A 114725-nucleotide genomic window follows, 5' to 3' on the forward strand; every position below is an offset into this window, starting at 1 on the left:
ACCCTGGGTGTCTCAGTCGGTTAAGCATCTGTCTTCCGCTCAGGTCGAGTTCTTGAGTCCTGGGATTAAGTCCTGCATGGGGCTCCCTGCTCCTCTCATTGATGCTCCCTCTGACCCTCCCTCCTCTCGTTGCTCTCTCTCTTAAATAAATAAATAAAATCTCTAAGAAGGAAAAAAAAAAAAAAAAAGAATCCAGGTCCCTTTCTTATTCACTGGGTCTTATTTAGAAGAGCTTCAGACTACTTAATCCACAGCTTCTCCCACAGGGTCCTGCAGAGACCGTCCTCAGGTCCCTGGATTGGATGGAAATATGTCGGGGAAGCTGATAGGTCAAACTAAGGTTCCTCCCTTGTTGGAAAACAGTGCCCACCAGCCCTTAGTTCCTGCCTATTAGACCATTGGGAGGTTCTTCAATTAGAAAACACCAACTAGAAGGACAGGGGGACACCATTCCATAGTTGTCATCCTTGAGTTCCCTTACATATGTCTCTGACCAGACCAGAGTCAACCGAAGAGTCAAAACATTATAAATTGTAATGAACAAAATTAGTAAAGAGATAACTCTCGATTTTGGGTCAGGTCGGATCTCAGGGCTCTGAGATAGAGCTGCACTAGGCCTCCTGGCTCAAATCCGGGCCAGCTGCCCCTTCCCCCTCTCAGCTCACTCAGGCACGTTCTCTCTCTCTCTAGTATTAATAAAAATATTTTTTTAATTAACAATCCCAGTAGTTCTTGTAGCTTCACACATACAAACAAGGAAGATATTTATTAAAAAAAAATATTTATTAATTTTTACACCTGCTGTAGCACAAGACTATTAACACTATAACTCACTGAATGTACATTAAATGTTCACATTTAAATAACAGGACAGGGTCAATATTTTCAACCTGTGGGTCAACTTTAGCATCTCATGAAGTGCTTTTTAGCCCTAGATATCTTGAGAGTTTTTTGAAAGGATAATTCCAAATCGGAAAACAATTCAAGAAGATCAAAGCAATAGGTTTTTCCAGAATAATAGGAATTTTACATGATGAAATGTCTATTTATGTGAGCATAAATCAAACAATAAAAATGTAAAATCTGTATGTAACCTACTCCAAAATTTTCACACTGCACTGATTGAAGTTTAGAGTGCCAATATGTCCTAAGAGAGGCCACAATATAAACATTGGCTACATACTTTTTTTTTCTGTATTGATCTTCAGATGGCTTATAATCCACCACCTCTTCAAATCCAAGTCCCTTTGAAAAAATCTATTAACTTGGAATGGACGTGCAGAATACCTGATCTTAGAGAAGTGTTTGGCTTGATGGCCACCTGCATCTCTGGTTGATAATATACAAATTGGTTTTAGATCCTTTGTTTATTCCACATAAGTACAAAAAGAGAAAAAGAAAAAACTTAGATGAGAAAGAAGCAGAGTCCTTCCAAACTATTTTCTTCTGTGTATTTTACAATTTGAAATAACTGGCATAAAATGAACATTCTGTTCAGTGATAGTTTTCTCTTGTAATCAATAAGTTATTCCTGAGGGAAGGGGTAGTACCTTGCTCGTTCAAATTAAAAAGGACCCAATAGGGCCAGATTTAAGGTATAAAAATTAAACTGGACCTTTAGCAAAGTCTAATACTCTTCGCCTAGCAAGTCTTTCTAGACTGGACACTGGGATATTTACAGTTATTATACTGCAGGACTCTGGAACCCAGAGTCTCTGTTTTGTGACTCAGGGTCAATGTTTTCTATGGAAAACATCAACATTACATCTTTGTTACCAAAGATAGAGTCCATCCTTAGCTTCTACACATTTACCAAGTAACTTTCTCAAGCTCCCTTAGTGCCCAGATTTTCAGGGATAACTAAATAAATGAGGTCTCAAAAATAAAGTGCAAAATCTACATATTAGTAAAGTTATTTCGACAGAATCGTTTCTTTTTCCAAAAGGTGTCTTACCATAAAGAAGCTATTATACTTTCTTAGTTTATAGAACCAGTTTTTACCCAGAAATGTAAATAAAACAGAATAGCTAACTTCATTTGAAATTGAAATTAGATCTTTCTGTTCGGGAGTGATAAGTTCCATCACAGGATAATTCCTCTAAAAATGTGTTAGTATGTCACAAAAAACTGTTAAAATACATACCGATTTCTGCAATGTTTTACGTGTACAATTGGAATGCACAGTAAAAAGTAGGGAAGTATTTTCCCCCATTGAATTCATAGCCAACAAGACAGCAAACAGGAACACATATAAGAAAAGCTATCGCTGAGGCAGATTTTTCTCCTCCCAAGTGACAGTATAAAAAGCATAAAGATTGGATTTCTTTCATATCCCTTATAATTACCTTGACATATAAATGGTCCCCACATTCTTATTTTTCCCCTAAGTGTGAAGTTGGTCATCTTTCCAAAAGGTCCAGGTGAGTTACAATATGTCTAAGTTAAAAGTGTTTAAAAAAAAAAAAATGAGGGCCACCTTTCCAACCAAACTTAAAGAATGTTCATTTTAAGACAGCATGAGAAGTACTAAAATACACTAAAAGATGTGAGAGTCGGATGTACACCTGATAAGAACAAGGAATTAATCCTGTTCCAATGAATGGTAAATGGATCCTGCAAGGCAGGACAAGGTTTCAGTGCTTTTCACTTTATCGATATGTAATTATCTTAGTATTTTTTCCTGGTACCGAGATCTCAAACACCTCCTTCTTAATACACCACAACCAGAGAATGGGAGGCAAAGCTTTAATGTGGGAGTTTAAATTCTGCTGACATCAAACAAACCTTTTCTCCTACGGGGAGTCTACCGTGGTGGAGTAATAAGGTAAGACCTACCAGAATAGGAGGTTCTTGCCTCAGTGGCTGAAGGCCAGCGCCTGTGCAAAGCACTACCAATAGTAGCCCAATAACAGTTTTCCCAAAGAGGCAAGTTGTTTTTGTGGTTGTTTTAAATCAGCAATAAGAAAAATCTAGACGATGGTTTTTCCTTCAGAACATCACTGTCAAACCTCTGTTTCATCATCTTTATTTTCATATTCAATAGGCTTCCCTTGTTAAATTACTGAAAAGCAAACTCAGAAGATGAAGCAGTTCTGACCGAATAAAATACCCCTCTCCTTCAGGGCCATGGCTTGGAATGAAGAAGTCCAGTGGCCATGGACTTGGCACATCCTTTCTCCACCTTTGGTACAAATGTGATACACCACTTAATGTTTCCGCAAAGGAAAAGTAAGGCCTATCAATGTGTTAAAAAACCAACTCAAGAGTAAGGCGAAGTTTCTCCACCTTGAAATCCACTTTCCCCTTAAGGATCTCCATTCCATGGCAGAAGCTCCTAGGATTTAAAGAGTCAATTTGGTAAAGATGACCTTGATAAAAGGAGCCCTGGTGTGTGGTTTCCAAATTCTTGAGCGAATGATAAATCTTAAAAAAAGAGTTCCAAGTGTTGGAAGTTTCCAGACTTATGGATGAGAAGAGACATGATGTGACTGCTGGATTCAAGCTCAAGGGTAGATGTTAAGGTTTAGTGATATGCACTTCACTGCTCCCATTCCCATTGGTGGTGGTTGTAATGATATACTGCGTGGACTGCTGCTGGCTGGTGGTCTGGGGGTCCAAGTCACTGTGTGTAGCTGGCTGAACCTGGACTCCCGCGGAGAGAGCAGAAGCTTGCTTTTCCTCCAATTCTGGTTGACTTTCTGATAACACATAATGACCCTAGAATAAAAAAAGATCTTTAGAAATCTGAAGTCTTGAAGGAGTGGGGGAGGTTCTGGGTAGAGAGAAAAAGAAGGAATATGAAAGGAAACATTATAAGGTAACACCAAAATAGGCACCTATGTGAGTACTTTGGAGGGGATGAATCAGAGTTAATAGACTGCAAAGGTATTTTAAGGGACCGCCTTTGGTGTTCTACCAAATGATACAGTGAAGAGCTCCAGGTACAGAAATTTGCATCACAATCATGACCTATGTGGCTAAGGAAACGTGGGCTATTGTACCACTCTTAAGAATTCAGATATTAATAAAGTAAGATTGCTGTCTATTATGATTTAAGAGTAATACAAAGGAGATCACAGAACAGATATTTAAAGTTTCCTTAAAGAGGCAGAATGGCGGGGCACCTGCATGGCTCAGTTGGTTAACCAATTGTCTTTAGCTGCAGTCCTGATCCTGGAACCCCAGGATCAAGTCCCCCATTGGGCTCCCTGCTCAGCAGGGAGTCTGCCTCTCCCTCTGACCCTCTCCCCTCTCACGCTCTCTCTCACTCAAATAAATAAATAAAATCTTAAAAAAAAAAAAAGAAGAAGAAGAAGAAAAAGAGGCAGAATGGCTCCCAAGACAGGGAATCAAGATCAGTGGTTCCTAGACTTCAGAATTTCACAGGCCAGCAAATTAAAAGTAATAAGTATTCCAAAATTTTATTTTGCCAAGAAAAGTCATTTTTAAGATGCTACTATCAAATCAGAGAAATTTTAACACTCAAAAGTATAAGAAGAGGGATGCCTGGGTGGCTCAGTGGGTTAAAGCCTCTGCTTTCAGCTCAGGTCACGATCCCAGGGTCCTGGGATTGAGCCCTGCATCGGGCTCTCTGCTTGGTGGGGAGCCTGCTTCCCCCTCTCTCCCTTCTTGCCTCTCTACTTGTGATCTCTGTCTGTCAAAAAAATAAATCTTAAAAAATAAATAAATAAAATAAAATCTTTAAAAAAAAAAAAAAAGTATAAGAAGAACATGATCTTAGAATAAAGTCCCTTACCCTAAATCAATTTAGCTTTATGAAACCATGCATTACCATTATTTTTCCTCTGATCATGAAAACTTCACAGACATGGAGCTATTTCCTTAAGTTAACGTTTTTTGTTTTTTGTTTTTTAAAGATTTTATTTATTTGACAGAGAGAGAGATCACAAGTAGGCAGAGAGGCAGGCAGAGAGAGAGAGAGAGAGAGAGGAGGAAGCAGGCTCCCTGCCCAGCAGAGAGCCCGATGCGGGACTCGATCCCAGGACCCTGAGATCATGACCTGAGCCGAAGGCAGCGGCTTAACCCACTGAGCCACCCAGGCGCCCAAGTTAACGTTTTTAAAGCAAGAATGTGTCCCTTGGCAGGGTGATCGGTCTGCTATATACGCTAAGAAAAAAGAAGTCATGGAGGAAAACCCAGGCAGTGGCCTTTTCAAGCACTGTCCAGAAAAAAACATCAGAGACAAATACCCATTTGATTTATCTAGGGTCACACGCTCAGAGTCCACAATCACCAATCTCTGATTATGATTTACTTTCCCATGTGGGTCTTTCTCAAGCAGGAGGAGGCCAGGTTCTCAGCCTGGGGTCCGTGGACTACTAGGTGGTCCACATGTAGGCTTGAGCGATTCTATGAAGCCTGGAAAATGTACATTAAATGTGTGTGTGTGTGTGTGTGCGCGCATGTGTGTGTATTATGGCAGGAGGAGGGGAACATCCTTGGCTATAATCAGGTTTTCAAATGAGTTCCTGGCCCAAAAAGGTAGAGTCAATGGGTCCCACGGGGAGTAAAAATTTCACTGATTATGCCTATGAGACTCTTCCATTTCACATTAGTCATTGTTTTCACGGACAATAGTGTTCCTCTGGATTTACACATCTCTCCTAAGTCTAGTTAATGTGAGTTTGTGTGCTAAGAAATGGGTAAGCTCTCAGTATGCTTTGGGGGAAAAAATCAGGTTTTTTTGTTTTGTTTTTTTAATTTATTTGTTTGTCAGAAAGAGACAGCGCGAGCACAACAGGGGCAGCAGTAAGCAGAGGGAGAAACAGGCTCCCTGCTGAGCAAGGAGCCCGATGCAGGACTTGATCCCAGGACCATGGGATCATGACCGGAGGCAAAGCCACCCAGGTGATGCAAAAAATCAGGTTTTGGGTCCACCAGACTACCCTGCTGCTCTTTGAGACATCTTGGGAAAAAGTCTTCCCCTGGGAACATCCCAATATCCTTAGCCACTTATGAGTATGTTTCTTAATTTAAATTTACATACTGTTTTCTAATTACTTAGAGGCAGGCCAGCACAAACCAATGAAGATAAAAACAGAGGTAGCAGATACCACCAACACTGACCTGCCTAATCTAAATAGAACAAGATAATTCATGCCAATGTTTTTCCCCCAAGGGCGGTGGGGCGGGGGGCGGGGGCTGGCTATTTAAAATAGCTTAAAAGAGCTCCATAACAGATTCATTCTACTATTCTCTCCCAACCCAGCTGAGGACCAATAGTCATAAATACTTCCCACAAAGCACGTAAAAAAAGTGATCAACTACGACTCCGTACATGTATGCATCTAGCAGGTTCATTATAGTCATTAATTGCATAGGTATTTATTGACCATTTGCTATATACCAGCCTCCTGGGCAAGGCACTGAGAATAAAGAGGTAAAGGCCAAGCCCGGCTTTCAAGGAATTCACTGTCTGCTGGGAAAAGACAGACCGGAAAACAGTTATTAATATACACTATAATAAGGGTTATAACATAGCTCCACAAGGAGTTATGGGAGTACAGAGGAGGTATCTCTAACTCAGGTAAGGAGAGCTGAGGAGTAGGAAATGGGTGTTCGTGGAGACTGGTGTAGTATAACGGACAGGAAAGTCCTCCGGAGCAGGTCACTTACCGGCGTAACCGCCTTTACTTGGCCAGTGGTGACCGGAGTGGCCACACCACTGTCTGTAATCACGAACTGACCTGGGGGAAGTGTCATCATTTGAATCTCCGATGCTGAAAAACAGGAAAGATCCATACTTCAGTGGTTTCAGATCTTAATACAAGTTGTAGTAACAAATACCTAGCAAGGGACCACATCCCTCTTTGAGACATTTTCCATAGATTGGCTTGCCGTTAGTCATATGATATGACTTCCCCATACTCTGATAAGAATGATCATAAAAAATTAGCCCAGAGTTAGCAAATATCAGAAACAATCAATGCATCTCACCTGAACGTGACTTCTGAATATCCATAAGACAAATATTTAATAATTTTTTTAAAACCTTGGAATAAGTTACAATGGTTTACCTGTTAGCTCAATATTTTTATCCTTTAATTTGGGATTTGAATCACTAACAGTGTACCCACTATTGCCTACTAATCACAATGTAATCTAACTTGAATTTTTATTTCACCACCAGTGTTATTAAAGAAAATTAAAATCAAAGCTCATGGGGCGCCTGGGTGGCTCAGTGGGTTAAAGCCTCTGCCTTCGGCTCAGGTCATGATCCCAGGGTCCTGCCTCTCTGCCTACTTGTGATCTCAGTCTGTCAAATAAATAAAATCTTTAAAAAAAAAAAAAAAACACAAAGCTCACCCTACCATCCAGCTGGTCTTTATATAATATTTTATATATATAATATATAGGGTCTTTATATAATATTTCCTTCTAAAAGGAACCAGAGCTTCTGGCTTCTGTCTGATTCCAAAGCTGGTATAGGAAACATTACAGGATGAGCCTACGTCATAAGATGAGCTGGGATCATACCAGCACGCAAGCTGCTGTAAGAGACAAGGGGTCATGTAGAAGAGACACAGGGGCCAATGTGAAGATGCTCCCGTTGGCCAATGACAGGATAATCTGAGCATCAGTAAGGGTAACGACTGCAACGGCCTGAAATATATTTACTATGATGACAATGAGACTACAATGATAGTCAGACACACACACATACCCCTCATTGTTCACCTTGGATAATACTAGGAAAGAACTCATTATTTTGAAAACTGGGAAATAAAAAGAGATGAACTGGATATTTAAAGCATTTATCTTGCCCTTCTGTTCAAAATGTACCTCAGAGTAACTTATTAGTCAAGGTAAAGATTTTCTGTCTTTTTTTTTTTTTTTTTTTAATTTATTTGACAGACAGAGATCACAAGCTGGCAGAGAGAGAGGAGGAAGCAGGCTCCCTGCCGAGCGGAAAGCCTGACGCCGGGCTCAACCCCAGGACCCTGGGATCATGACCGGAGCCGAAGGCAGAGGCTTTAACCCACTGAGCCACCCAAGTGCCCCAAGATTTTTTCTTTATAGTAGTTTTCTGGGGGCACCTGGCTGGCCCAGTTGGTGGAGTGCACAACTCTTGATCTTGGGGTGTGAGTTTTGAGCCCCATGTTGGGTGCAGAGATCACTTAAAAATAAAATCTTTAAAAAAAAAAAAAGAAGAAGAAGAAGTTTTCTAAATGATGAGTGAAGAATGATAGAATCAGACTACGACAGCTCTGCAATCCGTAACGAAGCAGAGGAGCAGAGGGAGAAGGCAGACAGCAAGCGTCATGTGCCTCCTGCAGAAGTCCACACCACCAGCCACAAGTGTCTTGGAGGGGAAAAGAAAAAAAAAAGAACCTAAATTTGGTCAAGTCTCCAGTCTACAGGAAAGAAAAGGGACAGAAGAAAGCATCTTAAATGATAATATAGGGATGACAACAGCAAAAACCACAACATGGGAAATTCTACAGAACAAATGACCCAGTTCCTTTAACACATAAACTGCAATTTAAAAGAGAGTATACAGGGGCGCCTGGGTGGCTCAGTGGGTTAAAGCCTCTGCCTTCGAAGCTCAGGTCATGATCCCAGGGTCCTGAAATCGAGCCCCACATCGGGCTCTCTGCTCACCAGGGAGCCTGCTTCCTCCTCTCTCTCTGCCTGCCTCTCTGCCTACTTGTGATCTCTGTCTGTCAAATAAATAAATAAATAAAATCTTAAAAAAAAATAAAAATAAAAAGTAAAAGAGAGAGTATACAATAAATAAATAAATAAATGTGTCAATAGGATCTAATTAATTTTCATTAATCACTGATAAATATCACTATATTCCTAAAAAAAATAATAACAGAATACACACAAAAAAAACAAAAACAAACCCTCAAGGGCTGTCTGGTCAGTGGAGCACGTGACTCTTGATCTCGGGGTCATGGGTTTGAGCCCCATATTTGGTGTAAATATTACTTAAAAAAATAAAATCTTTTTTTTAAAAATCCCTCAAAAGACATAACCAATTGCAATGCATGAGCCTTATTTAGAACTCAATTTGAAAAAAACCAACCATTAAAAAAAAATTTAAGGGACGCCTGGGTGGCTCAGTTGGTTGGACGACTGCCTTCGGCTCAGGTCATGATCCTGGAGTCCCGGGATCGAGTCCCGCATCGGGCTCCCAGCTCCATGGGGAGTCTGCTTCTCTCTCTGACCTTCTCCTCGTTCATGCTCTCTCTCACTGTCTCTCTCTCAAGTAAATAAATAAAATCTTAAAAAAAAAAAAAAAAAAATTTAAGAGGGGAGCCTGGGTGGATCACTCAGTTAAGTAACTACCTTTGGCTCAGGTCATGATCCCAGGTCCTGGGATCGAGCCCCGAATCAGGCTCTCTGCTCAGCAGGGAGCCTGCTTCTCCCTCTTCCTCTACCCCTCCCCTGCTTGTGCTCTCTCTCTGTCTCTGTCAAATAAATAAATAAAATCTTTAAAAAAATTTAGGAGACAATCACAGAAATACGAACAGTGGATATTTGATGGTTATTAAAGAATTACTGTCCTGTATTTTTAGGTTTGATAACTGTACTGGAGTTGCGCTTTAAAAAATATTTATCTGGGCACGTAGGTGACTCAGTCAGTTGAACATGAGACTCTTGGTTTTGGCTCCAGTCATGATCTCAGGGTTGTCAGATCGAGCCCTTCATCGGGCTCAATGCTCAGTAAGGAATCTGATTGAGAGTCTCTCTCTCTCTCCCTCTCCCCCAACCACCCCCAAGAGTGCTCTAAATAAATAAATAAATAAATAAAATATTTTAAAAAATATTTATGGATGAAATAATACAGATTATTATACAGTTGGGGAATTAGAAGAGAATGATGGGAGTACAGATGAGACAAGATTGGCCCTGAGTTGGTATAAAGTTGGATAATGGGCACAAAGGCATTCATTATACTATTCTATTTTTGTGTATTTTTAAATGTTTCCCCTAATAAACAACTTCAATTCCAGAATCTTTTCTCCAGGGTTTCTATTATTCCCATGGCAATCATTTCACCTTTCTTTCACAGGAATTAAACTTAGTATAAATGTCTACTTACCAGGGTTCTCCTGGTAGTGACCATGAGTTGGAATCTTTCCCCAACTAGAAACAAGACTCAGTCAGCATTGTGACGACCAAAATTTAAGAGAACAGATTGTAAAAATATCAAGAAGATAGAGTTTGAGCCTGTTTCCATACCAGATCCACATAACACAGCCAAAGATCAAGGACAATGGAGAAAGACTCAAAGAAAGAAGTCAGTAGTAGGAGGAAGGCCAGCACTGGCCTTCCCGATTTCTCAGCCCCTACTGCTCCTACTATCGACATCTAGCTATTCCTCTGTTCTAGATCTTCATCATAAAGATCTCATGCCTTCCAGCTCATGTCCAAGGCTGCCATTCCCACCAAAACTGTTAACTACTAGGACCTTCAGCCGCCAACCTTTTGCTGCTTCTGTAGCACTAATCTCAGGGTTTTGAAAGCAATCCACTCATCTCTCTCTCTCTATTGGATAATGATCTATTTGAGTCAAGGACTATCTTATAAGGAGAGGCCACACTGTGTGGTGGTTTGGAGTTCCAAGCCTCTAGTTACTAGGGGGGTTCCTTGACCAGTTACTCTGTGTCTGAGTTTCCCTATCTGTAAAATACAAATAACAACTGTATTTACAGGTTGTTGTGAATACTGAATGTAGTATATATGTGGCTTAGAACCATTTCCGGCACCTAGTGAGAGCTTAAAGAAAGCTGGCTAACATTACTACTGTGTGGTATTACTGACGGGAATGTCAATATTAATTTTTTGTATATCCAGGGTCTAGCACATCCGCTTACACAAAGATTCTATTCAACGAATGTTGATGGAAGAGATGATTCACCACCATCAATATACCCTAGATTCATCTATTCTGCTATCGAGTCCCTCTGCCTACACTTTCTTCGGCAATACTCCTGATGGTTCTGAAATGGATCGCTCTCTGAGATCAGAACGCCGCCTTGAATTTGGTCATGAAACTCCTTCAAGGATATGCACCACAGAATGTAGAAAATGGCCAATGATACTTTAGCCCAGAAAATTTATTCTAAAGCTGATAAAATTATGACCCTTGACTGTAGATTTCCCACCCATGAGCTAGACCCCCATCCCTGGTTCTGACTTACAGTAGCCACGGAAGGAATTCCAAGTGTTGGGCAGGTAGGTATGTTGTACAGAGGAACCCTGCTGCTGCTGCTGGAGAGCCTGGCCTGGTGTGGAGGCCCCGCCTTGGATATGGGAGGGGCTGAGCCCTTGCTGGGACTGCTGGGAGGCAGGGCTCAAGGGCTGCCCAGCTACCTAGAGAGAAAGACAAGGCACAAGTAGAAAACTAATCACTTCCAGTATAGTTAAGATTCACAAGTAACTGAAGGAAGTAAATCTGGCTGCATAAATGATAACACTGAAAGTGCGGTTGCTAAAATAATAGTATTTTAAATAAGAAGAAGATTAATGAAAAGGAATCATAACTATCAAAACCCAATTCATTTTCCAAGGATTATATATAAGAATATCCAAAAATTAATTTTACTAAGTGCATTAGAAAAATAAATGAATGAAAGTCTAATTATCTTAATTACATTAAGATTTCTTAAAAATTGAGGAGCTAAAGAGCTTGCCTATGTCACAGAGCGAATCTATAACACAAACTGAAGCAGAACCCAGAAATCATCATTTCCACTGAGTACACTGGGAAATCCCACTCACTTAGTGGAGATAAACACAGGTGTGGAGGTAGACATCCAGAAAGAGGCTTATTCCTGTCCACAGGACAGAGCCCAAGCTCCACAGTTTGCCCTGCAAGCCCTCCAGATTCCAGCTCCAAACTACCTTCCCAACTTCTCTCCCAAACATCATTTCCTGTTAGTAAACTAAACAGTTTTCCATAAATGTCCCAGTTTCCCACCTCTGAGCCTTTACTCATAATGAGAGTGTATTCAGATCCTAATGCCTTGCCCAACCACCATATCAAAATCATACCCCTCCTTCAAGACCTAACTCAGATACCACTTCCACAGAAACCTCCTTGGTTCCCTGCTAAATGTAATCTTTCCCTCTTCTGAAAGTCCAGAACTTACCATATAGCCACATCATCCTCAGACCCAGGCAAGACCCATCCTTAGACCATGGCCCTGGAATATGTGTCCCCTTCTACATGACACTTGGGAACCAGAGTCCCCCATTCCCTGTGGAAATGGCCTTGCACCCACTTCCAGGGCCTGCACAAGTCTCTTGCCTGGGCCTGTCATCTTGCAGGGGTCCTATCTCTTGGATGTGGGCTCCTCTAAGGGTATTTGGCCACAGAGGACCAAGGGAATAGTTGTGGGATCACCTTTGCAGGGATGAGGAAGTAGCTGGGACACGTGGCTTGGGGTGTCCACATGGGTACACAGAAGGCCCTGTGAGGTGCAGGATGGAGGCTGGGTGAGAAAAAATGGAGAGCAGTCTTGGGGAAGGTTGTCCCTGAGCCACCACCTTCTGAGAAGGAGTCCCTCCAGCATAGGGTTCCTTTGAGAAACTTAAAAGTGTGATACCTATGGTGGTGGAAAAGATGGGCCCCTTGTTGACAGAGGTGACTGTCTGGGACGAGAAAAAGTGACAGAAACCTCACAGCCTCTGAACCTCACACTAGAAGGAAGAGAGCGGCCACAGATGGCAAGCAGCAGAGCCTCCCATGCCCAATGTTCCCCAGTAAACAGGAATGCAGAGAAAGTACATGTTTATCCTGTGGATTTCCACAGCAGCTTGAAGGGCACAGAGCCAGCAAGGGAGGGAGAAATCCTTCTATCTCTTCTTCCCGCCCCAGCCTGGCAGCTGCCAGCACCGCCCATACGTTTGGCAAGAAGGCAAGTAATTTCCAATCGGCACTAACCATGTTACTTAGTATCAATTGTTACTTAGCAGATATTTTTCAATTTTGTTATTATACAAATATATGTGTCAAGTAGGAAGGCAGAACATACATTTTTTTTTAAAGTTTTTATTTAAATTCTAGTTAGTTGGGGCGCCTGGGTGGCTCAGTCAGTTAAGCGTCTGACTCTTGATTTCAGTTCAGGTTGTGATCTCAGGGTGGTGAGATCGAGCCCCCTGTTAGGCTCCCTCCTCAGTGGGGAGTCTGCTTCTCCCTCTCCTTCTGCCCCTTACCCTGCTCATGCTTGCTCTCACCCTCTCTCAAATAAATAAATAAAATCTTTAAAAAAGAGAGTTTGTTTCTAGGTTTGCCCCCTCTCTCTTTTTTTTCCCTTTGCTCATGTGTTTTGATTCTTAAATTACAGATATGAGTGAAATCATATGGTATCTGTCTTTCTCTGACAGATTTATTTCACTTAGCATAATAGTCTCTAGCTCCATCCATGTAGTTGCAAAGAACATATTTTATTTAACAGTTTGTTAGCTTGATTTGAAACTTTAAACTGCCTCGACACAGGGCATGCAGGCTTTCGTTTGTACTCTTGTTCTGGAACCTGTGAATATCAGAAGTGGGCCTGCAAGTGTCCTTTCCAGTTCAAATACCTTCACTTCATATCCTGTTTGCTTCTGTATATATGTCATAACCCTACTAGACTCCAAGCTTGGAGGGCAAGACCTAGAAACGTTTCATGCAAAGGGTAAGATTGTAAGAAATATTTTTTGAATGGATGTAGCTATGTTGTCTCTATCATACAAACACAATAATACACCACAAAGTCATGGTTCCAAAATTCTAGAACAACTTAGCAACTGCATGCTATCAGAGAGCCATTTAAAACAGTAAGCAAAGGCCAAGGCTATCCCTAGAATATGAGATCTCAGGGCTCCTTCTGCTCAGGGGAAGCTCATCACTTAATGCAAGTATGCCCATAATGCCAATATAAAACCCAGAGGCAAAGGCAGGACCTATAGTGAAGGCCCCAAAATCATTTCAATAGCCCAGGTACCTAGGTCTGAAGATGATGTCTCTTCACTCACATGAACGTTCCCGGGTCGCCTGGACCATACTCCCTCGACAAACAGCTGGAGAACGTACCTGGGATGCCGAGGGGGTGGAGGAAGTGGGCTCTGTGACTTGGATGTGTTGCACCTGGATGGCATGCTGGGTGTAGGTCTGAGGGTCGTGGAGTTGGCCAACATCCACAGTGGACTGCTGAGACTGGTGTGGGGAAGTGGCCTGAGGGATGGGAAGACAAAACACATTCTGATTAAGGGGAAGGGGAATCCTTCCAGAGAAAACCCTCAGCTGCACCAATGCCCCAGCAGGAGAGTGGATGGAACTTCACATCTGGGGCTTCGCTCCCAGAGAGCCCACACCTAAGCCATGTTGGTAAGCATTAGCAAAGACGATTGTTTTTAAAAGTTACACTTAAAAAACATAAGTCGCTAATGCTATTTAATTCTGAAAGAAAAGGGCAGAAAGGGAAATATAGCTCATCATAAGATGAATGAGAAACTCTCAGGAATCAAAAGTCCTTTTCCCTTAAGTTTCATTTAATTTAATGCCTTACCCTTGACAAGAGAATTTGCTTTCAGCTACTGACCCACTAGAAGAGTGGTCTCCAACCCATTTTAGGCACCCCAAACATCTCTGAAAATCTGGCTAAAGTATAGTCCCTTTTTCCAGAATAATGTACATATACATCACACTTCACAGGCAATCCCAGAGATTCATAGGTTCCTCCAAAGTCTGAAGTTAAGAAACATCCCATAAGAAAAACAAGAGAAAGCACAGTCAATGACAGTAGCAACTCCTCCTTTCCTGCTCTGGTATTTGAACTAGAATTTTCAGACCAAATTAGTTCAAAGCAACAGGTTTGATCATTTGTGCCTTGAATACACTTCCTCAGCGTAATTAAATGAAACAATAGTTCTGGGAGGATTTCTTCTTTTAGCTCCCTCATCAGTGAGAATGAGCTACCAATTATCTGGTAGAAGGAACGGAATTATACCTCTGTACCAATAACGTGCTGATTCTCAAAACTCAAGATAGTTCTTTTTTTTTTTTTTTAAAGATTTTGTTTATTTATTTGACAGAGAGAGATCACAAGCAGGCAGAGAGGCAGGCAGAGAGAGAGAGAGAGGAGGAAGCAGGTTCCCCGGTGAGCAGAGAGCACGACGCGGGACTCAATCCCAGGACCCTGAGATCATGACCTGAGCCGAAGGCAGCGGCTTAACCCACTGAGCCACCCAGGCGCCCCTCAAGATCGTTCTTTACAACCTCCCTTTAGATGCCTAAGTCGGCACGTACCAAACTAGTTCTCCACCAAGTAGTCAACTTTGGAGCTCAAGGACTCAAAAGAGGCTCTGAAAGATCATGGGGGACTGTCCCAGGTAGCACAGGAGGACAGTATATATGGCAGCCCGAAACGGCTAGACTGCTCTTGAGGGAAATCTCTTACACCGCTAATTCCACAGCCCTGTACAGCCCAGAGGGCAGGAGAGCTTTACAAAAAAAGCCTTAGACTCAGACCTTACATGCAAAGCAAGTGACGTGGAATCCAACTCTAGGTCTGAGAATTGGGTGCTTTTGTTGACCACCCCCCCCCAATCCCAGCCCCGCCATATTGGCTAGTGGCCATATGACATTGGTGAAGGTGAAGAGAAACATGTATACCGGAGCCACTTGAACCACTTGAAGCTGTATGTGCTGAGGCTGCTGAAGACCGGATGTCGACTGAGACACGGGAATGTACTGAATTCTCTGGTAGTCCCCCTGTGACGTTCTGTAATCTGTGGTTAAGGTCTGGGACAGTTCTGTCATGGCTTGGGTTAGGAGGTCTGTTGTCTAGAAAAGTCACAAAAACCACATTAGCTGGTGACACTACTGCTTGCACAAATTAGCCCTGAGCTCAGGCAGGAGAAATCCGAAGATGAGAAGATACTGGAAGATTACCCATGCGTCTGCATCTGCCTGTCTGTGTCAGCCCCAGTGGAGCTACCAGAGAGGTTCTGATAGTCTCCCAGCACAGGAGCAGCACTGAACATTTCTTGCTGCCCCTTCTACAGAAAGCTTTGGAAAGCATCAACCAGGAGACCAACCATAAGCATAATGCCTGGGTAGAAAACTGAAGGATAATGGGCTACCTTTGCAGCCAATTACAGAGCAAGTTAGACATGGCTTTGGCATTGGAAGCCATGATAGGCGCCAAAGGGGATGAGGTGCCCTTACCAGCCACACACTTACCACCACGGTCTCCCCGGTAGCACTGTCTGTGGTTAACACAGCTGGGGTAGCACTGATCACAGCTGTTGTCAGTGGTGGATGTAAGGTGTTAGGGAGCTGGGCATACTCTGGATGCTTCTTTCGAATGTGCTGTACCATCTTGGTCTGGAAGAGTATGGCAAAACCAAGAATCATTACTAGAGTTAGTTATTTGCCATTTTTCTCAAACTCAAACCCTGCAAGAGTCCTAAAGTCTTTCTGGATTTGAAAGAAAGAAGGTATGGTACTCCTCCCAAAGCAGCACAGGGTTTACAAGAGAAAAAGAAGAGGTAGAGAAGAAACTGAACACCCATGGGACCCCACACCACCAGGCAAGGGCAGCACACCTCATTCATGGTAACCTCTCATCCCCCCAGTAACTCCAGCAACCAATCACAAGCTCCCTGCCCCCCATAACCAAGAATGACCCCCTTTTCAAGATCTATCATGTAAGTTCCTACGTAGTTCCTACAGAAGTAGGAAGTTCCTAGAAGTAAACCTATAGAAGTTCCTACAGAAGTAAACCTGAGCTCATAAAGCAGAAGCATAACTATTCTAACACGAAACCTTCAGCAGACCGAGGGAAAAGGAAACCAACTGAATGCTCAGGTTATGTATGAGATATACTAACTCTGGGGAAATTCCACATATCCTCTTCCCATACTGGATTTACAGTTCCTATTCTCAGGAAGTAGCTCCTTAGCCATCTGAACTAGGAAAACACCTCTGACAGCCCCCATCAATCCAGCAGAAGCCAACTGCCGCCTTCTCTTAGGAGATTCCTTCAATAATGACCTTGATTCAGATGCATTCAAAGCCCTTCCCAATACCTTGCTGCTGTACTGTTTGGAGCAGTGAGGGCAGCAGACAGGAGGGGTGGCTATTGTGCCTGTGAGCTGGGTGTGGGTGCTCAGCATGGGGTCCGGCTCTCCCGGGCCAGCTGGACGGAGTTTGCGAATGCTCGGTGGGAGCTCAGCCCCTGGATGGTTCTTCAGAATATGGGCTTTTCGCTTGCTGGCACTTTTGTAAACCTGCAAATTCAAATGCTTTGTCACAAAAACAGCATACGGTTCTACCTTCTTACTTTAAAGCACACTCTCTAACAATTCCGTTGTTAGATAGGAGAAATGAGAAAAGGTATTCAGGTCGCCCAAAATAAAATATATGAACAGCTATCCTGAAGGATATATAAAATAAGAGCATAAGGTAGATAGGCTAGGCATCGCTCTAGAATTTGTACATCTAAGATAGTAATAACAAAAATAGCCCTTACCCTGAAGTTTAAGAGGTAGATACACAGTCAAAGAAAAAGAATTGTTTCAAAGCCCAGATCATCCCACTTAGCCTTTCTACAAAAGCTCTCAATGTTTACTAGATGCCAAAGAATCTTCCAAAATGGCAAGTCTATAAGTGACTAGTACCTCCAATGGTAAATCTATGCTTTAAAAAGTTTCCCAGGGGCGCCTGGGTGGCTCAGTGGGTTAAAGCCTATGCCTTCGGCTCAGGTCATGATCCCGGGGTCCTGGGATCGAGCCCCACATCTGGCTCTCTGCTCAGCGGGGAGCCTGCTTCCCCTTCTCACTCTCTGCCTGCCTCTGCCTACTTGTGATCTCTGTCTGTCAAATAAATAAATAAAATCTTTAAAAAAATAATTAATAAATAAATAAAAAGTTTCCCAGTTTTAAGCTAACACAACTCCATCGTATAAGGAAACAATATTACAATGAAACAATAGGTGTATATTTGGTTTTTTTGTAACTGCACAAAAGTAAGGATGAGAAAAGGTATTCAGGTCACCCAAAATAAAATATATGAACAGCTATCCATTGTAAACCTTGTCCACAAAAAATCAATTAAAAAAGAAAAAAAAAAAAACTTGTCCACATCCTACTCAATCTTCTAGAAATCCCAAACCCACTGTATATATTTTACAAGTAGGATGATAAACAATTTCACTTTAGAGCCTAGGAATTTAAAATGAATTTATATACTAAGCCCTTGGTAAGCCTCTGCTTTTAAAACAAAATCACAGAGAGAAGGAAAAACATTTAACACAAAGTCAACTAATGCTTAGGGAAAAAATTTTGGCTTAAAATGAGACTGAACTTGTAGCCCTTGCTCATCTGAATGGAAAACTACTGAGAGCCAGGGGACCATCTGTTAAGAGTAACTGCAAGATCCCAGTATATTCATACATGCAGACAAAGGGCTCCCAGCGTGGATAGTTTCCTTTTACCTTATCACAATACTGACAAAAGTAGTCGCGGTTGGGCTTTATGATGGGGAGGGTTAGCTCCGGCACCTCCTCTATCTTCATGTCTGGGTGCCTCTTTGATAAGTGATTTACCTAAAGGGGAAAAAAGCAAATGAGAAAAAAGAACCCATTACAAAGAGAAGCGAACCAAATGCTCTGGTCTTGAATGCTAGAAGATGGAATCCTCTGAAGGCATGCCCCAAAACAGTAAGGCATGTAGCCAGATCCAGCATTTCCAGGCCCTTCTGACACAAAGCCTTAACAGTCATGGTTAGCAAGAGTTACCAGTCATTCAGAAGGTCACTGTGGATTCTACGATGGGAAAGGGGATAGCACGAACCCGGTGCACACACCCTGCTTTGAAGGGCAGTTTCCTACTACTGCTCTTTCGCATCCGGAAAGGGGAGGCATTAAGGGAGCCACTGGGGAGAAGGACAAACCCCACCAGAAAGGATGTTCAGGAACACAAGAAGAAGGAAATGAAATAGAAGGGCAGAGACTGAGCAGGGTAAAGCAAAAGAAACTCGTAATAAGAAGTGATAGAGAAAGACTCATCCCAAGAGGTCAGGAGAAATGAGCTGTGCCACAGGAGGGCAAAGGGAGACTGGGAAGAACTCCAAATTGGGCGTCACTTGCTTCTGGCTTTTCCCCTAGCCCCTGACAAAACCTACTGAGAATTTCGCACAGAATACTGCACAGAAGCCATCACCGTAAACAGAAGTGGGTGGGTCTGGTAGCGGCTTGGCACTGACCAGCATGCCTCGTCTCCGGAAGCCCATCATACACAGGCGGCACTTGAACGTGAAGCTGTCGTAGTCCGTGGACGTGATGCGAGGCTTGAACGTCTTGGAGCGGCTGATGCGGTCAGCCTTCTTGGCCTCCCTCTCAGGGTTATGCATTCTCTGCATATGTTCCCGTAGCTTGTCTTTCCGCTAGTTAGAGAGAATGTTTGAAAAGGCAGGGGAGGGGGGTAGCGAGGGCAGAAATTTTTTAATTGAAGGGATTAAAAAAAGCAATACAAGTTACCAGTAAACACAACCTACCAAGAGGCATCCGAGTTGCTAGGGTTCTGGAACAGACAAGGACATGGCAAAACTCTGTCTGTTAGCAAATAAGTGTGCTCCACTGAGCCTTGCCTTTTGGGAAGGAAGAAATTATGTGTATTATGGAGAAGGTCAAAGGATAATGGAATAAACTTGGTATTAAGAATTACAAGACAGGGGTGCCTGGGTGCTTCAGTCAGTTAAGCATCTGCCTTAGGCTCAGGTTATGGCCCCAAGGCCCTGGGATCAAACCCCGAATTGGACTCCCTGCTCAGTAGGAAGCCTGTTTCTCCCTCTGCCTCTGCCTGCTGCTCCCCCTATCAAACAAGATCTTTAAAAAAAAAAAAAAAACTTAGGGGCACCTGGGTGGCTCAGTGGATTTAAATCCTCTGCCTTCGGTTCAGGTCATGATCCCAGGGTCCTGGGATCGAGCCCCGCATTGGGCTCTCTGCTCAGCAGGGAGCCTGCTTCCACCTCTCTCTCTCTCTCTCTCTCTCTCTGCCTACTTGTGCTCTCTGCCTGTCAAATAAATAAAAAATAAAAATCTAAAAAAAGAATTTACAAGATAAATTGATAATGAATGATAGGTAATACTGTATTTACAAAGCCATGTGTATGCTCAGTTCCCACACATTTTAACAAACATTATGATGCTCCTCCAAATCCCACATAAATTTAAGTATTTCTCATCTTATGGATTTAGAAGTTCATGTAAACAATCACGCTGCCCACTATGGATGGAGCATATGGTCTAGGTCACAGGTCTTAGTCTGATGACCTAATCTAGTGATACATGTTTATACGAGTGCATAGAGAGAAAATCGGGCAGAGCCTATCCCAATGGAAAAAAAAATTCAGAAACATGCCAGCTCCCTTCTTCAGCATTTCTCTCTTCTCTTGGACATGATTAAACTCTTATTGGCCTGATAAAGATTCTGATTCTTTCCACCAGAACAGTTCTCCTCACATTTTGGTAGAAGGACTTCTATTAAACCACTGCCCTTTTTCAGCACATTCATCTAACAAGCATTTCTCAAGTGCCCACCGAGTATTGGGAACCATTCCAAGTTCAGAGCTCAACGCTAGGACCCCTCACTTACCTCCTTCTTCTGCTGCCATGGATAAAACACGACCACTCTCTCCTCCTACCCCACCCACCTCGTTCCCGGGAAGCCCATCAGAGAATTTCATCATCTCCTACTCTGCGGTGAAGTCTGGATTACAAGCCCTGTCCTAAATAACAGTATTTCTGAGTGTCTTTAGATAAAGCTCAACACCTCAGACTTCTGTTATATTTCTGCTTTTTCCCCAGCGTTGGTCTTCTCTATCTCCCCCCACCCATTCTCTTTAAAGGACCCACTTATTGTAACTGAATCATTACACAAGCCTGAAAGCCTCCTCCTCCTCCTACACCCAGCTCTGCATACACATTCGCTGAAGGCCATTTCTCAGCATTTTCCATCCTAATGGCCCTAAAACCAATTCATTATGCCCCACTTTCTCCTCCTGCCTAAATCCTGCTGCTGGATCAGCAATGATCCCAAATAGCTAGGCTCCCAAGCTGCACAGCCCAATTTCTCTCTGTCCACCCATCCGCCTGGCATCCAGACATGAAGTCCTACCAATTCTCCCTCAGATGTTTGTCTTGAATACGGTAGCCCTCTTCTCCAGTTCAGCCCAGCTGTAAAATGCCCCTGGAGTGTCTTTACCCCTCTCCCTGTCCCCCTCCCGTCCCTTTCTCTAGCAGGCTCCCTCTTGCCCACCCTTAAGGGAATTCAAGGGTCACCTATACCCCAAATCAGATCAAATCCTCCTCATGGCATTTTTTTCCCCTCTATTACAGTAGCAGAAATAATTTTTTTTTAAGTTTTATTTACTGAAGTAATTTCTGCACCCAGTCTGGGTCTCAAGTTCATGACCCTGAGATCAAGAGTCGAGTGTCCTTCTGACTAAGCCAGTCAGGCCCCCCAGGAGCAGTAACGATTTTCAATGCACATGTCAGATTTCCTCTTTAAAGTGAGAGCACCTGAAAGTCAAGAGGTCCTACCTTTTGGAACTTGTAGTAGGACAATTACAATTCAGTAGAAGTGCTACAACAGGCTCACAAGTTAAGGGTTCTATGGGAATACACAGGAGAAGCACTTAATCCAGGGAGGGGGGCATCAAGAAATGCCTGTGTATAAAGTGACATCAGCCAGGCAGAAGGATGAGAGAGTCTGAAAGTGTATTTCAAGCAGTGGGTTGAGAAGAAGAACAGATGTAATGCCCCCAGGAGAGTCAGACAGCATGCCACACTGCCGTAAACCCCACAGTTCAGGAGAGCAGAGTACAAAAGGGAAGGGAGAACTGCACAGGTAACTGGGAGCCAGGTCCTGTATTCAACTAGAGTTTGGGTGACACACAATATTATATCAGTTTCAGGTGTACAACACAGTGAGTTCACAACTCTCTCTATATATTCTATTATGGAAGCCAGATCTTGTGGTGGCTATTTTTTTTTTTTTTTAAGTAAGCCTTTATGCCCAACGATAGGTGACCTGAGAGCAAGAGTTGCATGCTCTACTGACTGAAACACCAGGTGCCCCTTGGGGTGACTTCTAAGTGATAAGCACTTTGAAATCTATCTAAGAGGCTATTAAAATTAAAGGGTTTTTCTGAAGGCACATGACATCCAATTTGTTCTCTAGAAAAATAACTCATTATAGTCTGAAAAATGAACTGTAGATAGGTTGTGCTTTTAGACTGTGTCAACTCAGCTAAGGAGAACTAACTGTATTGACACGGATCCCCTTCCTGGGTCCTCAGTCTTCACAAGGAGACAGGCTCACACCAGACTGGAAGACGGGAAGGAAGCAGTGGCCAGGATGCTCCGGGAGCCGGAGGTGGGTTGCCGGGATGGCCCCGCTCACCCTCGCTGGCTCCTACTGAGCCACCAGCTCTCCTGCTGAGAGCAGGCACTGCGGGCAACTCCATGTCCACTGCCACAGGCAGGAAGGTTCCTCCGTAGCCAGCACCGGCTCTCTTTCATGAGCACGCTGAAGGTGCCAGGGTCCCCAGATTCCCAGGGAAGTGCTCGTTGTCCGCCCGGACCAGGGCCGCAGGAGGGTACATTAGTGACTTCTCTCTGATCCTCCAACTTCTCCTGCCAGATCCATGCTTCTCTATCTTCTTCTATGATGTTCTTATTCCTATAAAACTCCCTTGCTACATAACTCTAGTGGGTTTGCATTCCTGTTTGAACCCTATCCTAATACATCAGGTGAGAGTGAAAGAGGAAGTGAAAGGAGCAAGGTTTTTCACATGCCTGGTGCTAAAATGAGATCAGGCACAAAAGAGAGAATAAAAAAATATCAAATATCAAATGGTGGGATGGATGGATGAACAATCTGTTAACATCATAAGACATGAATCCTTTTAGATAGATTGTTGGTGGTGTGTTTTTTTTTTAAAGATTTTTATTTATTCATTTGACAGAGAGAGATCACAAGTAGGCAGAGAAGCAGGCAGAGAGAGAGAAGGTGGGGAAGCAGGCTCCCTGCTGAGCAGAGAGCAAGATGCAGGACTCGATCCCAGGACCCTGAGATCATGACCTGAGCTGAAGGCAGAGGCTTAACCCACTGAGCCGCCCAGGCATCCCGTTGGTGGTGTTTTTTAATTAAGAAACGAAAAAGAGGGGCACCTTAGCTGCTCAGCAGGTTAAGCCTCTGCCTTCGGCTCAGGTCATGATCTCAGGGTCCTGGGATAAAGCCCCGCATCAGGCTCTCTACTAGGTGGGGAGCCTGTTTCCACCTCTCTCTCTCTCTCTCTCTCTCTGCCTGCCTCTCTGCCTACTTGTGATCTCTGTCTGTCAAACGAATTTTAAAAATCTTTTAAAAAAATAAATAATTAATAATAATAATAATAAAAGAAATGAAAAAGAACCTACACCTATTTAGAGGTCACATTAGAGTTCTCCGCAAAGGCCCAAACGGTGCTACCGTACACTGAATGCCAGCAGGATTCTATTCCACGACATATCAAGTTAAAGCTTGAAAATTACTTCCTATATCTCTTTACCATCTCCAAATTCTATACAATGCATCTTTTTATAATTAATTTTTCCCTTCTGCAGCCTTTTCTGATTCTTTTCCAGTTTCTATGACAGCATGATCTACAGTCACACTCACTAGTGTTTCTCTATTCAGTATGAGCCATCTGATTTCCCAATGAAACGTACTTGACTATTTTCCTATTTCCTTATTTAACTCTTATCCCTGAGTCTCCTGTGAGTTTGCCCCTTGCTTCTTCTAAAGTCTAGGCAGGCTACCAATACTTATGATGTCTTCTTTTAATCCTGGAGTCATGACCCTTTCCCCAAGTTGCCCAAGCCGTTCGGCATCCCACAGATCTCCTGCCTTCCTTAGATGACAGTTCCGAGACTTTCAGGGCTCAATTGCCAGGCTCTGATACGTAATAGGTCCCCAACAAAAGTTTCTCGATTTGGTAAGTCAACGTATTGTTCTCTTGGGAATTCAAAGCAATGCAGTTCCACCTATTGTACATTTGGATTCTTTTAAGGAGATGGGTTATCACTCTATTCCACAATTATATTAATTATTTGGGGATATTAAGGTGAGCTTTTCCCCTCATTTTATCATAATAACCAAGTCAAACGTGAGACATAAAATGCATCCCAAGTTCAGATCTTTGTAAGGAGGTGATTAACTGATGGAATGAACAGGCACCTATCCTTAGCCCCGCGAAATTTCCGTGACCCTGAGAACGTTAGGCCCTTCACTGCTTCTGTACCTTAAATTGTTTCCCGCACGTCGAACACAGGAAATCTTTGCGGTCTGAATGTCGAAGCATGTGCAGGCGCAGTTTGTCAGGGCGGCAGAACGCCTTGTCGCACTCTGTACACTGGTAGATCTTTTCTGAGTGGAAGCTCCGCACGTGTTTTTTCACCTGGCAGTTGAAGACGCGAGTCAGTCAGAGGACCCAAGGAAAGGACAAATGGCGGCTTATGAACACTAGAGGGAGCCAAACGCATTCCCATGGATTTTCATGGGCCCTGCGGCATAACCCAATCACATGTGATTGATAAGTGGCCTCACACACAGCACCCCTGTCCCAAAGAAACAAAACAAGTAGCCAGAAAGCCTTATAAATCTCAACCTCCATATAATGTGAAGAAGAGAAACAAAGAGTACTTGATCAGTTAAAGCCCTGATCACATGAGACCCATTTTTCTTTCTCTCCTTTTTTAAGATTAAAAGCAGAATTCCTCTGGATTTAAATAAATCTTGGTAAAAAATTATCCACAGAAAGATTAAAAAAAAGATTCTTTCTCACTCTTTCCTGCTTCCAACACATATAGAAGCAATTTAGTCCCTTTCATTAATTGGTCCTTTTACATCTTTCCATCAAATCAGGTTCTGAAAGGGACGCCTGGGTGACTCAGTTGTTTAAGTGTCTGCCTTCAGCTCAGGTCATAATCCCAGGGTCCTAGGATGGAGCCCTATATGGTGATCCCTGCTCAGAGGGGAGTCTGCCTTTCCCTCTCCTACTCCCCTTGCTTGTGTACTCTTTCAAATAAATAAATAAAATCTTGGAATAAATAAACAAATCAGGTTCTGAAGAATAAAGACATGAATTTGATGATATAAAATACATTACCCTTTTAGGAGAACAACACAACATCAGTATCATTTCTCCTTAATCGGGACTTATTCCCCATGCTTTTGGATAATTTAAATAAAGGAATATGACCTCTGAATTTCCTTAGCCATAAATACCCAGTGAAGGAGAGCCGTGAACGACGGCTGAGTAGTGAGTCGTAGCAAACTATTCCTGTAAGACATTTTGCTTGTTTTTTGAGTCTCTTTTGCCATTAGATTCTGCCATAAGCCACTTTTCTAACTGTTGTGGAGTGACAAAATTACCAAGGCTCCCCATACTAGCAGAACTATGAGCTCCTTTTGTCTAGGTAATTTTTTTTAAGAGAGAAAATATTTTTATTAGATATTTATACTTAACTATTCGTTGACTAACATAGAACTAGCAGATCATCATTGGATGTTCAAATGAAATCATGAATATTCTGGAATTTATCCTCACCTATTTTGCTCCAGAATATAGTCCAGGGAAGGAGGTCAGTGCTTGATACAAAAGTATATTATATACCAACTCTCTTTGTCTCCTTCCAAAATGCATGACCTTAGTAAAGCAAGACAGGATACCACAGTAGTAGAGAGAAAATGTTTCCAGGCCAAGAAATGGGAGTACGTCTTCTACAGGCTCTCTACATTTTATGAGTAGAGCGTACTGGCAAAGATTAAGAAAGACTTTGTAAAAATGATAATCAGATCTGGGTATTTGCTCCTTGTAATACAACTTATATGGTTCAATGCCAATGTCTGATTTGGACAATTAAGGGTTATGATGATGTTTCGCTTATCAAAAGTAGCTTGATTGAAGAAATACTGTTCTCAACGGTAAAGTTGTTTCAAGGACGGGATGAAAATGCAGGCGGTAGGCAGTCTCAATTTTCCAAACATCGAAGTTTCTTTTACCAAAGAAGAAAAGCGTACGGGAGTCTCAGGAATAGACACTCACCTGGATAAAATCTGGGAATCGTTTCTTACAAGTTGGGCACGTGAAGCAGCCATCATTGATATGAATGGCCACATGATCCTTCAACAGATCAAGGCGGTCAAAGGATTCTGGGCAAAAAATGCAAGAATAAGTCTTCTGGTCTGAATGGAGCTTCATGTGGCTCTCCAAGGACGCACTGCTGATGAAGCCCTTGTTACAGAGATCACAGGTCAGCGGGCAGTTCCCCTCCCGCCCGTGGAAACGCAAATGTTGGTCCAGTTTGTCCTTTTCCCGGAAGGCCTTCCCACATTGCAAACACTTAAAAGGCCGGAAAGACTTTCGAATAAACAGATGCTGAAGAGCTGCGTTCTGAAAGACACACACAAACGGGATCATTCAGCGAGCAGTCAGGCGGGGAAGCAGCTCACACACCTACAGAGAAAGAGGATCGTCTCTGCCGTCAGACTTTTCATAGATATTAAACTCCAGGACACACAGTGGAAAGAAGATTTCTCTGGTGAAGACGTGAAAACTTAACCCATGCCCAGAGAAGATCTCCCTGGAAAGCAAACCTTTTTTATGTCTTACGATATTTATGGATATATGGGTTTGTTTGGGTTCTTTTTTTTTTTTTTTTTTTTTAAGAATTTAAGTCAGTCACAGCCAAAATAGCATTCCCAATAAAAGATCTGTATGATAAAACAAATTCCGGAGTTGAGCAGAGCAACAATTGGAGATTTAGAAGAAGTGATGTGGGATGAGTCACACATGCATGAATGAGGTTGGAGCAAGTCAGCCAAATGTGACTTGCTGAAGTTCTTGAGAAAAAGAATTCAAAGCTTGATTAAAATGTTTAGGGGGAAAAAAAAAAGATATAAAAAAACGGAAGAATAGTACTTGCCAGGGGCTGGGGAAGGAGGCAATAGATACAAGGTTACTTTCAGAATGATGAAAATGTTCTGGAATTCTAGTGGTGATGGTTACACAACTGAGAATATTCTAAACACCGCTTGTAAAAGGGTGAATCTTATGGTCCGTGAATTATATCTCAATTTAAGAAAGAGAACTTGAAAGAGAAATGAAGGATACAGATTTATATGAACATGTTCTTTCATGAGATAAGATATATGAGCACACATTATAAATGGAATGTGTATATTTGACCACTTCCTACTTAGAAAATGCAGAAGACAAGTTCTCGGCGTAGCTACTTAGTTCCACTGGTTAAAAGGCCATGATAACAAAGTTAAGACTATCTTTTTGTTCCCTGTCTACTCATTTTTTTTTTTTTTTTGCAGTCACAGATTGCGCTTCTAATGCTGATTAGCCATCTTATTATAAATTCATGCACTTGTTATAGGGATTCCAAGTGAGAAAATACAGATATTCAGTGCAAATTCATTACTACCACTGGAAAAACAACTCATGCTCTACTGAGAGCAGATCAACAGAATCATCTTTCACACAGGGAATACAGAATCAATATTTTAGCTATACTATAATGAAGACTCACTCATAGGTTCATCAAAAGACCAGAGGGAAAGCTCTAAAGAGCTGTGGGGAGGAGGAGAATTCCCTCAAAAAAAAATGTATCTGTGAATGGGTATGCTTACGTAACCAAGGAAATAGTAACTGAAGCATTAATGGAGACCTTGATACGTTATTGGTGCATGAAAAAAAATACAATGAATCATGCTTAAACCCCAACAAGAAGCAGCTTCTAAACTAAATTAAGTGGGAAATAATCATTCAGGAAAAAAGCAGAATAACCTTTTTTTTCCTTAGTGAAAATTCTGAACACAGTTACTATATGACAGAAAACTTTCTCCTCCAGGTTCTCTCTTGGGGCCAGGAGAGAGATTTTACCTACTTGTTTATCTTGAGGCAACACTTAGAAATTCTGTTATGTTCCCCAGTGGACGGAGACTGCTTCAGGACTGCATTACATCATATTCTCCTTTATATCTAGATCCCTTCACATATAGCTTAGCTCATAGGAAGTGTTCAATAAAAACTCCAGAATTAATGAAATGCATTTCATATGAGAAACAGAAAGAATTCTTTCAAGATCCTTCTACAGCACCTGCAGAGATCTGCAGGAGCAGACCATCCTCATGTCAGCCACAGAGTCTGCTTGTGCTTTATCACCCTGTTCGACAGGTACCCAATCTTTTTACTCCATCTGAACAAATATTTATTGCACAGAAGAGCTCTCACTATTTGGGAGACTTTGAAAACTTAACGGAAATACTGCAAACAAACAAATACTATCCCGAGATTCAGACATGTAAGATTTAGAGTGCTTACAGCATGTAAGAATCATTTCCTTTATCCAAGTTCGATATGGTTTCCAAGGACAGACACAATGTATAATTGCTCTTGGTCCCACTGGGGATTCCACTCCTCTTGGGGTGCCAAATCTAGAACCCGGTTTTGTTTTGAACTATTATGCTAATAAGTCTTCTGTCATTTCTGATTAGTTTTAATATCCTCAGACACTTGATCGCTAAGCAGCCACTGGGCTCCTCAGTCTTAGTTCTGTCCACAGACCTTGTTCTTGTTGTCCTTTTAATTCCCATGGAGCCCTGAAGATCATATTCCTCTGATCCTCATGTAATCTACACAGTACAAGGCAGTGAAAGTGCTGAAACTATCCCTACCCCTTGACCTACTTGCAGGCCATTTCTACTCTAATTCTACATTCCAGTGTAGCTCAGAGCTCTGCTGGCACACATTGCTAGAAGAAACCATGAGAAGTGGCAGAGAAAGCACAGACGGATCCATTACGGATCTTCTGACCCCTGAGTTGCCATCAGCCAGGCACACGACACTATATGGTCCAGAAGATACTCTGGGCCAAAATGCTATGATTGCTGCCATCTGCGATGGGGGTTCAACTCACATTGAAGTGAATTCTAAGACAACAGATTCTTTGCAGACAAAGACCTATAATGTTTCTGAAGTTTGATATTAATAGCTAAAGGAAATTCATTCTTCATCACTTTTCGTATTATTTTGATCTTGATACCAAAAAGAAATCAATCCTGTTTGTTTTTTGGCTTTTGTTTGTTTGTTTGTTTTAACACTCTTCTGCCTATTTCTACCAGACTTTCAAAGCCTTTAGTGGACTAGCCCTCACTCTCCGCCATCCTTCAATTGGCACCCCACACTAGGGTCAAGCTACAATGTGCAGTGTCCCAAAACCATTCCAAGCACATGCCTATGTGTTGGCCTTTGATCTTATGGCCAAGAGCCCTGGAAACAGCCCACTTCTTCCTGTCTCTCTCCCAAAACATTTAAGGCTTGCTTCCTGCACAAACTACTCCCTGACCCCTTCTCATCTTTCTTTGGCCTTTCTCACTTCCCAGTTCCTATAGCAATTACAAGCTACACTTTCAAATTTAGCCCTTGACTCTAAGATCCATTACATGAGCACTCTCTCCCTAATTAGATGGTAAGCTCCTAGCGGAGAGGACTCATGGGAAGATTGCATGGTGTCCCTAGCCAGGGCTGAGTATGCAGTCAGATCTCACTACCATTCCCTAAGTCATCCAAACTGTTGTAGAACTGGATGGGATCCTGGAGATCACTTAGTCCTACCCTTCATTTGGGGTAGGAGGAATCTGCCACCCACAATGTATTCATCGGTCTACCTGAAAATAAATGGTTATTCATCGACTGATTTGCAATTACGGTAGATTCCACCAGGTTTTAGCAAATACAGGTTGCAAAGAACAGCATGTCAGCAAACACGTCAATAATGTTCTGTTACATGGAACACAGGAAATGAACCTACCTGCAGCTCCAACTGAGCAGGCAGCATTAGAGGAGAGAAAAATAGTTACATTACCAATGGGATTGGAAGACTTCCCTTCAGTTGGTCATTACCAATCTGGAGAGAAAAGATGAAAAAATACATAGCCCTAATTTTTAGAAGGTGTGAGAGGAAGAAACACAAGAGCTCAACTAAGACTGACCTCCAAAAGCCAAGTGCACGTGGCTTTTGCTTTGATGCAAGGAACCTCATACCCAAACCAGCCACCCAATGCACTGAAGGATACGAACACAGTTAGAGCTACACTAGGCTCGTACAACCACAACTTCACTACATGTGTGGTCTTTCATTTTGGGTTGTTTTTATGGGGTTTTTTTTCCTGTAAAAAAAATAAATCTTTTAAGCATTTCTCTGGACTTGGTGAAAAATCAGAATGGCCAAAGCAGAAAAGAAAGTCATGGAGCAAGAGTAAAATGCAGATTGGCAAATAATGTAGAATGACGGATTAGGAAGGTATTAATTCATACCTTTTTGCCTTTCTGGTCTATATTTACATATGTTTCCACAGTCTTTGGAAAGAATATACATGGAGCCAAAAGCATTATATGTTTCCATCACAGGATCCTAATAAAGACTACTTAGCCTCAGAGCACTGACAACCTTTCAATGTTATTATATTGCTATAAATGTTTAAATGTATTTTTACAGGAAGGCATGGACTAGACTATTTTTCAAGGTCTCTTCCAGTCTACAGGCAAGTAAGAAGACCAAGAGAAATATAAGCTACGTGCAGGCAAGTAAGAAGACCAAAAGAAACATGAGCAAAAACAATCACGTCTCTCAAAACTGTAAGGCCTAGAAAGGTATACAAAAAAAACCTCTTTCTAGCCACAAAATAAAAGTATATACCGCTGCCATAGACAGTGGTATAAGTCATCGTTTTCTGGATGTAAACTGGTCAGCACATACACTTATCCCACAAAACCCTATTGTTCTCCACATGCCTCTCCTCCAGGAACTAACTCAGACTCCAGTGCTATCTGTGAGGTAAGAGTAACACATCTGACCTAGAGGCCATGGAAGCTGGGTGGCCGCATGGTCTACAGTTGAGACACAGGCCACAGAAGTGTACCAATGACCAACTCCCAAACCTGGTACTAAACTTCAGGCTGTCCCGGATGTGTAAACTCTACCTGCCACAGCAATGTGGACACGGGTCCCTTTGCAATGATGAGTAATGACATTTGCCAGTCTTCCTTTGGAAACTGTAGACAACCAAATTCATGTACCCGAAATTAATCTGAGAGCTATCATTAGGCATGGAGTAGAGTGGCTTCAGTGTAAATAATTATTATAATTAAACCTACTTATTTCCCCATTTCCAATCTGTGAGGTTAGGGATCCAGAGAGCTATCCTACTCGAACTATACTAATCCAGAAGCTGCCAAAAGCCAAGCTTCTGTGTCATCACTAAATTGATGGAATCTAGGACCAGCCATTCCAGGCTGTCACAGGACACAAAGACACTGAGAAGTGGTTAATACATTCCTCCTAGATAAGGGGATCCAGTGTGTGGTAGGCTAGATGCAAGATTTCAGAGTGGATGGTGAGTGAGTTGGGAAAACATGGCACTCAGAAAGCCAGTCGACTGGAGAAAGGGCAGCACCTCGTGAAGGAGGAGCTCTACTTCCCACTTACTCGGATACGCTTGGCTCTGCGCATGTCATCGGCCGTCAGAGTGCTCTGGGTGGGCAGCACGCTCTCCTCGTGCTGGGGCTGCAGGTGTAGGCTATGAGTTTCTGGCTCATGCTCCAGAGAAGGCTGGGTTTCCTGTGGCAGCTGAGGGATGGGGAGGGTGGTCTGTTCTGGTTGATCTAGCCCATTCAGAGTAGCTGGCTCAGCCTCATCGAACTGGTCCTTGGTGGAAAAATGTAGCAAGTCCTGAAATTGCAATAACCAGGAATGATTTCCCCAGCTAGATAGAGACTCATGCTAGAGTGCCAGCTAGTATTTGGAACTGCTGCCTATTTTTTAAATCTCTAGAGTCCTAATGCTCAGAAAAAAATAGTCTCCTTCTGGGAAAACTATCCAAGACTAGGTAACTATCCACAGGATGTAAAACCAAGAGATATTCCAGACCACTTCATGAGGAAAAGACTCTGAGAGGAGAACTCATCTGGAATAAGACCATGAAACTAATTAAACATTATCCCCCAACAATATCTGGACAATTTCAACTCCTTTTTTTGGTGGCAGGGGTGAGGTGGTGATGACAGAGGGAGAGGGAGGGACAGAACCTTAAGCAGGCTCCATGCCCGGCACAGAACCCAAGATGGGGCTCGATCTCACAACCCTGAGATCATGACTTGATCTGAGATCGTGACCTGAACAAAATCAAGAGTCAAACACTTAACTGACTGAGCCACCCAAGCGCCCCCAATTTCAAATCTTGACGGCAACAAAGTTGGATTTTTGTTGTGACATTCAAGAATACGTTCAGGGTTTTTTGAGAATGCATTCTTCTCGCCTTCTGCCAGTCGTCCTCCAATTAACAAGCCACCAAGCTCGGACATGGCAGGACCATCAGCCTCCAGGAGGTATCTGTACTGAAGCCTGGTACTCGTTCCAGATCCCCAGAGCAGGCATCTAACACAGAGTTCTTCCTCCCCCGGTACCTGTGTCCCGTCGTCACACTTGTCCCCATTTTCACTGGTTATTTCCAAGCGGATAAATTTTGGAGGGCGTCCTGGTCGTCGACCAGGGCCAAATCTCCTCTTGCCTCGTCCCCTTCCTCTGCCTCTTGTTCTGGGGACAGAAGATTAGGTTATAAACAACATGGTTACACAGTACTCCCTAACAAGTATTTTCCCTTCATGGTGCTGATGAGCCCCGAATCTTGATTTCCTCTCATTTTATTACTTTTCCTGATTCTTTTTTCTACTGGCAACAATCATTTTGATAATATGCACTTTCTTTTTTTTTTTTTTTAATTTTTTTTTTAAAGATTTTAAAATTTATTTTAGAGAGCATGCTCACGCCGATTCATGAGTGGGGAAGGGGCAGAGAGAGGGACAAGCAGACTCCAGGCGCTGAGTGCAGGGTCCAACGTAGGGCTCAATTCTACAGCCCAAGATCAAGAGTAGACTGCTTAACTGACTGAGCCACCCAGGCGCCCTGGTAATATACACTTTCTAAATATCTCATCCCTGCCATCTATATAGCCCAGAGATATCTTAAATTATTCAGAAAAAAGGAGCTACTGAAAACTCAGAGCACTGACAACCATTTTGTTACTGAAAATTCGGAAAGCACAAACATATCTCTGAAATGATGTGAGAAATGCAGACAGGACAGAACACGCTAGGCCTTACAGTGCGTTCCTAGAGACAAGATTCCGTTCTTTCCCTCCTTCTCCCGTGCTTCACTTCCTATTCCTTCCAAGACATGTGGCTCGATTCTAAAGAACTTTTTTGTTTTGCTATAAGCTTCTGACAGGTCAAAACAAATTTCTAACTCAACTGTGCCATAACATGCCTTGTGAACACCAAGTAAATTTTATCTTCTTTAATAGATTTCTAGCAGATAAAAATTCCTCAATAAAGGAATTCAGGAAGGGTGCCCCTAAAATCTCTTTTAGAAGATGAATGAGTGAGCGGATTAAGAGTACACTCACTTGATGAACACTGAGTATTGTATGGAACTGTTGAACCTGAAACTAACCTAACACTGTATGTTAATGATACTGGGAAGGGAAGGGAAGAGAGGGGAGGGGAGGGGAAAATAAAAAAGATGTGTGTGAGAGGTATGTGTAAAACTGACCAGATCATGTTTTATTTCTCCACTTATCTATTTAGCAATTTAACAAAAATTATATGTTGTTCCAGAATTTTTAAAAGACTCTTTCTTATAGAAAATTCTGAACCTAGATAAATGTAGAACCCAATGTACACAATGAACCCTATGTGCCCATTACCTGATTTCAATACTTAGCTACTCATGGCTAATTTTATTCCAATGTACCCCCACCCCCGGCTATTTCCCCCACACACTTATGCATTAGATTATTCTGAACTAAGTCTAGACATCATTTCAAGATAATATGCAAATATTTCCACAAATATGTCTCTACAATACAAGGACTCTTTTTTCTCTATTCCAGATAGATAGATAGATAGATATACACATGCATATTCCATAATACCATCATCACACCTTAAAAATCTGAGTTGTGGGGCGCCTGGGTGGCTCAGTGGGCTAAGCCTCTGCCTTTGGCTCAGTTCATGGTCTCAGGGTCCTAGGGCTCTCTGCTCAGCAGGGAGCCCATTTCCCCCTCTCTCTCTGCCTGCCTCTCTGCCTACTCGTGATCTCTCTCTCTCTGTCAAGTACATAAAATCTTTTTTAAAAAATCTGATAGTTGCTCAGTATTATTAAATCTAGTCAAAGTTCAAATTTTCCTAATGGTCTCCAATTTCTTTTTAATAGGCAGCCAACAAATGTCTTTATATACCATGTGCCACGCCCCATACTAGGCAATAAAGACAAGTTATATGTGACAGTTTTTGCCCTCAGAAGTCTAATAGCGACGGCAGGCACACAAACCAAAAAAACACAGTATAAAAAGTGTGACAACAGAGCCATGAACAGAGTTCTAGAGACACCTGACAGGGAGTGATTTCACTCTCACTATGCCCTCTACCCACCTCAGACATTTACTCCTATGGCTCCCATGGTCATATCCGAGACCAGGTTACCCTCCGTAAGTATCGAGCCCCGTCCCCTTACCTCAGTCCCACGCACTGCCCACTCGAACGTTACCTCTCGCTTTCCAGCTCACACCCTCAAATCCCTGGACTCAACAATCCTTGCATCTCACCACCACCTCCAGTGTAGTCCTTCTGTCACCTGTTTGCAGTCCTACAACCTCTTGATGTTTTCTCTCCCTTCTTCCACACATAAACTCCAAAGTCATTCACTGTAACTGCTATAATTGCTCCCTCTCGACTGCCATCCCCACTGCTGCTCCGTCACTCCTGCTGTGCTGGCAAAGCCACCACACTCTGCCGGCAAAGCCACCACACTGTGCCGTCCCACTCCCTGGCTGCTCAGCACTGGCATCATTGCAGCAAATGATACTGGACGATGACAAAGAGCCATGCTAGTGGTCTCACTTTAGCATCATGACCACGAACCTCAAGAGAGCTCTTAATGGTATGATCGGAGGAAGTCATATGTCCTTCCCTAGAACACAGATTTTCCCACTTTCCTAAACACCGTGTCATTCCATCTCCTCTCTTTTCAAATCCTGTAAAAGATGACAACCCTAATGGTGTCCCATCGGTGCCACCGCATTCCAAAATACTCTCATTCTTCACCCGAACTATTAAAATAGCTTCCAACTGGACTCCCTGTCTTCACTCTTGATCCAAAGAAAGCACAAGTGACATTTTAATTTTCGTCCAGCATGACATTTCGACATATAAATTCACATCACAGATACTCCCTGATCAGAACCCTTTAAAGACCTATCATACTTAGAATAAAATCCAAATTTCTTACCATGACCCATAAGGCCTACCTGATCTGGCCCCTGCCTACCCCAACCTATAGGATTCTCACTTATCTATTTTTAATGTACTATGGAATGAAACCTATGATTTAGTTTGATGAAGGAACCCTCCTTCTGAAAAAAGTTTGCACATGGCAGACTGTGTGCTATCTCAAGAATCCCCATCCCAGAATCTCTTAGAGGAGGCAACGAAGGGGGAAAGATCTCCCACCGCTGGGTACTCTGATTGTGCTAGAAAAGAAGCCAACAGTAGATGAGGATGGGGGCGGGCAAAGGGAAATGACAAACAGGAACTTTCTCTCTGCAGCCCACCTGATTACCTGTCTACACACAGAAACACCCAGAAACAAACACTCAGTAGTAGACCGACAATATGGAAATGAATCTGGACCTTTAACACCCGAATTTGCAAAACGTTCAGATACCTGCTAAACACATCCAGTTTTTCATCGTGGGAATTGAGATGCTGTTGCAACTGCTCCGAGCTTATAAATCGGCGGTTACATTCGTAGCAGGGCCAGTTCTTCTCTTGCTCACGAAGAACTGCAGTCACAGGAGAGAAATCATAATGGCTGATGACCAAGAGACAGCAATAGACCTCAAATGCCCAGTGTCCCCACCATGCTCATCTCATGTAGCCCAGTGCCTATAAGCACAGTGTCTGCTATCTGCACTACTCTTTTGTTAAGAAAATCAAAGGATAGACTTTGACAAGAGTAATTTCTAGGATCTTATTTTCTTCTATATTCATATAAGACATCAAAGAACTGAACTCTGTCATACTACCGTTTCCCATCTCCCCAACACACATACCCACACAGCCTCACCACACTGGAAAGACAGAAAGCGCTACCGTGGAAAAATCTGCATCTGGATGACTTAGGGATTCTGAACCAGGGTTCATAAGCTGAAGGCCTCTTATCACAAAAAGACTTAAAAGCCAATGCCCAATATAATTACTTTAACAAAATGTTAAAGTAGCTACTAAAGCTGATTATTGGCACACCCAATCCTAGCAATGCCACTCCTGAATGTACACCAACAGAAGTACGCACATAGGTCCACTAAAAGAAAAACCTATGTAAGAATGTTCACAGTGGCACTCTTCAAAATAGTCCCAAACTAGAAACAACCCTGTTGTATAAAAAAGAATTCGGCTGGCCTTTGTCCCTGGTTCCTGGCAAACAACCTCTGAATCTTTGGAATAGCTCACATAATAGGAGTGCCATTATCAATCGTGGTAGTCTTTGACGATACGTGAGATTCTCCTAAAATGACTCAAGATAGGGGGCTCCTTGTGCCAGAAAGTCAAACTGTCTGATTACAGGGTTGGAGCCTGGAGCCTTGAGCCAGGAAGCAAGAGCTGGAGGGCAAGTTCAATCATGCAGCCAACAGTTCCATCAACCATGCCTATTTCATGACACCTCAATAAAAACTCTGGACACTGCAGTTCAGGTGAGCCTCCTGGGTTGGTAACCATACATCAGTGTGCCACAGAGGCGACATGGGACATGGAAGCTTCCTATTTGGGGCCCACACAAACCTTGCCCTAAGCACTTCTTCATCTGGCTAGTCCTGATATGTATCCTTTATAATAAAACTGTAATCATAAGCATAGCACTTTTCAGAGTTCTGTGAGTCATTCTAGAAAATTATCAAGCCTCAGGAGGTTCTAGTTCCCTAAACTGTAGTTAGTTGGTCAGAAATGCAGGTGACATGGGAACGCCAGAGCTTACAGCCAGTATCTGAATGAAGAAAGTCTTGTGAAAGACTCGGCCCTTAACCTGTGCAATGTGACCTAATCCAGGTTAAGTGTCAGAACTGCACTGTACAACCCAGATTTTCACCTACAGCGAAACAGATGCATTAATTATGGTCTAGCTGTACTCTAGACTACCAAAATAGCAATGAGGATGAACGCTTTACAATAACACACAATATGGATAAATCTCACAAACATGTCGAGCCAAAGATTCCCAGAACATACATAATTCTAGTTATATGAAGCCTGATATAAGCATACCATATCCATGGTATTAGAAGTCAGGATGTTAGTTACACCCAAGAGTGAAGAAGGCACGAGGGACTTCCAGAGCACTGGCCACATTCTGTTTCTTCATCCGGTACAGGTTATACAGGTGTGTTCCCTTTGTGAAAATTTATCTGACTGTATGCTTATGATATGTGCACTTTTCTGTACATAAATTATACTTCATTAAATTTACATTAAAAACAAAGTCAATGCCTGCCTTGTGAATGTCCTCAGAGATGATTAAATCTAGATAGAGACTGTCCTCAGGTCTAGATTCTAATTTAGTATTTGGAGGTTTTCATTACATTAAATACTACTTTCCAGCCACCCAGGAACAAAATGTAAATATGTCACTGTCATTTGATGCCCAAATCAGACAGGGATGTGTAGCTAAAAACAAAAAACAAAAAACAAAAAAACCTACTGGAATATCTTTTAAATATATTGAGATAGGAAAACCGGAGGTTACATACTGATATAATATATACAATTTAGAATTCATATAGAAAGTGGAAAATAGAAAAAAGTCCAACCACCTTTCCTTTCTTCCTCAGAAATGTCGTGAATTTTCTGGTTCACAAACTCAGCATAGGATGCAGCATACCACACCTGCAAGAACCAAGTACATCATGAAGAACTAGAGGGCACCAGCACACGTTCCTTGGGTGCTTACAGTCTTTCTCCCACTTACACAAAACAATTCAGGCTTTCCCACAACCCACGAAAAACAAACAAACAACAACAACAAAATCGCACTGTGAACCCATCTCTTTAACACCAGATGGTCAGTCAGGAAGTGTGTTTGCCAAGACACACTCACTGTGTGTTTTCTTTCTCCTTTTTAAAAAAATTGTTTTTGTTTTTAAAAAAATGTTTTTGTTATTAGAACAACTTCACAAGAGATAATACTAATAGTCTCTTCATCAAAGTAAAACATAGCCTCTTCTGGTTGTTTTATCTGTATGTAAACACGAGTTTTTACACAGCTGGAATCGTCATGGCTTCCACCCAACGGCTGTCGCTGGGATCCCTGAGGATGATTTCAAATGCGAAGGTGCCCTCCTGAGTCTCTTCCTCCCTCCTACCCCACTGGCTACTTCTGCTCAGTCTCATCTGGCTCTTCTTCCTCTCCCTCTTCTTCTCTAAGTTTCCTCAAAGCTTAATCCAAGTTCAGGGCCTTCTTATTTTTCCCTAAAGTGATCACATCCATTTCCAACCAATTCTAAATGAGTATCTCCATCCCAGGCTTTCCCTTTCTGTTCCCTCTACATACCTTCTACTGCCTACCTGATATTTTGTGTGTTTCACAAACACTTCAAGCTTTACATGTCCAGAACTGAATTCTAGATGCTTCCATATTGCACCCCTACCCCTGCCCATCTTCCTCATCTCAGTAAATACCCTGCCTTTCCCCCAGCTGCTCAAACTTGACAACTACAAGTTATCTCAGATTTCTCAGTGCTGTTCTGCCGTCCTTCAACAAGAGGTGCTCAGATGTTCTTCATCTCTGCTTCTCCCACCAAGATCCATGCCAAGACATGCTCTTGCCTGGTTGGTTTTCTAGGGAGATTCCCCTTTTCCACTCTTGCTCCCTCCAATCCGTTCTTCACAGGAGCAGAGAGGGCTTCTTAAAACATGATCAGATTTCATCATTCTCCTGCTTAAACAGTTTCTCACTCATAAAAAAACCCTGCAATGCTCAATGATGGGCTCCAAAGGGCTCCACGATCTATTCTAGCTCTTACCACTCTCCATCACTACCTTTCAACAAGAGGGCCTGCTTGCAGTTCCTCAAATAGGCGACGGGCTTTCCCACCCCAACCTTTGTCCTTGCAGTTCCACCACCAGGACTGTTGGGTTCTTCCCCTTTGCCTCCCTTAACCCTTCTACAGTGCTGGCCCCTCCCATCCTGTTCCATAGTCCCCAGCCTCATTACCATCTCCTGGGCAAGGCCTTCCTTCCCCAGCATTTGTAAACTGGTCCCTTTCCTGCTACCTGCTCTTTTTGTACCATCTGCTTCTTTCAGAGCACTTAACCACTATTTGATATTACATTTGACCCTTGAACAACAGGGGTTTGAACTGCATGGGTCCACTTATACGTAGATTTTTTTTTTAGCACAGTACCATAAATGCACTTTCTCTTCCTTATGATTGTCTTAATAACATGTTCTTTATTCTGGCTTACTTTACTGTAAGAACACAGTATATAATGCATACAACATACGAAATATGTGTTAAGCAACTATTATGTTATTGGTAAGGCTTTCAGTTAATGGTGGCTATTAACAGTTACATTTTGAAGAGTCAATAGTCACGCGTAGATTTTCAACTGCACAAGGGGTTGGTGCCCCCAATCTGTTTATTCAAGCAACTGTATTTGTTCACTTACAACCTTCTGCCCACTTCCCCTCTAGAATACGAGCTCCCTGAACACAGACACCGGTCTATCTTTTCCAAGTGTCTGAAACACAGTAGGAGTTCAATATATTAATCACTAAATGAATTAATCATGTATAATTGTTATGGAACACTATTTTAACAATGAAGAAATATTTATATGGAGAGTCCATTTTTCAGTGTGGAATAATAGTCTATGACAGAGTCTATGTTCTAATGTACTTGACTGTGACCTATAGCTGGATTTTGAGATAGTTTATCAGTTTGCTCTTATAAATTCTACCCTAGTCCATCAATTCCAAAATGTATATTTTTAATATCTTAACACCTCAAAAACCATCTCCATGGCATTCTGCAATCGCTGTGATGTGACTTTCTTTCACTCATTGCTCGTTGCTCCTGCACAAACCTGGCCAAGCTCTTTGCATTGTTTTCATCTCATGCAGTTAGGTGCCCCTCTGGCACTCCATGACTTGTTAACGCTTGACAAGCAGTGCAAAAGAAGATTAAAAAAAAAAAAAGCCATCTCCCTCAGAATAAATAAAACAAATATCTAAGCAATACAAGGCTGGTGCGATCACCTTGCAAGTCCTCTGTTAATACATCAAACATCAAATTGTCAGGAACCTTCCTACTGACTTAATCAAAAGTCACTGAACTTCCAAAGACATGTGTTTTAATTGAGGAAAAAGACATATATGGGTTCAGTGGGAAAAACACAGGGTCAAAACATGCACAGAAACGCCATCAGTAATCTGGAAAAATATCCCAAAGGGACCAGTGGTTCACTTATTTTAAAAAATACTACAGCAACATCAACACCTTGATGGCATAGAAGACAACAGATATACAAAATACAAACATCCGCGACAAAGTAAAAGTGGTTTAAAAAAAAAAAAAAAGACTATACGCAAGGCAGTTTATATGTTAACCAATTTATTTTGCTTGTATGTGCCTTTTTAAATATGCAGAAATGTAATAGGGTTTCAAAATTATCTCTAAATAAGTCTAACACAGCTCCTCGAGTAAGTAGAAAATTACTCTTTTTGGTGATAAAAATAAGCACTATAACCTAGCTTAAATAGCAGCATATTTTCTCTTAATGACGTATAAAATAATGGTTCATCTTAAAGTCACTGGTGTTTGGATCAGTGAAACACAGCATTACAAAATTAGAATGTATCTAGCCCTATCTTTGTTTATAATTATTTCCTCAGACTAATTTTCAAAAATTAGGTTTATTCAGCCAAGAACATTTTTACTTTATACTGCCAGGAATATTCTACAAAATATTGCAGTTCTGTGATAAATGTTCCTATTTTTTAAACCCTCACATTCACTCTTTGTGTTAACACTCTTTGTGTTAACTTAAATTAACAAAAAATAATAACTCATAGTTGTTTTAAGGGTTTTTAAATTATTAATATTAAAACAATTTTTAACCTTTCTTTACTAGTGATTTCTCCTCCAAATAAAGCCTATTCCCAGGATTCATGTGTCCATGTGGATACCAGAGAGGTTAGAGGTGTCTTTTCTCAGCTTTCATTCTTTGTTTTTAAAGATATTATTATAAATATCAAATATTTACTTATTTGAGGGAGAGAGGGGCAGAGGAAGAGAGAATCTCAAGCAGACTCCCCACCAAGTGCAGAGCTTAACATGGGGCTCGATCCCATGACCCCTAGATCACAACCTGAGCCAAAGTCAGATACCCAACCCAACCATCTCAGATTTTATTCTTTCTTTTCTTTTCTTTTCTTTTTTTTTTTTTTTTTTTAAGATTTTAGTTATTTATTTGAGAGAGAGAGAGCAAGCAGGAGTAAGGGCAGACTCCATGCTGAACGTGGAGCCTGACACAAGACTTGATCTCAGGACCCAGAGATAATGTCTTGAGCTGACATCAAGAGGTGGAGGCTCAACTGACTGAGTCACCCAGGTGCCCCTCAGTTTTTATTTTTAAACCTTTTAATGTGTATTACAAAGATTTATCCCACTCTGTTGCTTCCTTTTCATGTAGTGTTTTGGCCATTACACTCAACTGTTACATTCTTCTTTAATTGTTTCTGCCTGTCTTTACCTCTACAGTTTTAAGAGAGAAAATAATCTTCCCTCCACAGTCAAGAAGTATTCACTTTGGTATCAAGAATTTATTGGAATAGATGATGTGAGGTGTGAATCTCCTTTTACAAAGACACAGGTTTTGTGTAGCTTTTGAACAAAGTCTAGGTCTTTGTTCTCCCCCAAAGAGGTATCTATCTGCCACTTTCACCACGTCGCAGCATTGTGCAATTCAGTGTTCATGTACTGATAAAACCATTTCTTGCCTCTTTTTCAACTATATCAGGAATTTTCCCTTAGAATCACAACAGGATTTTCATTATTTCATCAATAGTTAATATTTAGACAAATTTCTACAGAGTTATCCCCAAAGAATATATTCCTGAAATCAGAAGTCAGTTCATCGAATTCCTAGGGTAAAATGAAGCATGTAGGTAAAGAAATCTAGCTGGTACCTCTAAATTCCATGTTATAAGATCTCCTGTTTCCAACTAATTCTTCTTCAGAGTATGTAAATAACATTAAGTGACCCCAACTATAATCCCAAACTCCATCATAAATACCAGTCTGCTCCCTAAACACAACCACTTCTTTACTTCTGGGCTGAATGCCTTCGTGTAGGCCTTTGACAGACCCAAAAGTTAGGTACTTTTCATTGCTTTTTTATGGTATTATTGTAAATGTACTGTACATAGCAGGTACTCAACAAGTAAGTGAAGTAGAAGGAAAGGACCATTTTTTAAGAATCCCCCTTCAGAGAAAAAAAAAGAAAAAGAGGAAAAGCATTAAATGGTGACTATTCCTAACAAAGGTACCACTGACCCAGCACTGTACCTTCAGCTCTTGTTTGGGCTCTACGTTCTTTATCGTGGTGTAATATACATGGTGGCCATATTGGTAAGCCACCAGGTTCTGCTCCAGGTGGTTCTGGGCTGGACGTACAAACATCATCCAGTTACACAGGGTCTCATCAGATAATTCAAACCACAGGTCTTCATGTAAATCTCGGTCTTTTCGGTCCCCTTTATCAAGAGAAACCTACAACCAAAGAGAAAGTAAAAAGCCACAACAAAACAAAAACAAAACAAAATAAAAACAAATCTAACTTTTGATATGATATACATTAATGTAATAATATACGAAACACCACTCCTGAAATTAACCATATCCTGATTCTTCCTTTTGCATCTAGAAAGATCCAGGAATTGTGTCTTGCCAGGTGTAAAAGGAAAAGGCCACTTTTTGAAGACTCACTTGGAGCAGAATCACCTGGCAAAATGTTCCAGTTAACAATCTCATCATATAGATTCAGCTGATCTTCATCATTAATTAATACCTCAAAGAATACTATAAATAAGCCAGGAAATGCAAGCAAAATACTCTCTGGTTCCTTACAAGTTGCTTACTTCAGAGATGCAACTGCATTCATTAATAAGGAATAGCCTAGTGATATGTATTTCTCTTTCCAAAGTAATATTCCTTCTTGAAGATCTTGAGCGTTCACTAAGGAAAACCTCCCATGACAGCAAATGACTTCTCAAAAAAACACACCCCAAAGATTCTCCCTTCCTGCTGCCCTTTCTTGGTTCTCCAGGGTAGCTCTCCAAGAAGTAGAAAGCACAAGGGCTGCTAAAGCATCAAATGGAAAGAAGAGAGATCGGTATAAATATATTTTACAATACAGGGAACTATTCTTTAGCAATAGACTCAATAGGACAGATCTGTTTCAAAAATTAATAAGGGGTTTTCCTGAAAACTTTTTTGGTACTCGGCAGATTACATGAGTCTACATCAAGTTAATTTGAAGAAGGAAAGAAAAAGCTGTCAAAGTTTCTATTAAGGACTGAATTGTGCCCTCACCAAATTCATATGTTAAAGTCCTAACCCCTCAGTATGTGACCACATTTGGAAATGAGGCTTTTAAAGCATGAACTAAGTTAAAAGAGGTGATTAAGTCATTAGTGTGGGTCCCAACCCAATTTGACTGGTGTCCTTACAAGTAAAAGAGATCAGGACACAGGGAGAGACACCAGGGACACCTGCACACACAGAATAAAGGCATGAGGACACAGAGAGGAGGCCGTGGACAAGCTGAGGAGAGAAGCCTCAGGGGAAACCAACCCTGCTGACACCTGGATGTTGGCCTTCCAGCCTCCGGCGCTGTGAGAAAATAAATTTCTGTTCTTTAAGCTCTCCCAGTCTATGGTATTTATTACAGCAGCTCTAGCAGACTAACACAGCCCCTAAGAACACCACCTCTCAGAATGACTCACAGAATGCCTTAGGGGACTGAGACTGCGACCTCCAACTTATTGGTGAGAGAGAGAATGTTTCCATTCAAAACAAATTAAACAGAAAAAACAAAAATAAAAAAATAGAACAAAGCAAAGAAAGAAAAATACTAGCAAACAATGGTTATAGAATTGAATTAAGAGAACCCATAGGAAAACACATGCTCTTTTAAAAGTTACTAAGAACAAAAGTGAACCATACAATAAAGCATAAATTACATAAATTACCTTCAGATGAATGTAACAGTCTTTCAGCTCAGACTCCCTGACGAGGGGACCCTCCACAGGGCCAAACTGGGTGCGCTTGGGGATGCGCCTTTTGGAGAACACTCCTCCGAGGAACCTGTCAATGTAGAGGACCAGGGGGAGGCTTGCTCTGGCTCTGGTGAGAACAGGCCGGTTAGGGATGGGATGCAAGGGGCCGTGCTTCGGGCACACTGAGGAATGTGCATTATTACACTCCTCACACCCTGCAAGAGAGAGAAAATCTTAAAGTCAAATTCCTCAGCGTCACTTGATCTCAGGGACAAAGTTCTAACCTGAAAAATCCCCAAACTCCAAAATTCAATTAACTCCTACAATTACACTACTCATTCAGTTGTAATTCTGCTAGCTTTCATAGACCAATAAAATCCTGTCCTGTGAGGTGCTTGAGTGGCTCAGTCAGTTAAGCGTCTGCCTTCAGCTTAGGCCCTGATTCCAGGGTCCTGAGATCGAGTCCCGCATCAGGGTCCTTGCTCACTGGGGAACATGCTTCTCCCTCTCCCTCTGTCTGCTGCTCTCCCTGTCAAATAAATAAATAAAATCTTTATTTAAAGAAAAGGATGGGGATCACCTGGGTGGCACAGTGGGTTAAGCCTCTGCCTTCTGCTCAGGTCATGATCTCAGGGTCCTGGGATTGAGCCCCACATCGAGCTCTCTGCTCAGCAGGGAGCCTACTTCCCCCTCTCCACCTGCCTCTCTGCCTACTTGTGATCTCTGTCAAATAAATAAATAAAATCTTAAAAAAAAAAAAAAAAGGGGATGCGTGGGTGGCTCAGTTGGTTAAGTGTCTGCCTTCAGCTCAGGTCAAGATCCCAGGGTCCTGGGATCAAGTCCTGCATGAGGCTCCTTGCGCAGCGCGCAGCCCGCTTCTCCCTCTGCCTCTGCCTGCCACTTTGACTGCTTGTGCGCTCGCTTGCTCGCTCTCTCTCTATCGCTCTGACAAATAAATAAATAAAATCTTAAAAAAAAAAAATCCTGTCCTGCTCCTCTAAAATCGGGCAGAATTAGCTTGTGCCTGCCAAAAATAATACACAGGCAGTGACTTATTTCTCTGCTGGAGATTAAGTCAAATAGTAGCTCAGTACATTTACAAATCAATTATAACAGATCTGAAAAGAAAAAAGAAGAGCTTATTAGGATAAATGCTGAAAAATCTGATAAGACAGAGAGTTGAATTTTAGAGTATGTAAATTATATCTCAGTAAAGCTATTTTTAAAAAACCCTAACAATACCATTTAATCAGTTTCTTCAAAGAGAGTCATTGAAGCCTCATTGTCTAGGCATGTCTAACTCAAACAGAGGTTTGAGACTTCAGTGCATCTCGTGTGAAGGTAATGCTAAAGTGAACGAATTTAGCATTCTGTCCTTCATTGTCTTGAGTGACACACTTAGCCTCGCCCAGACAGGGCTCATTTTCAGCTCCTTCTCAGAGCAATCACTGAGCACTTAGCACCCACACTCACTCCCTCTTTCCCAGGGGCACCCATCTGTAAACTAACCACCAGAACTAGGTGGAAATGGCTACAAAACAGAGAGAAGTGCCTGGACCCCAGAGGCTTCATACGCATGACCTTTCACACACTTAATTAGCCAACTGCATTTTACCCAGCTGGGTGAGGACCTGGCTTAGGAAATAGGTACTTCCAATTTCTACAACTCTCCAATAATGTAAAGATAAAGTCAATGTATAGGTATTTGACTAAGGAGTTGCCTTGAAAACTCATGAATTCAAGGAAAAAAATAAAACAAGAAAGTTCCCTATCAGATACGGAGGTGAGTGCTGGCCCCATGCAAAGAGGCTTCGCCATCACCATATATATAGAAGGTCCCCAGAGATATGGGGAAGCTCCAAACAGCGTCAGTAATTCAAATAAATGAGATAAGAACTTTGCCATATAAGCATGAAAATGGATGGAAAGAAACAATAATTTGGCAGGTGGAAGCAGGAACCCTCCCACCCTCTCCCCAAGCAGTACAGAGAGGCAGTAAGTGTTGTGGCTAATCAGCAGCACATGGGAGCCAGACCACCTGCGTTTGAACCCTGACTCTCACAACAACTGAGCACTACCAACCCCATCCTAAGACTCTGGAAAGCATTAAACAATATAGAAAATGTAAACCACAGGCGCGTGTAACATAATAGGCCTGTTTAAAAGGTTACTGTGGAGAGGTGAGGCAGCAGAGCCAACTTGTTAAAGCTGAAACAGCAGAACATTCCAGGGATATTCGAGAACATTCCAGGAATATCTGAGGACCAGACAAACTTACCACACTGGCTCAGGGCTGGTGTCAGACACAGGCTCCGTGGCTGAGCCACCACTCACCCCTGTTGTGAGTGTGTGTGAAGCAAAGTAGGCAGCTCAGCCTCTTCCAACCCTCGGTTCATTCATCAGTCAAATCAGAACCCTCCCGAAAGCATCGGTGCCTCCCTCCCAGGCTGTTGTGAGGACCCAGCAAGATGGTGCGTGCAGAACAAGGAGTACTGCTTCTGCACACAGGAAGCCCCCAGCCGATGCTGACCCTGTTCCCGTGCTCACACCCCCGCCCCAGGAACAGCTCACACTTACATAAGTCATGCGGGTCGAAGGGCCTCGGGGGATCTGGTTCCCAATCATCCAGGTCCGTGTCTTCACCATCTTCCTCCTCATCTTCCTCCGTATCTTCATCTTCATCCTCGTCTTCTTCCTCTTTGGCCTCCAGTCTGCCCATAGGGTTCTGCAGAGTTGCCAAAGGGTCTGAACCATCCACACCATCAATGGAAGGTAACACCTGGTTATGCACCGGTAATGAGGCCTGGACAAACAGTAACCATAAAGTTAGCATACGTTTGCTTTCAGTTAGCTGGTATGCACACATACACACACACACACACACACACACACGCATGCGCACACACACATGCACACATGCCTAAGGTTGGAAGAGAGTCTTCACATCAGCTCCCTTCAAGACCTTGAAGAAGACATTATTTCCATCTCTAGGTGGCAACGGATCTGCCTTCATTTTTGCCTCACCTCTGGGAAAGCTGATAGGACAGCCTGGGTGCTCCCTTCTTTAGTGTGTGCGCTATCTCCCCTGAGGCTTCTAAAACCTTTCCACACCCTCTCGGTGCATGTGTGGTATTGTGTCTCAACATCTGAACCTCATTTTAAGTCAGGTGGGGTCCCTCCTGCCTTTTCAGGGTAACCACGACACCGTGTATGTGATGATCTGATCTATCTTCAACCACTTCACTTTTTTTTTTTAATTTTTTTTTTTTAAGATTTTATTTATTTATTTGACAGAGAGAGATCACAAGTAGGCAGAGAGGCAGGCAGAGAGAGAGAGAGAGGGAAGCAGGCTCCCTGCTGAGCAGAGAGCCAGATGTGGGACTTGATCCCAGGACCCCGACATCATGACCTGAGCCGAAGGCAGCGGCTTAACCCACTGAGCCACCCAGGCGCCCCCGACCACTTCACTTTTAAAACTAAATACATGGTACAATACCCAGCTGTAAAATTTAGTGGTTAACAGCCTCCTTTTACAGACTTCAGAGAGGCTGAAGTTTCTAAGTAAATGAAAGAGATGTTTATTTGTTTCAGGCTAAAGTTAGTCTTTTAGGAATAAGAGAAGGTGTGGGGCATGTATTGGGTTACTACTACCTTACCAAATATACTAGCAAAAAAATAATAAATGGCACCTTAAAAAGCTCCCTGCCCGAATAAGTGTCTTGGGGTTCCATGGGACCCCAGATTCATTTATTTAATCTTCTTTCTCCTGCCTAATTAGCACCATAAATCATACTCCAGCCATGTCCCTTTCCTGTTCAATGAATAAATCAAGTTTTTTAAATGCCTACTCCATTTTTCTTTATCTTCTCCTATGTTGTCATCCTCTCCTAGAATGTTCTTCCCTTTCCAATCTTCCAAACCCGGTGGTGGTCCAGTTTCTCCACAAACCATCCCTGACCACTCCAGGCCTCCCAACGCTTCTCTGCTCTGACCCCTGCAGCATCTGGAGTCCGGAATCCCGATCCACAACATCATTCAGCCTCTGCTCCAACATTTCATCACCTCACCGGACAGCCCGAATCATTTGGGATGATTCAGGGGCAGTTCTGCGGGGCCAAGGTCTCCCCATGTGCATCAGTGGGCGGGACCTACACCTTCCCCTTCTAGGGAGACAGAATCCGTGGAGACACGAAGGTCTTCAAATAGTTCAAGACCAAAACCCCTAATTCATTCAATCATGTTCACATGGCCCAATTGCCAGATCCCTCATCATCCTGTTGTCTTCATTCATTCTTTAATGGATTCCACATTTCTTGATGAATATGGCTTCAGATTACATTAGCATTTATGACAGCCATTGTTCTACTGCTGACCCAGTTTGAACTGGCAAATCACTAAAATCCCTGAGTACTTTCCCTCTCACACCATGCTATTAAGTCATTTTACTCCTCCTCATGACTTAAATAGCTGATTTTTTACTTAAATGTGTGCAGGTGTGGCAGGGGGGAGTTTTGCATTTATCAGCAGTGTATTTCAATTTATCACTTTTTCTGTTCTTCCAATCTGCCAAGATCTTTAAGCATCTTGATTCCAACATATCACGTATTAGCTGGCCCTCATACCTTTGTACCCATTGCCAATCACCATCTAGATTTCAATTAGTATGGATTTTCCTGTGAGCCCTTCTTGCCTCTCCAATGGCACCTCAGGGAAGTAGACCATGGGCTTTGGAGCCACACAAACTTGGATCAAAATCCTGGCTCCACCACTTGGGTAGGGGCGAGGGGAACCTCAGTTTCTGAAGCTCTGAACCTCAGCTTCTTTATCTGCAAAATGGACATAGCAATGCATACAGTATCTGCTACTCTGAAGAATAAATGATACAGTACGTACGTGAGGTCAGTAGTAGACTATCTGGCATTTAGGAAGTGTGTAATGTTAGTTAAGAATCGATGATTATTATCATAAGTCCTTGAAGGACCAAGATACCACATATGTCCTCCACAACCTTACAAGATGGCTGAGCATGTCACAGAGATTCGATGGAGATTCATTCTAGAAATACATTTGGACCTTTAGGAAATGACATCAATCCTTTCAGGCGTATAAAGGAACTCTACTAAATTCACAAAAAAATCCTTTTTCAGTTGTGCTTCTGAGAGCTTCTTCAACTCCATGAAGAAAGAGCATTGTGTGTGTTTACAGAATCCCACCTGCCCAGCAGCTGAGGACCCCCGCCAGGCATCGGAAACACTCGGGCTCTAGGAGCAGCTAGAACCAATTACCTCGAAACAACGCACACGTGTTTAAACACACATCCATTTCACCCAGGAGCCAGACTTGTATGTGACACTCCGTCTCTGGCTCGGGGCCTTTAGAGGCTTTATATACGAGGACAGTTCTGGGAGATGCTTCAATGTCAATAAAAACAGAAAGAGCAGGAGACTTCTGGCAATGAACCCGCGGGTGCCATCGCACCCCCCGCCCCCGAACTCCCACCTGATCCTGCTGCCAAGCTATCCTGCTGTCTCAGAGCACCGTTCCATTCTCACCCCTCAATTTTAAGCCACTTAAATTTCAGGCCAGCGTTGGTGATGAATGTCACCACACCATAAACAAACTAAAGCATATATATCAACCTGAACTCCATACACATTTGTTATCCCTCTGCAGAGCCGACCAGAAAGAAGGAATTCAGGAATCCAGAGTCATTCCAGGGAAGTTGTGATGTATTTTTTTTTCTTCAACAGATGCTGCTAGAAACACTGCAGTTAGACAGGGTTACTGCTGGCTTCTCACCACTGCTGAGAAAGCTGACATGAAAACACTACCAACAACCTCCCCCCCACACACCCCGGCTGGAACTCTCTTAAAGGCTGTCGCAAAGACAAGGCTCGAACACTTCAGCATTATGTTCAAGAACTGATGCCGAAACACAGGTTGCGTGTAGACCAGAATCATGTGAGCTGCGGTTAGAAAGGGACAAAGGGGCTCATGATAATCACGACTAGGTCGCCCACTGTGTATTTCTAGGTAGCTCAGACCTTATTAACACACAGTAGGCAAGCTTCGTGCATTTGTTTAATGAATAATTCCAATTCAACTGACATTTCTGGAGAGCAAGGCCTGGATTTAAATTTCTTTGAGGCCAGGCAAGATTACCACACTGCTTCTAAGTGACAGAGATGAATTCAAATTCTGACTCTGCCCTGCCTTTTCCTCTACATCACAGCGGCCCCTGTGGAGTTAAGTCTGTTCTGGTGGAAGAGGGAACAGGGAGGAGTAAACTTCACACACGCCTTGAATACCAGAGCAACAAGGTGACCACACCTGCCCCTGAGGCATCAGCCCCGCGGGAAAGAGGTGAGCTATGTGTGCCGATTTTCACTTAGAGGAAGGGAAGAAGCAACAAGAACCTTAATCCTGTGCACTTTGTCATGCACAATAAAACACGGTAAAAGGGAGAACAAATTTGTTAAAATTACGGCATACTTTCTCCTTCCCACTTAATACCATTCTCTGTAATTATTTCTGAAATTACATAATGCATTTCAGGATACAATTTATCTGAGAAGTGGAATATGAAACTACATTGGACAGCAGCAAACACAACAGAATGCTTCTGGATTCCTACTGAGACCAATTACCAGTGTAGCATATTTCCTTCTCAGTGTGTGGGGAGTCACACATGTTCACTTTCACAAACAAAGGGGAGACTGTGCTTCTAGGTCTAGAGACTGCCAGTACCTTTCATAAGGACAAGGGAAGGCATATATGAAAAAGGCTTCAAGTGAATTTTGCTACCACTGTAAACAGTTGAAGATAGGAAACTTGTAGCCAAGGTGGGGGGGAAGGGAAGGGCAAGGAGAGAGTGGCGGGGTGGGGGGTGGTACCCATCAACTGTGTTGAACTCTCACTCTAACTTTCTACCCAGAATTTTTCCAGGTCACAGAATAAACTGACAATCTCGGAGGTATTTATTGCAGCCAGAAATAAAAACCGTGCTGGTGGGGCGCCTGGGTGGCTCAGTGGGTTGGGCCGCTGCCTTCGGCTCGGGTCATGATCTCAGGGTCCTGGGATCGAGTCCCGCATCGGGCTCTCTGCTCAGCGGGGAGCCTGCTTCCTTCTCTCTCTCTCTGCCTGCCTCTCAATGTACTTGTAATTTCTCTCTGTCAAATAAATAAATAAAATCTTTAAAAAAAAAAAAAAAAAAAAAACCGTGCTGGCTGAAAGGAAACAGCAGTACGGCAAGGTATGAAGCCAACAGTTATACTCCCTTGTAATGCCAGGGTTCACAGAGCTATCTGACTACAAAATGTGAAACGAGCAGACTGTTTCTGGAGATTAAAGAAGATGAAGGGCTCTTTGAGGTGCCAGTGGCAGCAAAAGTTCTAATTAAAACCATGCCTTAATATTAAAACAACAAAATGCCTATCAGATTGGCAAAGTTTTAAAAGAATGCAAATATTTAGTGTGGCAAGGGTGAGTGGAAGCAGGTATTCTCATGTAATGTTGGTGGGAATGTAAATTTTTCCAGCATCTGAAAGCCATTTAGAAAGTCTTATGAAAATAACTTTCCCATTTACAATAACAAATGTCAAACATGTGTCAACCCCAGAGACTAGCACCGATAAATTTCACGCATCGCTCGGCTTCGACAATTATCAACTCTTGGCTAACCTTATGTCAACTATTCTCCCACCCACGTCCCCCCTCACTAGATAGTTTTGAAACAAACCTCCGAACTATATTTTCATCTGTAAATGGCTTAGTAGACATCTTGAAAGGAAAAGAACTTACATATTTTATGTATTACCATATCTAAAAAAAAGTCATTCCTTAATATCATCAAATATCTAGTAGATGTTAGAATTTCCCCCAACTGTCTCATACTGCTGTTTTTAACAGTTAGTTTGCTGAAATCAGGACCTAAACAAGGTTCACATACTGCATCTGATATGTCTGTGAAGTCTCCTTGAATCTATAAATTCCCATTCCCCTTCTTTTCCTTCATAATTTACATGTGGAAGAAATAAGCCATTTGTCCCACAGTCAGACTTAGCTGATTGCATCCTTGTGGGTCTCTTATTTGTTCCATTCTGTCTACTGGGCTTCCTGCAAGCTGGAAGTGGAATCTGGAGACTCAATCGGATTCAGGTTCAGTTTTTTGGGAGGAATACTTCATATGTGATAAAAATGCAAAAGGAGGTCCACAACACCAGGAGGCCTATAATGAATGGCTCTCTCTTCTTAGTGATATTAACAACGTCCCAAGGGTTGGGCTGATCCATCCATTATAAAGTGCCTCATCAGCTTTTTCCTATGGTTTTAGGCTGTAGTTGATGATCATTGCCTAGATCCCCATTTCATTAAGAAATGAAAAATGGCGATTTTCCAAGCCAGTCATCTCCTCTTTATTTATTAGCTGGAATGCTTCTATAAAGAAATTTCCCTCATTAAGTAATTGTTTACCTAAATAACACTCAGAGAGAAAGGCTGGATTCCTTCCCATCATTTACCAGTTTTTTTAATAATGTGGTGGTACCTCAGCATCCTCAAAGATAGATGGAGTTATTTCTCTTAATATTAGTATAAATTTATGAATTTTAAATATATTTAATGCATTTCAATATATTGTAGATATTTTCCTGTTTTTACAGGTCAAATGCCTCATTTTGGCCCCTTCAAGCCAGATCATGAGTTCTTTCCATAGGACCCCAGAATTTTCACTAACTTCCTCGCATTCTGATAAGACATGACATTTCAGGCACATCTTGCACACTTCCTGCCCCAGAACTAGAATCTGCCATTTCCGTAAGAAGCCCTGATCTCTTTTACTGGAAAAATGTGTTGGAGACCACACTGGCACACTGCTACTGCATTGATGACTCTGGCTAAACAATTTTAGAGGCCCAAACTAGACAATATATGTTTTAAGAGAAAATATATTATGAATTCATGCTAATATTCTAATTCAGTTTTAAGATTCTGGATTTTTATTTAACTTGTTTGATTTTTACACTTGTTTTTGTACATGTGTTGGGGGTGTTAAGATTTTATTTATTTATTTGACAGAGAGAGAGACAGCTGGAGAGGGAACACAAGCCAGGGGAAGTGGGAGAGGGAGAGGCAGGCTTCCTACTGACCCAGGAGCCAGATGCGGGGCTAGATCCCAGAACCCTAGGATCATAACCAGAGCAGAAGGCAGACACTTAATGACTGAGCCACCCAGGTGCCCTGATTTTTACATTTGTATCTTTTTTCACTTTCATAAAAAATCTTGGTTCTTAAATAATTTTAAATATGAATACCTCTAGTCTCCATCATTTCTTCTTGGGGATTTATTCTAAGGAAATAAGCTGATACGACATCTATGGCAATGTTCTATACAGTAGCAGAAAAAAAAAGTAACATACATGTAAAACAATGAACAGAATATAAACAATAGTAAGCTCTTAAAATAGAATACTAGACAGTCAATGATGATAGTATAGCTTTTCAGGATGCCATTAAAAGAAAAAAATCAATCAGATGAAAGCTACCTTTGTTTTGTTTGTTTTTGTTTTATGAGATATAATTGACATGTTATATTAGTTCTGGTATACAATATATTTGATTTGATATTTGGAAGCTACTCTAAGAGAAAAAAAATCAAAAAAAGAAAAGAAAAGAAATCTAATACTCTGGCTGAAAATGCAATGGATTACTGAATAAATATGCAAAACCCTAAACACAGTATTAGCACATCAAATCCAAATTCAGACACATATGAAAAGTAGCAAGCAGCACTTATCCCAGTGCATGGCTGACTTAATTTATAAATATCAATGACTATAATTCACCATATTAACAGAAAAGGGGAAAAAAGCTCAACAGATTCAGAAAAAACATTTGACAAAACTCAATATGCATGAATAATAACCAATATCATTAATAATCAATAGTCATTAAAAAGTAGACATGGGGCGCCTCAGTGGCTCAGTGGGTTAAAGCTTCTGCCTTTGGCTCCAGTCATGATCCCAGGGCCCTGGGATGGAGCCCTGCATCGGGAATTTCTGCTCAGCAGGGAGCCCGCTTCCCCTTCTCTCTGCCTGCCTCTCTGCCTACTTATCATCTCTGTCTGTCAAATAAATAAAGTCTTTTTTTTTTTAAAAGTAGAAATAAAGAGTACTTTCTTCAGCTGATTAAGGGTATTCTTTTTATAAAAATCCTATATTGCACATCATTCTTAATAGTGAATATCCTTGGGGCGCCTGGGTGGTTCAATGGGTTAAGCCTCTGCCTTCAACATGATCTCAGGGTCCTGGGATTGAGTCCCGCATCACATGGGGCTCTCTGCTCAGCGGGGAGCCTGCTTCCTCCTCTCTCTCTGCCTGCCTCTCTGCCTACTTGTGATCTCTGTCTGTCAAATAAATAAATAAAATCTTAAAAAAAAAAAAAGTGAAAATCCTTCTGAGAGCACGAAGAAAAAAAAAAGAAACCTACTGGCACCACTTCTGTCCAACAATGTATTAGAGATCCCAGCCATGAGACAAAAGAGGGAACAAAAAATTAAAAGATATAAGGTTTGGGAAGGGTTGAAAACAAAGAGTATTGTCAGTATTCACAGACAACATGACTAATTATCAAGAAAATCCAGGGGTGCCTGGGTGGCTCAGTGGGTTAAGTGTCTGCCTTTGGCTCAGGTCAAGATCCCAGGGTCCGCAGGGAGCCTGCTTCCTCCTCTCTCTGTGCCTGTCTCTGCCTACTTGTGATCTCTGTCAAATAAATAAATAAAATCTTTAAAAAAAAAAAAAAGTAAAAATAAAGAGAACTTTCTTCAGCTGATTAAGGGTATTCTTTTTATAAAAATCCTATATTACGTATCATGCACATCATTCTTAATAGTGAAAATCCTCAAAAAAAAAAAGTGAAAATCCTCTAAGAGCAGGAAGGAAAAAAAAAGAAACCTACTAGCACCACTTCTGTCTAACAATGTATTAGAGATCCCAGCCATGAGACCAAAGAGGGAACAAAAAAAGACGTAAAATTAAAAGATATAAGGTTTGGGAAGGATTGAAAACAAAGAAAATTGTCAGTATTCACAGACAACATGACTAATTATCAAGAAAATCCAAAATAAAAGTTAGAAGATGAAAATTTTTTAAAAAGTATACCATTTATAATACCATCAAAACACACCAAATATCTAGGAATAAATCTATTGAAAGATGTTGTAAGACTCTACCTGAAGACAATTTTTTAACTTTTATTTTAAATGTATGGTATATCATGTTCACAGAATGGAGGTCTCAAAATTATAAACAGTTCTTCACAAACTGACTCATATATACAGTGAAATTCCAATGGAAATCCTGTAGGACGTTCATGGAAACTTCCAGGTTGATTCTAACATATTTATGGAAAAGCAATGGGCCAAGAAACTCTCAAAGAACAAAGTGGAGAAAAGATCACAGTCTTGAATGTATATTGTGGTACATTCATAAAACTCAATACTAGATTTCAGTAACACTAGAAGGAAACAAAACCCCACAGCTACACCCAACAACGGGAAGAGGTCTCCCCTAGCCAGCATCATGTTGAACAAGAGAAGCCATGAAGAAAGGAAATGGTAAGTATTTCCATTTATAGACAGTTCAAAACCACAGAAAATTAATCTATGATGTTAGCAAGCAGGAGAGCAGTTCTCTGTGAGGAGAAAGGAAGAAGTGATTGGGGAGAAGCATGAGGTTGGCTTTCAGGAGCTGGGAATGATGTATTCTCTACTGCATGCACTTGGGGATACATCATTGCACTATATGCTTACAATCTTTTGTACTTTCCTGTATGTATAATTAACTAAAAAGTGAAAAACACAGCAAGAAATAGGGTGAACATAAAGGAAACTACATAAATAACATGAAAAAGAATAGCTATAAAAATGACTGTTGGGGGGACGCCTGGGTGGCTCAGTTAGGTAAGTGCCTGCCTTCGGTTCAGGTTATGATCCCACCATCCTGGGATCAAATTCTGCATCTGGCTCCTTGCTCAGCCGGAAACCTGCTTCTCCCTCTGCCTGCCTCTCCCCCTGCTTGTTCTTTCTCTCTCTCTCTCTGACAAATAAATAAATAAAATATTTAAATGAAGAAAGAAAAATAAAATATTTTTTAAAATGATTATAGGGGTACCTGTGTGGCTCAGTCTGTTAAGCATCTGCCCTCGGCCCAGGTCATGATCCCAGCGTCCTGGGATGGAGCTCCTCATCAGGCTCGGGCCTCAGAGGGGAGTCTGCTTGAGATGTTCTCTCTCCCTCTCCCTTTGCCTCTCACCCTGCTCGTGCATTTGCCAGCACTCGCTCTCTCTCTCTCTCTCTCTCTCTCTCAAACAAATGAATCTTTAAAAAAAGAAATGATTATCAAGAATAGGTTAGGTATGGAATGCCAAGAGTCAATATACTTGGAACTGATGTTCCTGAAAAGTGAACATACCAAATGAAACTGAAAAGATTTTCAAAGGTCGGACAGATGAAAACTTCGCTGAAATAAAGTCTTAACCTATACATTTGAAGGACACATACTGTCCTAGGAAATTCTGATTCATATGCAGGCAAAATCATTAGACTTCGAAGAAAAACTTCAACAATAAAGAAAGTACCAGGGACACCTGGGTGGCTCAGTTGGTTAAGCAGCTGCCTTCTGCTGGGGTCATGATCCCAGCGTCCTGGGATCGAGTCCCACATCAGGCTCCCTGCTCAGCGGAGAGTCTGTTTCTCCCTGCCTGCTGCTCCCCCTGCCTCTGTGTGTGTGTGTCTGTGTGTGTGTGTGTCTGTCTGTCTCTCTGTCAAACAAGTAAATAAATAAAATCTTAAAAAACAAACTCGGGGGACGCCTGGGTGGCTCAGTTGGTTAAGCAGCTGCCTTCGGCTCAGGTCATGATCCCAGCGTCCTGGGATCGAGTCCCACATCGGGCTCCTTGCTCAGCGGGGAGCCTGCTTCTCCCTCTGCCTCTGCCTGCCATTCTGTCTGCCTGTGCTCGCTCTCTCCCCCTCTCTCTCTCTGATAAATAAATAAAATATTAAAAAAAAAAAAAAGAAAGAAAGAAAGAAAGTACCAAGCAGGCGGAGAAAAGGAGAAAAGAAATGAGGAAAATAAATTAGACTCAACATTTCTACAAATTAAATGCCAGCAGAGAATGGAGCAAAACTCTAAACAACTGTGGTTACTGAACAGGACATGAATTTATCAGTCACAATTATAATGCACCTAACAACAGAACAGCGAAGAAGAGGACTGTGGGAGGAACTGTCCGGGTGCTGATGCCCTTGTCGTCACAGCAGGAGCCAAGGACAACACAGGACCCATCTCGAGTGCAGTTTAGAGGATATGATGACTCCCTGATCAGTGGACAGTGGACAGTCTGCGCCTCCCTCTCCTCCCAGTTCCTTCTCTCTCTTTCTCTGTCTCCCAAATAAATAAATGAAGTTTTTAAAAAAAAGAAAAGAAAGAAAAAAGAAAAGAAAGCAAGCTAATCCTCAGTGTGACAGTATTATGTGGGGCCTCTGAGAGGCGATTAGGTATTGAAGACGGAGCCCTCATGAACAGGATTAGCATCCTTACAAAAACCCAGACTCCAAGGCTGCCTCAGTCTGGAGAGCATGTGACTCTTGATCCTGGAGTTGTAACTTGAAGCCCCATGTAGGGTGTAGAGCCTACTTAAAACTAGAAAAAAAAAATTAATCTTTAAAAAAGGAAAAAAAGAAGCCCACAGAGCTCACTTGCCCCTTCAGTCATACGAGGCCTGAGCAAGAAGCCTGCTGCCTGTGATCCAGGAAGTAAGCCCTCACCAGAATCTGTCAGCCCCTTGATCTTCGACGCCCCCCACCCCTCCAGAACTGGGAGAAATAAATTTCTATTGTTCATAAGCCATCCAGTGTTTTGGATTCTATTACAGCAGCCTAAACAGATTAAGACAAATGCTCATTCAAGTTCACAGACGCCACAAGCTTGCAGATTACTATCAATCAGGAATAAATTCAACTATAACTTATAGGACAAAGACTCCTCAGAATTTTCTCTAGATTTCATAAATAGTATTAACAGAACTACTGTCCACTTTTCAAATTTTAAAATGAAAGTATCTGAATCATCTACCAAAAAAGATTTAAAGGCACAAAGTGCTTGCTAATGGGAATTTTCTTGATAATCACTCATGACGCTCAGTGGTACAGCTAAATAGCAGTCATACTCGCCGGCAGGGAAATCAAACTTATTTGGATCCATATTCCCTTTAGAGTAAGACCAGGGGCATCTAGCTTCTATATCTTATCACTTTCACAACCCAGATAAAAACAAGGAAGAAATCCCTCCAAGTCAAATAGGAGATAGTAGAAACATGGATAAAAGGAAAAACGCTTTTTAAAAGAAAACCAAAAAGGAGGCGCCTGGGTGGCTCAGTCGGGTAAGCCTCCAACTCTTGATTTCGGCTCAGGTCATGATCTCAGGATCATTTAAGATCAAGTCCCATGTCAGGCTCCACACAGAGTCCACTGGAGATTTTCTCTCTCTCTCTCTCTCTTCCTCTGCCCACCTCCCCCCACCTCCATAGTTTGCTCACACTTTCCCTAAATCAATAAATAAAATCTTCTAAAAAATTTTAAAAATAAAAGAAAATTATGAAAAATCTCAATTTTTCAAGAAGCTAAAATGAGGAAGATTGCTATCAAATTTGTATGTCATTTAAGCAGAAATTTTTTCCTCAATATTTAAAATAGACAAACTACCCAAATGTTTCCAAATTTCCAAAAAGAGACACTTAAAACTTCAGGATTATTCTTTAGAATTTGAACCAATATCTTATTAATATACTGGTTTTTTAAATTTCCATGACAAATCATTTTTTTTTACCAGACTATTTCAGTATGTACTGATTATAATGCGTTAGTGTTGTTTTGCTTTGTTTTCATTAAAGTAAGTAAAGACCATTCTTAATACATAAGAAGTAGACAACCAGAGGACGCAGGGTGCAGAGGGCTGGGGTGGGTTGGAGGGGGGCAGTGCATTCCAGGGAATGAAAAACAATAAAAAAGCAAAAAACCGACTCATTACCTGCTGAGCTGTAGCATCCTGTTGGACATAAGCTACCTGCCCTGGGTCTGTAAACAGAGTCTAGACAAAAGAAACAACAACAGGAAAAAAACCTATCAATAAATCTTTAGACAGTTTGCCTACACAGGAAAAATTATCCTACTGCTAAGCACTAATTCTTGGCAGACTTCATTTCCATATAGCTAGTAATAATCCTTCATTAATAAAGAAGATAAAGACAGTAATCTTACTTTTAGCTAAAACCTTTCATTCAGATGGTTCCAAAGAGATTATGTAAGTTAACCATCTCAACTGGCTAACATACTTGACAATTTTACCCTTAAGCAAAATCTCTCGTGGTTGAATGTCAGAGCTAATTAAAAAAGGTATGTCACAAAAATGTAAGACATGGCATGAACAAGGGCGCATACATTCACACATCACACTGTGTACCACAGGAGTAGACTTGGGATTAAGTGAAAATGGATGGAGACATACAGACACACAGAAGACTAACATATACACAAGGATAGTTTTCAAATATATATAAATGTGTGCTCATTACCAAAAAAGTAGAAGGGAAATAAACTGAATTTAATGTTCCATAGATTCATTCCTGCATAAAGTTAGTAAAAATCATAATTTTTAAAAGGTCTTACTGAAACACATAATTTGGGTCATGATACAGCAGAATTAACTAGAGAAGGAAAATCTTCGAAATCATTTTAGTCAAGGTACCACAGAAAATCACCAATCCAGAAAAATATTCTGCCCAAGCCTTTAGCAAACCCAGAGGAATAAGAACTATGGTTCAGTTCTGATTCCAGAGGTACATCTAGGAATTTCAGTCAGTTGCATGATTTCTTAGACTTGCTATTTAAAAATTATTAAAAATCAAAAGATCATGTGACTCTTGATCTTGGGGTTGCGAATTTGAGCCCCACATTGGGCATAGATTACTAAAATAAAATAAATTTTTAAATTATCAAAAATCAGACATTCAGTAACACAATAATAAGTTGCCTACAGGACATTCTTTACATAAACTATCCGAACTTGTTTTAATATAGTCAGGGGATTAAAACTAAGTAGAGACATCCTAAAAGTACCATCTGACTACTTGGTGACTTTCATTTATATAGATTTAGAAGTTTTCAATTAGATGGGCCCCATTTCTTCTTGGGAGTGATTTGAGCCCCTTGATTAAATATTCCATGAGGGCAAATTTTTATTACCAAGATTCCACTACAAAAGTATGAAACTTGTTTTTGTTTGTTTGTTTGTTTTAGTATATTTAAAAGATCTCTTGGGCGCCTGGGTGGCTCAGTGGGTTAGGCCGCTGCCTTCGGCTCGGGTCATGGTCTCAGGGTCCTGGGATCGAGTCCCGCATTGGGCTCTCTGCTCAGCAGGGAGCCTGCTTCCTCCTCTCTCTGCCTGCCTCTCTGCTTACTTGTGATTTCTCTCTGTCAAATAAATAAATAAAATCTTTAAAAAAAAAAAAAATAAAAAAAAAAATAAAAGATCTCTTTACATTCTAAAGCGCTAACATGCAAACTGACATTTACATATTTGTTTGTGTCTTGTATTTGGAAACTAACACGCCAAGTCACTGAGAAAAAAATAAAAGAAAGCAGTTCTAACTGCACAGCTTTTACCTTTGCTTCTATTATAGTTCTACAAATCAGTCAATTATTAATAAGCCAATAGGACTTTTTGCTTACACCTTTCACTGAAATAATCTGTATGTTTTTATTGATCCATCTGTGATTAAGCTATACAGAACTAAATGCCATTTTTGACTTGGTTCTTGATACTTCAGAAAAGTAACAAGTTGGTAAGCTAGTCCACGGTTGCTGGGACAAGAACTCAGAGGAGGCTAGCACTCTAACCTCCTACTATATTTAATTTAAATAAAGTGTATCTTCCTCTGCCAAGTTAGTTATAAGCTCCTGAAAAGCACAGATTGTATCTGAATCATATCTTGCATCACCAGCACCTAGCCCAGGGAGGACAGAAAATAAACATAAGTCAGTGGGGAGTTAACCAATTAACAAACAAACTAGAAACAGTAACCCTTCACATGCCTGTGCGGCTTCCACAGGATGGATGTACACCAGTGTGTGCTCAGGCCCGTCCACTGAAGTGTAGGAGGCACCATCTGCCGTGTACACCACCTGCTGGGGTGGACGAACCTGGTCATCGGTGTAGACAATCTGAGCCACAGTTCCAGCGTCAGGAACAAAGTGCACCTGGGGCAGAAAGCAGCAAGTATATAGCAAGTATCCTTATAGAACAAAACCAATCTCACAAAGATACCTGGCTGACCAAGCACAGTCCACAGTTGTATCTCTAAAATATTCCCAATGAAAGAAGGATGAGAACTGATACACCCTAGTCATCTACACTGTTAGAGACTTGGGGACAGGATGCAAGGAAGGAATCCTTGTCACTGATTTGCTAGTTAATATCAGGCAACTGATATAAATTCTTCTTGGCCCCAAATGTCCAGTGCAGACATCTCTTTTGGGAAATCATGAGGGGGCAGTCACCTGATCCTGGAAATGTGACTGAAGATTCCTGGTTGACCACATAACCAAAATACGAAATACAAATTATTCTGCAATGTAAAACAATGTCAACTCAAAAGCCAATTGCCCTCAACACATGATTAATATTCTGCTTTATAATTAATAGTGCCTTTCTTCAGACATATTAAAACAAGGTCACTTTCTTTCCTACATGTTTTTTTCACACTCCAAGGCTATACTGGAGGCACGGCAGTAAGCGTATGCTGAGTCAATGAATGTTACAGACCTCTTCCTTGCCAGTAAGATAAAGACACAGAAAATTCTAGTCTAGTACTTTTAAAGGGTTTTGGAAAACCATTTCAGTTGTCACCAGGGTAAATAATTTTCTACCTACCAAGAATGAAAGCAGAAACTAAATTCTATAAAATGCTTTCTGGATAGTCCGCTTAGGAGGTTTGACTTCTTGAAGGCTAGAGCTTGGCACACAGCCTGATATCTGATATTGAAGGTATGGAAGCAGATGGCCAAAGCACACACTTGGGAGAGAAATAATTTATGTGCTGATATCAACGTTAGTTAGAATCTTTACTCTTATGCTTTCCTGGCTTTGGACCTAACTTTTTTTATTTCAGTTTTTTTCCAGTGGGAAGCAGTAGATTCCAAAAACGATATGAGGAAATTTAATCCCCAGAAAGAAACCTGGAGACCAAATGCAATCAAACAGAAATAAAACAAACTTCCACTTTTAAACTAAGTATATTGTCCAACTTCTACACAAATTTGATTTGTCCATGAAGATACAGTTTGTATATTGCAAGAATTGGACTTCTAACAATTGGCACAGCTTGAAGTGCTGCAAGATAACTTTTTGGCTTTAGATCTGTGCATTAACATTGAAACTTGGTCTCCATCACACAGTATCTTGCTAAATCAGAGTTCTTGGCTAGGAAAAGAAACAACTGGGAAGAGGGAGAGCAATGAGGGGGGTTGAGCTCTGCTGTTTACTATCCAATTACCTACAAAATGGTGACCCTGTTTTTTGAATGGACTACATTTTCACTCATAAACAAAATACACCAAAATACACAGCTACATGAAAGTTGTCTTCACATGGTTTCTATGAGAATCAGAACAGCATTCTCAGTTACCCTGCTGGAAGCATCACTAGAACATTTTTTTTTTTAAGTATTCAGACTCAAACTTTAAATCATACCAGAAAACTAATTTTATTTATTGCAATATTTGCCATATTACTTAAGTAAATGTGTATATTTAAGTCTTTAGTGTTAACATCCTGATTTTGGTAATAATACTAAGGTTATGTAAGTTAATGAAAAACTAACTTAAAATTGCATATTTATTACAATGCTTAAAAATTAAGTTTTATACTTTGGCCACACTGGATTCCATATGACTGTGGACTGTTCCCAGAATTCAAATCCACATCAAAAAAGCAGACATTTGCCTTTGCTAAGAATAGTCAAAATAACACGCTGCTGGTTATGACCACAGTCCAAAAGGCCGTGATCATCCATCACAGCAGCATTTGGATACGTGACTGGCCTTCCAGGTGACTGACTCGATGGGACAGCTTGCCATTAGACCTTTACGTTCTGAATTTGAAAGAAAAGAAAAAGCCACTCAGTAGACATACTTTGTACTTCATTAAAGATGAAGAATCAAAACCTTATACTAGGTAACAGGAAAGAAACACTCCAGTTGGAGGCTTTCAGCACTAAGAATATAAAATAAAACCAGGCAGTGAAACAAACATAACAGTAAGTTGCAGAAGTGGCAGAGAAGCCTGTGGGTGGTCCCTGAGCCCTTGTAAATCATAGTGACCCATACTTGTGGAGCATTCGAAGTGCCAAAACCCTCCGTATTCCACCTGTGCTGGTCCTGCACATCCCCTCCCTCCCAGCTACTCTCACTACAGCGAAGCTGGTATTTCTTTAGCTGTCAGCAAACCGACCCAACTGAAATACCGCTCCCAGCCCCACGCTGGAAAGACCGTTCTTCACCTGTGCGGCATTCTCTTCGTGCTCGGCAGATGTGGGCCACACATGTGAGCTCTCATCTTTGGAATCCATCCTTCCCCCTGCTGGACAGCTCCGCGTCCGTCCGGGGCACCTAGAGCAGCACCGGGCAGAGGACAGTCATCTGTCTACCACGTGCGGGTTCATGAAGGACAGAAAGACCTCTCTGCAACGTGCCTGAAGAAAAAGAGAAAGTGAACCAAGTTCTTTAATAGATGAATACATTTTAATAAATTATAGTTTCAACCACAAAGGGAAAAAAATAACATATCTGGACAAAAAGATGAAAATGGAGAAATTATTTGTAATGATAATACAATGTATTGCATGCTTGCTATGTTCTAGACACTCATCAGGTAGGTGTAACCCTCACTAAAAATACTAAAGGTCTGGGGCTCCTGGCTGGGTCAGTCCATAGAGCACATGACTATTAATCTCAGGGTCATGAGTTCAAACCTCATGTTGGGGGTAGTTTACTTAAAAAGTAAATGAATGATGGGGCGCCTGGGTGGCTCAGTGGGTTAAAGCCTCTGCCTTCAGCTCAGGTCATGTTCTCAGGGTCCTGGGATCGAGCCCCACATTGGGCTCTCTGCTCAGCTGCGAGCCTGCTTCCCCTGCTCGCTCTCTCTGCTTCTCTGCCTACTTGTGATCTCTGTCTCTCTAATAAATAAATAAAATATTTTTTTAAAAAGTAAATAAATGAATAAATACTGAAGGTCAACAACATAGACTAAAATAGAAAAAAAAAAATGCTGCAGGTATATCTCTGAGTTCTGCTGATGAGGAGAACAAGGTTTCTAGACAGTAAATGTAGGTAAGTGATGGGTTCATACCCAAGCCTGACTGTTGCACAGCCCAGCTCAGCTGTCCCCTGCACACTTGCTTAGACACTGACTTCCTACACCACCTACGCGAAATGAACAGCAGAATAATAAAAGTCACAAAAACAGGAAAATGGCAGGCAGAGAAGACTGAATTTTGGGGGCCACAATCTGGTGAATATAAATGTAATTCTGTTTCCCATTTGGTTAATGCAGGATCAATTAATGAACAAATCACAAACCTTAATAAACATCAACCTGCACTAAATCTACATCTTGAAATCTTTTCCAAGATAGGTGGTCTTTTTCCATTTTTTTAAAAATTTTTCCAAAATAGTATTTTAAGGAAATCAATCTTCCCTTCTGATGGTGATAAATCATGGACATGTTAAGACTCATGTGAGATTTTGCTGTTTAATGGAGCAGCCACGCCTGATATACCTCCTCCCGCCATCCCATTAAAGCAGCATGCATAAACGGGAAAGGTAAAACCGCTCAGAACACCACTACACCAAAGGTAAGGAAGACCATTGGCCCAGATCCAGTCAGAATTTTTCCCATTATTAACGGAAATAAGCCAAAAAGCATATTCTTTTTTTTTTTTTAAAGATTTATTTATTTATTTGACAGAGAACACAAGTAGACAGAAGCAGGCAGATAGAGAGGAAGGGAAAGCAGGCCCCCTGCTGAACAGAGAGCCCGATGCGGGACTCGATCCCAGGACCCTGAGATCATGACCTGAGCCGAAGGCAGCGGCTTAACCCACTGAGCCACCCAGGCGCCCCCAAAAAGCATATTCTTAGACTGCACATGCTCTGATGTCTAAACCAGAATAAGACTCAAAGAAGAAAGAAAGGAAGGGCGCCTGGGTGGCTCAGTGGGTTAAGCCTCTGCCTTCAGCTCAGGTCATGATCCCAGGGTCCTGGGATGGAGCCCCGCATTGGGTTCTCTGCTCAAAGAGGAGCCTGCTTCCCACACCTCTCTGTCTGCTGCTCTGCCTGCTTGTGCGTTCTCTCTCTCTCTCTGTCAAATAAATAAATGGAATCTTTTAAAAAAAAGAGGAAGAAGAAGAAAGAAAGGACTGGAGGGGCTCCTGAGTAGGGTAGGCAGTTAAGTAACCGACTCTTGGTTCTGGCTCAGGTCATGATCTCAGGGCTATGGGATGGAGCCCTGCATTGGGCTCAGGGCTCAGTGTGGAGTCTGCTGGGGATTCTCTCTCCCTGCCCTCTCTGTCCCTCCTCTCACTCTAAAATAAATAAAATCTTTCATAAAAAAAGAAAGAAAGAAAAGACTGTAATAAAAGAAAAGACTACAATATCCAATGTCTGGCCCTTACTCTGGAAAACAGGAACTGCCACATCACGCTGCCTGGGAGACTCTCCTGAGCCGCTGAGGAGCCTGTCCCCACTTCACCTCAGCATTGTCATCCTTACCCCCCGCAAAATCACCCCTGCATACATACACCTGACTCTTCTCCTCTCCGTCAGAGGATGCTGGAAACAAAGCCCATGTCTACCAACAGGTGAATGCATAAACAAAGAGTTATAGGGGAACTTTCTGGATAAGTGGTAGTGTTTTATACCTTGTATCCAGACTGGGGTTGTGGTTACATGGGGAATACATGTATCAAAAGTCATCAAGCTATTCAATTAAAATATGTGTAAATTAGGGGCACCTGGGGGCTTAGTGTATTGAGCAGCAGGCTCTTGATTTCAGCTTGGGTTGTGATCTCAAAGTCCTGTGATGCAGCCCCCTGTCAGGAACCCATGCTCAGTGGAGAGTGCCTGAGTGCTTGAGAGTCTCACTCCCATTCTCTCTGTCCCTCCCCTCACTTGCATGTTACATGCATGCGTCCTCTCTAAAATAAATAAAGCTTTCTGGGGTGCCTGGGTGGCTCAGTCCTTGGACGTCTGCCTTCAGCTTGGGTCATGATCCCAGAGTCCTGGGATCGGGCCCTGCATCCAGCTCTCTGCTCAGCAGGAAGCCTACTTCTCCCTCTCCCACTCCCCCACCTGCGTTCCCTCTCTCGCTGTGTCTCTCTCTGCCAAATAATAAATAAAATCTTTTAAAAAATAAAATAAAATAAAGCTTTTTAAAATTAATTAATTACGTAATTATACCCTAATGAAGTTTGTTATTTTAAAAAAAAGGATACCTTTCTTACATAAGAATACTATTCAAGCACGTATAAAAAGATATTCAGGGCGAGCTGCATACTATGTGAATTATACGTGAACAAAGCTATTATTTTTTTTTTAGAGGAACAAATATATTAAGAAATCTAGGAATAAATGTCACCAAAAACATTAAGATACTCATGAAGATAACTACTAAATTGTACAACAGGACATAAAAGGTTCAATATTATGAAATCACAAGATGTTCCATATAAGAAGTGGTTTGTTTGTTTTTTTAATTTTGAAATAGTTTGAGAGAATAGCTACAAAATGGTAGAAATAATACCTGTATTTCTTCAGATTTACCAAATGTTAGCATTCTACATGTTTACTTTATTTTGTCGTCTCCCTCTTTCTCCCTCTTACTCCCTCCCTTATTTGAGAGTAAGTTGCAGACACGTGCCCCTTTATTACTAAATTCCTAAGTACCTATTTCCTAAAAACAGTACTTTTTCTCAAATTACTCGGAACAAACCAGAAAGTTACAATGAAACGGTGCTATTATCTAATTTACAGACCTTATTCGTGTTTTGCCAACTATCTAATTAATATCCTTCATAGAGAAAGAAACAACTTTTTTTTTTTTAAGATTTTATTTATTTATTTGACAGAGAGAGACACAGAGAGAGAGGGAACACAAGCAGGGGGAGTGGCAGAGGGAGAAGCAGGATTCCCCCGATCAAGGAGCCCAGTGCAGGGCTTGATCCCATGACCTGAGCCGAAGGCAGACGCTTAACAGCTGAGCCACCCACGCACCCCTCAACTTTTTTTTCTGGCCCTGGATCCAGTCTGGCATTTCATGCAGTGCATCCAGTTGTCGTATGCCTCCATCCCCTCTGCTCTGGAACGGTCTCCTAGTCTTTCTTAGTCATCCATGACCTTGACATTTTTAAAATGCACAGGCCATTTATTTTTCAGACTGTTCCTCAATTTGAATTTGTCCAATTATTTCTTCACGATTAGATTCAGGATGTGTTTTTTTAGCAAGAATACCACAAAAAAGATGTTGTATCTTTCCTATATAGGAATTTGAGACTGTTTTTTCAACTTGGTGCATACTCAAGTGCATAAATACTGCACACTCTGCCAGGCACTGGGATGGGACAAGGACCAAGGCAGGCTTATCCCACACACCCATGAAACATACACAGCTCAGAGTGCCATTCTGTATTTGTTTTCATTTCTAGGAAGCTGCTTATTATTTCAAATTCAAATTCAAAAGGCATAAAAAGGTATGGACAATCTCCGTACCTGGAATCCCTTAACCACCCTTCAGAAGCCACCTATATTATCAATTTTTTGTCTGCACTTCCAGAGATATGCTACACATATACATGCAAAAATACAGGGCCATGTGGCTGGCTCAATTGGTAGAGCACATGATTCTTGATCCCTGGGTCATGAGTTCAAACCCCAGCCTGGGCGCAGAACTTGCATGCATATATACATACATAATACATACATACATACATAATACATACATACATACATACTCTGTCTCTCCCACCACAAATGGCAGCATACTATTGATTCTATACAAAGTAACATCTCAGGGCACCTGGGTGGCTCAGTGGGTTAAGCCGCTGCCTTCACCTCGGGTCATGATCTCAGGGTCCTGGGATCAAGCCCTGCATCAGGCTCCTTGCTCAGTGGGGAGCCTGCTTCTCTCTCTGCCTCTGCCTGCCTCTCTGCCTGCTTGTGTTCTCTCGCTCTCTCTGTCAAATAAATAATAAATAAATAAATAAAATCTTTTAAAAAAAAAAAGTAACATCTCTGCTGAGCCATGTTTATTCTACAAAACACCATACCTTCTACATTGTTACCTATCCATTATTTCATTTCCTCCCACTGCATCGTTTCACTGTGTATACATACACACTAATTTATTTAATCTCCTGTGGATAAACATTTAGGTTATTTCTAGTCTTTCCCTATTACAAGCAACACTGTGATGAATAACTTGGAGGGCGTTTTACATTTGTTAGTATCTTTTTTTTTTTTTTTTTTAAAGATTTTATTTATTTATTTGACAGAGAGAGGGAGAGCAAGCACAGGCAGACAGAGTGGCAGGCAGAGTCAGAGGGAGAAGCAGGCTCCCTGCCGAGCAAGGAGCCCGATGTGGGACTTGATCCCAGGACGCTGGGATCATGACCTGAGCTGAAGGCAGCTGCTTAACCAACTGAGCCACCCAGGCGTCCCCATTTGTTAGTATCTTGAATTCTTTTGAAGTCTCTAAGGGAAGATGTTGAATCACTTACAGCCACCGTCTGACTGGTAGGTCATTATTAGTTCTCAAACTCCAACAGTGGCACCCAGCTCCCTGTGCCTAGTGCATGAGGGCATAGGGGACACACAGGGAGAAGCGCTCAGACCTGTGAAAACACATCAGTCAGTCCAAAGCACAGTGGTTAAGAGCTTGGGCTCTGGAGGTGCCTGGGCAGCTCAGTCTTTGTTAAATGTCTGTCTTTGGCTCAGGTCATGATCTCCAGGTCCTAGGATGAAGCCCTGCCTTGGGCTCCCAGCTCAGTGGGGCCTCTGCTTCTCCCTCACCCTCTGTCTCACCCCCTGCTTGTACTCTCTCTGTCCCTCTCTCTCTCAAGTGAATAAATAAAATCTTAAAAAAAAAAAAAAGAGTTTGGGCTCTGGACCTGGATTTGGATAGCAACTCTGAAACACAACTGGCCTCACACAAAACACAGATGTTCTCTAAATTCCTGTTACTTCTCTAGAAAATGGGGATCATAAGCTTATTGAGAGACTGACATGAAAAATGCATGTGAGGTGCTTAGTACAATGGCTGTTACGTAACAAACACTCATATATTAGCTTTTTTTTTTTTAAAGATTTATTTATTTATTTATTTGAGAGAGAGACAGTGAGAGAGCATGAGCAAGGAGAAGGTCAAAGAGAGAAGAAGACTCCCCATGGAGCTGGGAGCCTGATTGTGGGACTCGATCCTGGGACTCCAGGATCATGACCTGAGCCAAAAGCAGTCGTCCAACCAACTGAGCCACCTAGGCGTCCCTATATTAGCTTTTTTAAAAAGGTATTCAATCACATTGCATTTTTGTGTCAAACTGGCTCTCCATCTCAACTCTAAGTTCCTACATGCCAAGGAATGTGTGTGTTCACAAAAGTAACTCTAGATCTGGCACATGGCAAGTACTCAATAACGTGTAGGGAGTGTTTAAAAAGCTATCACAGGGATGCCCGGGCGGCTCAGTCAATGAAGCGTCTCATGATCCCAGGGTTCTCAGATGAGTCCCGCATCAGGCTCCCTGATCCACGGGGAGTCTGCTCGTCCCTCTGCCCCTCCACCCACTCACTCTCTCAAACTCTCTCTCTCTCAAATAAATAAATAAAATCTTTTAAAAAAAAGGAAAAGAAAAAGCTATCACAGTAGCCAGGGTAAAAGAGGACACCTAATGCCAACTGGATGCTCAGGGCTGGTCTCCGAGAAGAGGACACCTGAAGGAAGGTAGGAGCAAATAAGCAGAAACAGGAAGGAATGGGACATTTGCCCCAGACTGAAATACCTTGTTCCTAATCTTTCCCAAATAAGGACACAGACACTACATCTGGCATAAAATACCAGTAAACCATAGAAAACAAGATTAAAGAGAAGAAAAAAGGAGATAACTACTTAGCAGATGTGGAACAAAACAAAAGAACATTATCTACACATAGAAAAGTTTGCAAGACACATTTAGCAATCAGGATGTCAAGTACCGCCCAGCCACAGCTCTAAAAATTTTAGAATACCAATAGCAAATAAAGAAACCCAAGATGGTGAAAACTCTTTCATTCAGATAGTGTCTGGAATCCAAAGCAGTGCTACCGATTATCCACTTGGTAGTTCTTGAAGATAGAGTCATAAAACCTATTGAGTTTCTCTCCCTATGAAACTACTTAAACACCAGTGTGACATTCCGCAATTATTTATTATTTAATAAATTGCTCAAGAAAACTCAAGTCTAAGGGCCACCTGCCTGGTTCAGTCAGTAGAGAATGCGACTCTTGATCTTGGGGTTGTGGGTTCAAGCCCCACAATGGATACAGAAGTCACTTAAAAATAAAATCCTTGGGGCGCCTGGGTGGCTCAGTGGGTTAAGCCGCTGCCTTCGGCTCGGGTCGTGATCTCAGGGTCCTGGGATCGAGTCCCACATCGGGCTCTCTGCTTGGCAGGGAGCCTGCTTCCTCCTCTCTCTCTCTCTGCCTGCCTTTCCATCTACTTGTGATTTCTCTCTGTCAAAAAAAAATAAATAAATAAAATAAAATAAAATCCTTACTGGGGTGCCTGGGTGGCACAGTAGGGTAAGACTCTTGATTTCAGTTCAGGACGTGATCTCAGGATCATGAGATGGAGCCCCACACAGGGATCTGCACTCAGCAGGGAGTCTGCTCTCTCTCTCTCTCTCTCTCTCTCTCTCTCAATCTCTCTCTCCCCCCACCTCCACAACCAACTATGCCACCCAAGCACTCCTAAATAAGTCACTTTATATCCTCTAGCATCAGTATCCTTGTTGTAAAATAAGAGGGTAGAGTGGTGGGTGCCTGGGTGGCTCAGTCAGTTAAGCGTCCATCTCCTGGTTTCAGCTCAGGTCGTGATCTCATGGTTGTGAGATCAAGCCCCATGTCCAGCTCCTTGCACAGTCTGGTTGGGATTCTCTCCCTTTCTCTCCCCTCTCTGTCCCTCTCTATGCTCTCTCAAATAAATAAATTAAATAATAATTTTTTTAAAAGATTTTATTTATTTATTTGACAGACAGAGATCACAAGTAGGCAGAGAAGCAGGCAGAGAGATAGGAGGAAGCAGGCTCGCAGCTGAGCAGAGAACCCGATGCAGGGCTCGATCCCAGGACCCTGGGATCATGACCTGAGCCAAAGGCAGAGGCTTTAACCCACTGAGCCTCCCAGGCGCCCCAGTAATAATTTTTAAAAAGAGCATAAAGTGGTTTCTAAAGTCTAATTCTGCCTTAAGCTTAGAGAGGAAGCAGCAGAGAACAGAAGCAAATCTGCAGATTCTCAGTTAAACACCCCGGCTCCCAGATGGCCTCCACCACTCACTAGAGTATAACTTATTCCTCAATATCATCATAGAAAATGGAGACAGTAATTACCTCCCAGAGTTACTGTAGGGATTACCTGATATATGGAGAAATTCTAGGCGCAAGATCTAGCACAAAGTAGTATTCAAATATGTTAACTTTTGTATTTTACAGATGAGCTATCAGCTCGTCAGAATTTTCTAAACATTTCATATTGTTTAAAACCTAGCAACTGATCACATATAAATGTCCTGAACACAAGCTTCCTTTAGGGTAAGGCTTATCAGATTGGCTTCCTTTTTTGTTTATTTTTAACTGCACAATTTACAGAGTCCTGCTGATCTTGATTTGCAGGAGATGAGGAAGAAGAGGCCAGAAACTACCCTAGTGCTGTCCAACAGGCTAGTGCTGACATACTCTCAGCTACAGACAGACGCCCTTTGACTCCTCACCATTTTGCCTCTTCTAAGACCTGGAAGAACGGGTGAACCACAAACTGCAGCTTGTCTAGAAAATAGTCACCCATCCTCCCTGCTTTTACCCCTTGTCCAAAATGTTACAGACTTCATTTCTAGGAAAAGAAGGACATGACTGCACTTCTATCTTCTCTTTAAGGGCTTTATTCAACAAATAGTTATTAAGTACTTAGTATATGCCAGGATGTTCTAGGTCCTAAAAAAATCCTTGTATAAAAAAACTTTAAAAAAAAAAAGTATTAAAAAAAATCCTTGCTTCCTTGAAGCTTCCATTCTATTTTTTCTGGGGTAATGTTATATAGATGGAAGTATGACCTTTAGAATCAGACAAATCTGGATTCTACTCTCCCAAATCTACCATGTGCTTCATAGCTATGATGTTAGTAAGAAACATCCAGTCTCCTTGTCTGAAAATCCAAATTATCTGCCCAGCATGGATGTCGTTGGAATTAACAATTTGCATTTTGTCAGGCCTATAATGCATTTTTTTTTTTCACATTTTAACATTTCTGAACTAGGAATCTATTTTATAACTGTGGTGTCCTGTGGTTGCTGTCCTCAAGGTGTCAGTCAGGACGTGGATGCCACTGCCTGTTGTGTGTGACCTTGCGCACAGCCATTTATTAGTTTTGTCCTTGCTTCACTGAGTCATGCATATTGTCAACACTGGACACCCTGAGTCTAACTGCCATTTTAAACGTCTTCAAGGAGATTACACTATAATTTGGCATTAGAAGTGAAAGGCATGGGAACAGCAGTTGAGCATAAATCTGATTAGGGAAGCAAATATCCATAACTGGGAAAATAACCTTAACAAGCAAAGGACCTGGGTATGGAAGACAGTGATATGGAGGAAGCCGCAGTATGTACTGTCATTAATGAGATACGGGGAAAGACTAGCCTGCCACAGGTCGAGAAAACACCAGGATCAAAACTCCCAGAATAGATAGTAGCTGCTTGGAGGAGATTCCTGGAGACAGCAGCATTGACCTCTTTTAAGAGACACTGAAACACCAACACTTTTTTTTTTTTTTAAAGATTCATTTATTTGAGACAGAAAAGAGAGCACTAGGGAGGCATAGGGAAGGGTAAAGGGAGAGGGAGGAGCAGGCTTCTCACTGAGCAAGAAGCCCAGTGTGGGGCTTGATCCCAAGACCCTGAGATCATGACCTGGGCCAAAGACGAACTGAAGCCACCCAGGTGCCCCAAGAAACACTGCATCACCAACACTCTTGGTGGCACAGAAATAAGTCAATGACTCTGAGTGAAAAGTGATTCTGAAGAGTCAGACTCTGAAAGTGATAAAATTGGGGCAATACCTTAATCGATTTATTTCACTTACATTTTCCCTTTTATGTGTCCATAGGGTGATGTGATAAAAAAAAAATCTATGTCTAAATAAATCCAAAAGAGCTCTTTCAAGAAGTATATAGTAAAAATTCTAAGTGGAAAAAGCACTTGTATCAGAATTTAACTGGCTTGCCTTTTCTTCTGTAACAATACATAACGCAATTATGTATCTTACCACTCTCTCGGATTCAGTAAAACCCGGTAATACTTAGGATCACACAGCGTAATGACGAATATTCAAGAAATGGTAGCCATTTTTTTCAGGCTTTGTGAACATCAGATACACAAAAAGGTGAGCAAAAACCCTGCTCCTGCAGAACTCGCAGTCTGGTTGGGGAGATGGACAGCCCACTTCCCAGGTCACTCCAGGTGACACCTGCATGAGAAGAGTGACAGAGGAAGGAAGAGGAAGGAAGAAGGAAAGATAAATGCAGACTTTTCCAGCCAGTTCACCAATCTGGTTCGCTCTGCACAGAACAATGGAGTGTTCCTGTGCACCCAGACTCCCCAAATGCCTGCCCTCCTCCTGGTTCCTGCAGTTCCCAACACACTGCCACCCCTGAGCCATATCCCTCATCATCCACCAGCCTGGTTCCCACCACCCCAGGGCCTACAGTGCTGAAGGAAGCCACTCCTCTAAAACCACCCAGGATTAAGGTTGACGAGCTCTCCCTTCATCACCTGCACGCAGAGGTAGAAAACAAGGCCCAGATCTGCCTTCAAAGGTAGATGCGTACCCTAGAAACCAGCTTGAGCTATAAATACAATTTCCCTATAAAATGCTGTTATAGGGGCGTCTGGTCTGGGTGGCTCATTCGGTTAAACATCTGCCTTCGGCTCAGGTCATGATCCCAGGATCCTGGGATCGAGCCCCATGTCTGGCTCCCCACTCAGTGAGAGAGTCTGCGTCTCCATTTTCCTCTGCCCTTCATCCCCACTCATGCTCTCTCTCTCTCTCTCCCACATGAATAAATAAAATCTTAAAAAAAAAAAGATTATAGTGAATCCAATTCTAGGACATGGAATAACAAAATTTCAGAACAAGAAGAGAAATTCCAGGCCCGTGGTTCTTAAATATGTGTCGGAGACAGCCCCAGCAATCAATGTTCTTTGTTGAGTACAATTAAATATTAATAGATTCGTTCATACCACACAATAATGATAGCTGATATTTGTAAAGTACTTACTATGTGCTAGGCATGTTCTAAATACTTTCGGATGCACTGATTCATTTCATCCTCACAATAACCTATGAAGTAGGTTCGTTACTCATTACCTGCACCGCACAGGTGAGCAACAGAGAGAGGGGGAGGTTCAGCGAACTTGTCTGGGAAGCCGAGCTTGTCAGTCAGTCACAGAGCTGCGGTCCCCACCTGAGCGACCTGGCTGCGGAGTCTGCGTGTTTGGCCACTATTCTACACGTCTTCTCATCCTACAAATTGCAAACACTTCCCCTGTGTTGTGATTCGGCACCAATAACTCCACTATGTGAACTCTACAAAAAAAATCACATCCAATCTCACTTTATAACTTCCTCAAAAACTATCAAATTGAGCAGACTAGATATTCCCAAGTTTTCCACTTTTTTCCTGGGCACTTGTTCAGTTGCCACCTCCTGGCGCTGGCTAAGATGATTGGCAGCAATAGCAACAAAGGGTTAATGACATTTCAGGTGGTAAAATGTAAGAAAATTCTATACTTTATTTTTATTTAAATAAAAGAACACCTTGGTGCAGCTGTAGAACACTATGGGGGGGGGGGGGTGCTGTTGAGAACCAGTCATCTGGAGCAGGTTCTATTTTATATACGACAAAGTCACCAACCAGAGAGAGCGAGCGAATCACTTCAAGTCAAGCAGCAAGTAAAGACAGCACAGAAGTCAGGCCTGAGACTTGTCAGCGCTCTCACCCCTCCACCACACTGGGCTGACAGTGGAAAGGATTTACATGCTTTAAAGCAGAATTTCTTACATTGCCTAAAGCTGTTTGTCTTAGCTTTCCTCTTTTTCCTTGAAGTTTATTGTCCTTGACTTCCCAGCTAAACCACCCCAGTAAAGATGAGTACAAGACAGAAAGCAATTTAGGCATGGATTACACTTCAAACGCTAAGAATTTAAATTGGTGGATAATGCTTTGTATATTTCCTCGAAAGTTATGTTGCACACTATATTTTGATTCCCTGGATAATAACAAAGAATATTTACTAATAATTCAATTGAAATAAAATAAATTTAGCTGAAATAGAAACGTAAGGAACCATCTGTTATGAGTCAGTGATTAAACAAAGCTAGAAAATAAAACTTAATGTTCCAAGGAAAATCAGTGACCTCTTTACATAATAACTTCATCAAACTGCTTTTCAATTCTATAATTCAATTTTATATATCTTTTCAGTTCTTAATCTATAATTAAAATTAAATGATATTTTTAAAATCATGGTACTTGAAAAAAGTACAGATTTAAAGAGAATAAAATAAAAGGTAAATAAAGACTCCCGTGAATATATAAGACAATGAAAAAGGACTTTGGCTGCCTCCATTTTGACCTTAAGCTTTCTGTTGGGTTCTTCATTCCAGCAAGTCTCTGGGCTCAGGCAGAAGACTCTGCAGACAAAATTACCCCCCTCAAGCAATGAGGGCTGCCCTGAGTCAGCAAGACCCCACAGGACTGACCCTAAGACAATGACTGACCTGACCGTCACTACCCACCTGCACTTAGCCACCCACCTTTGCCCCACATCTTCCTTATATAAACCTGAACTATTTTCAGCACTTTGGAGACAGTCTTTGAGATGCTGGTCTGCCGTCTTCCCCATGTTGGACTCACTGAAATAAATTCCTTTCTTGTTTCCCCACCACTTGCTTCTCTGCCTGTGGATTTTGTTAGCAGCCAGCAGTGGAACCCATCTGTTTGGGACCCCCAGACCCAGCTGCTCTTATAGCCCTAGGCACCAGCTACAATGAGACTTCCAGATATAGCACTTCTAATGGTTTAGAGCTTGGTGGGACAAGCATTTTTTATGTTTAACTTGACCTTGAACTATGCCCCCTCTGCCCTTGAGATAGAAACTTGACCTTGAACTATGCCCCCTCTGCCCTTGAGTTAGAAAGAGCTACATTCAGGCCAGGGAAGCGGGTCAGGGCTCAGAAGCCGAAGCCATACCTCTGGCTTTCAGTCCTGGCTCCACCCTTCACAAATGGTTAACCTTGTACAAATTACCTAGCCTCTCTGTGGCTCAGTGTCATCCACTGTAACATGGCAACAGGAATAGGATCTTCTTCATAGAGGTGTAAAGAGGATTAAGTGAGTTAATATTTGCAAAATGCTTAGAACACTTGACTATGGTAAACACTTCAGAAGTTAAATAAGAGAAATAATCATTGGAGTGAATTTTGAGCCATAAATTAAAAATGGTATCGCAAGAAGAAACTAACTAGGGGAAAGAGGGAAGGGAATAAGAAAGGCCAGAAAAAAAGACAAGAGGAAAGCAACGAGGATACATAAGAAAATCTAAGTTTCCCAGAAGAGACTGGGTGGAAAGCAGGCAGGAGCACAAAGGAAATAACAGGGTGGAGATGAAGAGAAGTCTCAGAAGAAATTACTAAACAAGGAAGTAGGAAGTAGGCTGGGGAGTGGGGCAGAGAAGACAGAGAAAAGTCCAGGAGGGAAAAAAAAGAATCTGATTGTTCTGAGGTAACAGGATAAGAATTTGTAGTGAAAGCAGAACAGGAGATTATTCCCTGATAAAGATTTCCTAAGGTAAAAGAAACAGCATTTACAGTTTGGGTTGGGGGAAGAGACACCTGATAGGCTCCCACCATTCTCCCACTCCCACAGAGACAAATGAGATCCTGATTACGAGCCCAGAACACTGCTCTAAAAAATGCCATAGATGCCATCAACAGATGAAAAGATAAATGCAATGTGGTCTACACAAAGAATAAAATATTACTTGGCTTTAAAAAGGAAGGAAATTGAAATAAAAATAAAATAAACATTATTTAAAAATAAAATAAAATAGAGGCAGTCGTTAAGCATCTGCCTTCCGCTCAGGTCATGATCCCAGGATCCCGGAATCCATCCCTGCCTTGGGCTCTCTGCTCAGCAGGAAGCCTGCTTCTCCCTCTCCCACTCCCCCTGCTTGTGTTCCCTCACTCACCCTCTCTCTCTCTCTCTCTCTGTCAAATAAATAAATAATTTTAAAAATAATATTTTTTTTAAATGAAAAGGAAGTCAATTCTGGCAGATGCTCTCAAGTGGAGGGACCTTAAAAACATGAAGCTAAGTGAAATATACCAGGCACAAAAGGACAGCTATTGTAGTCCTCTGCTTCCAAAGAAACCTAGAGTAGACACCGGAAGTAGAACAGAAGTTCCCGGAGGCCTGGGCGCGTTATTGTTTAATGGGTAAAGTAACTAGAATGATGAAAAAGTTCTGAAAATCAATAATGGTGATGGTTGTACAACACTGTGAATGTACTTACTGCCATTGAATGGTACGCTTAAAATGGTTAAAGGGTAGATTTCATTTTATATATATTTTACCACAAGAACAAATAAAAATTAAAATTAAAATATGGCATAGATGGCCAAGGTGGAAACGCAGTGCTGCCGGGGTGGACCTGGGACTTGGCTGGTGCCCTTTTCCATGCAGACCATGAAGAAAGCCCATCACTCAGGGCCCCTACTCCTCCCCTTCAAAATGAACCCCGCCCTCCACGGGGTCTGCCTCTGCCCAGCCGCAGGGAACTTGCACCCGAGCGCAGCAATCATTCCCAACTCAGGTGAAAGGGGCTGACCTCCGACTCACCCCTGTCGGGAGTCCCTGACAGCCAGTCGGCCCAAGGCAGCTACCGCGTACAGCGCCTATCAAAGTCTCTGGCCCACCGCAGGTGAACAATAGCCGCGATTGCCTTTTTCTCTCCCCAAAGACTGACCGACTGACTGGTCTGCGATTTGAGAAAGCAAGAGAGAGACAGCGCGTGCGAGCCCAGGAGCAGGGGGAAGCGGACTCCCCACTGGTCAGGGAGCCCGAGGAGACCTAGGGCTTGAGCCCAGTGATGAGGAAGCAGAAGGCAAGCAGAGGTGAAGGAAAGCACCAGCTGACTCCCACCCCCAGCCCCGCCCCCAGCCCCTGCTCCAGGGTGGGATGTGTGATACTCCTCCGGGAAACTTCCAACTATCTTACTGTTAGTGCGTCCCTCCCTCGAGGGAAAAACAACCTTAGCTTGATAAAAGCCGGTCCTCCAGTACTTCTTTAGCATATGAAAGTCCCTTTGGATACCTCCCTTCCCTATCGCAGCCCCACAGTGTATACTCCATTCTTCCTCACAACCCCAGTGAAGCTTCTCTTTCTGCCCATGCATCGTGTTCTGAACTGTAACAAAATCACCTTTCTGCACCAGAGACATCTTAAGAATTCATTCTTGGCCGTCTACTCCTGACCTCACCACCCTTCACCAAGACCCTGAGATTATGACCTGAGCCCGAGGCAGACGCTTAACCAACTGAGCCCCCCCAGGTGTCCTAGCAGTGATGCTGTTCCTGCCCATGTCCAGGCAAACCTCAGTCTCATACTTGCCACTTCTTTGGTACAAATAACCTGCCTGACATAAGGGACCTCCAAGACCGTTTTTTTAGGGAGAGCAGGGTGGCCAGGTCAGAGGGTACAAAGGAAGACCTTAGTCCAGTTCACTTTCCTGTCAAAGGCCCAGTCAGCACAAGCCACTCCGTGGACCTATTTGAACTGCTCCTTTTTGCCCCATCTCCTAATTTCCTAGCTCATAAACTCCCAGGCTCTGGTTCTGGATTTATTTCTTGGATCTCTGACTCCTGACCTGATTCGTCTTGGGTCTTACACCATACTTTTTAATGTAAGGACTGGGAAACCCCCTATCCCACCAGCCACAGGGGCATCTACAGTTAACCACTGCCCTCTGATTCTGCAACGGGCCCCTTGGGTGTGGCCAAGGAACAGCGGTGTGCACGGGCGGATCATGGGGACAAGCTATGTGGACAGCTAACGCGTGTTGAATGCCTTCCATGTGCCAGTCACTGGTCTAAGCAATTAACACTTAGAAATGCTCATTCATTTAATGTCACAACAACCAAATGAAGTTGGTTTTTGGGGGTTTTTTAAAAGATTTTATTTATTTAATTGACAGGCAGAGATCACAAATAGGCAGAGAGAGAGAGAGAGAGAGGAGGAAGCAGGCTCCCGGCTGACCAGAGAGCCCAATGTAGGGCTCAATCCCAGGACGCTGGGATCATGACCCAAGCTGAAGGCAGAGGCTTTAACTCACTGAGCCACCCAGACACCCCCAAATGAAGTTGTTTAAAGCCTATATCTTTGGGGCCCCTGGGGGGCTCAGTCAGATAAGCATCTGTCTCTTGATTTCAGCTCAGGGCATGATCTCAGAGTTGTGAGATCGAGCCCCATGTTAGATTCTGCTCCAGCGTGGAGCCTGCCTGAGCTCTCGCTCTCCCTCTGTCCCTGCCCCCACTCACACGCATGCTCTCTTTCTCTCTCTCTCTCAAAATAAATAAACCATGTATCCTCACAATTCAGAAAACAATAGTACAGAATCACAAAGGAGTGCCCCAAACAGCAGCTAACCACTTCGTGACTGAGATGTAATACGAAATTTGGAAGCTACAAAATTAGGCTATATGAAATGAAAATAAAGGGCTCCTATTATGCTCACTCATTTGCAATGGCAAGTAGAAATTTCACATTTAACTGATCTCTGGACAAAACAGTTTTCGAACTCAGAAGAAAGGACAAAAAAACAGTGGACTCAGCTCTTAAAGATGAATAGGAATTGGTGGCGGAAGTAGCCATGGACGAATAACAAAATTCTAGAAATTTCAGCACAGATTCCCAATTCTTGCTGAAAAGAGGAAGCCTAAATAATCTGTCACATAAGTTTCTCATTTTGAAAATTCACAACAAATTGGTAACACTGAGAAAAACTGTAAATGAGACGCTTAAATAATACTTAACCTTGCCTAGCAAGGTGATCCAAGTGCCCTGGCAGATGCCATTGATTTGCTCTCCATCTCAACCCTGAGGAGGCTAAGGCAGTGTTGCCCTCCATTTCACAAGGCAGATGTAACCTGCCCAGGTGTGGGTCTGTCCAGCCTGAACTCCCTCCATTGGCCAACCCTGGGCGCCATCCTAGCTGCCCCTCTGCCCCAGGCTAAAGAGCTACTGGAAACCCACGAGTGAGGGTGGAGTCAGAGGATGAAAATATTTTTAACTCCACAAGGAAGTAAAATAAACACAGTTTTAATTGGGGAAAATACGCCTATGGAACTAAAGGTTTCTGAGACAGTAAATCGTCGGGGAAACCAGACTTTCATAAAAGCTTTCAACAAATTTAAAAAATAATAACAATAAGCCTTTGACTAGGTTCCAAATTTAAAAAGTGCTTTTCATTAAGCTGTTATGGATTTGGAATATTTCCATATAAACAGAGAGGTCTCAGGGTAATTATAAAAAAAAAAAATGAGAAAGTGATAACAATAGGGTCCTCCAGGTATTTCTACTGATGTCGTTCAGTTAAAATTTGCTATGTGGTTTGTTTTTTTTTTTTTAAGATTTTATTTATTTATTTGACAGAGAGAGATCACAAGTAGGCAGAGAGGCAGGCAGAGAGGGGGGAGGGAAGCAGGCTCCCTGCTGAGCAGAGAGCCCAATGCAGGGCTCAATGCCAGGACCTTGAGATCATGACCTGAGCCGAAGGCAGAGGCTTATTACCCACTGAGCCAGCCAGCCTCCCCAACATTTGCTATGTGTTAACAGTGAAGCAAACAATGAAATGTTCAAGATTGCGGAAAAATTCCCCCAGATAAAAAAATTGTTTTATTGATTGGTTGGTGATTGATTGATTTTAAGTAGGATCCATGCCCAACACAGGGCTTGAACTCACAACCCTGAAATTAAGAGTCACATCCCCTACTGACTGAGCTGGCCAGGCACCTCACCAGATAAAACTTTATGCCACTGGGAAAATAAACAGAAAAAAACTTTAGAAACTCAGCAAGTGAGCAGACAATGGCAGAAAATTTTCAGAATAAGCAGCCCTTTTAATAGGAGAGGACTAACGTGTTACAGACTAAAAACTACTGCAGAATACATCCTAAAGAAATTTTCCTGGGGCATCTGGGAGGCTCAGTCATTAAGCATCTGCCTTAAGGTCAGGTCACAATCCCAGGGTTGTGGGATCGAGCCCCATATCAGGCTCCTTGCTCAGTGGGGATCCTGCTTCTCCCTCTCCCATTCCCTCTGTTTGTGTTCCCTCTCTCACTGTGCTTCTATCAAATAAATAAAATCTTTAAAAAAAAAAAAAAAGGAAGAAGAAGAAGAAAAGAAAAGAAATTTTCCTAATTCATTGTGGCTATCATCAAAGACAATACTGTGTAACCAGAAGAGAACTGAACTAAAGTTTAAAAGAAAAAAGAAAAAAGAAAGATTAGAAAAGAAGACTACAAAAACAAGCAAGGAATGAAGTTGATGCAAGCAGATCTGAAATGGTCCCCTTGGCTTTCTTTTCCCACTTCATTTATACGTCCCTTTGCCCTTCTACTCCCATACAGAAATCCCACCAGGCACCAAGTCCTCCTCCTTCCTCAAAGAAAAGAAAAACCTAGGTTAAGAGTCTTGTTAGGGGTCTCAGCCGGACAATTCTACATTAAAATCCTTGAGAGTTCAAAAGGAACCACCACACTCAGTGTGAGTTCTGAAGAATGAGAAACCTTGATGTTTGCCTTTTACTTTTTTACAAAGAATAGCTGGTTGGCTGGTAAAATCTGAAGGCAATTTCAAAGAGAATCTGTCAGGAGTCCTCTATTCTCCTCTCACAAGACTTTAGAGGGAAACCTCAAAGCAGCAGAGTGTATCACAGGCCTACGGAAAAGAGCACAAATCATTAGCATCCAGCTCCAGGGATGGTCACAGAGTAAACGTGGTGGATCAAAGCACAGAACACCACCAGTGCCTGACAGCCTTATGGTGTCCTCTCCCACAGGGAATGGCCAGCTTCCTCCACAACCACCTATGCTGCAGCAGGCTGCAGAAGGGCAGGGCACTCAGTCCCATGGGGCTACTCCAGCCTGATTTGCAGACTGGGTCTGCTCCTTGGTCTGACCTTCTAGAAGTCACAACAGACTTTGAGATCTTTCCTGGGGAGCTTCCTCCTTGGTGGGCGCTGGATTCCAGTCTTTGTCTCTCCAGCACTTTAAGACTACTAAAGTCCCCGCTCTTCTCTTCAGTTACTTTACCCTCTTGCAAATGCCGCAAGAGGAAAACCAGGGCTAATCTCGGGCTCACCTCTCTGTGTCTTCTTTGCCTCTGGGATGTTGACCCTGCTGTTCTGACTACCTTCGAGTCAGATCGCTGTCTCTTCAGTCCCAAGAGATTACCTAAAGCCCTGCAGGAATCTCAGCCTCTCAGACCTCTCTGTTTTTGTTTAGGCCCTGGTAAGGAAAGCAGGCCTGACGGGGCAGGGGCGAGATGCTCTGCTAAGTCAAAGATGCTGGTCAAGAAGGACCTCATATCGAATGATTTCACTTATATGAAATCTGCAGAATGGCACATGAATAGAGGCAGGAAGCAGAACACAGATGGGGAATTAAGACAAGAGATACGGAGTTTCTTTCGGGGGTTATGAATATATTCTAGAATGACGCTGGTGACTGTTGCAGAACTCTATAAAATACACTAAAGCTCTTCAAATGAGTGCATTTATAGTATATGCATGGCACCTCAATACAGGCATTTTTTTTTTTTAAAGAAAAAAATGGACGGGGTGCCTGGGTGGCTCAGTGGGTTAAAGCCTCTGCCTTCGGCTCAGGTCATGATCCCAGGGTCCTGGGATCGAGCCCCGCATCGGGCCCTCTACTTGGTGGGGAGCCTGCTTCCTCCTCTCTCTCTGCCTGCCTCTCTGCCTACTTGTGATCTCTGTCTGTCAAATAAATAAATAAAATCTTAAAAAAAAAAAAACATTAAAGAAAAAAATGGACATTTAAATCAATGCAGAATGTCTAGGAAGCAAACTGGAAATAAACATCAAGAACTTTTCAGTATGCATACTGTATAATATTTATATTATTATACAATTATGGGGTATATATACACACACACATATATAGTATAAGCATATAAATACTCTCTCTATATATTTAAACAACTTGAGAAAGTTCCAGACTCAAGAGGAATTGAGGAATTCCAGGGGCTAGTGACTGAGAGAGAAAAGTCTCAAACAGGATGAGCCGGTTAAAGCCTTCAAGTTAAAGAATTACAATGCCCAAAGTTTATGAACTGGTTTTATCAGAATCACCTAGGAAGCTAGGCAAGAAGGGCAAATTCCAGAGCCTTACCCCTGAAGAAATTTTTTTTTTTTTTTTTTAAAGTAAGCTCTACACTCAATGTGTGGCTTGAGCTCTGGCCCTGAGATCAAGGGTTGAACACTGTACAGACTGAGCCAGTTAGGAACCCTCCCTGAGAATTTTGATTCAATCAGTTGCAGATGTAGAGGGGAGGAGAGCGGGCATCTTTGTTTTTGTTTTGTTTTTTTTTTAAGAATTTATTTATTTGACAGAGATCACAAGCAGGCAGAGAGAGAGGAGAAAGCAGACTCCCCACGGAGCAGAGAGCCCGATGTGGGGCTCGATCCCAAGACCCGGGGATCATGACCTGAGCTGAAGGCAGAGGCTTTAACCCAATGAGCCACCCAGGCGCCCCAGGGCATCTTTATTTTTAAACGTCCCCAGGTGGTGCTCCCTTCTGCAGCACAAGTACTAAAATTGGAAAGATACAGAGAAGATGGGCATGGCCCCACACAAAGATGACAGGCACCTTCATGAAGCATTCCTAATTTTTTTTAAAAAAGAATCAAGTATCCCCAGGTGAGTCTGATGTCACCCAGATCGGGCTAACTCTTGGACAACAAGGGAAGAAAAATCTTTTATCATGGCAATAAAACTTTTCAGAAAATCATTCTAGAAGTAATATGAGAGACTGATTATATAATGAGGCCAAGACCTGACTTTTTTTTTTTTTTTTTAAGATTTTATTCACTTATTTGACAGAGATCACAAGTAGGCAGAGAGAGAGAGGAGAAAGCAGGCTCCCCGAGGAGTGGAGAGCCCGATGTGGGGCTCAATCCCAGGAACCTGGAATCATGACCTGAGCCGAAGGCAGAGGCTTTAACCCACTGAGCCACCCAGGAGCCCCAAGACCTGACTTTTAATAAGTAAGGATCAGAGCTCTGAATTCTTACTGGGACTTAGTGATATTAATAGACATTCATACACAAACTTTCAGTGCTCAAAATCATCACCTTTAAAAAAAAAAAAAAAAAAAAGACTTTATCACTAAACAAAAGCTTAGCAAGACTCCTGACACCTTTGCTCAAAATATACAACTTACCAGCCTCCCTAATATGCTTGTGGTATTAATGTCAGAATTCTGAAAAGGCTGAGGTGATTGTTAATTTAGGTGGTCTTCCTTGCCAACCACATCACTCTCATGAGTCTGATTTTCAAGCTTCCCTTTGCCACACGCTAACAAGCAAATCTGTTCCAACCACTTATGAGAAATATTTGAAATAAACTTTGGATGTAAATATGGATTTATGAGGAACATGTGAAGACTAAAAGATTGATTCAAATGACTCATCAAGTAACACTGAGCGCCCCTGTATTTCAACTCCAGATAGCTGTAAGCACACTACCCTAGCTCCCTCTGTGAGCTTGTTTCACAAGACAGCTGGCAGGGGTACAAATACTAGCTGTGGCCCCTGGCACACCTGAACACAGAAAGCTATCTGGCCCAAATATCTCAAGCTCTTTTGTAGAATTAGCAATTGCAGCAAGTAAGTAGGAGACTGGCAGGTGGGTGTTCTGGAGCCCTGAAAGCCTTTCTTACAGATGGTTCTGGGTGGTAACTATGACTCAACAATCATAATCCCAACTTGCTAGGATAAAACACTGGAGAATGGAAAGAGGCACACTTTTAAGTACCAAGCTGTTTCTTTAAGTTCGTGTGCTTTACTGTTTTAGCTGAGAAAAAATATTAAAATGGGTTACAGGCAATTATTGTACAACCCAACTTTTCCTTACTTAACACTATGCATTTAACACAAGAAAAAACAGTGTAACTACCTGTTCACACTGCCTCAACGCCTGAAACACTACACAGCCTTTTTTGTTGTTGTTCAAATAGGCTGAGCCACTGTGTTGGCCCAGTACTAAGAAGCAAACTGATACTAGTTTGAAGTAATTCCTTTTATATCCAATTCACTTCCTCTGTGAACAGGTCTCACCTGCTGTTCATTTTCAAGTTCTCCTTCTTCCACCTCAGGTCCCCTGTTTGCAAATTTAAATATAAAACACAGAATGGTCAGAGACAAGCATTTGATTAACAAGATAGTGAGCCCAGACAGATGACATAATGAGGCAGTCATTGCCTTCATAAAAATTCCATCTTACTGGCAATTAATTAAGACTTATAATCTAGGGGCACCTGGGTGGCTCGGTCATTAGGCATCTGCCTTCGGCTCAGGTTGTGATCCCAGGGTTCTGGGACCCAACCTCGCATCAGGCTCCTTTCTGGGTGGGGAGTCTCCTTCTCCCTCTCATCTGCCTACTTGTGCTCTATCTGTCAAGTAAATTAAAAAAAAAAAAAAAAAAAAAAGACTTGTAATCTAAATTCAACCTTCTTCAAATTTCAAGTTCCTCCATCTTAATGAAACTAACTATAGGAGGCCAGCATCCACTGGTCTAGTATACAGAATTGCCTTCTACGAGCCAGGACATTTCTTAAAGCACAGCGCAGTGTAAAAATATTGAATGTGGGGGGCACCTGGGTGGCTCAGTGGGTTAAGCCACTGCCTTCGGCTCAGGTCATGATCTCAGGGATCGAGTCCCGCATCGGACTCTCTGCTCAGCAGGGAGCCTGCTTCCCTCTCTCTCTCTCTGCCTGCCTCTCTGCCTACTTGTGATCTATCTCTGTAAAATAAATAAATAAAATCTTTAAAAAAAAATTTTGAATGTGAAGGCAAATAAAAAGTTCTCTATCTTAACTGAAATAACATCATCTGACTTAGCCAATTTACAGGCTTGCTGTTAAGATAGAGTGGGATGTTTGTTATAATAGAGTATAACAGTATAGAGTATATTACAAATGTTAACTGTATTACGATCACCACAAGCTAAGCATCAGTTCATGAAGGTAACTTATCCAGAAAAGTCTTACTTCCAATTAAAAGGTATTTTAATACATTTTCATTACTAAGCAGTTGATTTGGGAATAAATACCTCATAACTATAAGCAAGGGTTCTCCCATCTGACATATGACACTAGAAAATATGTATATTTCCAGTTAAAATGGGAGGACTCTTCAAACTCTGCGATTAGCACTTTCTTCCACGGAGCGACAAACAGTGGCATCCAGAGCCTGTTCACAAGTCCCAGTCACATCTCTTCTGCAAACTCTTGTCAGAACCACTACATCCAGAGGATATGTTAGATTCATTTGCAAATCCACTGAAGTGGTTAAGGGAGATCACAAAATTGGAGCCCCCTAATGGATGCAGTTTTTTATTTTAAAATGCAGCATAAGCACAATCCATCTTAATGAAAATGTGTACTGTGGAAATCCAATGGTACTTAAGTGAGCACCAATGGAACAGTAACAATTATAACTACTGCCGTTTACTCAGCATCCATCACATGCCAGGCATTGTGAGATGGCCTTTAAATACTCAATTTCAGTCTTCACAACAACCAGAAATTTGTACTTGTCCAAGGTCATAATGCTCGTAAGTGGGATTTGAACCCATATCCCTTTCACTACCAAAGCTTGATCATTTCCCTCTCTGCTGCACAGCTTTCTCCTGGGCAAAACTGCCAGAACGCAAGCGAGGCTTGGATCTGCTCCTGTTGCCCTGGCCTCCCACCAGATGATGCAATCACTAGGCTAGGCTTGATCCCAAAGGAATCCGGGGTGGTTATGATTTACCAAACCCACAGAGAGATTTAAATAGGCATATTAGTCTATAGCCAGATTAGCTGAGGTAACTACAAAGCATAGTGAAGAGTGCCCATTATAAAAATGAAATCTTTTTAAAACACAATAATATTTATTAAACGCCTATTCTATTGCCAGCATTGTTTTAGGAACTGAAGAACAGACTGGATGAAAGATTTGTATTAAAATTGTCAGCAAAGGGGCGCTTGGGTTGCTCAGTGGGTTAAGCCTCTGACTTCAGCTCAGGTCATGATCCCGGGGTCCTGGGATCGAGCCCCGCTTCCTCCCTCTCTCTCTGCCTGCCTCTCTGCCTACTTGTGATCTCTGTCTGTCAAATAAATAAATAAAATCTTTTAAAAATAAAATAAAATAAAATTGTCAGCAGAGAGGGAAAATATAAATAACATTAGTTCACTGTTGTAACAAAACAAAAGCTACCTGGGTGTACAGAACAGAACATAGCAGCCCTCAAACATTAACTGAGTCAACTCATATCAGGAAAATTAATTACTTCAAATATCTTTTCTGCTTATCTCATGTATATGCATTTCTCTAGCAGGGGAATTGCAGGGCTTCAGAGTCTGCATATCTTTGATTTTCTAGATAATTCCAAACTGCCTTCCAAAGTAGTCATACAAGTTATATTCCTATCCGCCAGATATGAATGTTCCTGTTGCTCAAGAGCATAGGATTCGGTATTGCCAACTGTAATTTAGGTATCAGTAATAGGGCACTGTGGTTGAAATTTGCATCTCTTTGATTATTAACAAGGCTGAACACCCTGCAATGCAAATATTTAATAGACATTTTGCTATCTCCTTTTCTAAAATGCCTGTTGAAGACTCCTGCCCATTATTCTATTAGTGGAAGCAACATCTTATTTAAGATTCGTATCTAAGACCTATGCTGAGGTCATGAATATTCTCCTATATTAGCTTCTGAAGACCTTATTGCTTTGTCTTTCATCTGCCATGCCTCTTGGGTCATAAATTAAGTGTCTGAATTCGTGTGAATCTATTTCTGTACTCCTCATGGTGTTCTACTGATCAATTAGTCTATCCTGGTGCCAATACATACTGTCTTAATTACGACACTCTTCTTGATCTCCAGTAGGGATGTTTTTCCAATTTATTTTTTCTTTTTCAAGAGTCTCTTGTCTTTTCTTGGGCATTAGCAAAAACTTTAGTATCGCCTTGTCTATTTTTTTTAAACTTGCTGGGATTACATTAGATCTATAAGTCTGTTTCCAAAGAATTAAAACCTTGCAAATATCAAATCTTCCAATCCTTGAACCAGTGTATCGTCTTCGTTTATTTAGGTTTCACTTAGAGTCACTCAATAAAGTCTTAGAATTTTTTTTCTGTAAAGGTCTTTTTATACATATTTTCTTAGACATATTTTTTATACATACTCTCTTAGACTTAAAAATATGTCTGATAGTTTTTTTTTTTCAAAGATATTGTTTTTAAGCAATCTCTACACTCAATATGGTACTCAAATCCACAACTCCAAGAGGGTTACATACTCTACCAGCTGAGCCAGCTAGGTGTCCCATATGTTCTATAATTTATAAATGGTGAAAAAACATGAATCCTAAAAAGATATGATTGTTTCTTTTTTTTTAAGATAGAAATATTTATTCATTTTATTTTTATTCATTTGACAGAGAGACACAGTGAGAGGGAGAACACAAGCAGGGGGGGTGGGAGAGGGAGAAGCAGTCTCCCCACTGAGCAGGGAGCCCAGTGCGGGGGCTTGATTCCAGGACCCTGGGATCATGACCTGAGCTGAAGCCAGACTCTTAATGACTGTGCCACCCAGGTGCCCATTTCTAATTTTTTTTTTATTTTTAAGTAATCTCTACACCCAACATGGGGCTCAAACCCACAACCCTGAGATCAAGAGTCACATGTTCCATTGACTGAGCCAACCAGGTGCCCCAAAAAGATATATATTTTTTAGTAATGTATAAAAGAATATAATTTTTAATTAATGATGGGGCACCTGGGTGGCTCAGTGGATTAAGCCTCTGCTTTCAGCTCAGGTGATGATCTCAGGGTCCTGGGATCAAGCCCCGCATGGGGCTCTCTGCTCAGCAGGGAGTCGGCTTCCCCCACACTCTATGCCTCCCTCTCTGCCTACTTGTGATCTCTGTCTGTCAAATAAATAAATAAAATCTTAAAAAAAAAAAAAAAAGAAAAGAAATGAGAGAGCACAAGCAGGGGGAGATGCAGACGGACAGGGAGAAAGAATTTCAAGCACATTCCCAGCTGAGTATAGAGCCCAACGCAGAGCTCAATCTCACCACCCTGAGATCATGACCTGAGCCGAAACCAAAAGTCAGAAGCCTAGGCACCCCTCAAATAAAAGATACATTTTTTAAAAATTTTATTTATTTGAGAGAGAACGAGTGAGAGAGAGAGAGCATGAGAGGGGAGAAGGTTAGAGGGAGAAGCAGACCCCTTGGAGCTGGGAGCCTGATGTGAGACTCGATCACTGGACTCCAGGATCATGACCTGAGCTGAAGGCAGTCGCTCAACCAACTGAGTCACGCAGGTGCCCCAAAAGATACATTTTTTGAAGAGACACCAGACTTTGGGATAACTCATATATAAATATGAATGTAAGCGTTCTTAAAATTTTTAATGGAACAAAGTTCTTCAAAGTACAATTTATACTACATAATTTAGTTTAGTTTGGGGTATTTTTTTTTTAATTTTATTTATTTATTTTGACAGAGAGAGATCACAAGTAGGCAGAGAGGCAGGCAGAGAGAGAAGGGGAAGCAGGCTTCCGGCTGAGCAGAGACCGCCCCCCCAACATGGGTCCCGATCCCAGGACCCTGAGACCATGACCCGAGCCAAAGGCAGAGGCTCCAACCCACTGAGCCACCCAGGCACCCCAGTTTTGGGTGTATTTTTAAGTAATCTCTACCTCCAACCTGGGGCTCATATTCACAACCCCAAGATCAAGAGTGACATGCTTCACCAACTAAGCCAGTCAGGCTCTCCATAATTTAGGGGGTGGGGGATTATTGTTGTTTATTTAAGATTTTTTTTTAAGATTTTATTTATTTATTTATTTTAGAGAGAGTGAGTGAGTGAGCAGGGAAGGGCAGAGGGGAAAGGAGAGGAAGAAAGAATTTGAAGCAGACTCAGTGCTGAGCACAGAGCCCAAAGTGGGGCTAGATCCCACCATCAGGAGATCATGACTTGAGCTTAAACCAAGAGTCGGACACTCAAGCAATGGAGCCACCCAGGTGTCCCCCCATAATTTAGTTTTAATTCTAGAATTAACATTTTATAGTTATGTCATATCTTACTTCAACAGCTTTAACGTACTTGAGAAAACTTACACGTCACATAAACAAATGTCCTAAACACTGACTGGCTGTAGGTCCTTATATTTATCAATGTATGAAGTACTTAATTAAAATCCTGAATAATTTCATTCATCAACTTCAAGAGAAGATGGATAAATGAGAAAGAGACTGAAATCTAATTAATATACACACCATTGCCTGAGATTGAGAACCCCCACACATCTTGCTCCTAGCCTAGTTCCCACCACTCTTATATCACTCATTAAAATTGTCTCCTTGTTCTCATCTGTAGTTACAATAGTGTTCTGTCAATGCCACACATTAAGGATGAAATGTAAACAGATGCCTTAGAAAACACACTGAAAAGTTTAGTAATACACAAAGCAACAATTAGCTAAAGGTGTTAGAGCTATTCCACCATCAGAAGGACATGATAATAAGGTTGCCCATAATCATGGTTTGTAGTAAGACTGAAAATAACCCCAACAGACTAGCCTTAAAATCTTCAAGTAAGAAGAGATTTGCACACAAAAAATAAAATTTTGAAGAAAAGGGAAGAAAAACCTCAGAAATCACTTTGAATATCTTAAAATTAATTACCTTCACTCCTTTATGCCTCCAAACATCTTAGAATCCAGTAGACATTCTTGTACTGCATTTCTTTTTTTTTTTTTTATAACTTTTTTTTTTTTTAAAGATTTTATTTATTTACTTGAGAGAGAGACAGTGAGAGAGAGCATGAACGAGGAGAAGGTCAGAGAGAGAAACAGACTCCCCATGGAGCTGGGAGCCCGATGCGGGACTCGATCCCGGGACTCCAGGATCATGACCTGAGCCGAAGGCGGTCGTCCAACCAACTGAGCCACCCAGGCGTCCCTTGTACTGCATTTCTATAACAGGAGGCTAAAATGTATCCATCACTTCTAGAAATTTACAACATATTTAGGAAATAAGAAATAAGCACAAATAATTGCTGTATGATATGAAGTACCCAATAAGTGCTACTATTACTACAAAACAGTACAAAAGCCCTGTAGAACATTCAGAGACAAAAGGGAGCAGTTTCAAGTACAATGGTCAACGGCACCGCCATGAAGAATGTGTGCTTTCAGTCTGCTCTAATACAGGGGCTGGCAGATCACAGCCCAAGGGTGGCTCAATGCCTGTTTTGGGTATAGCCTATGAGCTAAGAGTGGTTTTTACATTTTAAAATAGTTGAAAAGACTCCAAAAAAAGAGTATTTCATAACATATGAAAATTACAGTACATCACACTTCAGGGTCCATAAATAAAGTTTAATTGGAACACAGCCATGCTTCTCATGATGGATGTGAAGGATCAGTTGTAACAGGGACCATATGGCCCACAAAACCACAAATATTTACTCCCTGGTTCTTTACCGAAAAAAAAGTTTACCAACCAACTGCTGGAGAAAGATGCGCAGGATTTTGCTGGACTGAACTAGAAGAGGAGGTTGGGGGGGCAGGAGGATGACACAAACATTCCATTTGAGAAATGAAGGTGTGAAAACATGAAGGAAAACTCCAGAATACTGCAGGCACAGTGGGAATACTGGTTTGGCTAAAGCAGAGGGTCCAAAATCGGTAGTTAACTGAGTCAGTGATCACTATGTTCTTTGTTCCTGAGACAGCTACATTATTGTGGTCACTGATAACAAGCATTTTCATACCAAGACTATGAGACTGGTACTATTATTATCCCCATTAATAATTAAGAACTAGTCGGGGTGCCTGTGTGGCTCAGTCTGTTAAGCAAACTGCCTTCAGCTCGCGTCATGATCCCAGGGTCCTGGGATCGAGCCCCACATCGGGCTCCCTGCTTGGCTGGAAGCCTGCTTCTCCCTCTCCCATACTCCCTCTTGTGTTCCCTCCCCCACTGTCTCTCTGTCAAATAAATAAAATCTTTTTAAAAATAATAATAATTAAGAATTAGTTAAACGACAGGTGCTTGGGTGGTACAGTCCATGGAGCGCTGACTCTTGGTTTCAGCCGAAGGTTTGAGACCCAGCCACGGCTGGGGCTCTGGGCTCGGCCCTCAGCACAGCGCAGTCTTCTTGAGACTCTCTCCCTCTCCCTCTGCCCCTGTACACCGGCTCTCTGTCTCACTCGCTCCCTAAAATATAAATAAATCTTAAAAAAAAAAAAAAGCCAAAAAACTAGTTATATGATTTAATAAAGAAACTACTCTTTCTCTGCCATATAAATATAATCTTTAATGGGGGGGGGGGGCACATGAGTGGCTCAATCAGTTAAGCATCTGCCTTTGGCTCAGGTCATAACCCTAGGGTCCTGACAGGATCAAGCCCTGCATTGGGCTCCTTGCTCAGCGGGGAGTCTACTTCTCCCTTTCCCTCTGCCTGCTCTCCTTGCTTGTGGCTTGTGTGCTGTCAAACAAATAAATAAAATCTTAAAAAAGGGGGCGCCTGGGTGGCTCAGTGGGTTAAGCCGCTGCCTTCAGCTCAGGTCATGATCTCAGGGTCCTGGGATCGAGTCCCGCATCGGGCTCTCTACTCAGCAGGGAGCCTGCTTCCTCCTCTCTCTCTCTCTGCCTGCCTCTTTGCCTACTTGTGATCTCTCTCTGTCAAATATATAAATAAAATCTTTAAAAAAAATCTTAAAAAAGAAAGGAAGGAAGGAAGGAAGGAAGAAAAACTAAGCTTACAGACTTTATGGAGAAGGCCCAAGATGAGTCGATTGAGTCTAGTCTATGAATCTAGGTTCCTTTGCCCACAGAGCCCAATGCAACAACATATCAAACCTCCATACAGAGTAGTAAAAGGAAATGTTTGTTTTCAAATACAGACATAAAAAGAACATGATTTTATCTGTAAGCTATGACTCTTGTGTGTTTAAAAGTACAGTTGTCCCCTGAGCTGGTCCAAAGTGTTCCACACTTGGAATCAAACTATCATGGCCTTTCCGTAAATCATAGGAGGGGGGAAAAAGAAAAAGTGAGCTTGATTTTCTCAGTTTTAACTTTCTCCCAGAAGTATTCCTTAAACCTTTGAAAAAATGATACATTATAAAAATCAATGAGTAAGCAGCAGACCAAGTTTGGGAAAATTCAGCTGATTATGCTTAGCTCAACTTTTTTTAATGGATTATGTGCTCAATAAATTTTCATTTTATTATTTTAAGTTCAAATTATTGAGTATATTAATTCAATAACGGTTAACTCAATTATCTGGAAGTGGCTTTAAGGTTTTCTTCAAAAGAATAATGCTTCTGTGAGATCTATCATAAGCACTAAGAAAAAAATCAGACACACCTACATATTAGCGTATCTATTAGATGAAACTATAGAAACCAAAAGATAATACATTGTATGAGGACTTACTGTTACTTGGAAACCCCACTCCTATTAAACTAAGTCTAAGACTGCAAGTTCAACAGAAATCACACAAGCCACATAGGCAGGCTACATATGTAATTTTAAATCTTCCAGTACCTCTGTTCTTTAAAAGTTGAAACAGGTGAAATTGCATTAACATATTTATTTAACCTAGTATATGTAACATATTATCATTTCAACATATAATCCATATCTTAAGAGCACCGGGCTGGCTCAGTGGGAAGAGCATGTGACTCTTGAACTCATGGTTAGGAGTTTGAGCCTAACATTGGATATAGAGATCACTTAAAAATAAATAAACTGGGATGCCTGGGTGGCTCAGTCAGTTAAGCAGCTGCCTTCAGCTCAGGTCACGATCCCAGGGTCCTAGAATCAAGTCCCACATCTGGCTCCCAGCTTGGCAGGGAGCCTGCTTCTCCCCCGGCCTGCTGCTCTCCCGGCTTGTCTCACTTGCTCTTTCTCTCTGACAAATAAGTAAAATCTTTTTCAAAAACTAAATAAATAGACTTTATAGTTAACATTTTATCAATTGTTTCTTCATACTGAATCTCAAAATCTGGCATAAAAGTATTTTACACCTACAGCACTGGCCAAATTTCAAGTGCTCCATAGCCACATGTGGCTACTGCCTACTATTTTGGACTGCACAGATCGAAGGGATAGCTCTTCTAAAGATCACAATAGTAAAAAGGCTGTGGATTGCAACCATTGAGTGAGACCTGGAAAGTGCAAGACATGGGTCAAGAAAGGAGCATGTAGCTCCAATATTCTAACATTGAAATAAGAGTTCAACTAGGAAATGAATAACAAAAACGGACCATTTTAGCAGATAATGACCTTTCAGCAATCTACTTGGGGTTCTTAAAATATTGTACAGTATTGATTTTATAATGTTTGTTTTCTCCACATTGTAACTAGCCTTGCTATAATTGTGATTTGAGATTATCCATCATCTCCCCACCGCCTCTCCATTTTTCACCAACACCTTCCACCAACCCACCCCCCACGACAGCCAAGGAATTTTCTATTTCAAAGTTATCAAAAAACAAAACATAACAAAACCTACTTCCAGATGTTTCCCACAACTTGAACAAATTTAAAACCTACACAGATAATGTGTAAACCACTGAAGGATCTGGGAAAGGGAATGGAAATAATGTTTCAGTACTGACAGTGAAGTATCAATGTCACAGAAGAAACTGGAGGAAATAAAATGGGAAGGCACCAGTCCAGAATGTTCCACAGAAATCTTGAAATAGGGTAGCCTTGAGAACAAAAAAAAGGGCAGAGACCAGATTTAGCAGTGATTCAAGTAAATCAGGTAAACAGTTTAACGCCAGAAGAAGGAGAAGGCTTCAACAGAGAAAGACCAAAACAATGAAGTCAGCAACTCCCCCTCTCCCCTTCCTCCCCCTACACAGTACTCCAGGAGAATTCTAGAGGGACCCTTCTGCAAAAGATTTGCTTATAGCAAACACTTCACTTTTCTTAGCTCACTGGCTCTTTCTGGACACCAGACCAAATTCTCATTTGCTAATCTGCTAAAATACCTATGATAAATTTAAACAATCACCAATAAATTCTGATTGTAAAAAACGTACAAATTGCTGGAGGGGTGTGTCGTTGCTCTTTGGGGAAAGAGGTGGGGTGGAGGAAGATTATGTATTGTAGGTGGTAATAGGTCAAAGTACATCAGCATTCAAATTTAAAACAAACTCTGACTAAACAATTCAAACACTGCAATAACATGTTTAATGGTTTGTCTTTTACCAAAAGAAAGCATGTAGTCATGATGTGTTTACTAGTGCTTGAAACGTAAAATTAAGGAAACTATAATTATAGCTCAATATTTTTCAGTTTTGATCAATTCTGCTTGTTACTCAGAAACCTATCCCATTAGGACACATTTTTTAAAAGTAAAATGAGTCAACTGTTGTAATTCTTTCAGGTCAGAGGATTTCATGATGCACCCCCTCAAGTAATGGGGGAAAGTACGGACAGTACCCAATTATCAGTGAAATCATGAGGGTACCCATCTACATGAAGAACAAAACCAGAAACAAAAACCAAATATCATGATGCCAAGTTTGTAAAAATGTTTGATACACACATTCACAACAAGATCTGAATCACACTAAAATATCAGCAAGGATTATCTCTAGTAATTTTACTTTAGGTAATTTTTATTTTATACCGTTCCTATTGTGTTTTCTACAATGATCATGTATTGTTAAAACTAGGACGAAAAAAATAAATTTAGACAAGTGGGAACTGAGGCAGTACAAATCAATTTAGGATTGAATTGGATTGATAGGCTATCTCTTATACCACTACATTCTAAGCAAAAAGCATTCAGGGCCCTTGAAGACATGAACTTTGCCTTATCTATCATACATACTTGATTATGTTCACATGCACAATATATGATGTGCACACTGATACCTGTGCTGCAAAACATTAGGAAACTAAAAATGATTCATTTAGAAAAATAGACAGCAGGTAAGCACCCTTGCAATACAAAGAGGCAAGAGTGGAATGGCCAAGGAATAAATCAGTTAAGAGGAGTCACAAATTGGTCCAAAATTTTAAAATGTACATCTACTACAAATTGTTCACTTTTTAAAAAAAATTTTATTTATTTACTTGTCACAGAGAGAGCACACAAAGAGGGAGCCCAGAGGGAGAAGCAAGCTCCCCACTGAGCAAGGAGCTCAAGGAGGGACTGGATCCCAGCACCTGGGATCATGACCTGAGCCAAAGGCAGACAGAGGCTTAAGACTGAGCCACCCAGGCAACCCTAATTATTCACTTTAAAACGGCCCCTTTTGTAAACCTATCTCAACTCATGAAAAAAGTAATGTAGAAGTTATTTCTAAACATACAATCAATCAGCACTGCTTTAAAACGTGGGGTTGCCCCCCCCAACAAAGGCAATTTTCTCAGTTCTAGAGAAACATGTTAATAATGGTTCATCAACGGGGAAACTATTATGGTGTTGGGGATGGAGTGGGTAGAAGAGTACCAAAAACAGGATACCTTCCGGCCTTCAAAGAGCTTATCCCAAAAGGTAGAGTGATAACAAAGGAACGGGTCGTGCAACGAGGCCCCAAAACAGTCGTGAGTGTTTTGTTAGTTTTAAAATAATGAAGGTAAGTACTGTTGAGGTTAAAACTTTGTGGGACAAGATTTGAACAGATGACGGTGCAGAATTAGGCACATGGCTGAACAGGGTGGACTCATCGCACACTTAATCCTCAATGACAGCACCAAAACCAGCCCTCCCGGTGTTAAGCATACACAAACATCGATTGAAATTTGACTGAAATCCAACAAATCCGCCAAGCAAGGGCAAACACGCACGCACACAAATTTCAAGAGCGCTGCGTTCATTTCCCTTGGTCGCGTATCTAACACCTGGCTACTGACTAAAAAATGCTTAACGAAAGCTGAGGATCGCCTGGAACCTGTACACTATCCACCCGCCCCGAAGGGCCTCTGGCTCACGCCTTTGCACGCGACACCGAGCACAGGTTGGCCTCGGCCTCCGCCCTGCCCACCCGGGCCGCTGTTGACCAAGACTGACCCAAACGTGCCATCCCCGCGCCCCTCCAAGCCGGGCCTCCCCGGGTCCTGCCGACGCCAACTTGTAAATATGGGACTGGGGGAACCGGCAATCAATGGCAGGTGGGTGGCGCGGCCTCACGAGACAAAGCAGGGCGCCCCATCCGAGGGAGCCCTCCATTGCGCGGGCCCGCCTGGCCCTGAGCCCCGGGCCGCGCCGCGCCGCGCCCCCCGCGCCGCCCCCCGGGTACCCGGCCGGCGGAGACCGCCCGCTGCACCCCGAGCGCCGGCCCAACCGCCGCGGCAGGAGCGCGCAGGGCGCCCAACTGCCGTCCCGGCCCAACCAACGCGGGCAGGGGAGGAGAGGTGCGCGCGGCCGGCGGAGCGTGCGAGCCACTCGGGGGTCGCAGGGGGGAGGCTGCGCGCGGGGAAGGCAGGGGCCAAGAGGCGCCGAAGCCATCGCTGAACGCGGCGCCAGAAGGGGCTCCTTTAGGGGGTTTTGCCCCTTTCCCCTTAGAAGGTGCAGATGGTTTGACCCCCCACCCCGAGTAAGGTGCCTTGTCCCAGCCCCGGCTGGACTGTACCATCGGGCGGTGCCGCCGGGATTTCTCCCCCCCACCACCACCATCAGTTTCCCCCCCCACCCGGGTCCGCGGTCGGTTGGCCCCGGCCGGGCTCTGAGACGCGGAAAGAGCTTGGCGCCATTTTGGGTGGGACTAAGCAAAGACGAAACACCCTCCCAGTCGATGGGGTACTCTGGACGCTGGCTTATCCGGTTCCCTTGATCCTTTAGGTACTTACACGACGTTGGGTGAGGGGAGCTGGAAGATCAGCGGGTCCCCGATCCTCTCTCCCTAGGGGTGATGGAAATCAAACCCCCCCCGCCACCTCCAGGTGGTTCTTCCCGCCGCAGAGTGGGAGCAGTATAAAAGGCGGGGCCTTATTAGCATAATCTGCCTGGCAACATGATCTCGACGTTATGTGATTGGTTGAACTCTGTAAACCCCATGCCCTGCCTAGAGACGAGTAACGCTGGGGCGAACTGACAGGCCCAGATTTAAGACTCATGACGAAGATCCTGAGACGCTTCTTCAGGCGGCAGAGAAAGTCAAAAGGAGATTCACACAATGGCCCAATGACTGAAGGCCTCTTTATTTCGTGCTCTCTTGTTCATTTAAAACCCAATCAAAGAGCGGGTCTCAGGCAGCGCTCGCCTACGTTTGTACTCTAAGCCAATCAGAAAGGCCGACTCTTCGGATTCAGGGTCAATCCTGGCCCGAGGGTTCCGTGGCAGCGGCGGTGGGCTAACGGCCGGCCTCGGTGGCCCAGGTAGCAGGGATGGAGTGCTCATGGGGCCCGAGCCAATACCCCACACTCGAGAGGCCCGGTGTCCTGAGACGCCGAGCCAGGGACGTGGCGGGGCGAGCGCGCCGCCGGCTTACGGGCGTGCTCCGGCTTGGCGCCTTCACAGATTTGCACCTGGAGCTGACCTGCCTGCGGAGTCTCGGCTGAACCGATGCTAACGCGCCAACCCGAAAGCAGCGCGGGCCTCGGCCGGTCGGCACGCGCCTTCCTGGGCCTCGGATTCCAGGCTTCTGGGTGTCCAGAGCCCGCCGCGCCCTCCTCCTGCTGCTGACGGTGCCTCCACCTCTGACCCCACGACTGTGTCTGTGCTTAGTCCTTGCCAAACCCTGGAGCGCCTCATGGCATCGCTCCTCGACCCTTTTCCCATTCTGAAAAAGGAAAGGTTTTTCCAGAAACACAAAGCATTATTCAACAATGATTAACCAGTGACTCAGGCACTCATTTCTTAACCTCAGACTTCTACATCCTACCATCCCGTAAAATTCCCTTCCCAAAGGGTAGTCAGGTGCACAGAAATGAACCCAAGCTTTGGAGCAAGATCTCCAACCCTAGATAGCCACCCCTAATAGGAATGAATGGCAACTAGATCTGGAAGGGACCTTGAACCTTTGCACCTTCCCGAGGGCCAAGGGCCCAGGGCCGTTTTTTCCATCCAAGACATCTACCTTGCTACATTGTTTTGAAGATTAAGTGAGATTTACATGTAAAAATACCTCCCACCTTGCAATTAAAAGGCAGTGTTAATGATGATAAAGGAGATAAAACTGCTGAACTAATTGGCTAACCAAGAAAAAGTGGAATAAAGCCCAACTAAGTAGAAGACTTGAAAATGGAAAACATCCAAGGGTGGGAAGGGGAATTGGTAAAATCCCTTCTACAATGCCCTCCTCACTGTTTTGTTTATTTAAAGAAACTGGAAACAAAGTGGAAATAGGAGAACATTGGGTTTTTTAAAACTTCAAGACAGTTGATTACCTTGTAGTAAGCAATTTGATAACTAGACCACGTCTTGTTCCTCCACAGGGAGGGAGATGCCACAGGACTTAGAATTAGGTGATCCATAAACACTTGAATTTAATTGAGAAGGCAATGTATTGGGGACCTGATGAGGCACATGTAAGTAACTTCACTGAACGGAAGTCAGTTGCCTTAGGAAAGACTATATTGGTTAAGAAAGTCATTCCAGTATTCCCCTTTAGCCCCATGCTTGCACAAACAATGCCAAAGGCTGGGCAGGTCCACTCCTACATCCTTTGACCTCTAGAGAAAACGTTCCCCATTTTGAGATTTGACATATCATGCTCTCTGATGGATTAGGATGGTCCCAAATGAGGTCAGCTAGACCAGAAATGTCAAGGAAACCAGAAGAGGAAATTGACATGAGAAATGGGGCTAGCTGGGCTGCAGAATACAAGATACCCTCATGGACTCTGAGAAATGGTCTGAAACTTCAGAGTGCACACATATTACAGTTGGACACCACCCCAGTGATTTTTTTTTATTCAGAAGGCCTTAAGTGAGCCTCAACTAATACATTTCATATATTTTTTTTATTATTGTTTTTAAAGTTATCTCTATACCCAATGTTGGGCTCAAACTCATGACCCCGAGATCAAGAGGATGTACTCTCTACTGACTTAGCCTGCCGGGTGCCCCTCATATAAATTTTTATTTTTAAATTTATACTCAGTAAAATTCACTCCTTTGGTATACTGGTATTTATTGAATATGTACTGTATGTAGCATAGGCAACAGAAGAAAATAAGATAATTCCAGGTGATAGGTGCTATGAAGAAAGTAAAGCAGGGGCACCTGGGTGACTCAGTCGGTTAAGGGTCCTGGGATCAAACCCACGTGGCAGTCTCTGCTCAGCAGGGAATTTGCTTTTCCCCCTCCTGCTTCCCTCCTGCTCCAACTATTCCTCCTCTGACACTCATAAGCTCTCACTCAAATAAATAAACTTTTTAGAAGATTTGTTTGTTTGTTTGAGAGAGAGAGACTAAGCAGGGGAGGAGCCAAGGGGAAAGGAAGAAGCAGGCTCTGTCACAGGACCCTGGGATCATGACCTGAGCTGAAGGCAGACACTTAACTGACTGAGCCACCCAGGTGCCCCTCAAATAAATAAAATCTTTAAAAAATAAATAAATAAAAGTAAAGCAGGAAAATACAAAGTGTGGGAAATGCTGGCAACTTAAATAGAGTGTTGAAGTTTTTTTTTATTTATTTGAAAAAGAGACAGAGATGACAACAGAGAGCACAGGCACGGAGAAGAGGGAGAAGTAGGCTCCCTCCTGGGATCATGACCTGAGCTCAAGGCAGATGCTTAACCAACTGAGCCACCCAGGCACCCCCATTTTTTTTACCGTCATATTTATTTGAGAAAGAGAGAACACAAGCGACAGAGCGCAAGCATGGGGGAGCAACAGAGGGAGAGAGAGAAGCAGACTTCCCACTAAGTAGGGAGCCTGCCAAGAGGCTCGATTTTAGGATCCCGAGATCATGACCTGAGCCAAAGGCAGCGGCTTAACCAACTGAGTCACCCAGGCGTCCCCAAAGAAGTCTTTTCTAAGATACTAACATTTGAGCTGAGACTTGAGACTTGAATAATTAAAAAAAAAAAAAAAAAGCACCCATTAAAATTAACAGCACAGGAAACAACAGATACTGGTGAGGATGTGGAAAAAGCAGAACCCTCTTGCACTGCTGGTGGGAATGCAAACTGGTGCAGCCACTGTGGAAACAGTATGGCAGGTCCTCAAAAAGTTAGAAATAGAACTGCCCTATGACCCAGCAATTGCACTACTAAGTATTTACCCGAAGGGTACAAAAATACTGACTTGGAGGGATACCTGCATACCTATGTTTATAGCAGCATTATCAACAATAGCTAAATTATGTTAAGAGCCCAAATGTCCATCTAAAGGGATAAAGAATATGTGATACACACACACACACACACACACACACACACACAGGGATATTACTTGGTCATAAAAAAAGAACGAAGTCTTACCTTTTTTAGAGTGGAAGCTCATTAAGGCAAGGATTTTTGTGCTGAATCTTTTTTTTTTTTTCATACTAAAAACAATAACAAAGCCTGAGTTGCTGGACTATAGGGCAAGGAGTATAGTGATACAAGAAAACTTGAAGAGATAGTAAGATCATACAACCAGATCATAAAAGGTTTGGAATATTATGGTATTAGAGCTGTTATTGTATTTTAAGTGTGATTTAAAGTGGTTGGACGTTTTAAGCAGGAGTATAATGGGTTTTGTTTTTTAAGACGATCCTGGCTGCTCCAGGGTGCTTATCTTGTTGGGTGAGAGGGGAGAAATAAGAGACGAGGAGTTAGGAGTCTGTTGCAATATATTCTAAGCAAGAAATTGGTGATCTTGACTAAAATAGTAGTGCAAATGGAGAGAAGTGTGTGGATACCAGATATGTTTTGGAGGTAAAACCACAGAACTTGCAAATAGATAAGATAATGGAAAGGAGTGGGAGTTTCTAGTGATGACAGGAGAGTGATGGAGAATGACTTGAAAAATTGAGACTTTAAAAATAAAAAAGAAAGAAAAATTGAGTCTCGTGTGACCAAGTGAATGTTGATGACTCCACTGAAATTGGGAAGACTGGGAGAGAAATGGTTAGAAAATCAAGTGTTCTGTTGTGGTCATGCTAAGTTTGAAGTATATATTTTAGAAATCCAATTAGACATACTATACTGGCAGTTAGTATTCAAGGAGAGATCAGGGCTATGATACAATTTCAGGATTATTAGGCTTTACAATTACAATTATCAGGCTATGATACAAATTCAGACTATGAATTGTATTTAAATACATATGGTTGGAGTGCTTGGCTGGCTTAGTCGGTAGAACATGCGACCCTTGATCTAGGGGTTGTGAATTCAAGTCCCATGTTGGGCATAGTACCTACTTTAAAAAAAAAAAATACACACATAAAATTAAATGAAGCCTAATTAGATAAGTTCATCTGATAAGGCTTAGGTAAGGGAGAGATTGTGTATGGAGAAGCCAAGAGGGTCCAGGATTAAGCGGTTGGGAGCTGCTGAATTTAGAGATGGAGAAAGGAGGAAGAGACAACAAAAGAGATTGTTACGGCCACCAAAACAGAACAGAAGAAGATGGTGTCTGAGAAGCCTCAAGAAGGAAGTGTTTCAAGAAGGGTGTGGTAGTCAGCTGCAGCTAATTATTACTGAATGGTAAAGAAAGATAAAGTCAGGGATGCCTGGGTGGCCAGTGAATTGGGCATCTGCCTTCAGCTGAGGTCATGATCCTAAGGTCCTGGAATCAAGCCCCACATCAGGCTCGCTGCTCAGCGGGGAGCCTGCTTCTCCCTCTGCCCCTCTCCCTGCTCATGTTTTCTCTCTCTCTCTCAAATAAGAAAATTTTTAACAAAAGAAAGAAAAAAGATAAGTCCGATAACCTGTGGATCTGGAAAGATGGAGTGGAAGTAGCTGATAAATTGTCAACAGTTTCAGGGGAGGGTTAGGAAACAGAGCAGGAGTTGCCTGAAAAAAAGAAGGGAGTTGAAGACTGACACCTGTTGCCAACAGTGTAGCAGATAACTTAGGCCAACAAAAACAGCTAAAATGCTGTATATGCAGTTCGTAAAAGACCTTTCTTAAAATGTATCACAGAGCTGGCAACAGAGTGAGGAGTTTACAAAGGTTAACAACAAAGTGAGTTAAAAGGGAAAGCTCATCATTATAGAGGAAAGCAAGTGAATAAAAGAGAAGGAATGCTGGAAAAAGAAAAACTGTCATTTGACAGCACCTGAAACAATTATTAAAATTTCTCAAACAAGAATTATAGGTGTAGACTGAAACCAATAGATGAATATTTGATAGCATGATGTCAACACAGTCTTGAAATATCTCCACAAAAGATACTTAATAATTATAAGGAAAAAGTAACTATATAATGGAGAAATTTGGAGATATTATCATAGTGATCAAAGTTACTATCTTCAGGGGGCATTGGGTGGCTCAGTCGGTTAAGGTTACCTTTGACTCAGATCATGACCACAGGGTTCTGGGATCAGAGTTCCAAACTGGGCTCCCTAGAGAGTCTGCTTCTCTCTCTGCCTCTCCCCTCATGCTTGCCTATGTGCTCTCTTTCTTTCTCTCTCTCAAATAAGTAAAATACTTGGAAAAAAAAAAGTAAAGTTACTATCATCAGGAATAGGACACGGATACATTGATAGATACAGCTTCACTTCTGCAATATGGCTGCCAAAAATTAATAACCTGAATCTGATTATAAGGAAACAATAGGCAAACCCACACTAAGGGACATTCTGCAAGATAACTGGCCTATATTCACCTCAGATATATTAATGTCATGGGTCTCTCTGGCTAGCTTAACTGGTAGAGTAGGTGACTCTTGATTTCAAGGTCTTGAGTTCAAGGCCCACATTGGGCATGGAGCCTACTTAAAAAAAAAATTATTAATATTATGAAAAACAAAGTCTGAGGAACCATTCCAGACTAAAGGAGACTAAAAGGACACAACAACTAAATGTCTCAGATTTGAATCCTGAACCAGGAAAAAACATTTTTTACATGTATAGAGAACAATTGGTCACACTGACATAAACTTTGTAAAGTATTTTCTTACTTTTAGGAAATAAACACCAGGTGAAAGGGAAATATATCTGCAGTTTATTCTCAAACACTTCAGCAAAAGAAAAAAAAATTCCATTTACATGTGACTAAAATGTTAACATATGGAGAACCTGCACGATAGGTATATGGTAATTCTTGTACTACTTTTGCAACTTTTCTGTAGGTTCAAAATAATTAAACAAGGTGATAGTCCAAAAAAAATAAATGACCCAGTCATTTGGCTTCAGGTCTGCACTGTGAGGAGAGAGGATGACTGATACGGAACTAGGTGGACTTCAGAGAAAGGATCAAGGAGTTTGTGACCAGGTCAGAGTTGTTCAGAGCCTCACTATTTTTTTTAACAATTTTTTAAACAATTTTTTTTAACAATTTTATTTATTTATTAGACAGAGAGAGAAAGAGAGAGACAGAGAGAGAGTGAGCACCAGCAGGCTGAAGGGTAGGCAGAGGGAGAGAGAGAAGCAGGCTCCCCTCAAAGCAGGGAGTCCCATGTGGGGCTCTATTCCAGGTCCCTGGGATCATGACCTGAGCTGAAGGCAGATCCTTAACCGACTGAGCCACCAAGGCGCCCCCGAGCTTCACTCTTATTCAGAAAAAAACCCAACAGGGTTCAGTTGTGGGTGACTGTGAGTGCAACTGGATGTTTAAAATTTATTTTTTTAAATTTTTTAAATTTTTATTTAAAATCATATTAATGAGGGCACCTGGGTGGCTCAGTCATGATCACAGTTGAGCCCTGTATTACGTTCCCAGCTTGGCTGGGAGTCTGCTTCTCCCTCTCCCTCTGCTCCTCCCCCCACTCATGCTCTGTCTCTCTCTCTCAAATAAAATCTTTTTTTCTTTAAAGATTTTATTTATTTATTTAACACAGAAAGAGAGAGATCACAAGTAGGCAGAGCAGCAGGCAGAGAGAGGAGGAAGCAGGCTCCCCGCTGAGCAGAGAGCCCCATGTGGGGCTCCATCCCAGGACCCTGAGATCATGACCTGAGCTGAAGGCAGAGGCTTTAACCCACTGAGCCACCCAGGTGCCCCTCAAATAAAATCTTTTTTTAAAAAATTCACTTTAGGGAGTGCCTGGGTGCTCAGTGGGTTAAGCCTCTGCCTTCATCTCAAGTCATGATCTCAGGGTCCTGGGATGGAGCCCTGCATCAGGCTCTCTGCTCAGCAGGGAGCCTGCTTCCCCCTTTCACTCTGCCTACCTCTCTGCCTACTTGTGATCTCTGTCAAATAAATAAATAAAATCTTTTTAAAAAATCACTTTGATGAACATATAGTGTATTATTAGTTTCAGAGGTAGAATTTAGTGATTCATCAATTCATATAACCCCCAGGGCTCATCACTTCAAGTGACCTCCTTAATGCCCACCCCTCCCCCATGACCCCATCCCCCCACCTGAGTGAAATTTATATTGTGGTGGATAGTCTCCTCCAAAGTTCATATCTGGAACCTGTGACAGAGGTCTTATTTTGGAAATAGGGTCTTTGCAGATATAATTAGTTAAGATAATGTCATACTCTATAGGTCAGGCCCTAGCATAATGATGGGTTTTCTTATAAGAGAAAATAGAGGCACATTGCACAGGGAAAGATACATAAAGACAGAGGCAGAGGAGCACGTGGCTGATTCAGCCAGTAGAGCTTGTGGTTCTTGACCACTGGGTTATAAGTTTAAGCCCCACATTGGGTACAGGGATTACTTAAAAATAAATTTTTTTTTTTTTTAAATGGCAAAGATGGACTATGATGTATCTTTAGGCCAAAGAAAATCGAAGACTTCCAGCAACCGCCAACAGTTTAAAGAAGGATTATTCCCTAAAGTCTTCAGAGAGAGAGCATTGCCCTGCCCACACCTTTATTTTGGACATCAAGGCTTCAGAACTGTGAGATAATAAATTTCTATTGTTTTAAGCACCCACCTAATTGGTGGTACTCTGTTATGTCAGCCATAGGAAACTGAGTGTAGAGTGAGTGGGAAGCTGGGTGGGTACAAGACTGTGTGTTGTGGTGAGGTACATACTGGAATGGGGATGGCAGGGATTATAAGCATTTATGAAATAGCAGCAGTATCGGGTTTACTTTTGTTTGTTTGTCAGATTTGAAAGGAAAAGTCTAAGGAATTGAATAGGAAAATATTTTAATGTTATTTTATATAAAATTAAACATACTTATTATGGAGTAGAAAATAAAAGAAAAAAAAATAGGGGCTGGGGAACCTAGGTGGCTCAGTGGGTTAAGCATCCAACTCCTGATTTTGGTTCAAGTCCTGAGATCAAGCTCTTGTGGTGGGGAGTCTGCTTGAGGATTTCTCTCCCTCTTCCCTTGCTCCTCCCTACCCCAAATAAATAAATAAATGTTAAAAAAAAAAAAAGGCACCCCTGGCTAGCTCAGTTGGTGAAGCATGCAAATCTTGATCTCAGGGTCATGAGTTCAAGCCCCACATTTGTTTTAGAGATTATTTAAGTTAAAAAAATAAAATAAAAAATAATGACTCCAAAAGAAGTTGTTATTATGGAGTATCTGCTTTTGTTTGTGGCCCAGACTCCTAGAGACTTTTTTTTTAAGTTTTATTAATTTAAGCAATCTCTACACCCAATGTGTGGCTCAAACTTACAACCCCAAGATTAAGAGTGTATGCCTTTCTGATGGAGCCAGCCAGGTGCCCAGACTACCAGAGATCTTGTCATGAAACTGGATTTTGTTTTCAGTTCAAACAGCCCGAGTCATGGATGTTGAGAGAGAACTGGAAGGGAGGTGTTGTACAGAAGCAGCTTCTGGGAAGTTTAATAAGCAGGGAGAGAAGCATTATGAAGACTTTAAGTCGAGTACCATCTTTTCCCCTGACACATAGTCATAGTAAAACGCAAGAAATGTATGAAAATGGAAACGTACTTTCCATCAAACATTGTTATTTCAAGAAAACACCTTTATGAAGGTGACTTAGCCTGAAAATTTGGGGCCATAACATAAATTTTGATATGAGGGAAGCTGTGTAAGCAAGAATTGTTATAAATATGATAAGGATGCTATGGTTCAACTTGGTCGTAGTAATCTCATTTAAGATCACTCAGTAGTAACCTCATGTATGTAATCATTGTACGAAAAGTCTTCTTTCAGGAATATAATGTCAACAGACACCTGAGAATAATCCAAAAGAGAAACTACAGCATGTAAGGGATATCAGAAAGCCTCCAGCCAACGCAAATCTCCTTACACATTAAAAAAAAAAAAAAAAAATTCATACTGGAGAAAAAATTCCCGGATATAATGAATGTGGAAACCCTTTAGCCCGAAGCAATGACTCAGAGATCCTGAGAAGATACACACTGGAGATGGTGCATTCATGCATGTGCTGAAAGTAGTCAAGTGTTCTCCCTTTTTTTCCCCAAGTGTTTTCTCGAATCTCATCCCTCACTTTACGTTTAAGAATCTATAGAAGGAGGAAATCCCATAAAAGCGATAAATGCGGAAAATCCTTCAGCTGTAATAGAAAAAATTCATACCCATCATTCTAAGGAGAAAGCTTATGAATGTGGAAACGCTTCTCTTCAAAGGCTAAGTAAGACTCATTAGAGACCAAAGAAGGCGTACTGGAGAGAAACCCTATGGCTATAAAGAAAGTGGGAAAGCCTCCAGTAGTGAAAAAAATCTCACAGGGCCCAAGAAGATTTGTACTGGAAAGAAATCCCTGAATGTAATCAATGTGGAAGTGTCTTTAGCTAGAAGCAATACTGCAATAAGATCAAAACATTTATACTGGAAACAAACTCTACAATTGTAATAAATGTGGAAAATCTTCATCCAAAAGGAGAGACATCATTATTTATAAAATAATCCGTACAAAAGAAATCTTACGTATGTAGTAGGTATGAGAATGCTTTTATTCAGAAGTCAAGCCTCATTAGACAATAGAGAAGTCATACTTGCAGATAAACCCTATTCATGTAGGGGAGGTGAGAAAACATTCAATAGCAAATGAGAATTCATTTTTGAGAGACACCTAAATACAGAACACATGCAAAAATCTTCAGTAGAAGCTGTCCCTCCTGAAATGTTACAACATTCATATAGGAGAGAGACCCTAGGAACATACTATGGGTGGAAAACCCTTCTCTCAAATCACACTGTTTACTGTATATGCAAGAACCAATATAGATGATAAACAAATGTAAAATGTGTAGAAAAAGCCTACTCTCAACTTTCAAACAATGCTCTGCATATGAGAAACAATACTGAATAGAATTTCTGTAAACAGGCATGCCTGGGTGGCTCAGTCATTGTCTGCCTTTGATCCCAGTGTCCTCAGTTCGAGCCCTGCATCGAGCTCCACATCGGGGTCCTTGCTTAGTGGGGAGCCTGCTTCTCCCTCTCCCACTCCCACTCCTGCTTGTGGAGTATCTCTCTCACTGTATCTCTCTCTGTCAAATAAATAAATAAAATCTTTAAAAAAAAATGACTTTCGGTTAACAGATGAATGGGTAAAAATATTGTGGTATATCCATACAATGGAGCGCTATTCAGCAAGAAAAAGAAATAAACTATTGATACATACAAAAGCATAAATTAAGGGACACCTGGGTGCCTCAGTTAGTTAAGTGTCTGCCTTTGGCTCAGGTTATGGTCCCATGGTCCTGGGATCGAGTCCTGCATCAGGCTCCCTCCTCAGCAGGGAGTCTGCTTCTCCCTCTACCCTTCGCCCCTGTTCATGATCTCTCTCTCTCTCACTTCCTCTCTCTCAAATAAATCAATAAAATCTTTTAAAAAAGCATAAATTAATATCAAAGTAATTGTGCTGAGTAAAATAAGCCAAACTTAGAAAGAGAGAGATAGAGTACATATTTCATGATTCCACTTGTATAAAATTGTAGAAAACACAAATTAATTAGTAGTGATAGGAAGCAGATCAGTGATTGCCTGGCGGGGGGTAGTGGTGGGAGGCAGGGAGGCTGGAAGGTTTGGGGAGCGATTGGTTCCCATTGCTCTATGTGGAGTTCAAATTCACAACCCCAGGATCAGGAATCACATGTTCTACTGCCTGAGCCAGCCAGGTGTCCCTAAACATATGCATTTTAATTTATGTCATTTACACTTCAATAAATAAATAAATAATAAATAAATAAATAATAAAGGTTCAAAAGGAAACTTTGGAAAATGATGAGTGTGTCCACTTTGATTGCAGAGATGGATTCATGAATTATACATGTTGCAAAGCTTATTCAGTTGCCCACTTTATTTTTTATTTTTTTTTTTTTAAGATTTATTTATTTATTTATTTGACAGAGAGAAATCACAAGTAGATGGAGAGGCAGGCAGAGAGAGAGAGAGAGGGAAGCAGGCTCCCTGCTGAGCAGAGAGCCCGATGCGGGACTCGATCCCAGGGCCCTGAGATCATGACCTGAGCCGAAGGCAGCGGCTTAACCCACTGAGCCACCCAGGCGCCCCATCAGTTGCCCACTTTAAACGTGTGCTCTTTACTTTTATTTGTGTGTGTGTATTTTATTTTAATTTAATTTTATTTTTTAAGTTTTATCTATTTAAGTAATCTCCACACCCACCATGGAGGTTGAACTCAAAACCAGAAACTAAAAGCTGCACACACTTCTGACAGAGACAGCCAGATATATCTTATTTTACTTTTTTTTTTTTTTTAAGATTTTATTTATCTGACAGACAGAGATCACAAGTAGGCAAAGAGGCAGGCGGAGAAAGAGGGGAAGGCAGGCTCCCTGCTGAGCAGAGAGACCGATGCAGGTCTCAATCCCAGGGCTCCATCCCAGAACTCTGGGATCATGTCCTGAGGCGAAGGCAGAGGCTTAACCCACTGAGCCACCCAGAGGCCCCTTATTGCTCTATGTGGAGTTCAAATTCACAACCCCAAAATCAGGAATCATATGTTCTACTGCCTGAGCCAGCCAGGTGTACCTAAACATATGCATTTTAATTTATGTCATTTACACCTCAATAAAGCTTTTAAGATTGTTTTTGGAGTTTCTAATAATTTTTTTTTTTTTTTAAAGATTTTATTTATTTATTTGACAGAGAGAGATCACAAGTAGGCAGAGAGGCAGGCAGAGAGAGAGAGAGAGGAGGAAGCAGACTCCATGCCGAGCAGAGAGCCCGATGCGGGACTTGATCCCAGGACCCCGAGATCATGACCTGAGCCGAAGGCAGCGGCTTAACCCACTGAGCCACCCAGGCGCCCCTGGAGTTTCTAATAATTATAGTCAAGAAAAATTTTTAATTGGGTAAGAATTTGCTAAGGACAAATTAGTCTTCATTTGTTTAGGATTTACCAAAGTCTCTTGGGTTTTTTATGTAAACATGATATAAAAAATATTAAGAGACCTAAATATAAAAATAAAAATCTTGGGGCACCTGGATGGCTCAGTCATTAAGTCTCTGCCTTCGGCTCAGGTCATGATCCCAGGGTCCTGGGATCCAGCCCCACATCAGGCTCCCTCCTTGGCAGGAAGACTGCTTCTCCCTCTCCCACTTCTCCTGCTTGTGTTCTCTCTCTTGCTGTGTTTCTCACTGTCAAATAAAATCTTTGAAAAAAAAAACTAAGATAAACTAGGATACTATCTACCATCTCTTCTAGGAACATTGGTGAATTTCTTTTTTTTTTTTTTTTAAGGTTTTATTTATTTATTTGACAGAGAGATCACAAGGAGGCAGAAAGGCAGACAGAGAGAGATGGGAAGCAGGTTCCCTGCTGAGCAGAGAGCCCAATGCAGGGCTGGATCCCCGGACCCTGAGATCAAAGGCAGAGACTTAACCCACTGAGCCACCCAGGTGCCCCCAACATTGGTGAATTTCTTAACCAAGACTTGAAACCAAGAAGCTGCAATGGGGGAAAAAAAAAAAAAGAAAGAAAGAAAAGCTAAAGTGAAGACAACAGCCATATTTTAATTACTTGTAAATAAAAACTTTGATGCTATATATACCATAAGAAGTCAATAAACAATACATCACATTTTTTCTATACAGAAAACAAAGAGGTAAACAACTAATGGTAAAATAGACAAAGGCTAATAAGAAAATATCAGGGGCACCTGGGTGGCTCAGTGGGTGAAAGCCTCTGCCTTGGGCTCAGGTCATGATCCCAGGGTTCTGGGATCGAGCCCCGAATCAGGCTCTCTGCTCAGCAGGGGGCCTGATTACTCCTCTCTCTCTGCCTGCCTCTGCCTGCTTGTGATCTCTGTCTGTCAAATAAAATAAATTAAATCTTTAAAAAAAAAAAAAAATTCTCAGGGAAGAGCAAATCCAAATGCTCCAAATCATATTAACATATTAAAAGATGCTCAAACTTTGAGGTCCCTGGGTATCTGTTGCATTCCCACTCAGGTGGGTTGAGCGTCCTGCTGCATTCCCACTCAGGTCATGATCTCAGAGTTGTGGGTTCAAGTGCTGCATCGAGCTCAGTGCAGAGTCAGCTTGAGAGATTCTCCTTCTCTCTCCCTCCTCCCCGCACCTCCCCCTTCATGTTTGCACTCTTTCTCTCTCACATAAATAAAATCTTTTTTTTTTTTTTTTAAATTTTTAAGATTATTTATTTATTTATTTGAGAGAGAGACAGTGAGAGAGATCATGAGTGAGGAGAACGTCAGAGAGAGAAGCAGACTCCCCATGGAGCTGGGAGCCCGATGTGGGACTCGATCCCGGGACTCCAAGATCATGACCTGAGCGGAAGGCAGTCGTCCAACCAACTGAGCCACCCAGGCGTCCCTTTAAAGAAAACAATAAAAAAAAAAAACTGTAAAAAGATACTCAAACTCGAAGCATCTGGGAAATGAAAATTAAAGTAATGATCAGGCATTATTTTTTGTAAAATAATTTCCTATGCCCAACATGGGGCTTAAATTCATGCCTCCAAGATCATGTGTTGCAGGTTCCAGTGAGCCAGCCAGCACAGGAGCATCGATTTTAAGAGTGCTTTTATATCATGTCAGCAGCATGATGAATTGTTCCAGTCTTTTTGGAAGGGAAAGTAATAACATCAATTAAAATTAAATTTGTCGGCGCCTGGGTGGCTCAGTGGGTTAAGGCCTCTGCTTTCGGCTCGGCTCAGGTCATGATCCCAGGGTCTTGGGATCGAGCCCCACATCGGGCTCTCTGCTCGGCGGGGAGCCTGCTTCCTCCTCTCTCTCTCTGCCTCTCTCTCTCTGCCTGCCTCTCTGCCTACTTGTGATCTCTGTCTGTCAAATAGGTAAATCTTTAAAGAAAAAAAAAAAATTAAATTTGTCTATATGTATATACATATTATAGGAGATCTTACATAATTGTGTCACTCAGAAGTCCCCATTCTGGAATTCTATCTGAAACAAAGAGAGTCACCCATATAAGGTGTTTAATGCAGCATTTTTCATAATCACATAAAATTGGTAAACGGTCAAAGCGTATTGGTACAACCATCTCATAGAACAGGATGCGGGCATTAAACAGAAGAAGGTGGAACTGTATCAGTGGGCCTGGAGTGATTACCTATCCTGCTGAATTATAAAGGCAAAATGAAAAAAGTATGTTGCATCAGTCAGCTCTCAACTAGAGAAACAAAACCAGTAGGGACATATGTGGAGGGATTTATAGGAGGGCTTGTGGGGTCTGGTTAGGCCGTCTAAACTCTGTAGTGCAGGCCATTAGGAAGGGGAGGCTGGAACTCTCTGGTTCGGGTTGAAACTGCCATCCACTGGTGGAATTTCTTCTCTTTCCTGGAAGTCCCACTTTGCTCTTCAGGCCTTTCAGGGGATGAGATGAGGCACTCCCAGAGTACCTAGGATATTGCTTAATGTGACGGACTCTGGATTTTAATCACACCTACAAAATACTTTTATAGCAACACTTAGGTTAGTGTTTATTGAAGTAACCAAATAGACATATATAACTGACCATCACATATAACTCACCACCACATGTGTAATATTTCCTTTTTTAAAGGTTTTATTTGTCACAGAGAGAGGGATTGAGCCCAAGCAAGGGGAACAGCAGGCAGAGGGAGAAGAAGGTTCCCCACTGAGCAAGGAGCCCAATGTGGGACTTGATCCTAGGACCCTGGGATTGTGACCTGAGCCGAATGCAGATGCTTAACCCACTGAGCCACCTAGGCATCCCAGTATTTCATTGTTGAAAAGCAAATAATGAGGATCATAGTCCAGTTCCAAATGTCAGAGGGGTAGGAGACCTTAATTTCATCTGGTCCCAGGAATTCAGCTAGATAGCAATGGAATGATACTGAACACCTGCGAACTCAACCAGGGATCTAAGAAGAGTAGCTGCAACTCTACAAATAGAAAAGCAATCAGGGCACCTGGGTGGCCTCAGTGGATGAGCTTGCTTCTCCCACTCCTTCTGCTTGATCTCCCTGCCCCCCCCCCCCGTCAAATAAATAAATAAAATCCTGGGGAGGAAAAAGACTCTCAGAAAGAAAGAAAGAAAGAAAGAAAGAAAGAAAGAAAGAAAAGAAAGCA

The 114725-nt window shown here is 42.0% G+C and overlaps 1 protein-coding gene and 1 non-coding gene across 5 annotated transcripts; one reads left to right on the forward strand and one right to left on the reverse strand.

Moving 5' to 3' along the window:
• Nucleotides 1–764: 764 nt before the first annotated feature.
• Nucleotides 765–99174, reverse strand: PRDM10 (PR/SET domain 10). 4 transcript variants are annotated; one of them, XM_059184999.1, is made up of 23 exons: nucleotides 99054–99167; nucleotides 86291–86333; nucleotides 64080–64271; nucleotides 61615–61779; nucleotides 59552–59611; nucleotides 47046–47271; nucleotides 44442–44683; nucleotides 42757–42960; nucleotides 38002–38074; nucleotides 35859–35976; nucleotides 32543–32672; nucleotides 31566–31784; nucleotides 26114–26461; nucleotides 24308–24463; nucleotides 19229–19408; nucleotides 18459–18569; nucleotides 17053–17253; nucleotides 16205–16348; nucleotides 15635–15805; nucleotides 14054–14194; nucleotides 11175–11346; nucleotides 6637–6740; nucleotides 765–3717 (listed from the first exon to the last, which is right to left on the reverse strand). In XM_059184999.1, exons 3-23 carry the CDS (start codon nucleotides 64146–64148, stop codon nucleotides 3517–3519), a joined length of 3435 nt encoding a protein of 1144 aa, XP_059040982.1. In that variant the 5' UTR covers nucleotides 64149–64271; nucleotides 86291–86333; nucleotides 99054–99167; the 3' UTR covers nucleotides 765–3516. The 4 variants fall into 4 exon arrangements, with proteins under 4 accessions (XP_059040982.1, XP_059040962.1, XP_059040972.1 ...); XM_059184979.1 differs by having other exon boundaries at nucleotides 31566–31808; XM_059184989.1 differs by lacking the exon at nucleotides 86291–86333 and having other exon boundaries at nucleotides 31566–31808; nucleotides 99054–99174.
• LOC131822893 (U6 spliceosomal RNA) lies at nucleotides 84741–84846 on the forward strand. The gene has a single exon (XR_009350375.1). It is a non-coding gene; the product is annotated as a U6 spliceosomal RNA (small nuclear RNA).
• Nucleotides 99175–114725: the final 15551 nt, after the last annotated feature.

This window comes from Mustela lutreola, chromosome 1, assembly GCF_030435805.1.
Source record: "Mustela lutreola isolate mMusLut2 chromosome 1, mMusLut2.pri, whole genome shotgun sequence".
NCBI lineage: Eukaryota > Metazoa > Chordata > Mammalia > Carnivora > Mustelidae > Mustela > Mustela lutreola.

Excerpts from the sequence above, each read along its gene's own strand:
- PRDM10 (XM_059184989.1), bottom strand. The coding sequence starts at position 64,148 with ATGGATTCCAAAGATGAGAGCTCACATGTGTGGCCCACATCTGCCGAG. Across the intron at positions 18,570-19,228 it reads TCCGGAGACGAGGCATGCTG|GTAAATCACTTATCAAAGAG; the intron begins GTCAGTGCCAAG and ends TTTCCCCTTTAG. Across the intron at positions 3,718-6,636 it reads AAGTAAAGGCGGTTACGCCG|GGTCATTATGTGTTATCAGA; the intron begins GTAAGTGACCTG and ends TTTTTATTCTAG.